The sequence below is a fragment of the Anolis carolinensis genome, unplaced genomic scaffold (assembly GCF_035594765.1).
Source record: "Anolis carolinensis isolate JA03-04 unplaced genomic scaffold, rAnoCar3.1.pri scaffold_21, whole genome shotgun sequence".
NCBI lineage: Eukaryota > Metazoa > Chordata > Lepidosauria > Squamata > Dactyloidae > Anolis > Anolis carolinensis.
Genome location: NW_026943831.1, coordinates 5,001 through 117,500, shown reverse-complemented (window position 1 = coordinate 117,500; position 112,500 = coordinate 5,001). Strand labels below are relative to the sequence as shown.

The window sequence follows — 112,500 nt, the reverse complement described above, 5'->3', positions numbered from 1 at the left end:
AGGAAATTTAGGTACCACTTATATGTGGGGAGGCTAATTTACGACACCATAAAAAATCATCCAGTCGCCGTTGGAATGAGGAAGTGGCCATCACAGTGGATGATGAAGCAGCTGCTCCCTCTGTGGCCGGACTCAAGCATACCCTCAGGAAGCTGGAAGCTGGAGAAGGTTTAAATTGCCTCTGCGTCTGTCTCTGTTCTATGTTTATATGGCATTGAATGTTTGCCTTATATGTGTACAATGTGATCCGCCCTGAGTCCCCTTCGGGGTGAGAAAGAAGGGCGGAATATAGATACTGTAAATAAATAAATTAAATAAGTAAGGATGGAAAAATGCTAGCAGTCCCAGCAAGCAGTCAGAACTATGCAATGCCTGTTTGGCTCCAGTTTCCTCCCAAACCGAGGACTGTGTGTTTCGGTGTATCAGCAGAGACCTTGGCAAAGGACAGGAGCTGGAAACCAAGATGGGTCAAAGTTAGTCAGGACTCTTCTCGTCCATCTAAATGCGTCCAGACCTGCAGAATCAGAGGGAGCACATCCTGGGGGAGGGAAGGGGCTTGCTGGCACACTCTCTCAGCCGCTTGCTTTCATTTCAAGGGAAATCTTGTTGAGCAAAGGAGATGCTAGTGGGCCGGAGAAAGGCAAGCATTGACCCTCTTTTCACTTCACTTCTTCACTTCACTTCACTTAATTAGTCTCTCTCCACCAGAGTGCTCCGAGCGACTTACAATTTAAAATATCATTCCACAATATAAAAACATTCAACGTAAAAACATTCAACAGTGACTATTTGGCAAATTAGATCTGATTTACTTAAATCAGGGGTCCCCAAACTAAGGCCCGGGGGCCGGATGCGGCCCTCCGAGGTCATGTACCTGGCCCCCGCCCTCAGTTTTATAATATAATATATTGTATATACATATAATATTGATAATAATATTATAATGTAATACAATATAACACTAATAATAATACCATATAATAACATTAATTATATATTCTATATTACTAATAATATTACAGTATAGTGGTATAGTTCAATATAGTAATATATAATGCTAATATTGTGCTATGCTAATAATATAATATATTGTATGTACATATAATTTGTAAGCCACTCTGAGTCCCCTTTGGAGTGAGAAGGGTGTAATACAAATGTAATAAATTAATGCAGTAAATAAATAAATACATTTTAGACTTAGGCTTGCCCAAAGTCTGAAATGACTTGAAGGCACACAACAACAACAACAACAACAACAACAACCCTAATTAACTTGACTACCTCATTGGCCAGAAGCAGGACCACACTTCCCATTGAAATCCTGATAAATGTATGTTGGTTAAATTGTTTTTATTTTTAAATATTGCATTGTTCTTTCGTTGTTCTTCTTGTTGTTGTTTTTGCACTACAAATAAGACATGTGCAGTGTGCATCGGAATTTGTTTGTATTTTTTTTTTCAAATGATAATCTGGCCCCTCAACAGTCTGAAGGATTGTGGACCGGCCCTCGGCTTAAAAAGTTTGAGGACCCCTGACTTAAATGCACAACCAAACAGCCAAGTCTTTTCAAAACAGTCAGAAGAGGAGGTCCGGGAAGCTGCAGGCCCGTCAGCCTGACCTCATCACCAGGAAAAGTATGAGAACAGATCAGACAACTGACAGCATCATCTCCCAGAGGAGAGTGACAGCAGAACAGCACCATGACCCAGCATTGGTTTGTCCAGACCAGATCTGGCCAAGTCTTCTTACGTTGCTCTTTGATTGGGTCAGCAGTTTAGCAGATGGCAGGAATGTCATAGAGGTCATTTACTGTACGTACTCGAGTATAAGCCTAGTTTTTCAGCCCTTTTTTTAAGACTGAAAAAGCCCCCCTCGGCTTATACTTGGGTGAGGGTCCTGGTTGGCTTATATTTGGGTCAGCTTATACTCGAGAATATATGGTACATTTATTATTTTTCTCTATTATTGTTGCTTCTATTACATTTATTTTGCTCTATTTTATTATTATTATTAATACATTTATTATTTCACTCTGATCTTATTATTATTACATTTACTATTTTACTCTATTTATTATTACTTGTATTATTTTCATGTATTTATTATTATTATTGCATTATTTTACTCTATTATTATTAAAAGGATACATAAGCACATTTACATTGAAGATGAGAATAATGATTTGATCAGAGTTGGACAGTCTTATCTTAAATTTGAGCTTTGTGTAAATATTCAAAAACATTTAACCTACTGATGTCTCAATTAATGTAATTTTATTGGTATCTATTTTTATTTCTGAAATTTACCACCCTCGGCTTATACTGGAGTCAATGTTTTCCCAGTTTTTTGTGGTCAAATTAGGTGCCTCGGCTTATATTTGGGTCGGCTTATACTTGAGGATATACGGTATATGGATTCCAGCAAAGCAATTGATTAGGTTCCCCATCATATTTGTGACCTATCCAGCCTCTGAGCTCATTTTTCTCTTCTCTAAGAATTTTCCAAGACGATTGCCATTGGGTTGTCGAAGGCTTTCATGGCTGGGATCACAGGGTTGTTGTGTGTTTTCTGGACTGAGGATGCCTGCCATAGATGTGGGCGAAACGTCAGAAGAGAATACTTCTGGAACATGGCCATACAGCCCGAAAAACAACAGTCCTGATTGCCACTGGCTCTGAAATGCCTTCTGCCAGTTGTTCTAAGGCAGTGGTTCTCAACCTGTGGGTCCTTCCCCAGGTGTTTGGACCTAAAACTGCCAGAAATCCCAGCCAGTTTACCAGCTATTAGGATTTCTGGGAGTTGAAGGCCAAAACACCTGGGGAGGGACCCACAGGTTGAGAACCCCTGTTATAATAATAATAATAATAATAATAATAATAATAATAATAATAATAATAATAATAATAATAATGCACAGCAGACAAAAAACCAGTACAAGAAAGCCACACTACAAACTAGAGCTGACAGCTGGCACAACAAAACATTGCATGGAAAGTTCCTTGACAAAATGGAAGGAAAAGCTGACAAGGAGAAGACCTGGCTCTGGCTCACGAATGGGACCCTGAAGAAGGAGACAGAAGGCCTGATCCTTGCAGCCCAGGAGCAAGACATCAGGACAAAGGCCATTAATAATAATAATAATAATAATAATAATAATAATAATAATAATAATAATAGAAGACCTGGCTCTGGCTCACGAATGGGACCCTGAAGAAGGAGACAGAAGGCCTGATCCTTGCAGCCCAGGAGCAAGACATCAGGACAAAGGCCATTAATAATAATAATAATAATAATAATAATAATAATAATAATAATAATAGAAGTCCTGGCTCTGGCTCACGAATGGGACCCTGAAGAAGGAGACAGAAGGCCTGATCCTTGCAGCCCAGGAGCAAGACATCAGGACAAAGGCCATTAATAATAATAATAATAATAATAATAATAATAATAATAATAATAGAAGTCCTGGCTCTGGCTCACGAATGGGACCCTGAAGAAGGAGACAGAAGGCCTGATCCTTGCAGCCCAGGAGCAAGACATCAGGACAAAGGCCATTAATAATAATAATAATAATAATAATAATAATAATAATAATAGAAGACCTGGCTCTGGCTCACGAATGGGACACTGAAGAAGGAAGGAGACAGAAGGCCTGATCCTTGCAGCCCAGGAGCAAGACATCAGGACAAAGGCAATTAATAATAATAATAATAATAATAATAATAATAATAATAATAGAAGACCTGGCTCTGGCTCACAAATGGGACCCTGAAGAAGGAGACAGAAGGCCTGATCCTTGCAGCCCAGGAGCAAGACATCAGGACAAAGGCCATTAATAATAATAATAATAATAATAATAATAATAATAATAATAATAATAATAGAAGACCTGGCTCTGGCTCACGAATGGGACCCTGAAGGAGGAGACAGAAGGCCTGATCCTTGCAGCCCAGGAGCAAGACATCAGGACAAAGGCCATTAATAATAATAATAATAATAATAATAATAATAATAATAATAATAATAATAGAAGTCCTGGCTCTGGCTCACGAATGGGACCCTGAAGGAGGAGACAGAAGGCCTGATCCTTGCAGCCCAGGAGCAAGACATCAGGACAAAGGCCATTAATAATAATAATAATAATAATAATAATAATAATAATAATAATAATAGAAGACCTGGCTCTGGCTCACGAATGGGACCCTGAAGGAGGAGACAGAAGGCCTGATCCTTGCAGCCCAGGAGCAAGACATCAGGACAAAGGCCATTAATAATAATAATAATAATAATAATAATAATAATAATAATAATAATAGAAGACCTGGCTCTGGCTCACGAATGGGACCCTGAAGAAGGAGACAGAAGGCCTGATCCTTGCAGCCCAGGAGCAAGACATCAGGACAAAGGCCATTAATAATAATAATAATAATAATAATAATAATAATAATAATAGAAGACCTGGCTCTGGCTCACGAATGGGACACTGAAGAAGGAAGGAGACAGAAGGCCTGATCCTTGCAGCCCAGGAGCAAGACATCAGAACAAAGGCAATTAATAATAATAATAATAATAATAATAATAATAATAATAATAATAGAAGACCTGGCTCTGGCTCACGAATGGGACCCTGAAAAAGGAGACAGAAGGCCTGATCCTTGCAGCCCAGGAGCAAGACATCAGAACAAAGGCAATTAATAATAATAATAATAATAATAATAATAATAATAATAATAATAATAGAAGTCCTGGCTCTGGCTCACGAATGGGACCCTGAAGAAGGAGACAGAAGGCCTGATCCTTGCAGCCCAGGAGCAAGACATCAGGACAAAGGCCATTAATAATAATAATAATAATAATAATAATAATAATAATAATAATAGAAGTCCTGGCTCTGGCTCACGAATGGGACCCTGAAGAAGGAGACAGAAGGCCTGATCCTTGCAGCCCAGGAGCAAGACATCAGAACAAAGGCAATTAATAATAATAATAATAATAATAATAATAATAATAATAGAAGTCCTGGCTCTGGCTCACGAATGGGACCCTGAAGAAGGAGACAGAAGGCCTGATCCTTGCAGCCCAGGAGCAAGACATCAGGACAAAGGCAATTAATAATAATAATAATAATAATAATAATAATAATAATAATAATAGAAGACCTGGCTCTGGCTCACAAATGGGACCCTGAAGAAGGAGACAGAAGGCCTGATCCTTGCAGCCCAGGAGGAAGACATCAGAACAAAGGCAATTAATAATAATAATAATAATAATAATAATAATAATAATAATAATAGAAGTCCTGGCTCTGGCTCACGAATGGGACCCTGAAGAAGGAGACAGAAGGCCTGATCCTTGCAGCCCAGGAGCAAGACATCAGGACAAAGGCAATTAATAATAATAATAATAATAATAATAATAATAATAATAATAATAATAGAAGACCTGGCTCTGGCTCACAAATGGGACCCTGAAGAAGGAGACAGAAGGCCTGATCCTTGCAGCCCAGGAGCAAGACATCAGAACAAAGGCAATTAATAATAATAATAATAATAATAATAATAGAAGTCCTGGCTCTGGCTCACGAATGGGACCCTGAAGAAGGAGACAGAAGGCCTGATCCTTGCAGCCCAGGAGCAAGACATCAGAACAAAGGCAATTAATAATAATAATAATAATAATAATAATAGAAGTCCTGGCTCTGGCTCACGAATGGGACCCTGAAGAAGGAGACAGAAGGCCTGATCCTTGCAGTCCAGGAGCAAGACATCAGGACAAAGGCAATTAATAATAATAATAATAATAATAATAATAATAATAATAATAGAAGTCCTGGCTCTGGCTCACGAATGGGACCCTGAAGAAGGAGACAGAAGGCCTGATCCTTGCAGCCCAGGAGCAAGACATCAGGACAAAGGCCATTAATAATAATAATAATAATAATAATAATAATAGAAGTCCTGGCTCTGGCTCACGAATGGGACCCTGAAGAAGGAGACAGAAGGCCTGATCCTTGCAGCCCAGGAGCAAGACATCAGGACAAAGGCAATTAATAATAATAATAATAATAATAATAATAATAATAATAATAATAGAAGTCCTGGCTCTGGCTCACGAATGGGACCCTGAAGAAGGAGACAGAAGGCCTGATCCTTGCAGCCCAGGAGCAAGACATCAGGACAAAGGCAATTAATAATAATAATAATAATAATAATAATAATAATAATAATAGAAGTCCTGGCTCTGGCTCACGAATGGGACCCTGAAGAAGGAGACAGAAGGCCTGATCCTTGCAGCCCAGGAGCAAGAAATCAGAACAAAGGCAAATAATAATAATAATAATAGTAATAATAATAATAATAATAATAATAATAATAATAGAAGACCTGGCTCTGGCTCACGAATGGGACCCTGAAGAAGGAGACAGAAGGCCTGATCCTTGCAGTCCAGGAGCAAGCCATCAGGACAAAGGCAAATAATAATAATAATAATAATAATAATAATAATAATAATAATAATAGAAGACCTGGCTCTGGCTCACGAATGGGACCCTGAAGAAGGAGACAGAAGGCCTGATCCTTGCAGCCCAGGAGCAAGACATCAGGACAAAGGCAAATAATAATAATAATAATAATAATAATAGAAGACCTGGCTCTGGCTCACGAATGGGACCCTGAAGAAGGAGACAGAAGGCCTGATCCTTGCAGCCCAGGAGCAAGACATCAGGACAAAGGCAAATAATAATAATAATAATAATAATAATAGAAGACCTGGCTCTGGCTCACGAATGGGACCCTGAAGAAGGAGACAGAAGGCCTGATCCTTGCAGCCCAGGAGCAAGACATCAGGACAAAGGCCATTCAGGCCAAGATCGAAAAATCAGCTGATGACCCAAAATGCAGACTGTGCAAGGAAACCGACGAAACCATGGATCATCTCCTCAGCTGCTATAAGAAAATCGCACAGACAGACTACAAACAGAGGCACAACTATGTGGCCCAAATGATCCATTGGAACTTATGCCTCAAGTACCACCTCCCAGCAGCAAAGAACTGGTGGGATCACAAACCTGCAAAAGTCTTGGAAAATGAGCACGCAAAGATACTGTGGGACTTCCGAATCCAGACTGACAAAGTTCTGGAACACAACACGCCAGGCATCACAGTTGTGGAAAAGAAAAAGGTTTGGATCATTGATGTTGCCATCCCAGGTGACAGTCGCATTGAAGAAAAACAACAGGAAAAACTCAGCTGTTATCAAGACCTCAAGATTGAACTTCAAAGACTCTGGCAGAAACCAGTGCAGGTGGTCCCGGTGGTGATGGGCACACTGGGTGCCGTGCCAAAAGATCTCAGCCGGCATTTGGAAACAACAGACATTGACAAAATTACGATCTGCCAACTGCAAAAGGACACCCGACTAGGATCTGCTCACATCATCCGAAAATACATCACACAGTCCTAGACACTTTGGAAGTGTTCGACTTGTGGTTTTGTGATATGAAATCCAGCACATCTATTTTGTTTGCTGTGTCATACAATAATAATAATAATAATAATAATAATAATAATACATCACACAGTCCTAGACACTTGGGAAGTGTTTGACTTGTGGTTTTGTGATATGAAATCCAGCATATCTATCTTGTTTGCTGTGTCATAATATAATAATAATAATAATAATAATAATAATAATAATAATAATAATAATAATACATCACACAGTCCTAGACACTTGGGAAGTGTTTGGCTTGGGATTTTGTAATATGAAATCCAGCATATCTATCTTGTTTGCTGTGTCATAATATAATAATAATAATAATAATAATAATAATAATAATAATAATAATAATACATCACACAGTCCTAGACACTTGGGAAGTGTTTGACTTGGGATTTTGTGATATGAAATCCAGCATATCTATCTTGTTTGCTGTGTCATAAAATAATAATAATAATAATAATAATAATAATAATAATAATAATAATAATAATAACTTTATTTTAATACCCCGCCTTTATCTCCCCAAAGTGGACTCAGGGCGGCTGACATGGGGCCAAGCCCGAATAAAAACAATAGCAATATAAAATACAACAATAGACAAGAGATATGCACAATTATAAAAATTTAAACATTACCCAATAAAAATAAATGACAACACTTAATAAAAACATGGATTAAAATTGAGAGGTTGTAAAAATAGACTGGGTAAAGTGCACTATATAAATATTGTAAACACGAGGTGACTGATAAAGTGCTGCAAATTCTTGGAAGTGCAAATTGGCATGGGAGTAGACCCTGTGTCTATAGCAAGTTGACAAAGGTAAAAAGTGCAAACCGGTACGAAAATGCTCTTGGGTGGAGTTCATCTGGCCCTGGAGATGAGAATCCATGTGGAGTAGCCAGGCATTCCTGCCTTGCCCCTTCACCTCTTATTCTGTGTTGCATTTCCTCACCTGCTGCTACCTCTGCTCCACGATCCTCAAGGTGGGAACATAGCCATGGGTCCACCTAAGGAACCCGACATTTACTCCCCATTTACCTGGTCATCCCTGTTGGTTAGGGCCCATTCCTTGGGAAGTCTGACTTGTCCACGGTGGTCCACGCTCTGGTTACATCCCGTTTGGACTACTGCAATGCTCTCTACATGGGGCTGCCTTTGAAGACGGCCCAGAAGCTTCAACTCGTACAACGAGCGGCAGCCAGATTAATAACAGGGGCGGCTTACAGGGAGCGTACCACCCCCTTGTTAAACCGGGGCCGGGCTGTGGCGCAGGCTGTTGAGCAGCTGCTGCAATAAATCACTCTGACCATGAGGTCATGAGTTCGAGGCCAGCCCGTGGCGGGGTGAGCACCCGTCAATTAAAAATAAAAAATAGCCCCTGCTCGTTACTGACCTAGCAACCCGAAAGATAGTTGCATCTATCAAGTAGGAAATAAGGTACCACTTATAAAAAAGTGGGGAGGCAAGTTTAACTAATTTACAACGTTGGAATGAGGAAGTGCTGTCAGAGTGGATGATGAAGCAGCTGCTCCCCCCTGTGGCCAGAATCGAACATCCCCTCAGGAGAAGGTTAAATTGCCTCTGCGTCTGTCTGTCTGTCTCTGTCTCGGTTCAATGTGTTTATGGGCATGTTTGCCCTGTATGTGTATAATGTGATCCGCCCTGAGTCCCCTTCGGGGTGAGAAAGAAGGGCGGGATATAAATACTGTAAATATAAATGTAAATGTAAGCCAGCTCCACTGGCTGCCGATATGCTACCGAGCCCAATTCAAAGTTCTGGTTTTGACCAATAAAGCCCTAAACGGTTCTGGCCCAATTTACTTGTCCGAACTCATCTCCTCCTATGAGCCAGGAAGATCCCTAAGGTCATCTGGTGAGGCCCTACTCTCTGTCCCACCTGCCTTGCAGTTACGACTGGTGGGAACGAGGGACAGGGCCTTCTCGGTGGTGGCTCCCCGGCTGTGGAACGCCCTCCCCGGAGATATACGGCAAGCCCCAACCTTTTTGAGTTTTAGAAAAGCCCCAAAAACATGGCTATGTGCCCAGGCTTTCGATGATTCAATGACAAAGACGACCCGGACTGACTTATGGCCACAGTACGAGGATATTACATGAATGGACTTTATGTTTTATATTTTTACTAGCTGTGCCCGGCCACGCGTTGCTGTGGCGAAGAATGGTGGTATGGGAAATAAAGTATTTAGGAATTGGTGGTAGTTAAGGTAAAGGGTAAACGTTTTCCCCAGACATTAAGCCCAGTCATGTATGATTCTGGGGGTTGGTGCTCATCTCCATTTCTAAGCCGAAGAGCCGTCGTTGTCCGTAGACTCCTCCAAGGTCATGTGGGATGACTGCATGGAGCGGCGTTACCTTCCCACCGGAGCAGTACCTATTGATACACTCACATTTACATGTTTTTGAACTTCTGGGTTGGCAGAAGCTGGGGCTAACAGTGGGGGCTCTGTCAGTTCCCCCAATTCAAACCTGCGGCCTTTCGGTCCAGAAGTTCAGCAGCTCAGCGCTTTAACATGCTGTGCCATCAGGGGACATTATTTCCTAAAGGTTGTGAATATGCAATATTTCTGATTGTTTTTTTTTTTTGTTTGTTGGAGGCAAGTATGAATGCTGCAATTAGGAAAAATGATTAGGATGTAATGGCCTTGCAGATTTAAAGCCTAGCTGTTTCCTCCCTGAGTGATTTGTTTGTTGGGAGGTGTTAGCTGGCCCTGATTGTTTCCTGTCTGGAATTACCTTGTTTTCAGAGTGGTGTTGTTTGCGATATTTTATATGCTTCTACTGTCTGTGGCCCTGAGAAAACTGTGGCCAGACTTTGATGATGGGAATCCTTTGTTGGGAGGTGTTAGCTGGCCCTGATTGTTTTCTGTGTGGAATTCCCCTATTTTCAGAGTGTTGTTCTTTATTTAGTGTTCTGATTTTAGAGATTGTATTGTTCTGTTTTATTATACCACATTAATTTTTTTATATTCTGATTTTAGTGTTTTTGGATACTTGGAGCCAGATTGTATTCATTTTCACGGTTGACCGCAACACAATAATAATAATAATAATAATAATAATAATAATAATAATAATAATAATAGTAAGGATAGTAATGATAGTAATAATAAGGACTTTGGTAATACATAGTGCTTCACTGCCTTCTCAGCTTCCTTTCTGGAAGAATCCTTTCTTGGGAGGTGTTAGCTGGCCCTGATTGTTTCCTTTGTGGAATTTCCAATTTCCTTGCTTTATTTACTTTATTTACTTTCTTTATTTCTTTATTTCTTTATTACTGTCCTGGTTTTAGAGATTATATTGTTCTGCATTATTCTATCCTAGAAATTATTTCATATCAAAGTAGAATCTCACTTATCCAACATTCGCTTATACAATGTTCTGGATTATCCAACAGTCTGCCTTTTCATAATCAATGTTTTTGTAGTCAGTGTTTCAAATTCATTGTGATATTTTACTGGTAAATTTGTAAATACAGTACAGTAGAGTCTCACTTATCCAACATAAGTGGGCTGGCAAAATGTTGGATAACCGAATATGTTGGATAATAAGGAGGCGTTAAGGAAAAGCCTATTAAATATCAAATTAGGTTATGATTTTACAAATGAAACACCAAAACATCATGTTAGACAACAAATTTGGCAGAAAAAGTAGTTCAATACGCAGTAATGCTATGTAGTAATTACTGTATTTATGAATTTAGCACCAAAATATCACGATATATTGAAAACATTGACTACAAAAATGCGTTGGATAATCCAGAACGTTGGATAAGCGAGTGTTGGATAAGTGAGACTCTACTGTAATTACTACATAGCATTACTGCGCGTGGAACTACCTTTTCTGTCAAATTTGTTGTATAATATGATGTTTTGGTGCTTAATTTGTATAACGATTACCTAATTTGATGTTTAATCAGCTTTTCCTGAATCCCTTCTTATTATCCAATATATTTACTTATCCTGCCGGCCTGTTTACGTTGGATAAGTGAGACTCTACTGTATATTTCTAATCTTATATTATCTGCTCAGAACTGGATTATATGAGGCCCTTTCTTCACAGTTGTATAAAATGCACACTGAAGTGGATTATATGGCAGTGTGGAGTCAAGATAATCCAGTGCAAAGCAGATAATATAAGATTATAAATGGGTTATATAGCTGTGTGGAAGGGCCTTGAGTCTACACTGCCATATAATCCAGTGCAAATTAGATAATCTGTGGAAGAAGTCTAAGTGAGGGCTAAATCTGCCTGTCCCCTAACTGAAACCTGGCTGTCCCTTGGTTGCTAGGCAACGAAGTGGGCAGAGATTAGCCCTCTAAACTGGCAGCAATTGGATAAAAAAAATTATTGCTCTCCCTCTAATTAGGACTTTATTTTTCTTTTCTTTTTGTTGTATCAACCTTGAGGCGTGGATGATGGGTTGTGTTGTCAAATTTTGAGGTTGGGGGGCCTGTAGTTTTGTTGTTTTGTCCACTGCCCTGATGCCATCACTCTTTTATATATATAGATATTGTTTTAAGTGTTGTAATTGGATTTTATTCATTGTCATGTTTTAAATGTGCGTAGGCATCGAATTGTTGCCAATTGTGTACGCCGCCCTGAGTCCCTTCGGGTGAGAAGGGCGGGAGATAAATGTTGGAAATAAATAAAATAAATGCCTCTGGTTGCCTCTTCCTCCTTCTGGGCCATGGAACTGTCTGCAAGGCAAGGGAGGGTGTTGTTGGGCCTGACATTCTGGGCAGAGCTGGTCTTCCAACAAACAGCAGGGAGGTGGACATGTCCCTTTACTGCTACGTCTCCCCTTTCTGAATGGGTGCCCATTAGGCTTGATCGATCCATGAAAAATTTGATTCTAAACTCGTTTCAATACTAGAGGGGGCAGTTTTTTCGTTTTTGTTGCTAATAACGAATTTGGCCCCCAAAATTTTTCGAAATTAACGAAAATTCGTTATTTTCTAAATTAATTCGTTAATGGCGGACGCGCATGCGCGGTGGCCCAAAAACAGCCCGAAGGGGGGGGGCTTAGGGGGCTCTCCCGCCCTCATTTTTTGAGTGATCTTCTTCAAACTTGGTACAGTGGTAGAACACATTTAACACTGATAGCTCACCAAAATGTGGAACGTTTCCCTTATCCTCTGATTTTTGGCAAATTTTCATAGCTTTTATAATAAACCTTTTTTTAATAATTGCAGTAATCTGTTCCTGGTTTGAAAGTCTTATTTCCTGTTAAATTGGGTTGTCTTTACTGTGAAAGTCATTGTTCTACTTCAGAAACTTTGTTTTTGTGGCTGAAACTTTGTTAAATTGGTGTGTGTGTGATATATATTGTGTATATATATATATATATAGTCCCTGCTTGTGTGTGTGTGTGTGTGTGTGTGTGTGTATAGGTAAAGGTAAAGGTTTCCCTTGACGTTAAGTTCAGTCATGTCTGACTCTGGGGGTTGGTGCTCATCTCCATTTCTAAGCCCAAGAGCCAGTGTTGTCCATAGACACCTCCAAGGTCATGTGGCCGGCATGACTACATGGAGTGCCATTACCTTCCCAGAAACACCCAGAAAATGGGAATTCCAGACAGGAAACAATCAGGGCCAGCTAATACCTCCCAACAAAGGATTCCCCCAGGTAGGAAGCAGCCAGGCTTTGAAGCTACAAGGCTATTCAATGCTAATCAAGGTGACCAATTGCAACATTCACACTTGCCTCCCACAGACAAGAGTTCTTTCTCCCACCCTGGACCTTCCACAGATATATAAACCCCACTTGCCTAGCTTCGCACAGACGTCAAAACCTCTATGTCTGCCACAGATGTGGGTGAAACGTCAGGAGAGAATGCTTCTGGCACATGGCCATAGAGCCCGGAATACATACCACAACAGTGTGATCCCGGCCATGAAAGCTTTCGACAACACAACCACAGTATCCATTCAAGTTCATGTAGCGTAGTATGGACTGGAGACCTGTATTGGGGGGAGGGAGGGTGCGAATCTGGGCCCCTGGGAGCAGCCGAGGACGGGCCTGGCCCACACCCCCTCGCATCCCGGGCCTCTTCCTTCCTCTTCCTTTTGTTATTTAAACTATATATTGTGAAATTATGGTGTGTTTTTTTTCATGCGTGTTCTGTGTTCAAGATAGGGAGACCAAAGAGGAAAAGCAAGGGAGGGACGGAGGCCCCAACACTTCCGGCTCCCATGCGAACTCCCCCCTTGTGTGCCTTGGAGGGTGGAGCATGCGCACTGGCTCTCCCTTTCTCTATGGCTCTTTTCAGGTCGCTTGGGAACCCGAAGTGCCTCCTCCCTTTGCCTTTGTGTCCAAGAAGGAGAGAAGGACGTTGCAAGGTTTGCATTGAGGGTGTTTCTCTGGTGGGTTTGGCTTGGAAGGGGGCTCATTAAGGCCCAATTAATTAATGCACTGAGCTGAGGCGAGGCGGCGGCGGCGGCGGCCATTTCCCCCCTCCGTCTTCCTCCTCCTCCTCGGCCTCCTTCCCCCTCGCCCCCTCCCATTGGCTGAGCCTCCCATTGGCTGAGGGGCAAAAGGAAAGGAGTTTGGGTGCTTTGCAAAAGCTTTTTTTTCTTTTCGAAAAAAACGAAGAAATAAGAAAAAACGGCCTCTCGCGATTCGAAACCGCGATATCCAGACGTGTGGACAACCAAGGTTCGATATTGCTTCAAAACAATCGAAAAAAACGAATCAATAACGGTAAACGGGGAAAACGAATTATTTGAGCAAGCCTAGTGCCCATCATTCAAGTCTTCCATTTAGCTTGGAGTCTGTAATGGACCCATACACTGGTCTCCCTGCTGTTTCCTTTGTTGCCATTCTGTTGTAGAATGAAGGGAGATAACACCAAGAGAGATCCTTCTGAGAGACCAAAAAGTCCGGTTTATTATATTCAACTGAGTCTCTGGAAGTGGAATCTGTTCCAAAAAGCAAACCAGAGCCCTGATCAAGGCGTTGACCTGCCTTTTATACATTTTCAGACAAAGAACATGCTTCTACATACATCTCGTCATTAGTACGTCACTTCACATGCTTACATACATGGGCATAGATATGCGCAATCAGCATTTTCCTATCTTAAGCACTCTTAAAAGCGTGGAGCAAGCTACAGACACCAAAAGAAATCCATCATGAGGCCTACTTTGACCTGTCTGCTCTCCTTCCATTTAGCTGTACTAGGAACCACACTGGAATGTATAGATAACCGGCCCCCCTTCTCCCAGCTTGTACATTTACACAGAGCCTTTGCTGTTATGGTTGAGCCTTCTGGCTCCGATACTAGGAGACGAGGTCGTAAGACTCCTCGAGAGTCAGACTCTTTTGAGGAGCGCGAAAGGAAACGGCTCCGGGACTTATTTGCAGAACCAACAGACGAAGACTCCTTTGAGGGTTTTACCGAGGGAATGGAGGAAGAGATGGTTAGCTCAGAGGAGGATGATATGGAATGGACTCGGGTGAGGGAGGATTTGGGTGTCACCGGCAATGATAGCATGGGAGGCGACTGGCGGGTTGCAGGATCGGACCCGTGGACGGGCTGGAGGGATGGAACGGGATCCACAGCTGGGGATGCTGTGGGGCGTAGTCAAAGGTGTTTTAGCTCTGATGAGGAGGATGATGAGGAGGCCCCTGGAATTAGGATAGCAGCTGACAGCGATGAGGAGTTATGAACTGGGATAAAATGGGGTTTAGGATCAATGGCTAATTGCGTTGGGCAAGGTAATCTGGACGAACGCTTGGGCTCTTGTTGGGGAACTTCCTGAAGACGGGTGTGATTCGTTGCTGGATACGTAAGTTACCAAGGACACTGGGCATAGACGGCGGGAGGAACTGTGTGGGCTTTTGTTGTGCAACCTGTGTTTAATCTTGATAGCTTGGACCTCCGTCGTCTTTTTGACGGACATTAATTGCCTACTCTGGATTGACGCTGGACTGACTGACTGACTTCGACCTCGGACTATCCCTTCTGTGGCTATCGGTGGAACTGGTGAACTAAAGACGTCTGTACCTGGCTTTCGACCTTGGACCGGATTGGGACCCTGCTGACCGCTGCTACCCTGATTGATGTGTTTGGACCCGGAGTTCGCTCGTTGCACGGAGGAGTAACAACTTAGTTACTCAATCGTAGCTTTTGAGTAGCAGAGAGGAATCTGCTGCCAGTTATTTGTGTTTCACTGAATCTTTGTTTATCAACTTTTGTTTGTTTAAAGTGCCAGGCTGAAGTAAGCATTTTTGATTTAACCCGGATTAAACTCCTGTTTAATCCGGTTTATCTTTTGAACCGTTTTTAGTTCCAGTAAAGTCTTTTTGTATCTTTTCACATCGAAGGCAAGTGTTTGCCTAGCCCTTTGTTTCTTACGGGCATTTTTGGTTCTGTAACTTTAATAAACTGTGTTGAACCTTATTTGGTGGCGTTCTGTCTGTGACATTTGCACTTCCTGTGCCTGGTACAGAGAGAGCATGATTTTTCTACATTTCATTGCTTCTAATGTGCATACAATATATGTCTAAAAATCCATATTTTCCGTTCCTCATCAATTCTAGCAATCGTGTGCATGCCTTTAATTTATTGCCCTCTTCCCTCTCTCATTACAACCCACTTCCTTCCACTTGAAAGTTAGAACGGTTTGGTTAGAACTGTCACTAAAGAGCTGCAGAGGAGGAAGCACGTCCCGCTCTCTGTGACTTTTGTTCTCCAAACAATAGAAATCAGCAAAGGCTATTTTACAAATCCATGAATGAAACCCCCCCCCCCAATATTTTGGGGGTCTACTTGCCTTGGGAGACATGAGAGGAGCCATGTACAGTAGAGTCTCACTTATCCAAGCTAAACGGGCCAGCAGAATGTTGGATAAGCGAATATGTTGGATAATAAGGAGGGATTAAGGAAAAGCCTATTCAACATCAAATTAGGTTATGATTTTACAAATTAAGCACCAAAACATCATGTTATACAACAAATTTGACAGAAAAAGTAGTTCAATATGCAGTAATGATAAGTAGTAATTACTGTATTTATGAATTTATCACCAAAATATCACGACATATTGAAAACATTGACTACAAAAATGTGTTGGATAATCCAGAAACTTGGATAAGTGAGGCTTGGATAAGTGAGACTCTACTGTATAAATATGTGGAAGAATAAAGAGGAGGGAGCAGGCTTCCTTTCTGCTGCCCTGGAGACTAGGACTCAACTGAGCCATGGGTTCAATTTTTTTTTTTTCCGTGTCAGGAGCAACTGGAGTTGCTTCTGGAGTGAGAGAATTGGCCGCCTGCAAGGACGTTGCCCAGGGGACGCCCGGATGTTTTGATGTTTTTGTCAGGGGATGATGGTGTAGCAGAGTGGATTCCAAAGATCATCATTCTGGTCTCACCGCCCCCTTTCTTCCGCAGGCTGACTTCTCTTGTGGAGAAACAGCACCGGCCAACAGAATTCCAGCAGCCGGAGGTTCAGTTGTAAATCCAACGGTTATAAATCTTTATTTACATAGCTATATACAAATAGAGTCAATTGCCATAAGTCCCAGACACATGGCAGTGTCTCTTCGGCAACGGAGCCATTCAGTTCTCAGTCCATCCTCCGAGAAAGCTCACGCCGAACTCCACAGATAAGAACACATTCCTCTGTCCGGAGGAAGTTCCAACCCTCAAAGGCAGGAAATCAATCCTGATAGGTCACAGTAATCACAACAGGCTGTCAGTCAAAACTAGCCTGCTGTTAACTATTTCATTACTGAAAATACACACTCTAGCTCATCAGCAGTAAACACTTGATTTACACTTCATACAAATACAACAATACTCCAACAGTTTTACCATCCTTGTGGGAGGCTTCTCTCATGTCCCCGCATGGAGCTGGAGCTGAAAAAGGGAGCTCATCCATGCTCTCCCCGGGTGGGATTCGAACCTGGCAGCTTTCAGGTCAGCAATCCAACCTTCAAGTCACGAGGCTTTTATCCCCTAGGCCACCGGAGGCTCCTATGGGTTCAAATGACTGGAAAGGAGATTTTCCCCAAACATTAGGAAGAACTTCCTGACTCTAAGAAGTCAGGAGAGAATACTTCTGGAACATGGCCACACAGCCCGAAAGACATAAAACAACCCTGTAAGAAGATCTGTTCAGCAGTGGAACTCTCTGCCTCAGAGTCCGGTGGAAGCTCCTTCCTTGGAAGCTTTTAAACGGAAGCTTGGTGGCCATCTGCCAGGGATACTTCATGCTTTTCCTGCACGGCAGAAAGAAGGGGGTTGGACTGGATGGCCCATGTGGTCTCTTCCAACTCCATGAGACTGCCATGGAAGAGGAGCCTGCACTTTGCAGGGACACTGCTTAAAAGAGGCCTTTAATTAATTTATTTATTTACAGTATTTATATTCCGCCCTTCCTTCTCACCCCGAAGGGGACTCAGGGCGGATTACAATGAACACATATATGGCAAACATTCAATGCCAACAGACAAACAACATTCAGTTTTAGACAGACACAGAGGCATTTTTAACATCTTTCCAGCTTCACGATTCCGGCCACAGGGGGAGCTGTTGCTTCACCGTCCAGTCGTGGCTGTACTTCCTCATTCCTTTCCTCGTGTTTTGCTGGCAGTTTTATGGTGTTGTAAATTAGCTTCCCGCATAAAGCCTCCCTAAATTTCCCTAATTGACAGATGCAACTCTCTTTCGGGGCTGCATAGGTCAACAGCAAGCCGGGGCTATTAATGGTCGGAGGCTTAACCCGACCCGGGCTTCGAACTCATGACCTCTTGGTCAGTAGTGATTTATAGCAGCTGGTTACTAGCCAGCTGCGCCACAGCCCGGCCTCGTGTGGTCTTTCCTTCTCCAGGTTGAACAGGCCCAACTTCTCGCCCTCTTATCTGATGCTTTCCTCCGCTACTGTGTCCCTGCTGTGTAGGAATCCACTACAAAAGCCCTCCTGAAAGAGGCCCCTCCAGCCCCTCCAAAGAGAGTCTTGAGACAGTCCGCTATGCTGTTTTATTCTGCTGTTTTAGCCTCTTGTCCTGGAATCCGTGGCATGAAGGCAGTTCAGAAACAGCTCCATATTTGTGGAGAAAACAACACGGGCGCCTTGTGGTGCTTTGTTTGATGTGCTTGAAATCCCATTTCGGTGCCGCTCGGGCTCTCAGGGCAGGTCAGGGGACGGAGCCACAAGCATCCAGCATTAATGACAAGAGGCATAATAATAATATCGCGGCTTTTAGCCCGAAGCCTCCAACGCAGATGGGGAGGGAGGAAGTGTGCTTGGAAGTAATGGGGAACAGTTGCGTCCCCTCCCAGCCTCCCCCGGCAACACAGAGCTATGCCTGCCTGCCTCCATGCGCACGTGTGCACCACTTCTATGGCTGTCTGATCAAAGCAGCCTTCGAAAGCCTTGGATGGGGCTCCAGACGGCGGCAGAGGCTCCGTCTCCCCAAGGTGTCTGGGGGCAGATGAGGACTCCGACAAGAAACGCCAGCACATTCATGCGCCCGCCCCATGCGCCAAGCAACAGGAGCCGTGCATTTGCCGTGCCAGAACGAGGAGCGTGGCGTGCCTTCGCACAGATGGGAAGCAAGGCCGGTGGGAAGAAAGGCGGTGGGCGTGGAAGGCCTGGCACAAGGCTCTACCGTCACTGCTTCTCCTGAGAAAAAGATTTCTCAAGATGCACTGATTGGTTTCAGCCACAGAAACACATCAAACCGTCATAGACTCCTGAAGTGGGAAGAGACCCCAAGGGCCATTCAGTCCAACCCCATTGTTCTTCTAGGCAGGAAGACGCCATCTAAGCCTTCTTGACAGATGGTCATCCAAGCTCTAATGATGATGATGATGATGATGATGATGATGTGGCTCACAAGCAGAACTTTGAAAAAGGAGATGGAGGGCCTGATTCTTGCAGCCCAAGAACAAGGCATTAGAACCAATGCCATCCAAGCCAGAATTGAAAAGTCAACCACAGATCCCAAGTGTAGGCTCCGCAAGGAAGCAGATGAAATACTAGATCACATCCTCAGCTGCCGCAAGAAGATCACTCAGACAGACTACGAGCAGAGGCATAACACCGTTGCTCAGATAATCTATCGGAACTTGTGCCACAAATACCATCTGCCTGCGACAAAGAACTGGTGGGATCACAAGCCGGAAAAAGTTACAGAAAATGCACACATCAAACTACTCTGGGACTTCCAAATTCAGACTGATGGTGTTGATTCAGACTGTCCTTGGCTATTATGGGGCACGAGAGAGGGGAGGTTCAGGCAAGACCAAATCATGGCCAGCTCCCCTTGTATGGCAGAGGGACCTGTGGCTTCTCCTGGGCATTTAGTGGAATCAGGCCGAGCCTATGGCACACATGTGCGTGTGTGCATGCCTATGTGCATGTTGTTGGCAAGAGTTCTTCTCTCACCCTGGACTTTCCACAGATATATATAAACCTTCCTTGCTTAGTTTCTCCATACCTCACAACCTCTGAGGATGCCTGCCATAGATGTGGGCGAAACGTCAGGAGAGAATACTTCTGGAACATGGCCATACAGCCCGGAAAACATACAACAACCCTGTGATCCCGGCCATGAAAGCCTTCGACAATACTTTTAAAATGTTGCATAAAGTTAAGTCAAATGTATTTCTGAAGGCACCCTTTTACCCAGTCCCCTCTATTAACAGAAACCCCTGGGAACGGAGATCGTTGAGCCTTTAGGAAATATCCCTGCCGCGATCTCCCAGGGCTGGAAATGAACTCCTTTTGTGTCTGAGGTGAGAGACAGATGATCCCCTTATCAGCAGGGCTGTGTTTACACTGTTTACCTGGCCAGAGGCGTCCAAAGGCTTACGATTCCCACAGAAGACAAGGCTAAGCAGAGGAATAAATCCACTGTTTGAATGTGTAACCAAGCCTCTGGATATCTGGGATTATCACCTTTTGCTTTCCATGCTCCTCACTTTTGTCTTCCTCAGAACTGGACATGAAATCTATCCCAGGCTCATCTGCATACCCACGTCAGCATCTTCCTCACTTTTGCACCCTTCACAGGAGCATCCCCACAACGGATTGGGCCTTTAAACTCTCCCATATTTCCCAGAGAAATCAGCCAGAGCAGAGCACTTGATGAACCAGCCTGGACACAGGATATTATTTGAGAACACAAAAATGCTGGACCACTCCAACAACTATCATGTCAGACGACACAGAGAAGCCATTGAAATCCACAAGAAGCATGTGGACAACTTCAACAGAAAGGAAGAAACCATGAAAATGAACACAATCTGGCTACCAGTATTAAAAAAAACTCAAAACTCAAAACAGTAGATGGGAACCAACACTCTGAGGGCAGAGGACAGCTAATGACTGAACAAAGGATGCCCCCAGGCAAGAGACAAAACCTTTCCGATGCTAATTAGGGTGATTAACTGAAACATTAATGCTGGCTTCCCAGTGACAAAGGACTCTTGCCACACCCTGGACTCTCCACAGATATACTTTCCTTTCCTTACTTAGTTTATCCATGTCTCACAACCTCTGAGGATGCCTGCCATAGATGTGGGCGAAACGTCAGGAGAGAATACTTCTGGAACATGGCCACACATGGACATACAACAACCCAGTGATCCTGGCCATGAAAGCCTTCAACAACACATCTCCCATATTCAGCTTCCTCGAGCACAAATTTGGGAGGCCCTGGCAAAGCAGAGACTGGCCAGATGCAAAAAAGGAGGATCCGGGAACCCTGGTGAGACAGCTTTTCCCTAGTTTTTCTAAATTAAAAAAAATCTCTCCAAGGTTGAAGGAAAGCCACTTATTTCATTCCAGCTGGAACGGATGACGACCGCAATCATTTGCCCAGGAGCTGTTGCACCTGAAATTAGCTTCACCTTGCTAAAGACACCAAGCCACACACCGGAAGTAGTCTTTTGTAGTTTATTTAGAAAATAGGCAAAAGATTGTTCATACAAGGGTAAAAGTTCAGTTCCAAAAGATAGTTACAAAACAAGGCTGTAAGCAATAAGTCCATAGAAACATAGAGCATAAAACAAGGTCCTTTTCATAGAAGCCAAAAGTCCCAGCAAACAAAATATATCCACATGGTAATACAGGAAAGCTAATAGGAATATATGTGTTGTCGAAGGCTTTCATGGCCAGGATCACAGGGTTGTTGTATGTCTTTCGGGCTGTGTGGCCATGTTCCAGAAGCATTCTCTCCTGACGTTTCGCCCACATCTATGGCAGGCATCCTCAGAGGTGCCTGCCATAGATGTGGGCGAAACGTCAGGAGAGAATGCTTCTGGAACATGGCCACACAGCCCGAAAGACATACAACAACCCTAATAGGAATATATATTCATAACCTGTTAAGATTATGATACCAATATGGTTAAATATTAGTGCAGAGCAGTAAAAATGCAGAAGACTAGGGGTTTATGTGAGCAGAGGTAAAAAGAAAATAAACAAGACAAAATATCCAGCCTCCCTTTCCCTTTAAATGTCATGTGCATAAAATAAACATCAGAGACATCAAAATAAAATAGCAACAATATGTTTACTCACAATCTTGTATGATGATGGTCGTACAGGCAAAATCATCTTAGTTCCAAAAGAAAAACAGTTCGGATACTACATATCTCTTAACAAACAGGAACATCAGCATGGCATGGCATGGCAGGAGCAAAGAGGAAGAGACAGGAAGAGGCATCTGTACATCACTTCCTGTGTGTCCCCAGAAAGGATACTCCCATTTCCCATTTCATATGCAAAACCCTTAAATGGTGGCTTACACTCTGGAATGCAGCTTGGCTCAGGTTACTAAGCAACAAACATAACTAACTACATAAACCATCCCCCATTGAAAATGCATGCATGATTGCTTAGATAACCCAACAAAAGCAAACTTGGTACAGGAAGTGGACGTGCTTCTTGATCTAGCGATGAAGTTGCATTGACAGAGATCTCTCTTCCAGCAGATTGTTTTCAAAGCATGACATAAAGGCATTCCTTTGCCCTTTGACTTCCCCTTTATTAGCTATGTGAAGACTTCTCCGCAACCCTCTAACTTCCAGTTTTGTAGCCCCATCGAGATCCTCAGAGTCAAGGCCACTAAGCTTGTTACTGTTATCAGGCAGAGGCAAAGCGCTATCCTCCCTTTCTGCTCCCTGCACCTGAAATTCCTCATTAGAAACAACATCATGATTTATTCCCATGGGAACAACTCCCTGCTCTTCGTTTCCCACAGCCGGAACGCTCCTATAATTCCCAGCATCAGAATCATCTTCAAATTCATCCTGAATCCCATCATTATACACATATAACCCAGAATCCTCATCAGAGTCACACAAAAGCAAAGGCTGAGTCACAACAGGAGCCGACATAACTCAACGGGCAAAGAAACACAATATTTATAGGCCCGGGCTGTGGCGCAGGCTGGTGAGCAGCCAGCTGCAATAAATCACTCAAGAGGTCATGAGTTCGAGCCTATGTTTGTCTTGTCTTTGTTTTATGTTAAAGGCATTGAATGTTTGCCTTATATGTGTAATGTGATCCGCCCTGAGTCCCCTTCGGGGTGAGAAGGGCGGAATATAAATACTGTAAATAAATAATAAATAAATAAAGAGCTGTCAAATTCAAATTTCCCTTGCCCCCCCCCCCCCATGCCAGCTTTCCGCTGATTGGTGGAAGGCATCAGCTGGTCAGGAGGGGTGGCTGTGCCCAGCAGCGCTCTGTCCAATCAGAGTGCTTGCCCTGCTTTGGCTCCTCAGCCAATGGGAAGGGAGGAGGCGGGCTAGGCGGGAAACAATGAAGGGGAAGTAAAAATTGTCGGGGGTTAATCAGCTCCGAACCACCCTGATTTATTGGTGAGCCAGGCCTCTCACCAATCCATCCTCTGTCAGGCTGCTTGAGCATCTGGCTAAGCAGCAGCGACAAACGACACCACACTCATAATTCAGCTGCTTGCAACGGTTCCAAGGCTTTATTTATAAACAAAATATTTACAAGCTAAAAAGTCATAGGACACATGCTTCCCTTAACAAAGGCAAAGCATGTCCTCTCTCTTTGCTGATCAGCGAAGCTTTTCTGCGTCGTCTGAGACCGGAAGTCTTGACCTATAGGCTAGGCAGGCTATCACTCAAGCTGGCCTGCCATTAACCCTTGTGCTGCTGGAAAGCATGCCCAGAATACACAGTTGGAAAAACTCCCACCAGCAAAACACTTGATTCAACATTTGACCCTTACACCAAAATACACCAACAAAGATGATAGCGTTAAGGTGACCAATGTTTGCCCAACGACTCAGCGATAGCTTAGGCTTCCAAGCTGAATCTGAGTTATTGTCTTAATCTTTTGAATCTGCATCTTTGTGTAGACCCGAGAGGCTAGGTCCTTTTGTTTTGTCTTGCTGTAATATGGAGTTCACTGTTGGAGTAGAAGCTTGGTTTCGGATCAGGATGTGACACAGCGGGGAGGTGGTGGCAAAGTCCCTGGTTCCTCGCAGATAGAGAATTGCCCTTTGAGTTGGGTAGATCCAAAATGTCCATAGACCTTATCATTCCAGATGGCCTGGCTTTCAGCCCTCCGAGGTCTGGTCAGGTAAGAGCCATTTATTTATGGTCCATGCAAATGGGCTTGATGAAATCCTTTGTTAGGGGATTATTGGCTCAGGAAGTTTGGAAGCTCCAAGAGTCATGAGTTGCTGGCTTTATGAACCAGCCTGCTTTCCTTCATATTTTTCATATACCCTGTTTCCCTGAAAATAAGACATCCCCAGAAAATAAGACCTAGTAGAGGTTTTGCTGAATTGCTAAATATAAGGCCTTCCTCAAAAGTAAGACCTAGCAAAGTTTTTGTTTGGAAGCATGCAGGATCGGTAAATGTACATACCATAGATTGTTGTTCATGGAAATAAAGGTAGTAACAAGAAATAATAATAATAATATAATAATAACTTTATTCTTGTATCCCATCTCCATCTCCCAGAAGGGACTCAGGGCATCTTACACAGGAATAAGCCCAACAACAACATAAATTTACATACAAACAGAAATTTAAAACAGTAATTTTAAAACAGTATAGCAATAAAATATAATATAGAAATTCTTGAAAGGATTCACAGTTTGGTTATGCTATTTTGTGATGACAACTACTGTACAGTAGATAATAAATTTTCATTTTTAAAAATTCAACCATCAATGTGAATTTGTCTTTGTGGAAAAATAAGACATCCCCTGAAAATAAGACCTAGCACATCTTTGGGAGCAAAAATTAATATAAGACACTGTCTTATTTTTGGGGAAACAGGGTAGGCATATATACACATAGGGAATGAGGAATGGGGCAGGGGAGCATACACAGAGTTCATAGGAAGAGGGGGAATCATGCAGGGTCTAAGGGGAAGTCACGTCAGTCCCCCCCCCCCAAAAAGTCCATAAAGGTTCATAAAGTTTGGCAAAGAGTTTATAAAAGCCTTAGGTTCCCACATGGGGCGGGGGGGGGGGGGGGGAGAGATTATGGGATCATTCCAACCTGGTGTCCTTGGCAAAACTATGAATTCCCTGATTTTGAATTATCTTTTGCAGATTCCTGGGGGGGGGGGGTCATCTCTGATCATATCACCTGTGACATGAAGGGAACCCCTGGCAAATCACAACACGGATCATAGTGAACTCATTTCTCAGCCAATCAGCAGGAGGCACGGGAAGTCTGAATAGCTGTCAAAAGTTTCTTTAAAGCCATGCATTTCCCTGTGTTTGGGGAACTATACGTTTTCAAGTGGTGACTCAGGACTTGCATCCCTTTTGGCCAAACTACAATAAACCTCTTTCATTTGCCTTCAAACCCAAAGAGCTTTGTTTTCTGTCCTGGCTGATCTGATTTAGTGGAAGCTCACTGGGCACGTACCTGCTATCAATGGTCTTGTTACACACCAGCCAGCCATGGCTTCAGAGCCTGATCAGGAGCTGAACTCTGACACAGATGAGGCTTATTATGACTTTTCACCCAGTTCAGAAAAACCTTTGCAGTTCCAGGTGCCTGGTGAAATCAGCCAGGAAGAGCAGTTAATTGGAAGGGAGACTTCCTTGTCTGGGCCAGATGTTCTCAGCTCGCCTGAGAACGAGGGTTTTAATCGGAGAGAATTTTTGAATCGTGAGAGAAGTGTTAAACAAAGCCTTCGCAGAAGTCAACGTCTGGCGTCCCGAGGGCATAATGGTTAGAGTTTCCATGGGAACTTTTTGGGAGTATTGCTCTCCCTACTGGGGATTCAGTTTAGGATCCTTAAAAACATTTTGCACTGTGGATTCTTTGCGGTGTCAACGTTGCTTCATTGGAGAGAGGTATCTCCGTATTTTGCTCCAGTTTCCAAGCCAAGTATTTCCAGTTCCAGTTCCAGTTGGGCCGAGCTGAACCGCGACTCTTTAGTAGCCCTTGATTTTACTCCGGTTGTTATTTCCTTGTTCCTGTTTCAAGATTGCCTCCGCTTTGACAACTTTGCTGCCGTGATCACTACAAAGTGTTGCCTAAGGCTAGAATTCTGTTTTCTGTCAGCCTTGTTTCCTTGTTGCAATTCATGGACTTTGATTTCTTGGGAGAGCTAATGAGTTCTCATTGTGGATTATAATATTGGACCTTTCCTTTTACCTATCTGGGATCATATTTGACTTTTCAGAAAGAACTATTTCCTCCTCAAACTCTATAACTATTTTCATCTGGATTTATATTCGCTTTAATAAAGATATGATATGATATGATATATTGACTCCTGTCAGGTTTTGGAGTGCTCACGCTGCCTTGGGGTATAACAGGTCTCTGCTGAAATCGCTACATGTTGAATGCCATGCAGCACACTTTGGAGTGCATCTACACTATAGAATGAATGCGGTTTGACAGCACTTTCACAGCCATGGCTCAGTGCTATGTAATCCATGACAGGATGGCCCCAGACCCACAACAGAGAGAGAGAGATGTCAGGGTGTGTGGATGCTGGGCTAGGGAGTTGAATCTCTCCTCTGTCACCCCGACTGACTTGGTGAGTCAGTTTCTCTTCGCCTGCTCACCCGAAGGACCACTTTCTGCAGCAGCAAAGTGGCACCAACAAAACTACAGCTGCGTCGTTCATTTACTGCTGATCCCAGCAGGTCTAAATTCTTTATTTTACATATATACAGTTGCTAAAAGCCATAGCTCTCCACACACATAGCGCGTCTTCTCAGCTCGGCTTGGCTGTTATCTCCACGAAGCTGGCACTTCCCGCATTCCTGAGTTCATGAGTTCTGGCCAGACAGTTCAAAACGGAAGCCCTGACCTATTGGTCCTGTGGGCAATCAATCAAGCATGCTTGTGCTTAACCCTTGTGCTGCTGGAATGCTTTGCCAGAAAACACACAGTTGCAAACACCCAAAGCATAACTTGATATAACATTTCAGTCTAACAACAGAAACACACTAACAAGAGAGAGCCAGAGAAGGGGTTGTTGCCTGAGGGGGGCTCTGCCCCTTTATTGAATGGCGCCTGCGCCGCATTATTCGGGGAGGCGACCCTCTCTGGCCTCTGTCCGCCTCAGGCCTTCCTGCCATTCTTCTCGGGGAGCCTCCAGGGCCCTGGGGGGGGGAGGAAGAGGCAGAGGGCGTGAGCCGGAGGGGGCGCCCAGGGCCCCGGGGGGCTGCCCCTGCTGCAGGGCCTGGAAGGCGGAGGGGTCGTCGGGCCGCCCGTTCAGCACGGCATTGCGCAGCTCGGACATCTCTGCAAAGGGCAGGTAGGCCTCTCCTGGAAGAGCAGAAGAGGGGCGGAAGGAGTGTGTGGGAGACGGCCCGGGGGGAGGAGCGGGGCCACTGCAACCTCCCCGTCCCATGCATCCCAATACTGGGTCTATAGGGAGGGCTGCCGTGACCAGTGGACATGGGCATTGCCTTGTGCGCTATGAACCTATCCAATGCCCTTGACAAGACGGCATGGATGCTGAGGGATGGGGCCTTAGCCAGGATTGTATCAGAGAGACATGAGCAAGCAAGAGACAACTGGCAGGGCCACTACAACCTCCCCGTCCTGTGCATCCCAATACTGGGGCTATAGGGAGGGCTGCCGTGACCAGTGGACATGGGCATTGCCTTGTGCGCTATGAACCTATCCAATGCCCTTGACAAGACGGCATGGATGCTGAGGGATGGGCCCTTAGCCAGGATTGTATCAGAGAGACATGAGCAAGCAGGAGGCAACTGGCAGGGCCACTGCAACCTCCCCATCCCATGCATCCCAATACTGGGGCTATAGGGAGGGCTGCCATGGCCATGGACATTGGCATTGCCTTGTATGCTATGAACCCATCCAACACCCTTGGCAAGAGGGCATGGATGCTGGCATGGACATTGCTCCTGGGTGTGCCTGTGAAAAGTGCCCGTGGGCATTTGCTGGGCAGCACTGAGCACCTCATTTGGTGGCCCTGGCCCCATCCTGGGACTTATAGTCTAAGAGGCTCTGGAGATTTCTCCTGAGAACTAGAATCATAGGATCATAGAGTTGGAAGAGACCTCGCAGGCCATCCAGTCCAACCCCCTGTCAAGAAGCAGGAAGATGACATTCAAACAGAGCCGGCCCTAGGTATTTTTCAAGTGTAAGCGAACAGAATTTTGGTGCCCCCCCCCCAAACCAATCACTGAAAAATAAAAGTGTTGGATAAGCAAAAATGTTGGATAATAAGGAGGGATTAAGGAAAAGCTTATTAAACATCAAATTACATTAAGATTGTACAAATTAAGTACCAAAACATCATGTTTTACAACAAATCAACAGAAAAAGGAGTCTCAACTGCGCCCCCATATGTCTTGTGCCCAAAGCAACCGCTTAATTCACCTAATTGTTGGACTGGCTCTGCATTCAAAGCACCCCTGACAGATGGCCATCCAGCCTCTGATTAAAAGCCTCCAAAGAAGGAGTCTCAACCACACTAGGGTTCCCTATCTTTGAACTCCAAACCCCAGGAGTCCATAGAATGGAGGAAGCCTGGCAACAGACATGAGGTCATGATGCTGGAACTTTTGCATATAAAAGACGGGTAGATGTAATAGACAGGGGCGGCTTAACCGGTAAGCGAAGTACGCAAATGCGGAAAGCACCAATCCTCTGGGGGCGCTATTGAGGCGCCCGGTTCAGTTCTCAGAGAGAGGTGGGAAAACAAAAGTTCTAGGAAACAGCAACGCCCGGCACTTTGGGGAAACGTGGGGTGCGTTGCTAAGTAGCAACGCGCCCTGAGTTTCCCTAGGCCGGGCCTTTGCCAGAGGGAGGAAACTCTTCCCTCCGGTAAAGGCCCAGCACTTTGAGGAAATCTCCATGGCTCTCTTCTTCCACTCTCACTGCATTTGGGGGAAGGGGCGCCAAAATACGGTTTGCTTACACTGGAAAATTGCCTAGGGCCGGCCCTGCTGATAGATGAAGTACCCAAGGGGAAGAAAACTCTGGAAGGACCCTGTAACCTGATGGGGTCCAAGGAGGCCACTGTGATGTCTCATGGGCCTTGTAGTCCCGTTCCTAGTGCTATTGTGGCAGACGAAGAGGAAAACTTGGGATTCCCACCGATTCAGCCAGAATCGGAGCCCCTGCACCTGGAGGATGTTTGCCCTCAAGAAGTCAGCCAAACAATTAGCTGATTAGGTCTGCTTCCCTTGGGAAATTCTAAGGAGTCATGCATCTGGACAGAGATGGGTTCTAGTTCTCCAGGGAAAGTGTTCTTCTGGCGGGAAACGAGACCCTATTTAGGTGTTTTGCCGCGAAGGAAACCTTGCGGAGTCAACTCGTCAGCTCGAGGAGTGAGATCGTGTGTGGACTACGCAACTCCAGTTCCTTGTTTCCAAGACCAAGTTCCAAGCCTGCCTTGTTCCCCGGACCTCGCCACGGACCCTGTTCTTGTTCTTGTTGCCTCGTATCAAGCCTTGTTTGCCAAGAATCTAGTTTGTTTCCAGCCTTGTTGTCAAGTTCCATGGACTAAAGGACCTTGTCATTTCCCCACACTTTGCTCGGCAAAGTGTGTGTTTCGGGTATTGGATTATAACTTTGGACCTTAATATCACATATTGGACATTATTTTCCTGGACTATATTTGACCTTTCTTGAAAGGTCTAATTCTGAACTTTATTCTTCACTTGTTTTTATTGACTTTATATATTCCTTTAATAAAGATATTAGATAGAATCCGGCCTCTGCGCATGGTTATTGGTGCTCTGTAGCCTGGGTCCTGACAGCCACTCTCGGCCACCCTTCCCGTTTCCACAGCAGTCACCCAGGGCACAGGACAGCCTTGTCATCCAGAGCCTGGGACTAAAGATGGGGTGGACGTGACCACTAGCCATTGGCACCACCTGATGCACCATGAACCCATCTGCTGCCCTCCCTTCACAAAATCGTCACAGGGAGAAGCATACTCTGCCTCCCCGCCCTGGGTAAAAGGTATGGTCTCTACCTGGAGGGGGTTGTCCTGGGAAAGGGGGATATATAGGGCTGGGGATTGGATTCTAAATGGGGAGGGGGCTGCAGGTCAGAGGCCGAGCAACACCCCCCTTCCCCTGCATGCAGCCGTGCAGAAGGTCAGGAATGGCCTCAGCCCCAGGCCTCCAGGCTCTGAGCCTTGCAAGGAGACTGGCCCTTGCAAGGATGACCCCTGTAATGATGGACAGGGCCCAGAGGAGACCCCCTTTCCAACCCCCAGGGCCCCCCGCCCCCCGCCCTTCGTACCGCACGGCCGGCCTCCTTTGCGGCGCGTCTCCTCCGACTCAAAGAAGGTCTCGTGCTCTTCCCATCGCCGGTCGCAGGCTGCGCACAAGAAGTTGGAGGTGAAAGCCAGGCAGGAGCAACCTGAGGGTGGGAGAAGGAGAGGCCTCAGTGCAAGGGAGTGCCCACCTGCCCAAACTGGCCCCTGTTGACTGCACGATACGTCTCAGGGTGGAGGTGCATGCAGCCCCTGACCTGTGGGGACTATGGGGCAGCCCTTGTGGGAAGGGGCTGGTGGGGTCTCAGGGGTTGCTACAAACCATCTACAGACCCACAAAGAAAATCCAACAAATGCTACGGTCAGCAAAAGACAAGAGGGATCCTCTCACCTCTGCAGGAGTCTACCTTATACCACGCAGCTGTGGACAAGTCTACAGAGGGACCACCAAACACAGCATTTATTTATTTATTTATTTCCAATATTTATATTCCGCCCTTCTCAGGGCGGCTTACATGAAATATCTGAAACCAATGATGGAATGTAGAAAGAAACCCACAACAAATTTATGCTAAGAAAACATGCTAAAGTACATCACAGACTATTCCAGAACGCAGATACTGTGCTGTTTGTATCGTATTGTTTGTACAAGGAATCTCACAAGGGAGGGGGAGCAAGAAGCAGGTCACATAAGCTTGTATTTCCTGCACTATATGAGAAAACAACTCAGACCCATCAGTGTTGGGAAGTATAATATGTGTTGATCTTTTCCCAGCATGGATTAAATTATGCCACAAAAGCAACAGAATAAGCATCTTTCATACACCGAAATATCACAATAGGAATTCAGTTACGGGAGCTGGCTCAGTCACTTCCAACAGTCCTTCATCATCCCCAGATTTCCACTGCTATCCATTTAAAACCTTGGTGCAAACACTCACTATTGCCCAAACACGAATCAAGGAACATGAGAGGCACTGCAGACTCACTCAACCAGAGAAATCAGCCACAGCAGAGTCCTTGAGGAACCAACCTGGACACAGTATATTATTTGAGAATACAGAAATACTCAGCCACTCCAACAGCTATCATGTCAGACTACATTGAAATCCACAAGAAGCATGTGGACAACTTCAACAGAAGGGAGGAAACCATGAAAAGGAACAAAATCTGGCTACCAGTATTTAAAAAAAAAAAACTAAAAAATCAGAAGAGTAAATAAGAAGCAACACTCTGAAAACAGAGGAGTTCCAGACATGACTCTGAACAAAGGATGCCCCCAGGCAGGAAAAGCCAGGAGATGAAGCTTTTCAATGCTAATCAAGGTGATTACAATATTCACACTGGCCTCCAACTGACAAAGAGTTCTTCTCTCACCCTGGACTTTCCACAGATATATATATATATATATATATATATATATATATATATATATATAAACCTTCCTTGCTTAATTTCTTCATATACCTCACAACCTCTGAGGATGCCTGCCATAGATGTGGGCGAAACGTCAGGAGAGAATACTTCTGGAACATGGCCAGACAGCCCGGAAAACATACAACAATCCAAAGCCTCTCCTTCTGAGCCAGCTTCAGCAATGCCTCCAAAGGCACAAGGCACCCGGAACCCAAGTGCAAGAACCCATGAATTGGCTCATGACACTGCCTTGCTTTCTCACGCACACCCCAAACCTGCCCTTTTCCTCGGCTAATGGTCTCTTGGGTTTGAATGAGATGACGTTCTTGAAATGTTTAGGTTTAAGAGACTTATGCAGTGAAATCCAGCTGCTTCCTGGCTCAATGGTTTCCCGGCTCCATTTGCCCAAACACCAGCCCAAACACACACACCTTTGAACCTGCAGGCGCGGGCTCCGTGGGGCAGGTGCTCCTCGTGGGTGTGCTTGCAGCGACACTGGGCCCTCCAGGTCGAGGGGTCGAAGCCCGTCCTCCTCCGCAGCCAGAACTCGCCCACTTCCTCCGGGCGCGAGGGGATGAACATGAAGCCCTGGCACTTGCACCCGGGGAGCGTGCAGGGCACCGTGGCACGCTTCTCTGCAAGGGAGGGCAGGGGTCAGCGGGGCCGGAGTGGCCGGAGGGAGGGAGGGAGGGAGGGAGGGAGGACAAGTGGTCCCAGTGATGAAGGTGTATTGGGAAAATATAATACTTGTATTGGAAACTATATATTGAATATAATCATGTTAAGAAATAGAAATAAGACAATGTAATCACAAGCAGAATTGTATGCCTATAGCCCAAAAATACACACTGCTCAGCAAATGCAAGACCAAAGTTCACCCTGAGTGCCAGGGACATATGTTAAGTGTCAACAAGAGTAGATAAGCTAATGGACAAGAGACAAATTAAGGCTTTTTGGGATGTCAAGATAACTCCTGGCGCCAGGGGGAATACTAATTACTCTGACAAGCTAAGGTAGGGAGGAAATTCCTTAATTAATGGAGGACGAGGGGGAGCCCAAATGGATGAGATGAGAATTCAGAGATAAGGCTAATGGAGGGTCAGAGGTCTTGAAAGTAGTCTATATTTTAGGAAAATTCAAAGATAGCTTTTTAGTAAGTGCACAGTAAGACTTTTTTGACACTAATTGGTGATTGATAATACCTATGTGACGTAGATGGAGGTAGACCAAAATTGTATATAAGGATCTGTGTTTCTTTGTCTGCCACCTTCGCTTTCCTGATTACAGGGGAAGGTCTTTTCTTCTTTGCTTATTCTCTCTGGCCACTGAGAATAAACGTCATTTTTTCTACAGCCACCGGAACTCTCTTTGTCTCATTTCCTCAAACCTTTGTCTGCCATTTCACCAGCAAAGAAGCATAACCCAGGAGAGGAGGAAGGGGCTCAGGAGCTGGTCCCACACCTCCACCTTCAAGGGCATTTCTTCGTGCAAGACCTGAAAGAGCAGATGAGACCAGAGAAGGCTGACCAAAAGGGTAAGAACATGGAAACCACCAGGACCAATGGCCTTGAGAAGAGAAGGCTGAGAAGGGACATGGTTTCCATGTTTAAACATCGGAAGGGAAGCCATGCAGAAGATGGACTCGTGTTGTAGTTCAGCCCTTGACTGTGCCTGCCCCTGATGTCACTGAGGAAGGGGATCATGGGATTTCTGGTTCTGGGTCTGTGAGCCAGCAGGAGTATTTAAGTCCTGAAAGTGAGCCGTCTCTGTCTCCAGCAGCTAGTGAAGGCCACATTCCAAAAAGGGTTGCCCAGAGGCCTTTCGCTAGGGAAGGAAGTCCAGAAGCTGAGATCAGCTCAGAGGATGCAACTCCAGGTGGCCAGTGTAATGAGCTGATAGATAGGCCAATTAATTTTTGGGAACGCAGAGCTTCCCAGCAGAGTTTGCGGAGGTCACAGCATTTGTTAGCCAAAAAGTCTTTATCAGGTTCCCAGGGCAGACAGAATGATTTCATGTCTATATTAGAAAGACCAAAGGGGGGAGGGGTTTGGCACTCTGGTCAATGTTGGAGTTTGAGAAGCAACAGTCATGGCCAAGTCTTAGATAGCCTGCTAAAGGATTTCTAGTTTCGTGTTTCATGCTTTCAAGTTTCATGTTTTCAAGTTTAAGTGATTATTCCTGGATTTTATGTGTTTTATTGTATTTTTATAATGTTTAAATTGTTTATTTTATTTGATTTATGTTATTACTGTTTTGTTTTGATATTCATTGTAATTGCTTTATTCTGTTTTGTTTTGGGCATTGCCCCATGTTAGCCACCCCGAGTCCCTTCGGGGAGATGGTGGCGAGATGGAAAAATAAAATATTATTATATTTTATGACACAGCAAACAAGCTAGATATGCTGGATTTTGTATCACAAAATCACTAGTCGAACACTTCCCAAGTGTCTAGGACTGTGTATTATTATTATTATTATTATTATTATTATTATTATTATTATTATTATTATTATTTCTGTATTAGATTTTTATGCTCCCTTTTTGTGTTCCCCATGTGAGCTGCCCTGAGTCCCTGTGGGGAGATGGTGGCGGGGTATAAATAAAATTTTATTATTTATTATTATTATTGTATGCTGGATGTTTTATTGTCTTGGATTTTGAAATAGCTCTTGTACCTTGAATTTTATGGACTTTTTATACATTTGAACTTTGACATATTTACTATTTTTTGCTGAACTACTTTTCATATAATCTCCAATAAAGTGCTTTGCTCTTTTAACTTGGAGTGTGGTAGTTGGGTAAAGAGGTAAAGCTTCCTGCCCTGGAGCGCAACACCCTGCTTGTTTCCAGAAGAAGAAGCAATGGATTCGAGTGACAAGAGAAGACCTAAACTTGAGGAAGAGCTTTTTTTACTGTAAGAATGGCCTGACAGAGGAACACATTGCCCTGGAGGCAGGCGAAATGTCTACCCATGGGGGGTCTTTGGCCATCTTTCAGAAGTGCATTTGCGATGTATCCCTGCATGGCAGGGGGTCGGACTAGCTGGCCCAATGTGGCCCCTTCCAAGAGACCCCAAAGGCCATCCAGTCCATTCCGTTGTGCTGCTTGCCCCACTTACCCACATAGACCTGATGCTCCTTCAGCAGATGCCCACAGAAGCACTTGGACTCGTCGCCCACCCGGAAGCAGTCCCACAGGTATTCGGGGCAGCGCCAGCCAATGTAGAGGCCTGTCAAGGAAGGGGCAATTCAGGGGGCAACATGGCAGAGACCCCCCCCCCCACCCGGCCTGCTTTTCTGTGCATCATTGGAGGGTTAGTGCCCCTTGCAATGGTGTGTTGGAGCTAGAACAGGCATGGGCAAACTACAGCTCTCCAGGTGTTTTGGACTTCAACTCTCACAATTCCTAAAAGACTCATATTGGAAAACACTGCACCCAGTCTCTGGGCACACATCCTTTTAGAAACAAATGGCAATCACAACCTTATTGAAAAGGTAAAAATGATGTCACCTCCATTTGGCAAATGTGACTCCCCACGAACACGTGGAGACCACCTTTTCAAAACCACTAGTCAAGAAAATCATAACCTTGTTAGAAGTCAACCCTTTGAACACGTGATATTCATAAGCATTCATGTAATGGCACACAGGTAACTCAGCTGTTAAACTGAAGAACCATGTCTTTGAACTGCCAAGGACAAAGACATTTATTTATTTATTTATTTATTTATTTAGAGTATTTATATTCCGCCCTTCTTTCTCACCCCGAAGGGGACTCAGGGCGGATCACATTATACACATATAAGGCAAACATTCAATGCCATATAAACATAGAACAGAGACAGACGCAGAGGCAATTTAAACCCTCTCCAGCTTCCAGCTTCCTGAGGGTATGCTTGATTCCAGCCACAGGGGGAGGAGCTGCTTCATCATCCACTGCGATGGCAACTTCCTCATTCCAAAGGCGGCTGGGTGATTTTTATGGTGTCGTACATTAGCCTTCCCACATATAAGTGGTACCTAAATTTCCTACTTGATAGATGCAATTATCTTTTGGGTTGCTTAGGTCAACAACGAGCAGGGGCTATATTTTTATTTTAATTATCGGGTGCTCATCCCGACACGGGCTGGCCTCAAACTCATGATTTCTTGGCAGAGTGATTTATTGCAGCTAGCTGCTAATCAGCCTGTGCCACAGCCCGGCTCCTACATGCCACTACAAAAATATATTGGGTTAGCAGAAAATGGTTGTTTCTTTGAAGTTGAAATTGCAGTTACAGTTGCCCAAAAGATATATACTCCCTTGAAACTTCTTAGTTAAAAAATGCACTCAGAGATTTAAAAAAACAAAGTCGTCCTTGAAAAATAACATACCTTGCTTACTCACAAACATTTTGCATTAATTCACCATACAGGCACATTTCTTTTAAAGTTCAGTTATAGATAGTATGTACTTTCTCTGTGTTGGGCACACAGGATATTATTCTTAATCAATAGTCCATAGTCTTTAGGTATAGTTGTACTCGCTGAAGTCCAAAAGTCATACTTCTCGACTGAAGTCCAAACAACAACATGCATCCATCTCCATTGAGGTCTGATGCAAACATGCATCCACCTCCACTGAGGTGTAAAGCAGACACTGAATACAAAAAGGAGTCCTGAGTCTGACCATGCTTGGTACAGTCACATGTCTATAAATCTTCCCATACCAAAGAGGTCAGTCAAATTGACAAATCGACACACACATAGAATACAGTTTGGCAAATTGTATATTAACAAATAAATAGTGAAAGGCTTGGGAGGTTGCCATTTCCAACACCTTGTCCCTTTCCCCCCTCAACTGCTTAAGCCTGAGGCTGCTAGGAATTGTGGGAGTTGAAGTCCAAAACACCTGGAGGGCCAAAGTTTGCCCATGCCTGCTCTAGTGTCTGACCAGAATACAGATACTAAGTGTTTAGGGGGTTAAAAAAGGTAAAGGTTTCCCCTGACGTTAAGTCCAGTCGTGTCCAACTCTGGGGGTTGGTGCTCATCTCCATTTCTAAGCCAAAGAGCCGGCGTTGTCCATAGACACCTCCAAGGTCATGTAGCCATAGGCATGACTGCATGGAGCACTGTTACCTTCCCGCCGGTGCGGTACCTATTGATCTACTCACATTGGCATGTTTTCGAACTGCTAGGTTGGCAGGAGCTGGAGCTAACAGCGGGCGCTCACTCCGCTCCCCAGATTTGAACCTGGGACCTTTCGGTCTGCAAGTTCAGCAGCTCAGCGCTTTAACACACTTCGCCATCGGGGCTCCTAGGGGGTACCTAGCCTTGATAGGTGGACGCAATGATTTCCTCTCACACACATACCTGTCTGCATGGACCGAAGGGCCGCCTCCTTCTCCAGGTGGAAGAGCTCCTTGACGTTCTTGCCAAAGTTCTCCCGGTGCATCGCTTTGGCCACCGAGACCAGCTCGGCCTTCTCAGCCGGAACAATCGGCCTCATCGAATACTCTGCTGTGGAGAAGGAGAGAAGGTCACGTGGAGAGGCTCCAAGGTTGCAAAGACCCTGGCCCACTGACCGGGAGCCACGGCCACCAGGCCTTTGGGGAAGGGCAGCCCCGCTCTGGGTGGTTTTCTCCTGGTGTCGCATTTTGGAATCTTTGCAGATTTGTATTTTACATCTGCTTTTGTCCTCAGTTGCCTGCCAACCAACCAGTGCTGCAAGGCAGGGCACGGGTTATCCAAATAGAAACCAAGGACAAAGGAACCAAGCAGCCACGCTTCCTGCTGCTGAAGGAGACGCTCCCAAAGTAAACGGTTGCAACTGACATTCATGATACTTTGCCATCACATCCCCATCGTTCCCAAAAGGGTTGCTGTGGCCAAAGGGAGACACGGATCATATGGATCTCCATAGTCTCCGAGGGAGAGGGTCTTCCACTCCCCCTGAAAGACCTCCCGTTGCCAAAGGCAAGGGCACCACCACCACCACCATTTGCCATCCTGCTGCACCTACATCTCCCCTTTTCAGACTGAGATGCTGGATCTAGACCAGGGGTCTTCAAACTTTTTAAGTGGAGGGCCGGTTCACAATTAGGATTGTTGTTTTTTGCATTCAAGTCATTTCACACTTACGTCAACCCTAAGTCTAAAGTTTAGGACAGAGGCCAAGTCAATGACCTTGTAGGGCCTTAGATTGGGGACCCTGATCTAGACAATCTCATAAAACCATAGGTATGCAAAGAGACCTCCAAAGGCCATCTAGATGGTATCATAAGGCCATAGGTAAGGAAAGGGACCCTCAAAGGCCATCTAGATGATCTCATAAGGCCATCAGAAAACCATAGATAAGGAAAGGGACCCCCAAAGGCCATCTAGACAATCTAATAAGATCATAGATAAGGAAAGGGGCCCCAAAGGCCATCTAGACAATTTCATAAAACCATAGGTAAGGAAAGGGACCCTCAAAGGCCATCTAGACAGTCTCATAGGATGATAGGTAACAAAAATGAGCTCCAAAAGCCATCTAGATGGTCTCATAAGGCCATAAGTAAACAAAGAGACCTCCAAAGACCAGGTAGACTTAGGTCAACCCTAAGTCTAAAGTTTAGGACAGGGGCCGGGTAAATGACCTTGGAGGGCCGCATCCGGCCCCCGGGCCTTAGTTTGGGGACCCCTGATTGAGACTATCCCAGGTGTTGCACCCCTAGGCTGCATAGGCACCTTGGAACCACACTGGAGCCCAGAATATAAGCAAACAAGCTGTTTATTGAAGATTATAAGTAAGCACAAGTAAATAAAGTTCAGAGTCAAGAAAATGGGTTAAATCCAGAAGAGCAATGTACTTGGAAGTCTTTAGGCAAGAGTCTAAGAAAGTCACCCAAATATCATAGTCCAAACCAGAACTCAAACTCAGTCCCACAAGAAGTATCAAGAATAGTCCAAACAAGATCCAATTCCAAGGCAGGAAATAATCTAGAAACCAAGGGAAACAAGGCCAGAATAAAGGACTAAACTCTAATATAATCCAAGGGGTTAGAAACCCACACGGCAAAGTCCCAAGAGTATTCAACTGGATACAAGACAAGAACGAGGCAGGAACTTGAATCAAAATCCACGGCTGCAAAGCATACAAGAACACAGAGAAAAAGATCTTTCTCTCTTGAATTGCAAAGTTGACACCTCTGCCATACAGAGAAAGCACCAGGCATTTAAGGGAAATTCAAGGCTATTCTTCCATGGGAAAACTATTTCTCTCATGAGAAAACTATTCATTAGCAGGCTTCAAAAGCAGCCGTTTACTTCTTCGTAAACATTCACACTCCCTTCTGCTGTGAGTGAACACATCCCTTCTGTCAAATACATCATTCTCCCCCAAACTAGAATGTCCATCTGGCAGCTGGAGAACTGGCCTTGACAGCGGAGAGAAGAATGTGGAGAAGAATGTGGTGCAAAATGCCTGCTTGCAACCATTCTGTCGCTGGCCCCAGAATCCACTGGAACAGATTCTGACTGCATTTCAGGCCCAAACCCAGAGTCCACTGGCAAAGCAAGTGCAGGGACAATTACTGGCTGAATGGCCCAATCTCAGGCTCAGGCTGAACTACCACACCAGGCAGATTTTGCATATTCAGGGCCAAAAACTGGGACTTAGAGGTGATCCTCCCCTTATTTCTATGCTGCAAGAGACAAAGGACAGTATCACACGGCACTGTTAAAGTGCTGTTATACTACTTTAACCCCTATGGAAGCCTGGAGTTTAGTAGGACCGACCCAGCTCTCTATGGCTGAGAAGGTTCAAGTGCCTTCCCTCGAATGCAGATCCCAGGATTCCTTAGAAGGCAGTCATAGGGGCCAACGTGGAATGACAGCGCAGTGTGATAATGTCTTAAGAGGAGATCATCTTTGGGAATTTCCTTAAGACATTGCTTTTTGTAACCAAGCAGCAGTTGCAGCAGGCAGGGGAAGATGGGTTCCCTGATGACTTAGAGTCAGATGAGATTGTGAGCTTTCCTGGGATTTATTCTGATGCAGGCCCTGGGGTTCATTCCAATGCAGAGCCAGAAAGTGAAACTGCTTTAGACAGAGAGACAGACACAGATGAAGGACCTGAGAATGGGATTGCCTCTGAACCTCAAGGCCTTCAAGGCCAGACACAGAAGTTGGAACCATCCTCTCCAGATAAGGAGTCTTGAGAAAATGAATTGATGATAAATTCTCATGGGAATGACATTGACCTAAGCCAGGAGGCTTGCCTGCAAATTCGAGCAGATAGCCAGCTTTGTGGGTCAAAATGCCATCATGGGAAGCAAAAGTTCCAGGGGAGGCATAATGCTTTCATGTATGTTTATCGGGAGCTAACAGCGCACTCTGCTCTTCAGTTCAGGCAATGTGGCTTTCAAGTTACAGCCAGGCCTGGGTTCCCTAGTTCTTATCTTGGTTCTGGGATTCAAGTATTCTGGGAATTTTTCCATGTTCATGTTGTCTATCCTTGTTCAAGTTTTGCTTATGGATTTAAGTTGCTTTTGGATTTTGAGACTATTCTTGAACTGCCTTGCACCTGGATTTATAAGAGACATTTGATTGTTGACTTGTTGGATTCTACACCTTCTTCCCTTATCCCTGCTTTTTACTATATACCTTTTGTGTGCTTTTACAATAAACTGTTTGCCTTTACTCTGGACTCTTGTGTGATGCTCTGTTCATAGGTGGCTTCAGATCTGGGGTGCAACACTGCTCTCACCCCGGGATTCCTCCCTTTGCCATGAAGACCAGCAAAGAGAGCCTGAACCCAGAGCGGGCCCTAGGTATTTTTCAAGTGTAGGTGAACAGAATTTTGGCACCCCCCCCCCCAAACCAATCACTGAAAAATAAAAGCGTTGGATAAGCAAAAATGTTGGATAATAAGGAGGGATTAAGGAAAAGCCTACTAAACATCAAATTACATTAAGATTTTACAAATTAAGCACTAAAGCATCATGTTTTACAACAAATCAACAGAAAAAGCAGTTCAATACCTTGCGGAGGCAGGCCGCAGGAGACAGGAGGTGCCTCGATGGTGCCCCCCACAAGATGGCGCCACAGGCAACTGCCTAGTTGGCCTGGTGGTTGAACCGCCTCTGCCTGAACCCAACCCCTCTTGGTCTATGATGCCAACAAAGACTCTCCTCCGACATCCGTGGCCTTCATACACACCCGCCGGGGCCCCTCGCCTACCCAGGGCCGTCCTCTTGGCCTTCCTCTTGGCCTTCCTCTGCTCTTCGTGGCTGCTGGGTGGAGGAGGGCTGGTGCTGGGCTCCGTCCAGGGGCCCCCCGTGGTCCCGGTGCTGGGGCTCTCCTCCTCCTGTTCCTCCAGCTGGGAGCGCTGGGCCTCCTGGCGTCTCTTCCAGGAGAGGGGAGAGGTGGGGGGCGAGAAGGTGGTGCCCGGGGAGGAGGAGAAGGGCCCCTCGGAGCTCTCCTGGGCCAGGGAGGAGGCCTCCTCGCTGGGACTCTGCCCGGGGGGCCCAGAGGGCTCCGTGGTGCCCCACTCGGAGCTGGGCAGGGAACTCTCCCCGGGCCCCCCGTCCTCCTCCAGGGTGGTGGTCTGGGGCAGGGCTGTGGTGGTGTCATCGTCACCCCCCGGGAAGGTGGAGGTGGCCGGGAGCAGCTCCTCGTCCACCTCCCGGGCACTGGAGGAGGACTGCCGGTCCCCCGTCTGGCCCGCGGTCCTCTCCTCGTCTTCATCCTCCACGGTCCCCAGCGAGGAGAGCCCCGTGGGCACATCTTCCGCGGGCTCCTCTTCTTCCTCTTCCATGCTGCAAGAAGGAGAACAAGAGGAGGAGGAAGGAGAAGGAAAAGAAGAGGAGGAGGAGGAGGAGGAAGGAGAAGAGGAAGGAGAAAGAGAATAGGTAGAGGAGGAGGAAGAAGGTGGAGGTGGAGATGGAGATGGAGGAGGAGATAGAAGAGGAAACGGAGAAGATGGAGGAGGAGATAGAGATGGAAATGGAGTTGGAGATGAAATGGAAGAGAAGAGGAAGAAGAGCAGGAGGAGGAAGGAGAAGAAGGAGGAGAAGAGGAAGAAGAGGAGGAAGGAGGAGAGGGAGAGGGAGGTGGAGATGGAGATGGAGGAGGACATGGAGGAGGTGGAAGAGGAGATGGAGGAGGAGATGGAGGAGGAGATGGAAATGGTGTTGGAGATGAGATGAAAGAGAAGAGGAAGAAGAGCAGGAGGAGGAAGGAGAAGAAGGAGGAGAAGAGGAGGAAGAAGGAGGAGAGGGAGAGTGAGGTGGAGATGGAGATGGAGGAGGACATGGAGGAGGTGGAAGAGGAGATGGAGGAGGAAATGAAGGAGGAGATGGAGGAGGAGATGAAGGAGGAGATGGAGGAGGAGATGGAGGAGGAGATGGAAATGGTGTTGGAGATGAGATGAAAGAGAAGAGGAAGAAGGGCAGGAGGAGGAAGGAGAAGAAGGAGAAGGGGACGAGGAGAAGGAGAAGGAGAAGGAGAGAGAGGACAGTCAGGCAGTAGGACACTTCAAGCGCTTGCCCTGTTTGCAGGCTCCCCATGGCAGGCTCCCACTCTCAGCAAAGATCTAGGACTGTGATGCCAGAACTTTGGTCTTCCAGGTGTTTTGGACTTCAGCTATTTTGGCCAACAGTGAAGAATACTAGGGTGTGAGAAACATCTGGATGATCACTTTGGGAATCACTGGTCCAGAAGAGTCTGGATATGATGACATGGGACCCCGTTGATGGCTTCCCATCACCCCTAAGGTGATGCATCCGTAAGGTCACAATTCTCCCTTGAGGGTGTGGTAGGGCTGTGCGGATGGCCTTAGTGGGTTTCATGCACCCTACAGGCCGCACAACCCCCTTCTCCCACATATACTGGCAAAGTCAGGTCATAGAAACTTAGAACCCTAAGAGTTAGAAGGAACCTTCAAAGGCCATCCATTCCACCCCATTTCTGCAAGGCAGGAAGACACCACCCAACCCTTCCCAGGTAGCAGTATCTGCTTCAACCTTCACTGCAGAACAGCTTCGACCTTCAGGAAGTCTTCCATAATGTTTGGGTGGAATCGCTTCTCCTGCCGTTTGAACCCATTCCTCCATGGGGCTATGATTCTCCCTTTGGGGGTTCAGTGTGGTTGTCGCTTGGTGTGTGTGTGTGTGGGGGGGGGGGATCCTCATGTATCCCAGAGGCCATACAGACCCCCTACCGTCTCCCTCTTCTACTGGCAAAGCCAGGTGCCATTGTGCATCCCTGCATCTCAGTGAGCTTGGCAGGGGGATGGCCTTGACGACATTCAGGACTCTCTGTCTTGTCAAGCCCAAACAAAGAATGTGGAGGGGAGGGGCAACTGTCACTCAGATTGGCAGTGGGCCATGACAGACAGGATATGGGCCCGCTTCTCCCTCCCTTCTCCGGCCTCCTACCTTCCCACCAGGAGGGCTCCTTGGAATAGCTGTGGGCAGAGCCCTTGGCCACCCCATGGCCACCAGGAAGCATCTCCGTGACAACAGAAGCTTGGCCTATTGGCCCAGCAACCAGCTGTGTTCCAGGGGGTCCTGCCCCATAGCAGCCTGGGGAGGAAGGGAGGGAGGTGTTGGATTATGGTTGTATGTGTATGAAATGTAAGTCAAGTGTTTCTGCTGTTGTGCAAGAGTGTGTGTTTCAGCAATGAAACAGTTAACAGCAGGCTAGTTTTGACTGACAGCCTGCTGTGACCTATGGGGCATGGTTTCCGGCCTTTGGAGGTCGGAACTTCCTTCGAACTGAGGAATGTGCTTTCTTATCTCTGTGTGTGTTGAGCTGGTGCTTGCCGAGGCAAGAGGCTATAGAAGAATGCCAGCTCAGAGCGATGGTTTTTGCTGTGCTTTGTAAATATGTATTACAGTTATTAAAATTAAATGTTTGGACTTTAGACTAGAGATGTCTTTGAGTCTGACATTGAACAGAGGAATTGGTGTGGCAGATGATTGCAACCAATTCATCAGGGTGCTGGAGAAGATGATTGATGGAGTTTGAAGAAACCCACCCTGACCCTCCACGCTGACAGGAGGGAGGAAGAAAAGAAGGACATGGAGATAGAGGTGGGGAACACATCTCTCCCATTGCTTCCCTGGACCCTGAGTGCAGGTCACCCGAACACCCCACAAATCTGGCTTGGGGGTCGGCAGCCCAACCAACAGCCGGGAGGCACAGTGGTATGGGGAAGATTGTAGTGATTTCAGCAGAGGCCGCGGATGGTGGCTCTGTGCCCGGAGTTGTGGTTCAGTCTGATGATGAAGGGGGATTTGCACAGTCTGAAACTGAAAATGTTGGACAGTCTGAGCAGTCAGAGATACAGAGAAAGCCACAGGTGAGCAGCCAAGATGCAGAAAGCCAAGATGAGCTAGGCCGGAATGAGATAACAGAGGCTTCAGATCAGAGTGATGCTGGATTATGGTTGTATGTGTATGAAATGTAAATCAAGTGTTTTCTGCTGTTAGGCAAGAGTGTGTGTTTCAGTAATGGAACAGTTAACAGCAGGCTAGTTTTGACTGACAGCCTGCTATGACCTATCAGGCATGATTTCTGGCCTTGGAAGTCGGAACTTCCTGCAGACTGAGGAATGTGTTTTCTTATCTCTGTGTGTGTTCGAGCTGTGCTTGCCGAGGCGAGAGGCATAAGAGAATGCCAGCTCAAAGTGATGGCTTTTGCTATGCTTTGTAAATATGTTTGTAGATATTGAAATAAATGTTTGGACTTTAGACTACAGATGTGTTTGAGTCTGACATTTGAACAGAGGAATTGGTGTGGCAGACGATTGCAACCAATTCATCAGGGTGCTGGAGAAGATGGTTGATGGTGTTTGAAGAAACCCACCCGGCACGCACCCTGACCCCCATGTCGACAAGTGAGCTTTCTCAGCTCTTGGAACGGGAGGAGGGCAGCAGGGATAGTCAACAACAGCCAGGCAGTTCTGAAAGTGATAATGAGCAAGTCCAATTAGACAGAGAAACAAGGTTGAGCCTGAGAACTAAGGTTCCTAGGCGTTCACTGAGGATTGCTGCCAAAAGGCTGGGAACCCAAGGTCAAAGGAATGCCTTCATGTCTTGTAAGAATGGATAAGTAAGGCGAAATGTGGGAACACATTTCACATCAAGCAACTTTGCTTTCAGAGTAAGATCTCCTGTTTTCAAGCCTTGAGTCTTTGTTCCAGTTTTGCTTATGCAGTCTTAGTTCCTGTATTGCCTATGTATTTTGGGGACGGTCTTCTTGCATTCATGTTCCTGTTTGAATCATGGACTTTGGATCCTGCTTTGAAGATCATGCTTCTGTTTTAGCTTTGCCATTTTAGGATTTACTTGCTACTTTGGGACACTTTGGATTTTTGCATTTCCTTATTGCTTTTTGCCTTTCTTTTTGCTGCCTCTTTATCAATAAACTGTTTATATCAAGTCTGTCTCAGTGGTGTGTGTTGAGAGCAAGGTGGACCCTCGCTGAGGTGCCACACCCGGTGAGCTTCCTCTACACCAGATCGGCCAGGACAGAGAACACAGCACTCTGGGTTTGAAGGCAAACAACAGAGGTTTATTGCAATTTGTCCAAAGGGGATGCAAGTTGTTGAGGATTGATGATGATAAATGGAAGCTTTTATGTGTGCCCATGATCCAGAGTCACCCGCAGAACAATAACATGTCACTCAGGTTTGCAGAACAAAAATAAAATAACTTTACCGATTCCAAGAGATCAAAAACAGTGGTACAGTAGAGTCTCACTTATCCAACACTCACTTATTCAATGTTCTGGATTATCCAACGCATTTTTGTAGTCAATGTTTTCAATATATCGTGATATTTTGGTGCTAAATTCGTAAATACAGTAATTACTACATATGGAACTACTTTTTCTCTCAAATGTTTTGTATAACATGATATTTTGGTGCTTAATTTGTAAAATCATAACCTAATTTGATGTTTAATAGGCTTTTCCTTAATCTCTCCTTACACATTCTCTTATCCAACGTTCTGCTGGCCCGTTTACGTTGGATAAGCGAGACTCTACTGTATTTACAATGGTCCCTCTCATCACTTACAGAAGTCCGCAGTCATAAACAGTCCTTTCCCAGTCCACAAATCTGCTTCAGAGAAGAATACAGTCCTGGTTCTTCTCCTTCTTTTCTCAGCAGCAAACAGGCCTCAAAATAGCAAGGCCTCTCTAGTACACTGCTCTCTTCACCAGTCAGCACTTAAAACATGTCCAAACAGGTTCTGCAGCAGCAGAACAGAAACAGTATCAAATCAATCCCCAGGTTTTTGAAGGCTCAACAATTGGCTTCATTTTCCAGTTAACACACACACAGCACAGTGCCTTTGCAAACCATGACAGATTCCCCCAGGCAAGAAGCCGGGCTTTGAAGCTACAAGGCTTTTCAATGCTAATCAAGCTGGCCAATGGCAACATTCACACTTGCTTCCAACAGACAAGAGTTGCTTCTTTTATCCTGGACATCATTCCACAGGTACAGTAGCGTCTCACTTATCTAACATTCACTTATCCAATGTTCTGGATTATCCAACGCATTTTTGTAGTCAATGTTTTCAATATATCATGATATTTTGATGCTAAATTCGTAAATACAGTAATTACAACATAACATGGGTATTGAACTACTTTTTCTGTCAAATTTATTGTATAACATGATGTTTTGGTGCTTAATTTGTAAAATCATAACCTAATTTGACGTTTAATAGGCTTCTCCTTAATCTCTCTTTATTATCCAATATATTCGCTTATCCAACATTCTGCCGGCCCGTTTATGTTGGATAAGTGAGACTCTACTGTATATAAAACCCACTTGCCTAGTTTCCAAGAGACCTCACAACCTCTGAGGATGCCTACCATAGATGTGGGCGAAACGTCAGGAGAGAATGCTTCTGGAACATGGCCAGGCAGCCCGGAAAAGCCTTCCTTCGACAATACATTTTGAAGGATAATTTATACTACTGTGTTTTATTTATGAGTCCTTGGAGAAAGACAATATAGAAACGCCCGAATAAATAATAAACATACGTAAATAAATACAGTAAATGCCATTTTCCAAAAATGCAACTGCACCCGCTTCCGCCTTACACTCTGCAGGAGGAGACTGACAGCCCGCCAAGCCCCGCCTCCACGTCTTCCACCCAATCAGGAAGTGGAGGGCGTGGCGATAGGCGGAGCTTGCGGCGTTTCCAATACTGGCAGGAAGAGCGCGAGAAGTCCGGCTGCAAGACGCGCATGCGCAATCCCTCCTCCTCCTCCTGGCCGGCGCGAGTTCGAGGCCCGCTGCCTCCTCTTCCACAGCAAGCAAGCAAGCATGGCTTCCTCGGCCGCTTTCCCGGGCCTGCTCTTCCCGGGGATCTTCCGGGCCGGGCCGCCCCACCGCGCCATCACCCGGCCCTCCCCTTTGGCGGCTGGGTGGGGGTCCTATGGGCAAGTGCAGAGGCAGGAGGAGGAGGAGGAGGAGGAGGAAGAAGAGGAGGTGAGATTAATTATGATTATTATCATTATTATTATTAACAATACACCGCTTTGTCTCTGAATCGAGGCACAAAGCAGGCAGGGGCCCTCGAGGTCATCTAGACCAGGGGTCCCCAAACTAAGGCCCGGGGGCCGGATGCGGCCCTCCGAAGTCATTTACCTGGCCCCCGCCCTCACTTTTATAATATAATATATTGTATCTTCTATATATATAAAATGATAAAGTTGTTTGCGCAGTGACTATAACAACAAAACTAAACAACCCAGAAATACGAAATTTGGCAACACAATGCAAAAGGCTTGCCTCCAGGTTACAACAACACAACCACACCACAAAACCACAATCCGGACCCACAAAACTCACAACAACGCATCATGCGATAACAACACAACTAAACACCCCAGAAATACAAAACTTGGCAACACAATGCAAAAGCCTTGCCTCCCAGTTGTAACAACACAACCACACCACAAAACCACACAGGACCCACAAAACTCACAACAACGCATTGTGACTATAACAACACAACTAAACGCCCCAGAAATACAAAACTTGGCAACACAACGCAAAAGCCTTCCCTCCAGGTTGTAACAACACAACCACACCACAAAACCACAATCCGGACCCATAAAACTCACAACAACGCATCGTGACTATAACAACACAACTAAACACCCCAGAAATACGAAACTTGGCACACAACTAAACACCCCAGAAATATAAAACTTGACAACACAACACAAAAGCATTCTCTCCCGATTGTAACAACACAACCACACCACAAAACCACAATCCGGACCCACAAAACTCACAACAGTGCATCGTGACTATAACAACACAACTAAACGCCCCAGAAATACAAAACTTGACAACACAACGCAAAAGCCTTTTCTCCCGGTTGTAACAACACAACTACACCACAAAACCACAATCCGGACCCACAAAACTCACAACAACGCATTGTGACTATAACAAATACAAAATTTGACAACACAACTCATCCACCTCCTCAATCACTACATTCACACTTGGCCTCCAAAAAAACAATTACAATAATAACAATGACAACAACAACAACGAGAATCAACACCATCACAGGCAAGAAACAGCCAGGCACTGAGGCTGAGAGGCCAGTCAGTGCTACACTGGGCCTCCAAAAAACAATACAGTAGCATCTAACTTATCCAACCTTCATGACCACAACAACAACAATAATAATAAACACCTACACAGGCAAAACAAAAAAAGACTATTGTACCACAATAAAAATATAAACCGCACTCAGCAGAATCAGACATTACAATTAACAACAAACCAAAGACAACAGGGATCTCAAGCAATTATCAATCAACACAAAAATTGAAGAAGGTAACAGACTTCAAATACTACTACTAATGTGAGTATAAAGAAGGGTGGAGGTCACAGCATCAATACAACCTAATGTAGACTGACCAACACCACCAGACTCAGACACAGCAACGCGTGGCCGGGCAAAGCTAGTATACATATAATATTGATAATATTATAATGTAATACAATATAACACTAATAATAATACCACATAATAATATTAATTATATATTCTATATTACATATAATATTACAGTATAGTGGTATAGTTCAATATCTATATATATATAAAAGAGTGATGGCATCACGGCAGCGGACAAAACAACAAAAGTAAACACCCCACAACCTCGAAAATTGACATCACAACCCCTCATCCATGCCTCTAGGTTGATACAACAAAAAGAAAAGAAAAATAAAGTCCTAATTAGAGGGAGAGGAATAATTGTTTTTATCCAATTGCTGCCAGTTAGAAGGCTAAGCTCCGCTCACTTGGTCTCCTAGCAACCCACTCAGCCCAGGGGACCCTTTACCTTAACTACCACCAATTCCTCAATACTTTATTTCCCATACCACCATACTTCACCACAGCAACGCGTGGCCGGGCACAGCTAGTAGTAATATATAATGCTAATATTGTGCTGTGCTAATAATATAATATATTGTATGTACATATAATTTGTAAGCCACTCTGAGTCCCCTTTGGGGTGAGAAGGGTGTGATACAAATGTAGTAAATAAATGCAGTAAATAAATAAATAGATTTTAGACTTAGGCTCGCCTAAAGTCTGAAATGACTTGAAGGCACACAACAACAACAACAACAACAACCCTAATTAACTTGACTATCTCATTGGCCAGAAGCAGGACCACACTTCCCATTGAAATCCTGATAAATGTTGGCTAAAATTGTTTTTATTTTTAAATATTGCATTGTTCTTTCATTGTTGTTGCTGCTGTTGTTGTTGTTTTTGCACTACAAATAAGACATATTCAGCGTGCATCGGAATTTGTTTGTATTTTTTTCCAAATGACAATCCGGCCCCTCAACAGTCTGAAGGATTGTGGACCGGCCCTCGGTTTAAAAAGTTTGAGGCCCCCTGATCTAGACCGCCCATCACCCCCCTCCATTGGGCCCCACTCTCCAAGGCAGATCTAGGAGAGGCAACACACCAAGGCCTTTCCATTTATTATTAGTATTATTATTAATAATATCAATATTATTACTACTGCTACTATTAATGGCTTCAGCCTTTCCCGCCTCCTCCCTCACCTGGTGCGCGCCTTCCAAAGCTTTGCTTGTTTGTAATGGTATTTTAATTATTATTTAATTAATTATTAATTATTAAGGGGTGCTTTGCCAGTGCTTTTGGTGCACAAAGGCAAAGGGGGGGGGGGTTAGACTAATAATAATAATAATAATAAACTTTATTTATACCCCGCCACCATTTCCCCACGGGGACTCGGGGCAGCTCACATGGGGCAAGGCCCAACCAGCACAATTTACAAAAACAACAGCATAAATACATTGAATTGAACAATATACAATAAAAATTAAAATAAAACACAGTAAGACAATAAAACAAGAGTTAATACAACAGTAATAACAGTAATAATGGCCTAAGGGGTCTTTTCCAATCATTATTATTATTATTATTATTGACACAAAGACACAGTATAATATAGTATATATATATATATATATATATATATATATATATATATATACATACACTAGATTTCATATCACAAAATCACAAGTTGAGCACTTCCCCAGCATTTAGGAATGTGTGATGTATGATGATGATGATGATTATTATTATTAACATTGAGGCTGGGTGGCCATCTGTCAGGAGTGCTTTGCTTGTGCTTTTGGTGCACAAAGGTAGAAGGGGGTTGGACGAAATGGCCCAAGGGGTCTCTTCCTACCGTCTTTATTATTTTTATGATGATGATGATGATGGTGATTATTATTATTATTAACATTGAGGCTGGGTGGGCATCTGTCAGATGGTGATTATTATTATTATTAATATTGAGGCTGGGTTGTCATCTGTCAGGAGTGCTTTGTTTGTGCTTTTGGTGCACAAAGGTAGAAGGGGGTTGGACGAAATGGCCCAAGGGGTCTCTTCCTACCGTCTTTATTATTTTTATGATGATGATGATGATGGCGATTATTATTATTATTAACATTGAGGCTGGGTGGGCATCTGTCAGATAGTGATTATTATTATTATTAATATTGAGGCTGGGTGGCCATCTGTCAGGGGTGCTTTGCTTGTGCTTTTGGTGCACAAAGGCAGGAGGGGGTTGGACGAAATGGCCTAAGGAGTCTCTTCCAACCCTCTTTATTATTTTTATGATGATGATGGTGGTGATTATTATTATTAACATTGAGGCTGTATTTGTTCCTGTTCGTTTTGGTTTTTTTTTACTTCAAAATAAGAAATGTGCAGTGTGCATAGAAATTTGTTTATAGGTTGTTTTTTTTCTTCAATTATAGTCCGGCCCTCCAATGGTCTGAGAGGCCGTGAACTGGCCCCCAGTTTAAAAAGTTTGGGGATCCCTGATATAACCATCTCTCTCTCTCTCTCTCTCTCTCTCTCTCTCTCTCTCTCTTGTAGGTACAGTAGAGTCTCACTTATCCAACGTAAACGGGCCGGCAAAACGTTGGATAAGCAAATATGTTGGATAATAAGGAGAGTTTAAGGAAAAGCCTATTAAACATCAAATTAGGTTATGATTTTACAAATTAAGCATCAAATCATCATGCTATACAACAAATTTGACAGGAAAAGTAGTTCAGTATGCAGTAATGCTATGTAGTAATTACTGTATTTACGAATTTAGCACCAAAATATCACAATGTATTGAAAACATTGACTACAAAAATGCGTTGGATAATCCAGAACGTTGGATAAGCGAGTGTTGGATAAGTGAGACTCTACTGTATGTAGGTAACTGTGCTGTGTGTGTTAACTGGAAAATGGAAGTGCGTGAAGCCGATTGACTGAACCTGCAAAGTGCTGGGGATTGATTTGATACTGTTTCTGTTCTGCTGCTTCAGAACCAGTTTGGACAATTTTTTTCCAGTGCTGACTGAGTACTGCTGGTTCTCCCCTTGACATTAAGTCTAGTTGAGTCTCTTCCATCTGTATCTTCATGTTGCTTTTCTAGTTGATTCCCACAAAGGTTGGGGGTCTTAGGGTGGTCCTCAGTCCCCCTTTTTGCCTCTTTTGCAGCCGAGGTTCGTCCCCCGCCACAGGAAGATGCCCCTGGAGACCTGGAAGCCCGCCACGGCCGCCCCGCTGCCCCTCAAGCCCCCCGACGCAGGTAAGGAGCCCCCGCTTGACCATTGGGAGGGACCCTTCCTGTATCCCTGCTTCTGTGGCATGAAGGGCCTCCTTGGCCTCTTCCTCTTGTTTGCAGGCTGCAGAGTCCCGGCCATGACCCCCGAGGAGGTCCTCAACTTGGACCAGATCCGGTCGAACGGCACCAGCACCAACACCAGCACTCGGTCCACCCTGGACTTCACGGGACAGGTAGCCACAAGCGGGACTGTATTGACTCAAGTCATTGATACTCATGCACACCTCCATTTGCAAAACCTTGAAAAAGAATATATATATATATTTGCTGCCAAATATCATGCACAGCAGCATAGCGTGCCCTCTTTCGCCCCATGTATTCCCAGACCCCTAAACCATGCCAGTATTCACGGATGGGCATGTTGAGTCTGTGTGCGAAGTTTGGTGCAGACGTGACGTTGGCTACCTTCAGTGCTCTGTGGATACGGGTGAACTATAACTCACGGAGAGCAAATTTAACCACCTTCCAACCCTGCTGCTTTATGAAGTTGGCCGTGTTGCATCTTTGTGGCAAGTTTGGTCCAGATCTGTCCTTAGTGGGGTTCAGAGGGCTGACCTGGCTGCCTCCTCCCTTGGGGAATCCTTTGTTGGAAGGTGTTAGCTGGCCCTGATTGAAGCCCCTCCCTCCTGTCCAGGGAGTTGAAGAGGGACCACCAGGAGATGGGGCTGAGTTGAAGGCCCACCCGCAATAGTAATGATATCTATATATATAAAAGGGTAATGAAATTTTGGCCTAGGACAAAACAACAAAACTACACATCCCAGAAACACTAAACTTGGCAGCACAACCCGTCATCCATGCCTCTACGTTCATACAATAAAAAGAAAAGAAAAATAAAGTCCTAATTAGAGGGAGAGGAATAATTGTTTGTATCCAATTGCTGCCAGTTAGAAGGCTAAGCTCTGCCCACTTGGTCTCCTAGCAACCCACTCAGCCCAGGGGACAGGCAGAGTTAGGCCTCACTTAAGCCTCTTCCACAGATTATCTGATTTTAACTGGATTATATGGCAGTGTAGACTCAAGGCCCTTCCACACAGCTATATAACCCATTTATAATGGACTTAACGTCAGGGGAAAACCTTTACCCTTGACCTTAACTACCACCGATTCCTCAATACTTTATTTCCCATACCACTATACTTCGCCACAGCAATGCGTGGCCGGGCACAGCTAGTTCATTAATAATATGAAAGATGTGGGTGGACTACAATTCCCAAAAAATGTTGGGTCAATCCCCCTAAAACTCCCCCAAAATTCACAGTTGGCCATGTTGGGTCTGTGTTCCAAGTTATAGGTGAACTGTAACTCTCAGTGTTAAAGGTCAATGACCACCTAAGACCACCATTATTCCCAGTTGGCCTTGTTAAATTTGTGTGGTAAGTTTCATCCAAATGGGCTCAGTGTTCTCTGAATACAGGTGAACCATCTCTTAGGAATGGTGGGAGTTGGAGTCCAAAACACCTGGAGGACCCAAGTTGGCCCAGGGTCTTCTCTGCCCTCGATTGTGCTATCAATGCGAGTGTTGGCTCTTCTTCTTCTCTCCGTGTCCTGCAGCTGGGCTCCTTCTTCACGGACCACCCGGACGTGGCCTTTGGCTCCATGGGCAGACTCCTCCAGGAGAACTTCTTCCTTGGGAACGGCAGGGTCCCCGTGAGTAGCAGGACCCCTCCTTCATTATTATTTTATTTCTTACCCACCTCTCCTCATGGCCCAGAATTATTTTTATTGGGATGACTAAATAAACAAAGGAAACCTGTCAAAGACAGAACGCCAGCAAGTAAAACAAAACTCAGTTTATTGAGGTTACAGAACTAAAAACGCCCGTAAGGAACAAAGAACAGGGCAAACACTTGACTTCAGTGTGCTAAATAACCAAAAAGCAGCTCAGTTTGAGCTTAAACAGTTCAAAGGGAAAAACCGGGTTAAACAGGAGTATAATCCGGATTAAATCAAAGAGCTTACTTCAGCTTGGCAAACAATGCAAACAAAAGAGAATCAACAGGAGTTGGAATGTAAACAAAAGACTGGCGGCAGATTCCTCTCTGCTACTCAGGAACAGCAGGGGAGTAAACCAGGCTTGTTTACTCCTTCCTGCAGCGAACGAGAGCGTGGTTGTAGTCAAGATTCAGGTTTAGGGTAACGGCAGTCAGCAGGGTCCCAATCCGGTCCAGAAGATCAAAAGCCAAGCGTCGTCAAGGAATCCAAAGGTCACACCGATAGCCAGCAGAAGGGTTAATCCGGAATCGTAGTCAGTCAGTCCAGCGTCAATCCAGTGAAAGTAGATATTGCCCGTCAAAAAGACGACGGAGGTCCAAGCTATCAAGATTAAACACAAGTTGCACAGAGAAAAACCCCACACAGTTCCTCCCGCCGTCAATGCCCCGTCCTTGGTAAACTTACATATCCAGTAATGAATCACACCCGTCTTCAGGAAATTCCCCAGCAAGAGCCCAAGCGTCCGTCCAGATTACCTTGCCCAACGCAATTAGACATTGGTCCCAAACCCCATTTTATCCCAGTTCAAGCTCATCATCGCTGTCAGCTGCCATCCCAATTCCAGACGCCCCAACATCATCATCCTCATCAGAGCTTAAGCACCTTTGACTACGCCCCACAGCATCCCCAGCTGTGGATCCCGCTCCATCCCTCCAACCAGTCCATGGGTCTGATCCTGCAACCCGCCAATCACCTCCCATGCTTTCACTGCCTGCCTCCCCAACACCCAAATCCTCCCTCACACGAGTCCACTCCATATCATCCTCCTCCGAGCTGGCCACCTCTTCCTCCAAACCCTGAAAAAAACCCTCAAATGAGTCCTCATCTGTCGGCTCTGCAAACAAATCCCGGAGCCGTTTCCTTTCACGCTCCTCGAGAGTGTCTGACTCTCGAGGAGTCTTACGACCCCTTCTTTCATTACCGGAGCCCGAAGGCTCAACCATAACAAAACCTATGCAAGCTGAGATAGTACTGTATGTGACCTTGGAGCAGGGATCAATGCAACGTATATGCCCCCAAACTCGAAAAAGAGATTTTATTATTATTATTATTGTTATTATTATTATCTGCATTTCTATACTGCTTTTCTCACTCCATATTGAAAGGAGGTGGGTGTTCAAACAGCATTCCTTGCAACTCTGACACATTTTTCGAAGAGAAAAAGGGTCTCCTTACATAGAACTTATTGCTGATGTTGTTCTTGATTGTTCGACAACTTGTATATTTATAATTTTCACTCCTCGTACTTTGGCCCAACTCACCTTCATTCAACTTTTTGTATTTTTTTTTATATTCTGCTTTATAATGTTATTATATGTTTTGTTTCACTATGTCATTGTATAAGCATTTTTATTGGATGTTGTCATGTGTCCTGTATGTATTTTATCTTGTTTTATTGTAATTGTTTGGGCTTGGCCCCATGTTAGCCATCCCGAGTCCCTTCGGGGAGATGGAGATAGGGTATAAAAATAAAGTTATCATTATATTATAATTCAGATAAGGCTTGCTGAAGCTCCATCAATTCCAGAATAGATACTGTTTTTCTTCCTTAGCATAAGGAGTCATTGTTTCTAACTTCCTTAATTTAAAGAGTCATTGTTTCTGACTAGGTAAATATGTGTTGTTTTCTCCAAAAATTCTCAGGTCAGTTATCGTCAGTTCAGCCCTTTTCATGCCCAAGTTACCGTATATACGCGAGTATAAGCCGACCTGAATATCAGCCGAGGCACCTAATTTTACCACAAAAAAAACTGGGATAACTTATTGACCCGGGTATAAGCTGAGGGTGGGAAATGCAGCAGCTACTGGTAAATTTCAAAATAAAAATAGATTCCAATAAAATTACATTAATCGAGGCATCAGTAGGTTAAATAATGTATCTATATATATAAAGGAGTAATGGTGTCCATTCCTCCCACTAAACAACAAATGTACAAGCCCCAGAACCTAGAAATTTGGCAACACAACCCACCATCCTTGCCCCTAGGTTCCAACAACAAAAAGAAAAGAAAAAAAAAGTCCTAATTAGAGGGAGAGAAATAATTGTTTTTATCCAATTGCTGCCAGTTAGAAGGCTAAGCTCCGCCCACTTGGTCTCCTAGCAACCCACTCACCAGTGTTAATAAAAGATTTTAAAAAATTAAATACAAATAATACAATAAAAATAATAATAAACACTAAAAAATTAATACAATAAAATACTATAATAACAAAATAACTAAAAATAATACAACAAAATAATAAAATATAATAAATAAAAAAGATAAGTTACAATAAAATTAATTAAAAATACAAATAACGTCAAATAAAAATTCCACAACAATTTTTAACCAATACCACCACCACTTTGCCACAGCAACGCGTGGCCGGGCACAGCTAGTATATGTGTGTGTGTGTGTGTGTGTGTGTGTGTGTGTGTGTGTGTGTATATATATATATATATATATATATATATATATATATCTGGATATAGATATACAGGTACATGGATCTATATGTACAGTAGAGTCTCACTTATCCAAGCTAAATGGGCCGGCAGAACCTTGGATAAGCGAATATCTTGGATAAATAGGAGAGATTAAGGAAAAGCCTATTAAACATCAAATTAGGTTATGATTTTACAAATTCAGCACCAAAACGTCATGTTATACAACAAATTTGACAGAAAAAGTAGTTCATTACACATTAATGCTATGTAGTAATTACTGTATTTACGAATTTAGCACCAAAATATCACGATATATTGAAAACATTGACTACAAAAATGCGTTGGATAATCCAGAACGTTGGATAAGCAGGTCTTGGATAATTAAGACTCTACTGTATATAGGATTTGCAAAGACCTGCAAACATATGAGGGGAAAATTCATATATCAGATTAATGTAGATAGATAGATAGATAGATAGATAGAGATATATAAATATACATAGGGATTGCAAATGCATGCAGGGTGTTAATGCCTATATATCTGTTCATATGGTCTGCCCTTGTTTTTATTGTCTCCTTGTTTTATTTTGTAATGGATATTATTTACTGTATTGCTTATTGTATTGTGTTGTGCTGTTCTTTTATATGCTGTTTACATTGTATTGTTTTGGGCATGGCCCCATGTAAGCCGCCCCGAGTCCCCGTTGGGGAGATGGTTGCGGGGTATAAATAAAGTATTATTATTATTATTATTATTATTATTATTATTATTATAGGAGAGTTTAACAAATATTTCAGGGGAAGATACTTTTATAAGATTAATGGATATATATGTTTCTTCTTCCTGACTTGCAAGGGCGTCTTTCCCTTTTCAAAACATTCCCTTGGTTAAGAGCGAGGGAGGCTTTGAAAAAGAAAACACACTGATAAAGGAGGGTAAGATGAAAGATAAATATATCATATATTGCAAGCAATGGCCTCTAGCTTCTGTTGACCGGCCTTCACCTTGACCCCATTATAAGCCGAGGGAGGCTTTGTCAGCCCAAAAAAAGGGCTGAAAAACTCGGCTTATCATCGAGTATATACGGTAATCAAATCTTGACCGCCTTTTCTTTCTCCATAATGCCATTTCCAATGTTACGGTGGTGTCTTCAGCCTTGCAAGGCTTTAATAGGCCCTTAGTCAGACCCCGATCATACACTGCCATTCACCCCACTCATGGCCACTCTGTCTCCTCCCTCGCAGGCCAAAGCGCGGGGCGAGGTCTGCCGCGTGGCCCGTATCCTGAAGGACCTGGACGAACGGCCCCACAGCAACAGGTCAGTGGCCCTTCCTTTGTATCTCTTCTTCTCCCGGCTCTGGGTTCAGGAGACACTCAGCTTTTGGGCTGAGATGAGGGGGGTTTCACGACCCAGGCTGCAGAGCACCAATAACCATACACAGAGGCCAGAATCTATCTAATATCTTTATTGAGGAAATATATAAAGTTAATAAAAGCAAGTGTAGGAAATAGTTCAGAAGTAGATCTTTCAGGAAAGGTCAAAATTAGTCCAGAGAAACAATGTCCAATATGAGATATTAAGGTCCAAAGTTGTAATCCAATAACCGAAACACTCACTTTGCCAAGCAAAGTGAGGGGAGAAGACAAGGTCCTTTAGTCCATGAAACTTAGGCAAGGCAAGGAAATAACTTGATTCTTGGATACAAGGCTTAATTCAAGGCAACAAAGAACAAGGAGCAAAAACAGGATCCGTGGTAAATTCGTGGCGAGGTCAAGGAAGGCAAGGCTGGGTCCGTGAAGCAAAACAAGGTCCTGGGAAGCAAAGCAAGGCTGGAAACGGGAGCGTAGTCCACACACAACCTACTCCTGTAGTTGACGAATTGACTCCGCAAGACTCCTTCGTGGGCAAAACACCTAAGTAGGGTCTCGGTTTCCCGCCAAGAGCAGATTCTCTGGGGAACCAGAAGCGAAAGCCATTCTCTGGGTCCAGATGCATGACTCCCTAAAGTTTCTCATGGGAAGCAGGCTAATCAACCATTTGTTTGGCCGCGATTCTCAGGCTTCTGCGATTAGCCTGTTGAGCTCCTCTCTGTTGTTGACAATAATCACGGCGAGAAAAAGGGGGAGATTTTGGCTCAGGGCTTGTTTGGCAAACTTCTGGAAGGCAAACCTCCTGCAGGTGCAAGGGTTCCAGTTCTGGCTGAGAAAGTTCCAATTCTGACTGAAACGGAGGAAAACCTAAGTTTTCCTCTTCATCTGTCACAACAGCGCTAGGAACGGGACTACATGGCCCATGAGTCATCACAGGGGGCTTGTGGTCTCTCAACCCTCCTCGCTTCTGGGTGGAACTCTGCACCGGGTCAGAGAAGATACCGTATACACTCAAGTATAAGCCGACCCGAATATAAGCTGAGACACCTAATTTTACCACAAAAAAACTGGGAAAACATTGACTCCAGTATAAGCCGAGATACCAATTGAGCACCGAGCACTAATTGAGGCCTCAGTAGGTTAAATGTTTTTGAATCTTTTCATCAAACTGTAATTTAAGATATGACTGTTCAACTCTGATTAAATCATTATTCTCATCATCTTCAGTGTAAATGTGCTTATACAGTAGAGTCTCACTTATCCAACACTCGCTTATCCAACATTCTGGATTATCCAACGCATTTTTGTAGTCAATGTTTTCAATATATCATGATATTTTAGTGCTAAATTCGTAAATACAGTAATTACTACATAGCATTACTGCATATTGAACTACTTTTTCTGTCAAATTTGTTGTATAACATGATGTTTTGGTGCTTAATTTGTAAAATCATAACCTAATTTGATGTTTAATAGGCTTTTCCTTAATCTCTCCTTATTATCCAACATATTTGCTTATCCAATGTTCTGCCGGCCCGTTTACGTTGGATAAGCGAGACTCTACTGTATATCCTTTTAATAATAATAGAGTAAAATAATACATGTAATAATAATAATAAATACAGGAAAATAATACATGTACAGTAAAACCCTGCTAAATCGAGCCCCGCTCGTCCGAGCGTCTGGGCAATTTGAGCCAAATTCCTCCCCCCGCCCCCCACTCACCCCGCCAGATCCCAGTGCTGCTGGAATCCAGCTGGGTGAGTGAGTGAGTGAGTGAGCGAGGGATGGAGGGTGGGCTCTCTCTCTCGCTCCTCCGCCATGCTGGGCACCGGTGCTGCCGGCTCCAGCATGCGAGGGAGCCGAGGCACGGGCGGGTGGGTGAACAAGGAGGACTTTTGGGGCCCTTCTGTCAATGTTTTTAAAGTTAATGTTTTCAATAAATTACGGTGTTTTGATGCTAAATTAATAAATACAGTAGTTACTACTGTAAGAGGGGCCGGGCTGTGGCGTAGCTGGCTAGTAACCAGCTGCTATAAATCACTACTGACCGAGAGGTCATGAGTTCAAAGCCCGGGTCGGGTTAAGCCTCCGACCATAAAAAAAAAATAGCCCCGGCTTGCTGTTAACCTAGCAGCCCCGAAAGACAGTTGCATCTGTCAAGTAGGGAAAATTTAGGGACGCTTTATGCGGGAGGCTAATTTAACTAATCTACAACACCATAAAACTGCTCACGAGGAAAAGAATGCGGAAGAACAGCCACCAATGGACGGTGAAGCAACAGCTCCCCCTGTGGCCGGAATCGTGAAGCTGGAAAGATGTTAAATGCCTCTGTGTCTGTCTAAACTGAATGTTGTTTGTCTGTTGGCATTGAATGTTTGCCATATATGTGTTCATTGTAATCCGCCCTAAGTCCCCTTCAGGGTGAGAAAGAAGGGCGGGATATAAATACTGTAAATAAATACATAGCTTTACCGTGTATTGAACTGCTTTTTCTGTGTATTTATTGCAAAACATGATGTTTTGGTGCTTAATTTGTAAAATCATAACGAAATGTGACATTTAATAGGCTTTTCCTTACTCCCTCCTTATAATCCAAGTTATTCGCTAATCCAAGCTTCTGCTGGCCCGTTTAGCTTGGATAAGTGAGACTCTACTGTAATAAAAAATAGAGTAGAATAATAAATGTAATAATAATAATAATAATAAGATCAGAGTGAAATAATAAATGTATTATTAATAAAATAATAATAATAGAGTAAAATAAATGTAATAGTAACAACAATAATGGAGTACAACAATAAATGTAATAATAATAGAGTAAAATAATAAATGTAATACAGTAGAGCAGGGGTCCTCAAACTTTTTAAGTGGAGGGCCGATTCACAGTCCCTCAGACTCTTGGGGGGCTGGACTATGATGAAATAGTCCCAAATTAGGAGTGTTGTTGTGTGCCTTCAAGTCGTTTCAGACTTAGGTCAACCCTAAGTCTAAAGTTTAGGACAGGGGGCCAGGTCAATGACCTTGGAGGGCCTTAGTTTGGGGACCTCCAAAATCCATCTAGATAGTCTCATAAGGCCGTAGCTAAGCAAAGAGACCTTCAAAGACTATCTAGACGATCTCATAAGACCATAGGGAAGCAAAAATACCTCCAAAGACCAGGTAGACTTAGGTCAACCCTAAGTCTAAAGTTTAAGACAAGTGCCAGGTAAATGACCTTGGAGGGCCGCATCTGGCCCACGGGCCTTAGTTTGGGGACCCCTGCAGTAGAGTCTCACTTAGAATCATAGAATCATAGAATAGTAGAGTTGGAAGAGACCTCATGGGCCATCCAGTCCAACCCCCTGCTAAGAAGCAGGAAATCGCATTCAAAGCACCCCCGACAGATGGCCATCCAGCCTCTGCTTAAAAGCCTCCAAGGAAGGAGCCTCCACCACAGCCCGGGGCAGAGAGTTCCACTGCTGAACAGCCCTTCTCACAGTCAGGAAGTTCTTCCTGATGTTCAGGTGGAATCTCTTTCCTTTCCTGTAGTTTGAAGCCCTTGTTCCCTTGTGTCCTAGTCTGCAGGGCAGCAGAAAACAAGCTCCCTCCCTCCTCCCTATGACTTCCCTTCACGTATTTGTACATGGCTATCATGTCTCCTCTCAGCCTTCTCTTCTGCAGGCTAAACATGCCCAGGTCTTTAAGCCGCTCCTCATAGGGCTTGTTCTCCAGACCCTTCATCATTTTAGTCTCCCTCCTCTGGACACTTTCCAGCTTGTCAACATCTCCCTTCAACTGTGGTGCCCAAAATTGGACACAGTGTGATTCCAGGTGTGGTCTGACCAAGGCAGAATAGAATAAGGGGAGCAGGACTTCCCTGGATCTAGACGCTATTCCCCTCTTGATGCAGGACAGAATCCCATTGGCTTTTTTAGCCGCCGCATCACATTCCTGGCTCATGTTTCTCTTCCTCCCCACGAGGACTCCAAGGTCTTTTTCGCACACACTGCTGTCAAGCCAGGCATCGTCCCCCATTCTGTATCTTTGATTTCCATTTTTTCTGCCGAAGTGAAGTATCTTGCATTTGTCCCTGTTGAACTTCATTTTGTTAGTTTTGGCCCATCTCTCTTATCCAACATAAACGGGCCAGCAAAATATTGGATAAGCGAATATGTTGGATAATAAGGAGGGATTAAGGAAAAGCCTATTAAACATCAAATTACATTATGATTTTACAAATTAAGCACCAAAACATCATGTTTTACAACAAATTTGGCAGAAAAAGCAGTTCAATACACAGCAGTGTAATGCTAGAGTGGCAGCTGCCAGGCTTCACGTCCGTCCGTCCTTCCTTCTCTCTCTCTCTCTCTCTCTCTCTCTCTCCACCCTGCCCTACAGCTGCACCCTCTTTGAGTCCCGGCGCCACTTGCGCCTGGTGGCCCACCACTGGCGGGACTGGCTCTTCGAGGTGCCGCTGGTGCCGGTGGCGGAGGGGGTGCACCAGGACCTGGCCCAGCGCTGGAAGAGCCTCTCCTTCGAGGACCGCCCTGCAGGGGGCGCCCTGGCCTGGCTGGACGGCAGCACTGACCACAAGGGGTGCCTGGTGCACCCGGCCGGAGAGGCCATGAACCAGCTCTGTATCCTTCCTGGGATTTGGGAAGGAGGCAGCCAAGAGGGCGGGCAGGGGCCAACTTCAGCCTTCCATACAAGGCTTTTGGACTCCAACTCCCACCATTCCTCACAGCCTCAGACCCTTTCCTTTTGCCCCTGAGGAAGGGGCCTGAGTCCAGGAATGGTGGGAGTTCTGTCATTAGAACTGTTCTAATGACAGAAAACTTCCCAGTAAATTTGAAAAAACAACTAGAAGCAGAATTTAAGGAAAGAGGTACCCTGTTTCCCCTAAAATAAGACATCCCCAAAAAATAAGACCTAGTAGAGGTTTTGCTGAATGGCTAAATATAAGGCCTCCCCCGAAAGTAAGACCTAGCAAAGTTTTTGTTTGGAAGCATGCCTGGCGCCCACCAAACAAAACACCATAGCATGCAGGATTGGTAAATGTACATACCAGTTGTATATGGAAATAATGGAAGTAACAAGAAATTCTTGACCGAAGTCACAGTTTGTCTGGTTTGGTTATGTTGGTTTGTGATGACAACTACTGTACAGTATAGAATAAATGTTCATTTTTTTGTTCAACAATAAATGTGAATTCTTCTTCATGGAAAAATAAGACATCCCCTGAAAATAAGACCTAGCACATCTTTTGGAGTAAAAAGTTATATAAGACACTGTCTTATTTTCGGGGAAACACGGTATAATGAAAGTAAAAGATTGGGATTTGAAGATGGTAAATATGGAAAGGATTAAAAACGAACTAAGAGGAAGAGACTTTGAGTGGTACAAGTATTTACAATTGGGGAAATGGTCAAATGATTTAAGGAAAAAGCATAATGGGGGTAGGGAATATACAAAAATAGAAAAGATGATAATTCAAAGGGAGACTAAAGAAGAAAATGTGGCATTAAAAGGTGCAGTAAGCAATATTTATAAACTATTACTAACGGACGAACAGAAACAAGTTCATTTGAAGGAAATATGGGAAGTAGATTTGGGGGGGGAAATTGAATAATCAAGAATGGGGAAGGATATGGAGTATGAGATTATTAAAAAATATGTCCATAAGAATGAAGTAAAATTATTACAAAATGGTATGGAGGTGGTACCTAACTCCCATCAGATTAAATCAGATAGATAAAAAATACACAAATCAGTGCTGGAGAGGCTGTCAGGAAATAGGGTCGTATCTTCATATGTGGCGGTCATGTAAAATTATACAAAAATTTTGGGAAATGATATTTAAAGAAATAAGAGCAATAATAAAAATAGAGATAATGAATTCCCCTAAATCAGCATTATTACTTATGCATGATAATATCCTCTCACAAGAGGAGAAAGAATTGGTTTCTAATTTGATAACTGCAGCAAAATTGCTAATAGCAAAAAACTGGAAAGAAAAAAAGGAAATCCAATTAGAAGAATGGTAAAGGGAAATTTGGAACATAGCAATAAATGCTAAGCTGACTTGCAGTATTAAAATTAAAAAGGGAATATCGAAACAAACAGATTTTTGGAAAATATGGAGAAAATTTATTGAGTATATTTTTAATGAGGGAAAGGGGTATAAGCCAGCAAGAGAGACAATGAAATTTTGGACTTGTGAAACAGTATGAGTTGGTTGGTCCTGGTGAAGGTGGCACAAAATAAGGGGAAGGGAAGAGGGGGAAAAGTATAACAATAATAACGATAATAATAACAATAAATAAAACATGTATAAGTAGATAAAAAGGTATAGTAGAGAGATATGTAGTAAAGTTGTAATGGAAAAGTCTAAAACTGATCAGAAATATGCATAAAGATGTTTTGATTCTGATTTTTCTTTATTGTTGGATTGCATACAATGTGATATGTCTGGGATACTGTAAAATGAGGAAAGAATGTATACTTATACATTTTGAATTATAAATTAATAATAATAATATTGAAAATAAAACATGTATAGGTAGAAGAAGGGTGTGTAGAGGAGAGATGTATAGTGAAGTTGTAATGGAAAAGTTAAAATACTGATGGGAAATATGCTTGGGGATGTTCTTGATTTTTGTTGTTGTTGGATTGTATGCAACGTGATGTGTTTGAGATATTGTAGAATGAGGAAAATGTGAGCTTGTACATTTGGTTTGATTTTATATATATACTAGCTGTGCCCGGCCACGCGTTGCTGTGGCGAAGTATGGTGGTATGGGAAATAAAGTATTGAGGAATTGGTGGTAGTTAAGGTCAAGGGTAAAGGTTTTCCCCAGACATTAAGTCCAGTCGTGTCTTACTCTGGAGGTTGGTGCTCATCTCCATTTCTAAGCCGAAGAGCCGGCGTTGTCCATAGACTCCTCCAAGGTCATGTGGGATGACTACATGGAGCGGCGTTACCTTCCCGCCGGAGCAGTACTCACATTTGCATGTTTTCGAACTTCTGGGTTGGCAGAAGCTGGGGCTAACAGTGGGGGCTCTCTCCGCTCCCCCAATTCAAACCTGTGGCCTTTTAGTCCAGAAGTTCAGCAGCTCAGTGCTTTAACATGCTGCGCCATCAGGGGATATTATTTCCTAAAGGTTGTGAATATACAATATTTCTGATTGGTTTTTTTTGTTTGTTGGAGGCAAGTATGAATGCTGCAGTTAGGAAAAATGATTAGGATGTAATGGCCTTGCAGCTTTAAAGCCTGGCTGTTTCCTCCCTGAGTGAATTTTTTGTTGGGAGGTGTTAGCTGGCCCTGATTGTTTCCTGTCTGGAATTCCCTTGTTTTCAGAGTGGTGTTGTTTGCGATATTTTATGTGCTTCTACTGTCTGTGGCCCTGAGAAAACAGAGGATTTTCCAGACTTTGATGATGGGAATACTTTGTTGGGAGGTGTTAGCTGGCCCTGATTGTTTCCTGTCTGGAATACCCTTGTTTTCAGAGTGATGTTGTTTGCGATATTTTATGTGCTTCTACTGTCTGTGGCCCTGAGAAAACAGGATTTGCCAGACTTTGATGATGGGAATACTTTGTTGGGAGGTGTTAGCTGGCCCTGATTGTTTCCTGTGTGGAATTCCCCTGTTTATTTACTGTCCTGGTTTTAGAGATTATATTGTTCTGCATTATTCTATCCCAGTAATTATTTCATATTAAAGAAGAATCTCACTTATCCAACATTCGCTTATACAGTGTTCTGGATTATCCAACGCAGTCTGCCTTTTCATAATCAATGTTTTTGTAGTCAAGTGTTTTAAATTCATTGTGATATTTTAGTGGTAAATTTGTAAATACAGTACAGTAGAGTCTCACTTATCCAACATAAACGGGCCGGCAGAATGTTGGATAAGCGAATATGTTGGATAATGAGGAATTAAGGATAACCCTATTAAACATCAAATTAAGTTATGATTTTACAAATTAAGCACCAAAACATCATGTTAGACAACAAATTTGTCAGAAAAAGTAGTTCAGTACACAGTAATGCTATATAGTAATTACTGTATTTATGAATTTAACACCAAAATATCACGATATATTGAAAGCATTGACTACAAAAATGCGTTGGATAATCCAGAACGTTGGATAAGCGAGACTCTACTGTAAATACTACATAGCATTACTGCGCATGGAACTACTTTTTCTGTCAAATTTGTTGTATAATATGATGCTTTGGTGCTTAATTTGTATAATGATTACCTAATTTGATGTTTAATTGGCTTTTCCTGAATCCCTTCTTATTATCCAACATATTCACTTATCCTGCCGGCCTGTTTACGTTGGATAAGTGAGACTCTACTGTATATTTCTAATCTTATATTATCTGCTCAGAACTCGATTATCTGAGGACCCTTTTTCACAGCTGTATAAAATGCACACTGAAGTGGATTATATGGTAGTGCGGAGTCAAGATAATCCAGTGCAAAGCAGATAATATAAGATTATAAATGGGTTATATAGCTGTGTTGAAGGGCCTTGAGTCTACACTGCCATAAAATCCAGTGCAAATCAGATAATCTGTGGAAGAAGCCTAAGTGAGGCCAAAATCTGCCTGTCCCCTAACTGAATCCTGGCTGTCCCTTGGTTGCTAGGCAACCAAGTGGGCAGAGATTAACCCTCTAAACTGGCAGCAATTGGATAAAAAAAATTATTGCTCTCCCTCTAATTAGGACTTTATTTTTCTTTTCTTTTTGTTGTATCAACCTTGAGGCGTGGATGATGGGTTGTGTTGTCAAATTTTGAGGTTGGGGGGCCTGTACTTTTGTTGTTTTGTGAATTGCCGTGATGCCATCACTCTTTTATATATATAGATATAAAGGAATAGTAGATACTCCTTCCCTGGGCCCAGTTCCTCTCGCTCTAGTTTTCCGTCCTGAACTCTTCCATCCAGGCTTCCAGGAGGTGGTTCTGAAGCCAGACCCCTCCGGCCACTTGACCCCTCGGACCCTGGGCCCTGCTACAGAGTTTGAGCTGAACGGCGTGGTGCGACAAGTGGCATCCGCACAGGTGGATGGCTGCGGTGAGCATGAATCTGAGAGCCCCTCCCTCCCTATCCCACTGGTCACTCTCCCCTTGGCTGACCCCTGTGCTCTGTCCCCAATGCAGACTTCCTGGGGGTGCGCTCGGACCACCACTGCGCGGCCTGGAGGCTGCAGCCTGGAGAAGCACCAGAGGCATTGGAGGTGGTGACCACGGACGCCCCCTGCTCTTCCGTCTCCGTCAGGTGAGTGGCCCTCTTTGGCCTGGAGGAGAGGGTCTGTTGACCATATTAGGAAATTGTTAAATTGAGATTCAATCACTTCCTGTCTCAATCTACCTCCTCTGACAATCTGGCAATCTGCTCAGTCGCACGGAAATAAATCCAGACTTCCCAGATGTCAGCTGAAACCAGCGGCTTATATCTTTATTGCAGTTTTGTACAATATTTACATAGTTTTGTCGGAGCTTAGCATTTGTGCATCAGACTCCTCCAATCACCGCGTAGGAAACATAGTCACCTCCCACATTCCATTGTATGATGCATGTCCTGTTACGTACGGGAAATCTTCCACTGTTTCCCTCTAGCAATAAATCTCTACTCTATGCAGTTAACTCTTACATTACTTGATTACATGCTACATTACACACACTGTCAGTTAGCTTTAAACTATATATAAACTATATAAACCACACAAAAACAATACATTCACAGACCAGCCCCATGCTTTCCTTGCCTTCCCCTACCTTCAGCCCTCAAGAGCCCAGAATGGGAGTTAGGGAAGCCCCTTATTTAGAGTAGAATCATAGACATCCCATGGGTCATCTAGTCCAGGCATGAGCCAACTTCAGCCCTCCCTCCCTTTAGGTGTCTTGGACTTCAACTCCCACCATTCCTAACAGCCTCAGTGTCCTGATTTGTCTCTTAAGAACCGTCTTAAAACAATGTTGTAAATAAATGAAAATTGCTTTACTTCAGCAAAACATAAAGAATAGCACACACAGTTGTCTAATGCAAAAGAAAGCAAAGAAGTCTTAATACAGACACAGTTCTTAAGTCTCTGATAAATTCTCAAATAAGGGAGCAGTCTTACTTCAGACAAAAGAAACAACAATAAATCCTTAGGAGCAGTTTCCCAAACTCAGCATCAAAGCAGGCACAAGGGGAGCGAAGGCTTAAGCATCAGAGTCACTTGTTACCAGCGAAAGCTGACTGCACCTGCTTCTGATTTATAGCCCTGACTTCTCCCACGCCACATTTGCTAGGGCGGTTCCCAATTACTTTAGAGTTTCTGGAAGCTATTCTAGCTGAAAGGTGTCTCTGCTATATTTCCTTTCGCCTTTCCTGAAATGTGGGTACTTGCAAAACCTCCTCCTCTGATTCCAACTCCCAATCTAATTCTTGGAACACTTTCTTGCTCCTCTTCTGAAGATGAGGAATCCCTAACGCTCAGGACCTTTCCTTTTTCCCCTCAGCCACATAAGTAAGTAAGTAAGTAAGTAACTATATTTTTCTACCCCGCCACCATCTCCCCGCAGGGACTCGGGGCAGCTAACACGGGACAACGGCCCAAAAACAGTAAACAAGTACAACAATTAAAACATATTACAATGAATAAAACACAGTAAAATCACATTCTGCAAACAATACATTTCATTAAGCATAAAAGCCTGTTAAAACATAAAGTAGGTAAAAGTAAAATAAAATACAATGAACCACCAGGATGGTGGAGGGGGATAGTATGGGGTGGCCAAATTGAACTAAAGTGCCTTAGTAAAGTTATAAAGTGCTTCGGGGCAGAGGACAAAGAGCAACTATTTCTTGACTGTTGGGTGGGGATATTTATTTATTTATTTACAGCATTTATATTCCGCCCTTCTTTCTCACCCCGGAGGGGACTCAGGGCAGATCACATTACACATATAGGCAAACATTCAATGCCTTTTAACATAGAACAAAGACAAACAAACATAGGCTCTGAGCGGGCCTTGAACTCATGACCTCCTGGTCAGAGTGATTCATTGCAGTTCATTGCACTGGCTTGCTCTCCCGCCTGCGCCACAGCCCGGGCCCAAACCTGATCTAGTCCGAGCCCAATCAGCCATGCTCATTCAAAGCACCCACAACAGATGACCATCCAGCCCTGCAAGAAAAGAGAAGACGCCCTGTGTCTTGGTTGAGGCTGTGCTGTGGAGTGGGAGGGGGTTGCGGGGCTGTGGGCGGGGCCTGTCTTCCTGACGGGCAGGAGCCCGCCCCCCCCCTTCCACCAACCCCTCCTGCTGACCCCGGCCCCTCTTTCCACAGCCCCCACCTGCCCGGCCAGCTCTCCCTCTGCACCCTCCACGGAGCCGTCTACCTGTGGGACGTGAAGGCCAGGTAGGTGGCACACCTGTTTGCCTTTATCTTCCTTCCTTCTTGTTGCCTTGACCTGGACAGAGCCTTCCGGAGGCTCCGGGGACCCCACTTTAAAGCCCGGCCCTTCTTTCTTGTATCTCCTTTGGGGATACAAAGGGAGCGGAGAGTCCGAAGAATGAGGAGTGGGGGTCCCTGTTATGATCGGGGCTCCGCCATAAAGGGGGGTGGGGTCCTTTGTACTTGGGACATTGAGGTTTCTCTCTCCCTTCCTCTCTAGGCTCCAGCTCCTGCACCAGGACAAGGAGACCATGTTCTTCCGCGACCCGTCTCCTTGGCGCTGGAGCGAGTTCACTGCCCACCCGCGGGTGCTCACTCTGGCTGACCGGACCGGCCTGGTAGGCCTGGACCAGAGGGTGAGTGAGGGTCTCCTGTGTTCGGGGTGGTAGATATAAATAAATAGAAGCTTTGGCACAGATTCTGAACCAAAATATACCCTGCAGTATAATAAAGTGTCACTCAGGCTTGTGTAACACGTAACAGTAACTTTACTTCAGTTCAAAAGATCAAACAGGGCAACAATATATTTATTTTATTTACTTATTTCCATTATTGATATCCCGCCCTTCTCACCCGAAGGGACTCAGGGCGGCTTACAACACTGGCAACACTTACTTCTGAGCCCCCAAATGGCGTAGTGGACTAGAATCATAGAATCATAGAATCATAGAATAGTAGAGTTGGAAGAGACCTCAAGGGCCATCTAGTCCAACCCCCCGCTAAGAAGCAGGAAATCGCATTCAAAGCACCCCCGACAGATGGCCATCCAGCCTCTGCTTAAAAGCCTCCAAAGAAGGAGCCTCCACCACGGCCCGGGGGAGAGAGTTCCACTGCCGAACAGCCCTTCTCACAGTGAGGAAGTTCTTCCTCATGTTCAGGTGGAATCTCCTTTCCTGTAGTTTGAAGCCATTGTTCCGTGTCCTAGTCTGCAGGGCAGCAGAAAATAAGCTTGCTCCCTCCTCCCTATGACTTCCCCTCACATATTTGTACATGGCTATCATGTCTCCTCTCAGCCTTCTCTTCTGCAGGCTAAACATGCCCAGCTCTTTAAGCCTCTCCTCATAGGGCTTGTTCTCCAGACCCTTAATCATTTTAGTTGCCCTCCTCTGGACGCTTTCCAGCTTGTCAGCATCTCCCTTCATCTGCGGTGCCCAAAACTGGACACAGTATTCCAGGTGTGGTCTGACCAAGGCAGAATAGAGGGGGAGCATGACTTCCCTGGATCTAGACGCTATTCCCCTATTGATGCAGGCCAAAATCCCATTGGCTTTTTTAGCTGCCGCATCACATTGTTGGCTCATGTTTAACTTGTTGTCCACGAGGACTCCAAGATCTTTTTCGCACACACTGCTGTCAAGCCAGGCGTCCCCCATGCTGTATCTTTGATTTCCATTTTTTCTGCCGAAGTGAAGTATCTTGCATTTGTCCCTGTTGAACTTCATTTTGTTAGTTTCGGCCCATCTCTCTAGTCTGTCAAGATCGTTTTGAATTCTGCTCCTGTCTTCTGGAGTGTTAGCTATCCCTCCGAGTTTGGTGTCATCTGCAAACTTGATGATCGTGCCTTCTAACCCTTCGTCTAAGTCGTTAATAAAGATGTTGAACAGAACCGGGCCCAGGACGGAGCCCTGCGGCACTCCACTTGTCACTTGTTTCCATGATGAAGACGACGCATTGGTGAGCACCCTTTGGGTTCGTTCGCTTAGCCAATTACAGATCCACCTAACCGTAGTTTTGTCTAGCCCACATTTTACTAGTTTGTTTGCCAGAAGGTCGTGGGGGACTTTGTCGAAGGCCTTACTGAAATCTAGATATGCTACATCCACGGCATTCCCTGTATCGACCCAACTCGTAACTCTATCGAAAAAAGAGATCAGATTAGTCTGGCATGACTTGTTTTTGGTAAATCCGTGTTGACTATTAGCAATGACCGCATTTGTTTCTAAGTGTTTGCAGACCACTTCCTTAATAATCTTTTCCAGAATTTTGCCTGGTATTGATGTGAGGCTGACCGGACGGTAATTGTTTGGGTCGTTCTTTTTTCCCTTCTTGAAGATAGGGACCACATTCGCCCTCCTCCAATCTGCTGGGACTTCTCCTGTTCTCCAAGAACTCTCGAAGATGATTGCCAGTGGTTCTGAAATAACTTCCGCTAGTTCCTTCAATACTCTTGGATGTAGCTGATCTGGCCCTGGGGACTTGAATTCGTTTAGAGTGGCCAGGTGTTCCTGGACAACTTGTTTCCCTATTTGGGGTTGGATTTCCCCCAATCCTTCGTCCATTCCATGTTGCTGAGGTTGAAGATGGCTTTCTTTTTGTGAGAAGACCGAGGCAAAGAAGGCATTAAGCAGTTCTGCCTTTTCCCTATCCCCTGTCACCATCACCCCATCTACTCCTTGCAGTGGCCCTATCGCCTCCTTTTTCTTCCTTTTTCTACCAACATAAGCAAAAAAACCTTTTTTGTTGTTTTTTATGTCCCTGGCAAGCCTGAGCTCATTTTGCGCTTTAGCCTTGCGAACCTTTTCCCTACAGGAGTTGGCTATACGTTTGAATTCTTCTTTGGTGATTTCTCCCCTTTTCCACTTCTTGTGCATGTCACTTTTGAGCTTTAGCTCAGTTAGAAGTTCTTTGGACATCCATTCTGGCTTCTTTGCACTTGTCTTATTTTTCTTCTTTGTTGGCACTGTTTGCATTTGCGCCTTGAGTATTTCACTTTTGAAAAACTCCCATCCATCCTTAACTCCCTTGTTTTTTAATATCGGCGTCCATGGAATGCCGCTCAGTAATTCCTTCATTTTTTGGAAGTCAGCTCTCTTAAAGTCCAGAATGCGTGTTTGACTTGTCTTAGTTTCAGCATTCCTTTGTATTGCAAACTGCAGGAGCACATGGTCACTTGCCCCTAAGGATCCAACCACTTCAACTGTATTGATCAGGTCTTCCACATTTGTTAAGATTAGATCAAGAGTTGCTGATCCCCTTGTTGCCTCTTCTACCTTCTGGACCATAAAATTATCTGCAAGGCAAGTGAGGAATTTGTTGGACTTTGTACTCTTGGCTGAGTTTGTTTTCCAGCAGATATCAGGATAATTGAAATCGCCCATGACTACTATATCTCTTCTTTGTGCCTGTTTGGTCAGCTGTTGACAGAAGGCTTCATCAAGTCCTTCATCCTGACTCGGAGGTCTGTAGTAGACACCCACGACAAGATCTTTTTGAGTCCCGGTTCCCTTGATTCTTATCCAGATGCTTTCAAGCTGGTTTCCCGGATTACAGTCTTGCATTTCTTCTGCAACGTAACTGTTTTTGACATATAAAGCTACTCCCCCTCCTCTCCCCTTTGTTCTATTTATGTGAAAGAGGTTATAGCCCTCAATGGTTAAATTCCAGTGATGGGAGTCATCTCACCAGGTTTCAGTGATGCCTATGACATCGTATGTGTGGTGCTGTGCTAGGAGTTGGAGTTCGTCTTGCTTATTTCCCATGCTCTGAGCATTAGTGTAAAGACATGTAAGCCCCTGTGACCTCCCCTCGAACTGTTTATTTGGGATTATTGTGCTCTCTGTACTTGGTCCTTGCTGTGTTTGTGCAGCCCTCCGTTTAGCCTTACGGCGGTTCCCTGTGGTCGTGGGTAATATAGTGTTCGCCAGGCTGTTGTTCCTCTCCCCCAGTGGATTTAGTTTAAAGTGCGCCTGATGAGGTTTGTGAGTCTGTGTGCAAAAAGATGTTTTCCTACTTGTGTGAGATGCACCCCATCGCTTGCCAGTAGTCCATCCTCTTGGAAGAGTAGACCATGGTCAAGGAAGCCAAAATGCTCCTCTTGACACCATTTTCTGAGCCAGTTATTGACCTGTACTATTTTTCCGGCCCTTGTAGAGCCATGTCCTACAACGGGGAGGAGGGATGAAAAGATCACATGTACATTATACAGTTTTAGCTTTGTTCCCAGAGCTCGAAAATCATTTGTGATCTTTTGAAAAGTATGCCTAGCGGTGTCATTGGTACCTACATGAATCAACATAAGGTGGGGAGGGTGATGGGGCTTTAGGAGCCTGCTGAGCCTCTGAGTGATATGGTGTATTTTTGCCCCCGGGAGGCAGCATGTTTCTCGAGCCATCCCATCCGGTCTGGAAATGATGGCTTCCGTTCCTCTAAGGAGGGAGTCACCTACTACCAAGACCTGTTTCCTTTGAGGATTGACAGGGTCCCTTTTGTGCAAGACAGTGTGTATGTCCCCTGAAGAGTGTTCCTGTTGAAGTGAATCATGTAGGTGTAAAGTGTTGTCCTCCTCCTCAACATCCCCAGTGCATTCATCAATGACAATCCATTGAGATACATCCGAGAGCCCATTACTCTCCCAAGGATGTTCCTGTTGCTCCTGGTCTATGATTGGGGATGGAGCATTTGCATGATTACATAAGTCTGACTGTGGTGATGCACTGTCCCTGTCAGGGCTATCCCCTGCGCATTGATCCAGGATGGTCCACTGAGTGGTATCTAAGAAACTGTGGTCCTCCACAAGATGTGTTTCCTGATTGTATGTTAATGATGTAAGAATTTCAAATCTGTTGTGTAAATGCAGCTGAGCAGAGGAGTTCTGCGGAGGCTGCCTGGTCCTGCGTCTCCTTCTATGGGTGACCTCCTTCCAAGCCTGAGGGTTGTCTACCTTTGAGTTGATCTCCCCATAAGGTTCCTGATCATGGTCTTGGTGGTGTTGGTGTGATGCAGGCTGCTGATCTACAGCAGCGTGTTGTGCAGTGTCCAAGAAGAGCTCGAGTGCCTGAATGTCCTTAAGGGTCTTAATACGGTGCTCGAGCTGTTGGATCCTCTGCTCCATCAGAGTCATCTGTTTGCATTTGGAGCAGATGTAGTTGTCTAGTTTTTGTGTGAAAAAGCGGAACATGCCACAGCTGGTGCATGTGATGGGAATGTTTTGCTTTTGTTGCATCTCTTGGTGAGCGTGGTGGCCAAGTGGGATCTTTGTACAGTTAAGTAATATGCACGCTCTTTATGTGCAAACTGCAACAAACCACCTCTTTGTGTATTTGTTTATGTTGCTTTGTTTCCTGTATGTACTGCAAAGGATAGTTAGTAAAGGTGCCTTTTTCACTGGCAAATAAAGCTTTCCCAGAAACTCAATTAACAGGGGACAATGCCTGCTGTCAATCAACTTAAGTACCTGGCTCTCTTTCAACACAACAGTCACACAACAGTTAGACTTTGACCACAGGAGCCAAGCCCACACTCAGTTTAAAATCTTAGCCAAATCTTAGCCAAATCCTACCTGAAGCCAGGGAGCAAAAATGTCCTCCTGCTGCCTCTGCTTCTGCGAGAACCAACTGCCCTTCTGGGATCAGGCTCTGGCAGAAACTCACACTGGCAAATAAAGCTTTCCCAGAAACTCAATTAACAGGGGACAATGCCTGCTGTCAATCAACTTAAGTACCTGGCTCTCTTTCAACACAACAGTCACACAACAGTTAGACTTTGACCACAGGAGCCAAGCCCAAACTCAGTTTAAAATCTTAGCCAAATCTTAGCCAAATCCTACCTGAAGCCAGGGAGCAAAAATGTCCTCCTGCTTCCTCTGCTTCTGCGAGAACCAACTGCCCTTCTGGGATCAGGCTCTGGCAGAAACTCACACTGGCAAATAAAGCTTTCCCAGAAACTCAATTAACAGGGGACAATGCCTGCTGTCAATCAACTTAAGTACCTGGCTCTCTTTCAACACAACAGTCACACAACAGTTAGACTTTGACCACAGGAGCCAAGCCCAAACTCAGTTTAAAATCTTAGCCAAATCTTAGCCAAATCCTGCCTGAAGCCAGGGAGCAAAAATGTCCTCCTGCTTCCTCTGCTTCTGCGAGAACCAACTGCCCTTCTGGGATCAGGCTCTGGCAGAAACTCACACTGGCAAATAAAGCTTTCCCAGAAACTCAATTAACAGGGGACAATGCCTGCTGTCAATCAACTTAAGTACCTGGCTCTCTTTCAACACAACAGTCACACAACAGTTAGACTTTGACCACAGGAGCCAAGCCCAAACTCAGTTTAAAATCTTAGCCAAATCTTAGCCAAATCCTACCTGAAGCCAGGGAGCAAAAATGTCCTCCTGCTCCCTCTGCTTCTGCGAGAACCAACTGCCCTTCTGGGATCAGGCTCTGGCAGAAACTCACACTGGCAAATAAAGCTTTCCCAGAAACTCAATTAACAGGGGACAATGCCTGCTGTCAATCAACTTAAGTACCTGGCTCTCTTTCAACACAACAGTCACACAACAGTTAGACTTTGACCACAGGAGCCAAGCCCAAACTCAGTTTAAAATCTTAGCCAAATCTTAGCCAAATCCTACCTGACTAAGTGACTTGAAGGTTGGGTTGCTGATCTAAAAGCTGCCAGGTTCGAATCCCACCCAGGGAGAGTCCTCTGGAATCAGAGGAGCAGGTTTTGCAAGTCCCTACATTTCAGGAAAGGCGAACGGAAATGAGCTCCCTCTATCAGCTCCAGCTCCATGCGGGGACATGAGAGAAGCCTCCCACAAGGATGGTAAAAACATCACAACATCCGGGCAACGTCCCCTGGGCAACGTCCTTGCAGATGGCCAATTCTCTTACTCCAGAAGCGACTCAAGTTGCTCCTGACACACAAAAACCCCCCCAAAAAACAACAACACTGGCACAATTAAATGCCTATATAAAATCAATCAACAATACATAAAATCAGTTTAAAACTATTAAATTCAGTATAAAATTACAGTATATAAATTTTAAAAAATTAGGAGATACCAACTCTCCTAGGCTTCAGGAAAGCCTTAAAGACATGGCTGTGCACACAAGCTTTTAATGAATGAGAACATGGACTTTACATGACCTGTACGAAGATTTATTGAGGATTCTGGATGAATGGATTTTAATCTTGGACATGCTTAAAATTTTATATAATGCGATTTTATTTTGCAATGGTACCTGTTTTATATGAATTGTTGTTTTTACATTGTTTTTAGGCATTGAATTTTTGCCTATTTATTGTAAGCCGCTTTGAGTCCCCTCGGGGAGAAAGGCAGGGTAAAAGGGATGTAAATAAATAAATAAATAAATAATACATATGCTTAGATACGTTCATCCGAAAACCTCGTGCTTTATCCATAAGTCAGTCAGTATCATCTTTATATATACAGCAGTCTCTCTGACAGAGAACAGATGGAATAAGCAGTCCTTTTAAAAGTCTTTAAATATACCTCATTTGCCTTAGAAATAATCAGAGAGTTGGCAGCCATTTCCTTCCTGACTGTTTCCAGTCAGCGCTCTCTTCACTCTCGGAGGTGAAATGGCAGTTAAAACCGTTTCTCTCTGCAGCAAGCCAGAGACAGTAGCCAATCAGAATGTTGGCTCAGCCAATGAGTTGGCGACCCGTGCCTTCCCAGTCAACCTATAACATCATGGTGCTTTTTACAAATCCTCACATCTTGGGGGCAAAGGTGGTGCTGGGGGGCGGGGAAGCACATCTGTGCCTGTGTGTGCACTGCACTCCCCTCACCTGCCCTCTTTCCTTGCCTCCAGGTGGGCCCGGGCTCCCACTTTGACCTCTTCAAGGTGGGGGCGGAAGCCGATTGCCAGCAGGGAGAGCGGCTGGTGCTCTCCAAGTACCTGGGCCGGGCACACCCCTTCCAGCACCTGCTGGCCTCTCAGGTGAGTCTCTCCCAACGCAACGCCCAATCCCCATGGGACACCCATTGGGACCTTCTTGGAAGAGAGGATAGGTGTGTGTTACTGTGAGTATGGGTTGGCTTCACTTCAAAGCAGGCATGGGCCAACTTCGGCCTGTCAGAGCAGAAGTGTGCTGGGCCCATAACCCAACGTCAGAGCGGTTTTCTAGGCACACATGCAGCAGAAGTCGCTGACGAGGAAGCTCTGGATAAATAACGACGCTGCAGTCTCCAGTTATCTATCAAAAGATTACTTATAAACGGAATTCTCACAAGACGATACACAGCTCTCACGCAGGCACACACGGAAAGGGACAGAGAGAAAAAGATAGGAAGTAGAGGGCAATTTATCTCAGCCTCTGCTGTCCGATGCAATCCAAGTTTAACCCTTTACACACTGGCATAGTAAGCAGCACACAGTGTATGATGCAATCTCCAGCACACATTGCACGACCATGACTCAATTACATTTAAACAACTCTATATACAATCATTCCCACTTTAACACGGCCCTCCCTCCAAGTGTTTTGGACTCCAACTCCCACCTACCGGCTGTTAGGAATGGTGGGAGTTGGAGTCCAAAACACTTGGAGGGAGGGCCGAAGTTGGCCCATGCCTGCTTTGGAGTGAAGCTGTTTCACCTCAGCACTGGTTCACCTTCTTAACCAGCACTGGTTCACCTCTTAACACACACTCCACCACAACAGGCTAGGTTTAAACACTTTATTGATAAAAGATAGCAACGTCTGAATAAAAAGCAGTAAAGAAGGCAAACATCCAAATGCAATGGCAGTCAGTAAAAAGCAATATTCAGATGCAAACGCAGTCAGTCAAAAAGCCTATAATCCAGAGGTAAAAGCAATTTGCAGAATATAGTCCCAAGTCTCTGATATAGGAAATTAAGGCAACATGAACTTCAGCGTAAAGTCCAAAACACAGATTCCAGGCATGAACATAAACGAGAATCCTTAGACAAGGCAGGACAAATGCTTCCAAAAATCAACATTGCTTTGTTTGAAATGTTAGAGTAATTTGCGCAGGGCAGCAGTAGTTGGATGGAATCAGTGGAATGCAGAACGAAGAGACATCAGAGGCGATAGTAAAACTATATACAAGTTTTACTGAAAGCCGTAATAAAGACAAACAGATTTGCAGACAAACACAGGACTTGACTCTACTCTACTCAGAACAGAACTGAACAGAACTGATGCAATCAGTAATGCATACACATTTGTGTCTGGACACTCCCCAGTTCCAGCCACACATCAAGATCAACACAGCTTCTTAGTAATTAACTCTTTCCAGACTATAGTATACTCTGGATGATGCAATCAGTATGCAATACATGCAAGACACAAATTTCATTTAAACACTACCAATACACAAATCCCACATTAACATGAAATCTTTCCCTGTCTCCCCTGTATTTACCCATGTTTACAAGCCAAAAAAGCATTTCTCTGTCCTTGCGTTCCCATGCGTTTGTTAGCGATTCTAAGGGAACGTCTGGGACGATGAACCTTTCACCTTAACCTCGTATCTCTATCTAAGGAAGACCCCTCTGAGTCACTGCCAGAAACACCTGGAACTTGTTGATGTTCGAACTCCTGGGAAAAGTCACCCTTATCATTAGTTTCTGTTTCCTCGCTAGCCTGCAGCCTCACTGACAACTCACTATTTCCAGCATCAGACAATTCAACTTTTCCAGCATCAGAGCCTTTGAGATTTCTCTCTTCACATTGCTGTGGTCAGCCTGCATAAACCCAAATCCCCCTTCATCATCAGACTCAACCACAACAGAAGCCAACCCATTTGCACAGTAACACACACACACACATACATCCTCTCTTTTCCAAGAAGGTTGGCAAGGGCTGGTAGGGAAGGCGTCACTGGCTCCCTGGGGGAGAAAAGCCACCTAACTATTAAAATAATGTATAAATATTAAAATAAATATAGCGTCCCTACTTAGCGGATTTTCACTTTTCACGGGTGGTCCTGGAACGGAACCCCTGCGATAAGTGAGGGAACTCTATTTACTTGAACCTAATGCTCCCCTTCTTGGTGATGCTCTCTCCCGCCCCCAGTTCTGCGTCTTCGTCCTAGACGAGCGCTTCCCGCTGGTGCCCCTCCTCCGCTCAGAGCACATGATGGAGCGGCCCCCCCTCTTCGCCCAGCTGCTCCCCGCCGGGGGGCCCCGCCAGAGCCACAAGCTGATCCTGGGGTCCCACCACGCGCAGGAGCTGGCCATGCTGCAGTACACAGGTAGGTTATTATTATTATTATTATTATCTTTATATCCCACCACCATCTCCCCGTGGGGACTCGGGGCGGCTTACATGGGGCGGAGCCCAACGACATAATATAAACAACAACAAAAACACAATTCACAGTATAACAAGATAAAAACAGCAATACAGTATAATATGAGGATATTATAACAATAGTTAAAAATATCAGTCAACCACCAGGCACAGTTCTGTCATCTCCATAGGTGGGGATACTAAGGCAGCAATGCAAAAATAAAACGCTGAATTAAAGTGCATAGAAAGTAAGGACCTAATAAAATGCAGGATAGATTATTAAACCTTTTAAATGGGAAAAAATAAGATTTTGACATGTGTGCCTGCCTACAACTGGAAAGGCAAACAGCAGCTGCCTTCAGAATCCCTTACTGAGCATGCATCTGAGGGGCCTCACCCTTTGGACCCCCACCAACTAGCTGGAAAAAGAGCAGTTGTAAGGCCAGTTCTTAAGAAATCATTCTTGGATTCCTCGATACCGTATATACTCGAGTATAAGCCAACCCGAATATAAGGCGAGACACCTAATTTTACCACAAAAACTGGGAAAACCTATTGACTTGCGTATAAGACGAGGGTGGGAAATGCAGCAGCTATGGGTCAAACTCAAAAATAAAAATAGATATTAATAAAATTGCATTATTTGAGGCATCGGTAGGTTAAATGTTTTTGAATATTTATATAAAACTGTAATTTAAGATAATAATAAGACTTTAATAAGATAAGACTGTCCAACTCTGAATACCTATATACTCAAGTATAAGCCAACCTGAATAGAAGCCGGCCAGGACCCTCACTCGAGTATGAGCCGAGGGGAGCTTTTTCAGCCCTAAAAAAGGGCTGAAAAACTAGGCTTATACAGTAGAGTCTCACTTATCCAACACTCGCTTATCCAACGTTCTGGATTATCCTACGCATTTTGTAGTCAATGTAGTCTATACATTGTGATCGTTTGGTGCTAAATTAGTAAATACAGGAATTACTACATAGCATTACTGCATATTGAACTACTTTTTCTGGCAAATTTCTTGTATAACATGATGTTTTGGTGCTTAATTTGTAAAATCATAACCTAATTTGATGTTTAATAGACTTTTCCTTGATCCCTCCTTATTATCCAACATATTCACTTTTTTTTTAATTTTTTTTTTTAAAACACAAAAAATACATACCGTAGACATACAAAACATTTACAATTCCCACCACCAACACGAGGATTGTTTTCTTTTTACATATTCGTTTCTTTATGAGACAATTTTTATATCTTTATCTTAATCCATTTCCAACCTATATACTATATAACATTTGTATCTTATTTCTTATGGCTTGATCTCCAGATTGATTCATGATATAGTTCTTTACCATTGTCCATCTTTCTTCCATTTCTCTTGTTCTATTTTCATTAGTTTTTACAACATTTAGTTTCACATTCATAATTTCAAATTCCATTTGCTCCACCATATATTGGTACCATTTATTTACTGTCCATTTTGATTTATCTTTCCACCCTAATACTATTACTGCTTGTGCACATTCAATTATTGCTTCTTTTATTTCCCTTTTATTTCCCATTTCCTCTCTTTTCCCTAATACCGCTATTTCCTTTGTTATGACCCACTCATTTCCTAGTATTTGATTTGACTCATTTTGTATAGTCTGCCAAAAATATTGTACATGTTCACATTCCCACATCATGTGCATAAACCGCCCTTTCTGATGACATCCATGCCAGCACTGACTACTCCCCTTTTTATAGTAGTATGCTAATTGGCAGGGTGTACGATACCATTTGTGCAATATTTTCCTCCTCATTTCACGTACTCTGGTATTCCTTTTCATCCCTATTGTCTCTACATATTCACTTATCCAACGTTCTGCCGGCCCGTTTATGTTGGATAAGTGAGACTCTACTGTACTTGAGTATATACAGTAACTACTGACCTATTTTGAGTCTCCCTTTTCTGGGCAAGGTTCCAGAGCATGTGGTGGCTTCCCAGCTCCAGGGCTTTTTGGAAGACCCTGATTATCTTGACCCTTCGCAGTCTGGTTCTAGGCCTGGGCACGGAACGGAGACAGCTTTGGTGGCCTTGGTGGATGAGCTCCGCAGAGAGCTAGACGGGGTGTTCCCTGCTACTTCTCTTGGATCTCTTGGCGGCTTTTGATACCATCAACTATGGTATCCTTCTGGGGTGGCTCTCGGGAATGAGTCTTGGAGGCACCATGTTGCAGTGGCTCTGCTTCCTGGAGGGTTGTACCCAGATGGTGATGGTGGGGGACACCTGCTCGGACCCCTGGCCATCGATTTGTGGGGTCCCGCAAGGTTCTATTCTTTTCCCCATGCCATTTAACATTGACATGAAACTGCTGGGTGAGGTCATCTGGAGTTTTGGAGTTGGTGCCATCTCTATGCGGGTGATACTCAACTCTACTACTCTTTTCCACCAAACTTCAAGGAAGCCGGCTGCCTTTGAAGATGGCCCGGAAACTCCAACTAGTTCAGCGGGCGGCAGCCAGGTTCCTGACAGGAGCGAATTACAGGGAGCGGTCTACGCCCCGGTTCAAGGAGCTCCACTGGCTGCCGTTCACCTTCCGGACCCAATTCAAGGTGCAGGTGCTGACCTACAAAGCCCTGAACGGTTTGGGACCCACTTACCTTTCTGACCGCATCTCCCCCTACGAACCCGCACGATCTCTTTGTTCGTCGGGGGAGGCCCTCCTCTCGCTTCCGCCTCCGTCTCAAGCGCGGTTGGTGGGGACGAGGGAAAGTTGGTGGGGACGAGGGCCTTCTCCATGGCGGCCCCCCTCCCGGCTCTGGAACGTGCTCCCCGGGGAAATTAGGGAAGCTGCCTCCTTGGAAGTGCTCAGGAAGAGCCTGAAAACCTGGCTCTTCAAACAGGCCTTTGAAGAAGTACCGCCCACTGTTTGCTAAACCCTGGTACTAGCAGGTTCTTCTGACCAGTTGTTGGTTAACTCCTTGACATAGCCTCAGAGTTCACCCCAGTCTAAGGCTCTTCCCATGACCTTGTAGCACCTTAACTTCCTTCTTGTTTACAAGTTTCACTCAGTGCACTTTGCCCAGCTCATTTTTTTATTGCTGTGTTTCTCAAGTGTTTTATAATGATTGTGATTTTTAATGCTTTTTAAATTTATTTGTGTGTTTTTGTAAAACTGTATACTGTATGCTGGTTTTATATCTGTAAGCCACCCCGGATCCCTCTGGGGAGATGGTGGCGGGGTACAAAGATAAAATAATAATAATAATAATAATTATTATTATTATTATTATAAGCCCCCCGGATGCTGGACCGGTGCCTGACAGAATCATACACAAACAACTTACTAGTGGAGGCTTGAAGAAGGTTGCTATTTCCAACAACTCAATTGTTGTTGTTGTTTTCCCTAGGAGGCGGCAGCACCCCCTGCCAGCTGTGGGGCCCCCCGCAGAAGCTGCCCTCCATCCGGCACAGCCTGCCCCACTTCCCCCTGCAGACCCCCCTCCGGCTCAGCGCCCTCCGCCAGCGCCTCTCCCTCCCGTACACAGGTGAGTCCCACCTTCTCTCGCAGCCAATAACACTCTGCAACAACATAAATACATTTAAAACAGATGACCAATAAAAATATGAAGCATATATGTAATGAAGTGCGAATTTTTGGTATACAAATGTTATGTTTAAGTGTGTGTTTGGGTTTTAAAATGGTAAGTATTGCAGTTGCTGCATCTCAGCACTCAGAGGCTGGTTGCCATGGAAAAGTGGGTGGAGTCAACTGCCATTTTGCTGAAGAAGTGCAGAGTTTTAAAAAAGAAATTAGTCTGTGCTCTGACGAAGCACAGGGAAGATTGATCCTAGATTGAGAGGATCAGGGAGATTCAATTGGTCATTTTGAGTCACAATAAAATAAGTTTGGTGACTTATTTAATAATCTGTGTCCTAGTAAAGAACAGATGATCTGTGATAGCATAACATAGGGGTGACTGTGGTATGAAAGTGGCAAAGGAATAGGGTTTAACTACTAATTAAAAGAAGTAATACTTTAGAGAGTTGATTCATTTTATTCTGGAATTGTAACTGTTAATAAGAGTGCCTCTATGTGAGAAACAATACCACTAAGCTCTGTGCCTGAATAAACTTGTTCTTGTTTTTCCAACATCAAAGCCTCTGTCATATATATTCTGAACCAAGTATGCTACCATCTAAAGTGAATAAAAAGAAGGAAGAAGTAAAAGTAAAAAGGCTCCTCCCTGAGTCTTTGGTGGTTGCATCTTTCCAAATTGGTGGCAGCCGGTTTTATTAATTAACGTCTTTACAATATAAAATACAATGGAACATACTCGCAGCAGATAACCAATAGCCAGGCGCAGTGAGTGTATTCAAAATTGGAGGCAAGGTAGTACATTTATCTTTGTGCAATATCTTGCAACCTCTAATAGGATGGACCAGAATAAAGTGCAGTAGCTGGGTGTAGGAGGAGGATCAATTTCTGAACTTCCATGCTTCTAAATCAATTATCAGGCATGTTTTAGTCAGTTGCTGAAAGTTTTGTGTTACTTATTTGTCTGTTTATTTACAGTTTTATTATTCTGCTCTTCTCACCCTGAAGGGGACTCAGAACGGATAATAGAACACATATAAAGCAAACATTCAATGCAAATTAGACAAAGACAGGACAGACAGATAGAGGCATATATATAGACTTTTGATCTTTCGGCATCTTTTTGGAGGCTGTGCTCGGTTTCGGTCACTGGGGGGGTGTGGGTGTGTGCTTTCGCTCCATCTTCTGTACCAAAGAGATTGCCGTCCCTTATTTTAATACCTCCCCGCTTTAATGCGGTACCTATTTATCTACTTACATCGCTGTTTTCGACCTGCTTGGTGGTCAGAAGCTGGGCTGAATAGCCAGGCGCTCACCCGACCCAGGGTTTGAACTGAGAACCTTCTGGTTGGCAAGATTTACTGCAGCTGACAGCTGGGCGATTAGCCTGCTGAGCTAAAGCCTCGCCCCTTAACGCGGTACCTATTTATCTATTTACATCACTGTTAAACTTGGAGGTTGTTCTTTAGACTGTATTCAGAATGATGACCGCTATACCTTCAGTGCAAGCAGAACCAGTTGCATATTTGCCTCTACAGCGCATCAGTTCGTGAGTCAGATGAGCTGTGATTCTTGAGCCTGAAGCCCCCAAAGGATGACCCTTGCACCCAGATATCTCTCTTCCTCTGCCCCTCTTTTACAGGCATCACGGCTGCCCTTGTCCAGAGGGAACACGACCACCGGTCCATTGTGGTCTTCCATCTCTCCGAGGCGGGCGACCTCTTCTTCCACCCAATGATTTGCCAGGACGAGGAGGACGAAGAGGAGGAAGAACAACAAGAGAAGCACCTGGATTCAGAAGAAGAGGAAGAGGAAGAGGAAGAGGAGGAGGGCTCTGTGTCCGAAGGGGACACCCCGTACCTGCGCTGGCTGGAGTCCTTCCTGCAGTCCTGGGAGCGCCTGCCTTTGGACGCCCAGGGGAGACCCCCCACTCCGGCCAGCCTGACCCAGGCCTACCTCTTCAAGCAGCGGGAGCTGCTGCGCGGCCAGGACAGCGCACCAAACAGGAAGGCTCGCCGGCACCTGCGCCGCGCCATGGAGGAGAGGCGCCTGCTGGGGCCCCTTGGTGACGGGGGGCCCTCTCCCGCCCTGCCCCCGCCGGAGACCCCTCTCAAGGGCCGGGACGACCTCAGTGAGCGCCTGGAGGCCTCCTGGGGGGGCGGCTGGGGGAGCTGGTGGCAGGACAGGCTGGGCCAGACCCTCGACCAGAAGCGCCGGGCCTTGCGGGAGCGCCGCCGGCGGGCCAAGAGGGCCCGGGGGCCCGCCAGCCTCTCGGGGAGCTTTGCCTCGTCGACCAGCGGCCCCTCCGAGCTCAGCGACTCCTCCTGCTCGGCCAGGAGGCCCCGGGCATTGCGGACCCCTATGGAGCCCCCTCCTCCTGCTTCCCAAGAGGCCGAGACGGAGGGGGAGGATGCCGGGGGGCTGCTCTCCTCCCAGACACTGCGCGAGAAGGGCATCCCGCGGGAGAGGAGGCGCACCCTCAGGCAGTACCTGGCCCTCTGGGACCGGGCCCCGGGACCCCAGGAAGAGGAGGAGGGGAAAGCAACGCAAGACCCCCAAGTGGAATCCTCCTTGCCCCCAAGCCAGGCCTCCAGCATCAGCAATTGGTCCTCGCAGCGGCCCAAGGAGAAGGCGCGCATGGGGTTCTGATGGGACCCTTGAGCTGTGAGAAAGAGCATGGGCCAGATGTTTTGGACTGCAACTCCCACCATTCCTAACAGCCTCAGGCCCCTTGATAGGAGACACATGTGGGATCCACTATGGGGGAGAAGCACGAGATCCAGCATCCCCGTGTGTTGGCACGCTTAAGTGGCTGAAAAGGAAAAGGAAAGGGCCTGAGGCTGTTAGGAATGGTGGGAGTTGAAGTCCAAAGTATGAATAGCCCAACCCAAGCTCGAGCAAGAACCCATGAGATCATGCCCCACACACTTGGCCTTCCTTTTCCCCCTCAGCTTAAGCGGCCAAGAGGGAAAAGGAGGGGGCCTGAGGCTGTTAGGAATGGTGGGAGTTGCAGTCCAAAAATGAGCCAAAGCCATGCAACCAAGCCTCCCTCTCTCCCCCTGGCAATGCTGGATTGCAGCTCCCAGCATCCCCAACCACTGGCTCTTTCCAACAGAAGAGAAAATACTACTGGGATGGAGCAAGGAGATATTTTGTTTGTTGATTGTAGAAATTGCAAAGGGTGATGGTGTCAGCAAGGGGTCAAGGTGTTGCATCCCACCCCCGCTTTAGCCCCCTTTGTCTTACAGCACCTCGTTCAAGGGCTGACAATCTAAGGTTGTTTTCAGAAATAAATGTGTATTTTTGGCATTACTTATATATTGTCATCAGCTGTACTTGCCACTTTGCAATAAAAAATTAAATATATATTTTGCCATTACTTATATATTATCATCAGCTGTACTTGCCACTTTGCAATAAAACTGTTTTTATATTATTATTAATAATAATAATAATTTGTTCATTTTATAGCATAAGAGTTTGGTTATGAGATGGGAATATTCTGCTGTTATTTTTGGAATCGTATTATTAATTTGCCGTATCTAGGTGAGCCTCAGATTTATTTATTTATTTGTCGTTATTATTATTTGTTTGTTTGTTCGTTTTATAGCATAAGAGTTTGGTTATGAGAAGGGAATATTCTGCTGTTATTTTAGGAATTGTATTATTAATTTGCCGTATCTAGCTGAGCATTAGATTTATTTGTTGTTATTGTTTGTTTGTTCGTTTTATAGCCTAAGAGTTTGGTTATGGGATGGGAATATTCTGCTGTTATTTTTGGAATCATATTATTAATTTGCCGTATCTAGCTGAGCATTACATTTATTTGTTATTATTATTATTATTATTTTGTTTGTTTTATAACATAAGAGTTTGGTTATGAGATGAGAATATTCTGCTGTTATTTTGGAATCATATTATTAATTTGCCGTATCTAGCTGAGCATTACATTTATTTGTTATTATTATTATTATTATTTTGTTTGTTTTATAACATAAGAGTTTGGTTATGAGATGAGAATATTCTGCTGTTATTTTGGAATCATATTATTAATTTGCCGTATCTAGCTGAGCATTACATTTATTTGTTATTATTATTATTATTTTGTTTGTTTTATAACATAAGAGTTTGGTTATGAGATGGGAATATTCTGCTGTTATTTTTGGAATCGTATTATTAATTTGCCATATCTAGCTGAGCATTAGATTTATTTATTTTATTTATTTATTTACAGTATTTATATTCTGCCCTTCTTTCTCACCCCGAAGGGGACTCAGGGCAGATAACTGTGTACACATACATGGCAAACATTCAGTGCCATATGAACATAGAGACAGAGACAGACACAGAGGCAATTTAACATTTTCCAGCTTCCAGGCTTCTTGAGGGTATGCTCGATTCGGGCCACAGGGGGAGCTGCTGCTTCATCATCCACTGTGACACCGAGTCCTTGATGGATCACTTCCACATTCCTTTCTGCATGCTGCTCGACAATTTTTATGGTGTTATAACTTAGTTAAATTAGCCTCCCCGCATAAGCGGTACTTAAATTTCCTACTCAATAGATGCAACTATCTTTCGGGTTGCTTAGGTCAACAACGAACTGGGCTATTTATTTTAATGGTTGGGCACTCCGACATGGACTGGCTTCGAACTCATGACCTCTTGGTCAGCAGTGATTTATTGCAGCCGGCACCTAACCAGCTGCGCCACAGCCCGGCCCTTCTTATCTCGAATCTAATGCTTGCCTTTTGGGGGGGGGGGGGGGGTAAATGACCTCTCCGCAATTGGGGTGCACATTAGATTTGCATCATGCAATAATTTTAACTGGCCTGCATCTCCCTGGGGAGAGAGGGTGGGTTGTAAATAAAGTTTTATTTCTTAAGGTTGGCTCTGCATCTCCTGATGCCAGAGCAGACTTTCAGCGCCTTCCAAGTTGTGCCCAGGGATGATGATGATGATGATTATTATTATTATTGAACTTCAAAGACTCTGGCAGAAACCAGTGCAGGTGGTCCCGGTGGTGATGGGCACACTGGGTGCCGTGCCAAAAGATCTCAGCCGGCATTTGGAAACAATAGACATTGACAAAATCACGATCTGCCAACTGCAAAAGGCCACCCTGCTGGGATCTGTGTGCATCATCCGGGAATACATCACACAGTCCTAGACACTTGGGAAGTGTTCGAATTGTGATTTTGTGATACGAAATCCAGCATATCTATCTTGTTTGCTGTGTCACACAATAATAATAATAATAATAATAATAATAATGTTTATCTATACCCCGCCTTCATCTCCCCCGAAGGGCACTTGGGGCGGCTTACAGATAATACCAGATAAAAACAATAACAATATACAATACATCAATAAACAAAAAACATACACAAATTATAAAATTTTAAACAATCTATAGAAATAAAAAACACACTTAATAAAACATGAAATTAAAAACAGTGATAATAGACTGAGTAAAGTGCACATTATAAAAGTTGTAAACTCAAGATAACAAAATAAAGTGCTGGGATCTTCTGGTTTCCCCTGTAATAGGCAGTAAGACCACCTCAAGCTTCAGAGAGCTTCTGTCCAACCCTTTCAAAGCTCCCTGCTTGGGCGGTGATGGCACGATCGTCAGCATAGAGGAAACTCAGTGTCTGTGTTTTAGATGGATTAGGAATCTGCTGTTTTTCCCTGTAATAGGCAGTAAGAGCACCTAAAGCAGGGGTCCCCAAACTAAGGCCCGGGGGCCGGATGCGGCCCATCGAAGCCATTTATCTGGCCCCCACGGCACAAGGGCAGAAGGGGGTTGGGCTAAATGACCCAAGGGATCTCTTCTTCTCTTACAACCATTATTATTATTATTATTATTATTATTATTATTATTATTATTATTATTATTATTATTATTATCATTGAGGCTGGGTGGCCATCTGTCAGGGGGTGATTTGCTTGTGCTTTTGGTGCACAAAGGCAGAAGAGGGTTGGACTAAATGGCCCAAGGGGTCTCTTCCAACCCTCTTTATTATTATTATTATTATTATTATTATTATTATTATCATTGAGGCTGGGTGGCCATCTGTCAGGGGGTGATTTGCTTGTGCTTTTGGTGCACAAAGGCAGAAGAGGGTTGGACTAAATGGCCCAAGGGGTCTCTTCCAACCCTCTTTATTATTATTATTATTATTATTATTATTATTATTATTATTATTATTATTATTATCATTGAGGCTGGGTGGCCATCTGTCAGGGGGTGATTTGCTTGTGCTTTTGGTGCACAGAGGCAGAAGGGGGTTGGACTCAATGGCCCAAGGGGTCTCTTCCAACCCTCTTTATTATTATTATTATTATTATTATTATTATTATTATTATTATTATTATCATTGAGGCTGGGTGGCCATCTGTCAGGGGGTGATTTGCTTGTGCTTTTGGTGCACAGAGGCAGAAGAGGGTTGGACTAAATGGCCCAAGGGGTCTCTTCCAACCCTCTTTATTATTATTATTATTATTATTATTATTATTATTGAGGCTGGGTGGCCATCTGTCAGGGTGCTTTGCTTGTGCTTTTGGTGCACAGAGGCAGAAGAGGGTTGGACTAAATGGCCCAAGGGGTCTCTTCCAACCCTCTTTATTATTATTATTATTATTATTATTATTATTATTATTATTATTATTGAGGCTGGGTGGCCATCTGTCAGGGTGCTTTGCTTGTGCTTTTGGTGCACAGAGGCAGAAGGGGGTTGGACTAAATGGCCCAAGGGGTCTCTTCCAACCCTCTTTATTATTATTATTATTATTATTATTATTATTATTATTATTATCATTGAGGCTGGGTGGCCATCTGTCGGGGTGCTTTGCTTGTGCTTTTGGTGCACAGAGGCAGAAGAGGGTTGGACTAAATGGCCCAAGGGGTCTCTTCCAACCCTCTTTATTATTATTATTATTATTATTATTATTATTATTATTATTATTATCATTGAGGCTGGGTGGCCATCTGTCAGGGTGCTTTGCTTGTGCTTTTGGTGCACAGAGGCAGAAGAGGGTTGGACTAAATGGCCCAAGGGGTCTCTTCCAACCCTCTTTATTATTATTATTATTATTATTATTATTATTATTATTATTATTATCATTGAGGCTGGGTGGCCATCTGTCAGGGTGCTTTGCTTGTGCTTTTGGTGCACAGAGGCAGAAGAGGGTTGGACTAAATGGCCCAAGGGGTCTCTTCCAACCCTCTTTATTATTATTATTATTATTATTATTATTATTATTATTATTATTGAGGCTGGGTGGCCATCTGTCAGGGTGCTTTGCTTGTGCTTTTGGTGCACAGAGGCAGAAGGGGGTTGGACTAAATGGCCCAAGGGGTCTCTTCCAACCCTCTTTATTATTATTATTATTATTATTATTATTATTATTATTATTATTATCATTGAGGCTGGGTGGCCATCTGTCGGGGTGCTTTGCTTGTGCTTTTGGTGCACAGAGGCAGAAGAGGGTTGGACTCAATGGCCCAAGGGGTCTCTTCCAACCCTCTTTATTATTATTATTATTATTATTATTATTATTATTATTATTATTAACATTGAGGCTGGGAGGCCATCTGTCAGGGGTGCTTTGCTTGTGCTTTTGGTGCACAGAGGCAGAAGAGGGTTGGACTAAATGGCCCAAGGGGTCTCTTCCAACCCTCTTTATTATTATTATTATTATTATTATTATTATTATTATTATTATCATTGAGGCTGGGTGGCCATCTGTCAGGGGGTGATTTGCTTGTGCTTTTGGTGCACAGAGGCAGAAGAGGGTTGGACTAAATGGCCCAAGGGGTCTCTTCCAACCCTCTTTATTATTATTATTATTGTTATTATTAACATTGAGGCTGGGAGGCCATCTGTCAGGGGTGCTTTGCTTGTGCTTTTGGTGCACAAAGGCAGAAGGGGGTTGGACTCAATGGCCCAAGGGGTCTCTTCCAACCCTCTTTATTATTATTATTATTATTATTATTATTATTATTATTATTATCATCATTGAGGCTGGGTGGCCATCTGTCAGGGATGCTTTGCTTGTGCTTTTGGTGCACAAAGGCAGAAGGGGGTTGGACTCAATGGCCCAAGGGGTCTCTTCCAACCCTCTTTATTATTATTATTATTATTATTATTATTATTATTATTATTATTATCATCATTGAGGCTGGGTGGCCATCTGTCAGGGATGCTTTGCTTGTGCTTTTGGTGCACAGAGGCAGAAGAGGGTTGGACTAAATGGCCCAAGGGGTCTCTTCCAACCCTCTTTATTATTATTATTATTATTATTATTAACATTGAGGCTGGGAGGCCATCTGTCAGGGTGATTTGCTTGTGCTTTTGGTGCACAGAGGCAGAAGAGGGTTGGACTAAATGGCCCAAGGGGTCTCTTCCAACCCTCTTTATTATTATTATTATTATTATTATTATTATTATTATTATTATTATTATTAACATTGAGGCTGGGTGGCCATCTGTCAGGGGTGCTTTGCTTGTGCTTTTGGTGCACAAAGGCAGAAGGGGGTTGGACTCAATGGCCCAAGGGGTCTCTTCCAACCCTCTTTATTATTATTATTATTATTATTATCATCATTGAGGCTGGGTGGCCATCTGTCAGGGATGCTTTGCTTGTGCTTTTGGTGCACAAAGGCAGAAGGGGGTTGGACTCAATGGCCCAAGGGGTCTCTTCCAACCCTCTTTATTATTATTATTATTATTATTATTATTATTATTATTATTATTATTATTATCATCATTGAGGCTGGGTGGCCATCTGTCAGGGATGCTTTGCTTGTGCTTTTGGTGCACAAAGGTAGAAGGGGGTTGGACTCAATGGCCCAAGGGGTCTCTTCCAACCCTCTTTATTATTATTATTATTATTATTATTATTATTATTATTATTATTATTATTATTAACATTGAGGCTGGGAGGCCATCTGTCAGGGGTGCTTTGCTTGTGCTTTTGGTGCACAAAGGCAGAAGGGGGTTGGACTCAATGGCCCAAGGGGTCTCTTCCAACCCTCTTTATTATTATTATTATTATTATTATTATTATTATTATTATTATTATTAACATTGAGGCTGGGTGGCCATCTGTCAGGGGTGCTTTGCTTGTGCTTTTGGTGCACAAAGGCAGAAGGGGGTTGGACTCAATGGCCCAAGGGGTCTCTTCCAACCCTCTTTATTATTATTATTATTATTATTATTATTATTATTATTATTAACATTGAGGCTGGGTGGCCATCTGTCAGGGGTGCTTTGCTTGTGCTTTTGGTGCACAAAGGCAGAAGGGGGTTGGACTCAATGGCCCAAGGGGTCTCTTCCAACCCTCTTTATTATTATTATTATTATTATTATTATTATTATTATTATTATTATTATCATCATTGAGGCTGGGTGGCCATCTGTCAGGGATGCTTTGCTTGTGCTTTTGGTGCACAAAGGTAGAAGGGGGTTGGACTCAATGGCCCAAGGGGTCTCTTCCAACCCTCTTTATTATTATTATTATTATTATTATTATTATTATTATTATTATTATCATCATTGAGGCTGGGTGGCCATCTGTCAGGGATGCTTTGCTTGTGCTTTTGGTGCACAAAGGTAGAAGGGGGTTGGACTCAATGGCCCAAGGGGTCTCTTCCAACCCTCTTTATTATTATTATTATTATTATTATTATTATTATTATTATTAACATTGAGGCTGGGAGGCCATCTGTCAGGGTGCTTTGCTTGTGCTTTTGGTGCACAAAGGGAGAAGGGGGTTGGACTCAATGGCCCAAGGGGTCTTTTCCAACCCTCGTTTTTATTATTATTGTTGTTCCTGTTATTATTATTATTAATTATTCTTGCTCGGTGGCCAACTATAGTCCGGCCCTCCGACGGTCCGAAGGATCGTGAACTGGCCCCCTGTTTAAAAAGTTTGGGGAGCCCTTACCTGAAGCTTGGGAGAGCTTCTGTCCAACCCTTTCAAAACTGCCTGCTTGGGGGGTGATGGCACGATCGTCAGCATAGAGGAAACTCAGTCCCTTCTGGCAGAGCTGGTCATTTGTGTGGATGGCGCAAGCACACTCTCCTGGGGCAGGCCGTTCTCCTGTTTTCACCATCTGCTTCCCTGGCCCTGGAAAAGGGGTAAAAATGCAGTAAATGAAGAAATATCTGGAGCAGAATGAAGAAGGCCGGGCCGGGAAGACATCTTTCCACCATGTCTCCTGTATCAATTTAATGATATAATGATATATAATAATATTATACTATACTAATATTATAATACATTGTATATACATGTAATATTAATAATAATATTATGATGTAATACAATTTAATAATTATTATAAATCACTATTATAATTGTATATTTATATTACATGCAATATTACTAATAATATTGCGATATAGTTGTATAATATAATATACTAGCTGTGCCCGGCCACGCGTTGCTGTGGCAAAGTGGTGGTGGTATTGGTTAAAAGTTGTGGAATTTTTATTTGACATTATTTGTATTTCTTTAATTAATTTTATTGTAACTTATCTTTTTTATTTATTATATTTTATTATTTTGTTGTATTATTTTTAGTTATTTTGTTATAGTATTTTATTGTATTAATTTTTTAGTGTTTTTAATTATTTTATTTTTATTATTTTTATTGTATTATTTGTATTTATTTTATTTTTTATTCTTTTATTAACACTGGGCTGAGTGGGTTGCTAGGAGACCAAGTGGGCGGAGCTTAGCCTTCTAAACTGGCAGCAATTGGAGAAAAACAATTATTGCTCTCCCTCTAAGTAGGACTTTATTTTTCTTTTCTTTTTGTTGTATCAACCTAGAGGCATGGATGATGGGTTGTGTTGTCAAATTTCGAGGTTGGGGGGCCTGTAGTTTTGTTGTTTTGTCCGCTGCCCTGATGCCATCACTCTTTTATATATATAGACTAGCTGTGCCCGGTCACGCGTTGCTGTGGCAAAGTGGTGGTGGTATTGGTTAAAAATTGTTGTGTAATTTTTATTTGACGTTATTTGTATTTTTTAATTAATTTTATTGTAAGTTATCTTTTTATTTATTATATTTTATTATTTTCTTGTATTATTTTTAGTTATTTTCTGTTATTATAGTATTTTATTGTATTAATTTTTTAGTGCTTTTAATTATTTTTTAGTGTTTATTATTATTTTTTATTGGGTTGCTAGGAGACCAAGTTGGAGGAGCTTAGCCTTCTAACTGGCAGCAATTGGATAAAAGCAATTATTCCTCTCCCTCTAATTAGGACTTTATTTTTCTTTTCTTTTTGTTGTATCAACCTAGAGGCGTGGATGATGGGTTGTGTTGTTAAATTTCGAGATTGGGGGGCCTGTAGTTTTGTTGTTTTGTGGGTCGCCGTGATGCCATCACTCTTTTATATATATAGATTGTATGTATATATATACTTGTAAACCGCCCTGAGTCCCCTTCGGGGTGAGAAGGGCGGTATATAAATGTCGCAAATAAATAAAATAAATACTTTGAAAGGAGATTTTTCCTACCCCAGAAACTTTGTTTTTGTGGCTTGAGTGGGTTGAGACTCTATGATGAGACGTTCATTGAAAAGCTAGAGCAGAACGTGCTCTAGCAGCGGCCCTCTGCCGGGAGGGTTCGGACGGCGCCTGGGGGCGGGGCCTGCTCCTCTTCCAATCCCAGGGCGCCAGGTGGTCGTTTCCTCCCGTGGCCGCCAGGGGGCGAGGCGAGGCTCCGGCTGCGCGTGCGCGGAAGGCGTGGCTTGGAAGGAGGAGGCGTGGCCGAGGAGAGTGAGGGGCGTGTCCGGCATGGCGTCGGCGGCGCGGCTGGCCTTCCGCGGGGGGCTCCTCGGCGCCCTGTTGTTCCCGATCCTCTCCCGCGCGGCGGGGAGGCCGGCTCCGCAGGTGAGGCCGGGTGGAGGTCCCGCCCCTTCGTGGTCCCCGGAAATGCCCCCTCCCGGGGCCGTGCAGCCGGGCTCCATGGCGCGAGCAACGCAGGGGGCGGGGCTAGACGGAAGGGGCGGTGCAGAGCCAGGCCACGCCCCCTCCTGGCAATCATCAGGAGGACCTTGCCCCAATGCACTTCCCAAGGCCACCCCAGCAGTTCTATTATTATTATTATTATTATTATTATTATTATTATTATTATTATTATTATTGACACAAAGACAGAGTATAACACAAAATCACAAGCCGAACACTTCCCAAGTGTCTAGGACTGTGTGATGTGTTATTATTATTATTATTATTATTATTGTATGACACAGCAAACAAGATAGACATGCTGGATTTCGTATCACAAAATCACAAGTCAAAGACTTCCCAAGTGTCTAGGACTGTGTGATGTATTATTATTATTATTATTATTATTATTATTGTATGACACAGCAAACAAGATAGATATGCTGGATTTCGTATCAAAAATCACAAGTCGAACACTTCCCAAGTGTCTAGGACTGTGTGATGTATTATTATTATTATTATTATTATTATTATTATTATTATTGTATGACACAGCAAACAAGATAGACATGCTGGATTTCGTATCACAAAATCACAAGTCGAACACTTCCCAAGTGTCTAGGACTGTGTGATGTGTTATTATTATTATTATTATTATTATTGTATGACACAGCAAACAAGATAGACATGCTGGATTTCGTATCACAAAATCACAAGTCGAACACTTCCCAAGTGTCTAGGACTGTGTGATGTGTTATTATTATTATTATTATTATTATTATTATTATTATTCTATGACACAGCAAACAAGATAGACATGCTGGATTTTGTATCACAAAATCACAAGTCGAACACTTCCCAAGTGTCTAGGACTGTGTGATGTGTTATTATTATTATTATTATTATTATTATTATTATTGTATGACACAGCAAACAAGATAGATATGCTGGATTTCGTATCAAAAATCACAAGTCGAACACTTCCCAAGTGTCTAGGACTGTGTGATGTGTTATTATTATTATTATTATTATTATTATTATTATTGTATGACACAGCAAACAAGATAGATATGCTGGATTTCCTATCACAAAATCACAAGTCAAAGACTTCCCAAGTGTCTAGGACTGTGTGATGTGTTATTATTATTATTATTATTATTATTGTATGACACAGCAAACAAGATAGACATGCTGGATTTCGTATCACAAAATCACAAGTCGAACACTTCCCAAGCGTCTAGGACTGTGTGATGTGTTATTATTATTATTATTATTATTATTATTATTATTATTATTATTATTATTGTATGACACAGCAAACAAGATAGACATGCTGGATTTCGTATCACAAAATCACAACATACAGTAGAGTCTCACTTATCCAAGCCTCGCTTATCCAAGTTTCTGGATTATCCAAGCCATTTTTGTAGTCAATGTTTTCAATATATCGTGATATTTTGGTGCTAAATTTGTAGAGTATTTACAACATAACATTACTGCGTATTGAACTGCTTTTTCTGTCAAATTTGTTGTAAAACCTGATATTTTGGTGCTTAATTTGTAAAATCATAACCTAATTTGATGTTTAATAGGCTTTTTCTTAATTCCTCCTTATTATCCAAGATATTCGCTTATCCAAGGTTCTGCCGGCCCGTTTAGCTTGGATAAGTGAGACTCTACTGTAGTTAAAATACTGATTATATGTTATTAACTTTATTATATTCTGCTATTATTATTTTCCATTAATATCATTATTATATTCCATTATTATTATTATTATTATTATTATTATTATTATTATTATTATTATTATTATTATTGAATTTATTACTTGCCTCTCCTTAGGGCTCGAGGCAGAGCACAACATAATTAAAATACTTTATTATTGTTATTATATGTTATTATTATCTTTATTATATTCTGCTATTATTATTTTCCATTATTATTATTATTATTATTATTATATTTATTACTTATCTCTCCTTAGTGCTGGAGGCAGAGTGCAACATAGTAAATATATATATAATCCTAGTATTGGAGGCTCCCCAGAGATGATGCAATCCAACCCCCTTCTTTCTGCCAGGAATGAAGACACCATCCAAGCCCCCCTCAGCAGATGGCCATCCAGCCTCTGCTCAAAAACCTCCAGAGAAGGAGGCTTCCCAATGTCTGCTGCCGCTTGTATTTATGGGGAGGGGGGCTGTAACAAAGGTGCTGACCCCCTTTGTGGTTGTGTTGTGTTGTGTTTGTGGCAGAGGAGCCTTGCAACAACCCCTCATGACCCGGACGGAGAGGTGGACAAAGCCCGGCGGTCAGCAAAGGAGCAAGAGGCGTCCCCTGGGCAGAAGACCATCTTTGGGCGCATCCTGGACGGCTCCATCCCGGCCAACTTCGTGTACCAGGATGACAAGGTTGGAGCGGGGATGTGCTGAGCCTAAGAGTGCCTCTGAGCATGAGCAGAGGGCAATGAGTAGCCCCTTTTGGCCATATGCTACACGGCTACATCCTTTGCCTTCTACCTCATACTGAGAGGGATGGCTCATGCCCTGAAGGACAGGGTCAGGGTCCAAAGTGACCTTAATGGATTGGAGAGCTGATTGGCATATATCTATATATATAAAAGAGTGATGGCATCAGGGCAGCGGACAAAACAACAAAACTACACATCCCAGAAACACTAAACTTGGCAACACAACCCCTCATCCATGCCTCTACGTTCATACAACAAAAAGAAAAGAAAAATAAAGTCCTAATTAGAGGGAGAGGAAGAATTGTTTTTATCCAATTGCTGCCAGTTAGAAGGCTAAGCTCCGCCCACTTGGTCTCCTAGCAACCTACTCAGCCCAACAGATGGCCACCCAGCTTCATAATAATAATAATAATAATAATAATAATAATAATAATAATAATAATAATAATAATAATACAAACTTAGGTTAGCAGATACCCCTAAGGATCATCCAGTTCAACTTCCCTATATCATGCAGGAGGACACAATCCAACCACTCCTGACAGATGGCCATCCAATATCTGCACAATAATAATACACATCGAATCATAGCATCAGACAGTTAGGAGACACCCCTAAAGGCCATCCAGTTAAACCCAATTCTGCCATGCAGGACACAATCCAAGCACTCCCAACAGATGGCCACCCAGCTCTCAATATTAATACTAATAATAATAATAACATCATCATACAATCCTAAGGTTTGGAGTGACCCTTAAGGATCATCCAGATCAACTTCCTTCTACCATGCAGGAGGACACAATCCAAGCACTCCTGACAGATGGCCATCCAGCCTCAACAAGTTTTCACCAACACCACCAGACAACGCCACAGCAACGCGTGGCTGGGCACAGCTAGTCTATATATATAAAAGGCTTTTGGCATCACGGCGACTCACAAAACAACAGAACCCAACACCCCCCAAACTCTAAAATTGGCAACACAATCCATCATCCCTGTCTCCAGTAAGATAAAACACAATCACACAAAAAACACAATCACAACACCAAAAAAAGGCCAAAACCCACAACAGGCAATGTGCCACGCTTTCTATATTTTGTAATATATATATAAAATACAAAATAATAAATACAGCCAGACATTGGAGCTGCAAGGATATTCAGTGCAATTCAACCACACCAGTAAAAGATTAACCTTCGTAAAAGGCGACCAGGCTTTGAAACAGTGATACTACTCTGAAGCTGACCAACCAAAGATTTCCCCTAGGTAGCAAGCACCCAGGCTTTGAACCACCAAGTCTATTCATTACAATTCTACCCCCCTAAAAGGCAACTACCTAACCTTCCAAGCAGCAAGCCTATTCCTTTCTATTCCAGCTCACCAAACAAGGATTCACATAAGAAAATGGCCAGGCTTTCAGGCTACAAAGCTATTCACTGTTATTCCACCTACCTAACAAAGAATTCCCATACGCCACAGCAACGCGTGGCCGGGCACAGCTAGTCTATATATATATATATATATATATATATATATATATATATATTCATATATGTATAGTTTGGGTACCCGGTAATGCCCGGGTTATTTGAAAAGGATCTTGTTTGCTTTTGGATGTGAGGTAATATCAGTTTAATTATATATTACGTTATGTCTTACAAAAAAACTCAGTCTTTGCTTTTGTTTTTTGTGAATGCTCCCATTAGAAAATGCATAAGGATGTGGGTGAACTACAATTCCCAAAAATCTTGGGTCAGTCCTCCCAAAACTCCCCCAGTATTCACAGTGGGCCATGTTGGGTCTGTGTGCCAAGCGTGGTCCAGATCCGTCACTTGCTGGCTTGAGTGTTCTCGGGATCAGGGTGAACTATAACTCTCTGATGCCAAGGTCAATCACCCCACGTTGGCAAGTTGGGTCTGTGTGCCAGGTTTGGTCCAGATCTGTCATTGGTGAGGTTCATTTCTCGAGGCCCTCTGAATCTCTCCCAGCATCCACTGCCTCGTCTTCTGAACACTCAGAATGTGACCAGGCCACAACAGGCACGATGGGTGGGTTCAAAGGTTGAGGAGGGGGCTGCTCCAGAGACTGGGACACAATGGAGTGATGGGTTCAAATGGCAGGTGCGGGGTGGACCGGATGGCCTTTGGGTGCCCCTTCCAATGTGATCCTCTGTTTCCACAGTGCGTGGCCTTCCGAGACGTGTCCCCCCAGGCCCCCGTCCACGTGCTGGTCATCCCGAGGAAGCCCATCCCCCGCCTCAGCCAAGCGGAAGAAGCGGACACCCAGGTGAGGGTCAGCCGAAAGGTCACACAAACACAATTGTCAAAGGTTTTCCTGGCCGAAATCCCTGGGATGTTGTTTCTGGGATGTACGGCCAGTGTGTTGTAGCAGCATTTTCTCCTGACGTTTCACGCTCTTTATTATTTCAGCTGCTGGGTCACCTGCTGCTGGTGGCCAGCCAAGTGGCCAAGGCCGAGGGCCTCTCCGAGGGCTACCGCGTGGGTGAGTAGGAAAGGGACAGGCACGTCCAACAATGGGGCTGCCCCTCTGTCTTCCAGGTGGGCAGGGGTCCCCCTGTTCCCCCCATTAAAGCCACAGCTTTGAGAGAGTCGAGAGCAGGCATGGGCCAACTTCTGTCAGAGTATTTGCAGCACAGCAGTAGTTGGATGGAAGCAGTGGAGCGCAGAACGAAGAGACACTCAGAGACGTTGGTAAAACTATTTACAAAGTTTGACTGTATGCAGCAATAATCAACACAAACAGACTTGCAGACGACAGACGAACATAGGACGTTCTGTTCTCCAACAGAACTTGACTTGAACTCTAGGCAGACAGAACTCAACTCAACTGACGCAATCGTTATGCACAAACACTTGTGCCTGGATACTCCCTAGTTCCAGCCACACATCAAGGTCCTCATAGCTTCTTGGCAATTAACTCTTTCCACACTATGGTACATTCTGGATGATGCAATCAGTTGCAAGACAAGCATGGCACAAATTGCATTTAAACACTATCAATACACAAATCCCACATCTTTAAATTCCCCCTCTTTAAATGTAATTTTGTCTTCTTAAAATATATACATCACTTAAGCACATATGAATCAACTTATTGTACATTCATTAAATTCAATTGTTTTCTTAATTCTACATGTTTGGGAATTGGCAAAGACTTTGTCAGAATATCTGCCACATTGGACTCGGTAGGACAATATTGTAACTTAACCATATTATCATCAATCAGTCAGGCTCCAGCACGCCCCACTCGCAGCTCTGCTTCTCCAGGAATCAGTCTTCCACCGAAGACGCACACAATCTCTGTTCACACTTGTAGCGAGTCATGGGTCATACAAACATGGATATTCTAAAAAAGACGCACACAACTTCGGCCTTCCCTCCAGCTGTTTTGGACTTCAACTCCCACAATTCCTAACAGCCTACTGGCTCTGAGGAATTGTGGGAGTTGAAGTCCAAAACAGCTGGAGGGAAGGCCGAAGTTGGCCCATGCCTGAAAGAGGCACATGTGTGTTAATGTAGGATTTGTGTATTGATAGTGTTTAAATGAAATTTGTGTCTTGTCAGTATTGCATACTGATTGCATCATCCAGAGTGTACTATAGTCTGGAAAGAGTTAATTGCTAAGAAGCTGTGATGACCTTGATGTGTGGCTGGAACTGGGGAGTGTCCAGACACAAGTGTGTATGTATTACTGATTGCATCTGTTCAGTTCTGTTCTGCTGCCTGCTGAGAAGTCAAGTCCTGTGTCTATTGTCTGCAAGTTTGTTTGTCTTGTACAGTAAAACTTTGTATATAGTTTTACCAATGTCTCTGATGTCTCTTCATTCTCCATTCCACTGACTCCATTCAACTACTGCTGCGCTGCGTAAATTACTCTGACAATTGGTTATGGGCCCAGCACGCTTCCGCTGCGCAGTCCAAAAATTTGCTACATTTTAGCATTTTCAAATCAGGACACACACTGGCTAATTTATCTAAACTACCTTTTGTTCTTATCTTGCAGTGATCAACGATGGGAAGCACGGGGCCCAGTCCGTCTACCACCTCCACCTCCATATCTTGGGGGGCCGCCAGATGGGGTGGCCCCCAGGGTGAACTCAGTGGAGGCCCCCCTGAAAATAAACAATAAAAGCCTACAAAGTGGGATCCTGTCAAGGTGACTGTCGATCAGGAGGAGCGTTAAGGCTCGCTGCCGTGTCCCTCTTCTCTTTTTTGGCCCCAAAAACCCCCAGGGTCCTTTTCTCCAATCAAACATTGGAAGCAAGGAGATCGTCCGACAGGTTTATTTGGCCGAAACGCCCTGCTGGGTGAACAAAAGTGCCACACACCAAAACCAAAACACAACTCGGTTTTATATTTTTGGCGAATTATGATCTCTGGAAAGGCATGGCCTCGTTAGAAATCATAACCTTTTGAAAAAATTACACCATAACCTTTTGGGAAATGGCATTCACCACCATTTAGGGAAAATCAGGAATCTCCCTGAGAAGAGATCAAAACTCGCTTGAGTCAACCTTCTCCTTAGAGATAAATATCCACTAGTATTCATGCAAGGCAATTAGGCTTCTCAGCTGTTGTACTGATATCCCTAGATATCTCTGTGAACTGTTAGGGACAAATATATACGAGGGTTGAATGAAAAGTAATGCCTCCACCTTCGTTACTTGGGTTTGGATGGGAATATATTTTAATAAATTTTATTTATTTATTTCGTGTCAAAAGCATTGCATAACAAATACATTTAAAAATGATGAAAAAAAAATAGAGGAAATCACAAACAACTAAATAGTTTTAGACCAGAAACGGGCAACAGCAACCGCATTGTTAATAAATCAAACACAGAAATAATCCTTAGAATGTGCTCTTTAACTACCACTATTCACTTTTCCACACAATCACCAGACAATTGGATACATTTCTGCCAATGATGAACAAATTTTCTGAAGCTGTCACAGAAGAAGTCGACACTCTGTTCCCACAACCTGCGTCTCACAGGACCCATCGTGCACAGATCTTCCGATAGCCAAGCAAAGCAATAATGTGACCCACATGTTTTTGTGAAATACCGATGATACTTGAAATGTCTCTCTGAGTGATATGACGATCGTCCTGAATCAGTCTGTCAATCTTTGCTTGTGAAACTCGGTGGTTGCTGTCACAGGACGTCCAACTCTGTTTGTCATGCAAGTCAGATATTCCCACCTCAACAAATTTAAACTTACTCGCCCAACGACGCACAGGACTCACATCAACACAATCACCATAAACAGCTTGCGTTCTCTGAGGAATCTCCTTTGGGGCGACGCCTTCTGCCGTCAAGAATTCAGTGACTGCACGTTGCTTAAGTCACATTGACTGACCATCTGCCCGGGGTTCCATACTTTGCACTTTAACAACACAAGCATTCAATGCTAAGGCTTCCCGCCAAATGGAACTGTAGAGCAGAGTCTACTGAACAAGCCAGGACCTGCCACAGACCAGGACTGCCATCTGTTGAGGAGGTATGAAGGTGGAGGCATTACTTTTCATTCAACCCTCGTACCAATGCACAAAAACATTTTTATATATACTGTGTGTGTATATGTAGAGGGGGGGGGCAGAGTTTTGCTTGCCCAAAAAACATCTCTCCCTTAAAACATCTTGGTTTAAATCATGTTCTCAAAAGACCAAAAATAAGTAGAATAAGTTACTCTTCTTTAAGAGTAACATAGTTGGTTTACTCACAAACTTCATGTATTCAGCATACAGGTACATTCAGGGTTCAGAATTGTGAATCCGAACACTCTGCCTCCTAATCTCCCAGAATTCGAAATGAAAACAAATGGATTCACACATCCCTAATTTCTAGGCTGGTATCATCATCATCATTATTAGATGTTGAACATTTCAAATACTCGAATTCTCAACATTTTCGACACAAGAGTAGTCCTAGCATGTTAACTATCAGTAATAATGAAATAAACTTTACACATTTTTTTCTGTCCTGAGCAAAAAGAGAATATATATATATATATATACACACACACACACAAACAAGGTTTGAATGAAAAGTAATGCCTCCACCTTCGTACCTCCTCAACAGATGGCAGTCCTGGTATGATTCTAAATACAGGGTGTGTTGTTGAAGGCTTTCATGGCCAGAATCACTAGATTGCTGTGGGTTTTCCGAGCTGTATGGCCATATTCCAGTAGCATTCTCTCCTGACGTTTTGCCTGCATCTGTGGCTACTGGCATCCTCAGAGGTTCTGTTGGCAGTGAAGCAAATAGAGTGTGTATATAATAATAATAATAATAATAATAATAATAATAATAATAATAATAATAATAATACAACTTTTTAAATATCCCACCACTATCTCCCCGCGGGGACTTGGGCCGGCTTACATTGCTACAAAAGTAACAACACAAATAGATTAGCATAATATACACAGGTTAAAACACAATAAGGTAATAAAACAAAGTTAAAACAAAGGTTAATACAACAGTACTAATATCAAACCACCACCAATACAATTCAGTCAAACTTCATAGGTGGGGGGACTGCAGCAGCAATATAAAGAGAGAATCATTAGATTAAAATACCCAGATAAGAGGGACCTAGTAAAATTCAGAATTGAATTACAATGAGGCTGGTCATCCAATCTATATATATAAAAGAGTGATGGCATCAGGGCAGCAGACAAAACAACAAAACTACAGGCCCCCCAACCTCGAAATTTGACAACACAACCCATCATTCACGGCTCTAGGTTGATACAACAAAAAGAAAAGAAAAATAAAGTCCTAATTACAGGGAGAGGAATAATAGTTTTTATCCAATTGCTGCCAGTTAGAAGGCTAAGCTCCGCCCACTTGGTCTCCTAGCAACCTACTCAGCCCAGGGGACAGGCAGTTAGGCCTCACTTAGGCCTCTTCCACAGATTATCAGATTTTAACTGGATTATATGGCAGTGTAGACTCAAGGCCCTTCCACACATCTATATAACCCATTTATAATCTTATATTATCTGCTTTGAACTGGATTATCTTGACTCCACACTGCCATATAATCCACTTCAGTGTGCATACTAAACATAAAGACAACCATACAACAGGCATTCAATACCACCACTACCTCAACCATTTCTCACCAACACCACCAGACAACGCCACAGCAACGCGTGGAAGGCACAGCTAGTATATCTGAATCCTGGACATTCCTATACACTCCACTTGCCTCATTTCCAACAACCTTCTGAACCAACCTCTGAGGATGCCATTAGCCACAGATACAGGCAAAATGTCAGCAGAGAATGCTACTGGGACATGGCCTGAAAAATTCACAGCAACACAAACAGGGTGGTGGTGGGGGGGTGTTGAGGGTGGTCTTCCTGCTTCATGGTAGGCCAGGGTGGGACTAGATGGCCTTTGTGCCCTCTTCCAACTCTAGGATTCTGTGATTCCCGCTTCCATGTGGAAATCCCATGTTGGGCAGCGCATGGCGCAGACAAGGCCCTTGTGCCGGCCGCCTTGGGACCCTTGGCCCCTCCCTGTGGCCCCTTCCTCGCATTGCGCAGCCCTGGCGCCATGCGCTCCGGTGTGTCTCCTTCCCCAAGTGCCAGGCCTTGTGCCTCTGCTGTGTTTGCTCTGGGCCTGGGCTGCCGGCTATATTTAGCCCTGGGCCCATGGCTCCTCTCCATGGGGCATGTGTGTGCGCACAGGCGCAGGCATGCATGTGGGGGCCAGGCCGGAGTGTGCGCCTGTGTATATATGTGCCTGTGTATATATCTATGTGTGTGTCTGCTGCAGGGTGAGGTCTCCGGGGCCCTCGCAGGGAGCAACACCGCAGGCAGGCAGGCGCATAATGCGCCCCTTGTTCCCAGGAATGCGCCACTGGCCAGGTGGGCACCAGGTGGTGCTGCAGAGCAACAAGGAGGCCAGCAGGAAGGCAGAATCATTTCTTGGTTGTTGTTGTTGTTGTTGTTGGGTGATTGTGAGTTTTAGAATCATAGAATAGTAGAGTTGGAAGAGACCTCATGGGCCATCTAGTCCAACCCCCTGCCAAGAAGCAGGAAATCGCATTCAAAGCACCCCCGACAGATGGCCATCCAGCCTCTTTTCCAGGATATATGACCATGTCCCAGAAGCATTCTCTCCTGACGTTTCGCCCACATCTATGGCAGGCATCCTCAGAGGCCCCTCAACCTCTGAGGATGCCTACCACAGATGTGGGTGAAACGTCAGGAGAGAATGCTTCTGGAAAACGGCCACGCAGCCCAGAAAACTCACAGCAACACAGTGATTCCGGCTGTGAAAGCCTCCAACAACACATCATTGTTATTATTATTAGACTCTTAAAGTTGGGAGAGACCCCAGGGTCATCCAGTCCCACCCACTTCTGCCAGACAGGAAGATAGAATTGACTGTATCATCATCATCATCATCATTTATTATTATATATTATGACTAACCTCACTATTAAACTAAACTAAACTTTTGTGTGTGTGTGTGTGTGTCAGGAGCAACCGGAGTTGCTTCTGGAGTGAGAGAATTGGCCGTCTGCAAGGATGTTGCCCAGGGGACGTTGCCCGGATGTTTTGATGTTTTACCATCCTTGTGGGAGGCTTCTCTCATGTCCCCGCATGGAGCTGGAGCTGACAGAGGGAGCTCATCCGCGCTCTCCCCGAGTGGGATTCGAACCTGGCAGCCTTCAGGTCAGCAACCCAACCTTCAGGTCATAAGGCTTTTATCCCCTAGGCCAGGGGTCCCCAAACTAAGGCCCGGGGGCCGGATGTGGCCCTCCAAGGTCATTTACCTGGCCCCGCCTTCATTTATAATATAATATTTTAATAATATATATTATTATTATATATACATATGATATTGATAATATTATCATGTTATACAATGTAATACTAAAAATAATACCATATAATAATATTAATTACATGTTATATATTACATATAATATTACAGTATAGTGCTATAGTTCAATATAGTAATATATAATGCTAATATTGTGCTATGCTAATAATATAATATATTGTATGTACATACAGCTGCTCTGTGTTCCCTTCGTGGTAAGAAGGATAGGATATAAATGTAGTAAATAAATGTAGTAAATGAATAAATAAATAATTTTAGACTTAGGCTCGCCCACTTGACTTGAAGGCACACAACAACAACAACAATCCTAATTAACTTGACTATCTCATTGGCCTGATAGGTTTATGTTGGTTAAAATTGTTTTCATTTTAAAATATTTTATTGTTCTTTCATTGTTGTTGTTGTTTTGCACTACAAATAAGACATGTGCAGTGTGCATAGGGATTTGTTTGTATTTCTTTTTCAAATGATAATTTGGCCCTTCAACAGTCTGAAGAATTAAAAAGTTTGAGGACCCCTGCCCTAGCCCATCGGAAGCTCCACCCTAGTTTACTAAACTAAACTAAAAATATTTCTATCTGACCACCATCTCCCTCGGAGGGGACTCGGGGCGGCTCACAGAAATATCAAATACAAAACAATAACAATACACAATACATCAATAAACAATAACCTGCACCAGTTTTAATAATTGCACATTAACCAAAAAGAATAAATAAAAACACACTTATTAAAAACATAGAATTTAAAAACAGTGAGGTTGTAATAGTAGATAGTAGCAAAGTGCACATTATAGGTTGTAAACTCAAAACATAGATAAAGTGCTACAGATTCGTTTGAGGTCAATTTGGGATGAGAGGAGCCCTGAGGTCATGTCCGGTAACCAGGAGAAGTGTGACCAACGCAGGAAAGGTCAAGGAATATAGTTATGATTAGGATGGGGATGGGCAATCTTAACCAAAGGCCTGGGTGAAAAGCCAGGTTTTCAGGCTCTTCCGAAAGAACTTCAGCCGATGGTTTGTTGGCCGAAATAAAGGCGACTGACTGACTGACTGGTTATTAAGAAGGGTTAAACCCTTGTGCCAGCTGGACTGCTGACCTGAAGGTTGGGTTGCTGACCTGAAGGTTGCCAGTTCGAATCTGCAAGTTGGGATGAGCTCCCATCCGACAGCTTTAGCTTGCAGGGACACATCCAGGTATCCTCTGGGCAACATCTCTGTAGATGGCCCGCCCTTGTTATGTTATGCTACGTTTTGCTTTGACTTTGTTCTGTACTGTGTAGTGTTATTCTTGTATTGTTTAATTGTATTTTGATATGTTGTTTTTATATTTTGTTTATTGTATTGTTCTGGGCATGGCCCCATGTGAGCCGCCCCGAGTCCCCGTTGGGGAGATGGTGGCGGGGTATAAATAAAGTTTTATTATTATTATTATTATTATGGTCAATTCTCTCACACCGGAAGCGACTTGCGGTACGTTCTCAAGTCGCTTCCGGCACAATTTTAAAAATCCTCCTTATGATTCGACTAGGGGCCTCAAGGGCCATCCAGTCCAACCCCTTCTTTCTGCCAGGCAAGATGTCTTTTGCCTCCTTCCATCTTTCCAAACCATGGGACTATTGCCCCCAAAGGCATGGTTGTTGTTGTTGTTGTTGTTGTTGTTTTTGCTTATGTTTATTTACCCCCTGCTTTTGCTCTCCACCAGGAGAATCAGGGTGGCTTCTCTCCTCTCCTGGCTTTCCTGAGCCGGGGGCTTCTGGGCACCTGCTTCCAAGAGGCCCTGGTGGGCTTCACCAAACAGAGGAGGGGGCTTCTGGAAGGCCTGTCCTCCTCAAAGGCCACCCGGCCCCTCCCCTGCTGCAATGGATTGGGGGGTGAGTAGTAAGTAAGTAAAAGTTTATTTGTATACCGCCCTCTCTCCCAAAAGGGACTCAGGGCGGTTTCCAATATAAAATCAGCATAAAACATTGTACAATAAAACACTGAAAACACTATAAAACGCTATAAGAATTAGAAACGAAAACAAAACATAACAATTGACTAAAACAATCACATAAGCAGAAGGAATATAATCACTCAAATAACATGAATCCGCAAAGAAAGAGGGGAAAAAAAAAAAACCACTGGGATGGAGGAGAGGATGGCCTGGAGGGATCACTAGAACTAAAATGCAATGTGATATTCTCAGATGCTTTGGGGCAGAGGAATAAAGTGCAGTGTTTCAAGTCAAAGAGGTGGCCTGTGCAACTACTATAGCTATGGGCTCGGTTATCCAAAGGCGCAGCGGAAGAGCCAGGTTTTAAGCAGCTTTTTGAAGGAAGCCAGGGTGGGTGCTTGCCGGATCTCCTCCGGAAGGGAATTCCAGATCCGGGGAGCAACAATAGAAAAGGCCCGCTCCCTCGTCCCTGCCAAACGAGCCTGGGATGGTGGCGGGAGCGAAAGAAGTGCCCTACCGGATGAACGAAGAGGACGAGTGGGTTCATAGCGGGAGATGCGGTCACAAAGGTAGGCGGGTCCCAAACCGTTTAGGGTTTTATAGGTAAGAACCTGCACCTTGAATTGGGACCGGAAAATAATCGGTAGCCAGTGGAGCTCCTTGAACAGGGGAGTAGATCTCTCCCTGTAGTTTGCTCCAGTTAACAACCTGGCAGCCGCACGTTGGACTAACTGAAGTTTCCGGGCCGTCTTCAGGGGCAACCCCACGTAGAGTGCATTGCAATAATCCAGTCTAGAGGTGACTAAGGCGTGGACCACCGTGGCCAAGTCAGACTTCACGAGGTACGGTCGCAGCTGGCGCACAAGCTTTAATTGTGCAAAGGCCCTCCCGGCCACCGCCAACACCTGAGCCTCAAGTGTCAGTGATGAATCCAGGAGGACCCCCAAGCTGCAATGGACCTGCGCCTTCAGGGGGAGTGCGACCCCATCGAGCACAGGTTGCCACCCAATACCCCGATCAGACTTGCGACTGACCTCGAGGACCTCTGTCTTGACAGGATTGAGCTTCAGCTTGTTCGCCCTCATCCAGGCCATTACAGCGACCAGGCACTGGTTCAGCATCTGAGGAGCTTCCTTGGAATTAGGTGGAAATGAGTAGTAGAGTTGAGTGTCATCTGCGTAGAGATGGCACCCAACTCCAAAACTCCGGATGACCTCTCCCAGCGGTTTCATGTAGATGTTAAAGAGCATGGGGGATAAAATGGAACCTTGCGGGACCCCACAGGTCAAAGGCCAGGGGTCCGAGCAGGTATCACCCAGCTTCACCAACTGGGAACGGCCCTCCAGGAAGGACTGCAGCCACTGGAGCGCAGTACCCCCAAGGCCCATCCCAGAGAGCCGTCCCAGAAGGATACCATGGTCGATGGTATCGAAAGCCGCTGAGATGTCCAGGAGAACCAGAAGGGACACACTCCCCCTGTCTAGCTCTCTGCGGAGGTCATCCACCAAGGCGACCAAAGCCGTCTCAGTACTGAGACGTATCTATACAAACAAACGATAGTCTATGTACAAAGAAAATGTGTCCAAACGACATATATTGTTACAGTTCCCCATACAAAGCTCAATTTGGCCGTACCCGACAAAATGAAAAGGAGCAACAGCTCTAACACAAAAGTTATTCAAGTCTGGTATTGGTTCCAATACATATAGGCTTCAGGGATACAGTCAATGAAAATATCTTCCAAACAGATGGTTGGTCGTGTTGCTGTATACTGGAATGAAGAAAATAATGATGGAGCACCGCTCTCAAAAAAGTCTTTGAAAGTAAAGTCCAAATAAAGTCCCAAGTCTACAGGGGTCCCAGGTATTTTTGTACCCTGTTTCAGGGAGAAAATCCCCTTCTTCAGGAGTTGTTAAACTCAGCAACAATGAATTTCTATCTAAAACAAAACATAGAGTAACAAGGGTGAGTGAGACGTGCCATGCGCCACGCATAAGGCAGGTGCAGCTGCTTCTCTGCCCATTAAGGCCCTGGCTGGGGGTGGCAGGCCTGCTGCCGGCCCCCCCAGGCACCAGTGGCTAAGAATAGCCAGTAGATCCCCTCCCCACTCATGGGCTGCTCATCCGGGATCCGTTTGGCTTCCTCTCTGGAAAAAGACACAGGGCTCTAGGTGTTGTATTTCCAACTCTAGGAGTCTTATTATTATTATTATTATTATTATTATTATTATTATTATTATTATTATTATTATTATTATTATTTTATTATGACACAGCAAACAAGATAGATATGCTGGATTTCGTTTCACAAAATCACAAGTCGGACACTTCCCAAGTGTCTAGGACTGTGTGATGTATTATTATTATTATTATTATTATTATTATTGACACAACGATATTGTATGACACAGCAAACAAGATAGACATGTTGGATTTCGTTTCACAAAATCACAAGTCGGACACTTCCCAAGTGTCTAGGACTGTGTGATGTATTATTATTATTATTATTATTATTATTATTATTATTATTATTATTGACACGAAGACATAGTATGACCCAGCAAACGAGATCTATATGTTGGATTTCATATCACAAAATCACAAGTCAAACACTTCTCAAGTATCTAGGACTGTGTGATGTATTTTTGGAGGATGCGTGCAGATCCCAGTAGGGTGGCCTTTTGCAGTTGGCAGATCGTGATTTTGTCAATGTCTATTGTTTCCAAATGCCGGCTGAGATCTTTTGGCACAGCACCCAGTGTGCCCATCACCACCGGGACCACCTGTACTGGTTTCTGCCAGAGTCTTTGAAGTTCAATCTTGAGGTCCTGATAGCGGCTGAGTTTTTCCTGTTGTTTTTCATCTATGCGACTGTCACCTGGGATGGCAACATCAATGATCCAAACCTTGTTCTTTTCCACAACTGTGATGTCTGGTGTGTTGTGTTCCAGAACTTTGTCAGTCTGGATTCGGAAGTCCCACAGTATCTTTGCATGCTCATTTTCCAATACTTTTGCAGGTTTGTGATCCCACCAGTTCTTTGCTGCTGGGAGGTGGTACTTGAGGCATAAGTTCCAATGAATCATTTGGGCCACATAGTTGTGCCTCTGTTTGTAGTCTGTCTGTGCGATTTTCTTACAGCAGCTGAGGATATGATCAATGGTTTTGTCGGTTTCCTTGCACAGTCTGCATTTTGGGTCATCAGCTGATTTTTCGATCTTGGCCTTAATTGCATTTGTTCTGATGTCTTGCTCCTGGGCTGCAAGGATCAGGCCTTCTGTCTCCTTCTTCAGGGTCCCATTCGTGAGCCAGAGCCAGGTCTTCTATTATTATTATTATTATTATTATTATTATTAATAATAATTGCCTTTGTCCTGATGGCTTGCTCCTGGGCTGCAAGGATCAGGCCTTCTGTCTCCTTCTTCAGGGTCCCATTCGTGAGCCAGAGCCAGGTCTTCTATTATTATTATTATTATTATTATTATTATTATTATTATTATTATTAATTGCCTTTGTCCTGATGTCTTGCTCCTGGGCTGCAAGGATCAGGCCTTCTGTCTCCTTCTTCAGGGTCCCATTCGTGAGCCAGAGCCAGGTCTTCTATTATTATTATTATTATTATTATTAATAATAATAATTGCCTTTGTCCTGATGGCTTGCTCCTGGGCTGCAAGGATCAGGCCTTCTGTCTCCTTCTTCAGGGTCCCATTCGTGAGCCAGAGCCAGGTCTTCTATTATTATTATTATTATTATTATTATTATTATTATTATTATTAATGGCCTTTGTCCTGATGTCTTGCTCGTGGGCTGCAAGGATCAGGCCTTCTGTCTCCTTCTTCAGGGTCCCATTTGTGAGCCAGAGCCAGGTCTTCTCCTTGTCAGCTTTTCCTTCAATTTTGTCAAGGAACTTTCCATGCAGTGTTTTGTTGTGCCAGCTGTCAGCTCTAGTTTGTAGTGCGGTTTTCTTGTACTGGTTTTTTGTCTGCTGTGCTTTGAGGAGTTTCTGATTTTTGACTTCAATCAAAGCAGGTTCTTCACTTTGCTTGACATATTCTGCCAGGGCATGTTCTTCTTCTTTGACTGCTTGTTTTACTTGCAAGAGTCCTCTGCCCCCTGATCTTCTAGGCAGATACAGCCGGTCAACATCACTGCGAGGGTGCAGTGAATGATGAATGGTCATGAGTTTTCTTGTTTTTCTGTCCAAATTGTCCAGTTCCGTCTGTGTCCAGTTTATAATGCCAGCAGTGTATCTTATGACAGGTATGGCCCAGGTGTTTATGGCCTTGATGGTGTTGCCTCCATTGAGCTTGCTTTTGAGCATTTTTCTGACCCTTTGTGTGTATTCTTTGCTGACCACAGTCTTCACATGTTCATGCTTGATGTTGTCCAGCTGTAATATGCCCAGATATTTATAGGCCTCTGGCTGTTGACCCTTTATTGTTTGGCCATTGGGCATATTGATGCCCTCACTTTCCATGATTTTTCCCTTCTTCAATGCCGTTGTTGAACATTTGTCCAAACCAAACTCCATGCTGATATCAGTGCTAAAAATTTGGACAGTGTTGGTCAGAGACTGGATTTCAGTTTCAGTTTTCCCATACAGCTTCGGGTCATCCATGTACATCAGATGTGA

General features: G+C 44.1%; 3 protein-coding genes and 1 long non-coding RNA gene across 7 annotated transcripts; 2 read left to right on the top strand and 2 right to left on the bottom strand.

Moving 5' to 3' along the window:
- Positions 1–22,025: 22,025 nt before the first annotated feature.
- fam221b (family with sequence similarity 221 member B) lies at positions 22,026–46,758 on the bottom strand. Of its 4 annotated transcripts, none has more exons than XM_062966451.1 (7): positions 46,456–46,758; positions 40,807–41,384; positions 36,958–37,101; positions 34,725–34,835; positions 32,037–32,240; positions 30,216–30,335; positions 22,026–27,257 (listed from the first exon to the last, which is right to left on the bottom strand). In XM_062966451.1, the coding sequence occupies exons 1-7, from the start codon at positions 46,536–46,538 to the stop codon at positions 27,013–27,015; spliced, it is 1,485 nt and encodes a 494-aa protein (XP_062822521.1). In that variant the 5' UTR covers positions 46,539–46,758; the 3' UTR covers positions 22,026–27,012. The 4 variants fall into 4 exon arrangements, with proteins under 4 accessions (XP_062822521.1, XP_062822520.1, XP_062822522.1 ...); XM_062966450.1 differs by having other exon boundaries at positions 36,958–37,104; positions 46,456–46,748; XM_062966452.1 differs by having other exon boundaries at positions 22,026–26,805; positions 36,958–37,104; positions 46,456–46,748.
- Positions 46,759–46,808: 50 nt separating this feature from the next.
- taf1c (TATA-box binding protein associated factor, RNA polymerase I subunit C) lies at positions 46,809–85,977 on the top strand. The gene is made up of 14 exons (XM_062966449.1): positions 46,809–47,077; positions 51,666–51,756; positions 51,853–51,965; positions 53,347–53,442; positions 57,461–57,534; positions 61,968–62,206; positions 66,523–66,651; positions 66,738–66,855; positions 68,914–68,985; positions 69,242–69,377; positions 76,575–76,703; positions 78,805–78,982; positions 82,424–82,561; positions 84,254–85,977. Exons 1-14 carry the CDS (start codon positions 46,913–46,915, stop codon positions 85,258–85,260), a joined length of 2,685 nt encoding a protein of 894 aa, XP_062822519.1. The 5' UTR covers positions 46,809–46,912; the 3' UTR covers positions 85,261–85,977.
- On the bottom strand, positions 83,276–94,325 carry LOC134294775 (uncharacterized). Its single transcript, XR_010001469.1, has 3 exons — positions 94,146–94,325; positions 92,563–92,745; positions 83,276–84,399 (listed from the first exon to the last, which is right to left on the bottom strand). It is a non-coding gene; the product is annotated as an uncharacterized LOC134294775 (long non-coding RNA).
- Positions 94,326–94,361: 36 nt separating this feature from the next.
- Positions 94,362–101,211, top strand: hint2 (histidine triad nucleotide binding protein 2). Its single transcript, XM_062966454.1, has 5 exons — positions 94,362–94,520; positions 96,833–96,988; positions 99,229–99,333; positions 99,477–99,549; positions 101,071–101,211. The coding sequence occupies exons 1-5, from the start codon at positions 94,425–94,427 to the stop codon at positions 101,160–101,162; spliced, it is 522 nt and encodes a 173-aa protein (XP_062822524.1). The 5' UTR covers positions 94,362–94,424; the 3' UTR covers positions 101,163–101,211.
- Positions 101,212–112,500: the final 11,289 nt, after the last annotated feature.

What these genes read in the sequence shown, in the direction of transcription:
- fam221b (XM_062966450.1), bottom strand. Translation starts at nt 46,538, where the DNA reads ATGTATTGTCGAAGGAAGGCTTTTCCGGGCTGCCTGGCCATGTTCCAG. An exon ending in CCGCGCCTGCAGGTTCAAAG is followed by an intron (nt 30,336 to 32,036) that starts GTGTGTGTGTTT and finishes TCCCACCCTCAG; the next exon opens with GTTGCTCCTGCCTGGCTTTC. An exon ending in CAAAGGAGGCCGGCCGTGCG is followed by an intron (nt 27,258 to 30,215) that starts GTACGAAGGGCG and finishes CTGCTCTTCCAG; the next exon opens with GAGAGGCCTACCTGCCCTTT.
- taf1c (XM_062966449.1), top strand. Translation starts at nt 46,913, where the DNA reads ATGGCTTCCTCGGCCGCTTTCCCGGGCCTGCTCTTCCCGGGGATCTTC. An exon ending in AGGAGGAGGAAGAAGAGGAG is followed by an intron (nt 47,078 to 51,665) that starts GTGAGATTAATT and finishes CCTCTTTTGCAG; the next exon opens with CCGAGGTTCGTCCCCCGCCA. An exon ending in TGGTAGGCCTGGACCAGAGG is followed by an intron (nt 69,378 to 76,574) that starts GTGAGTGAGGGT and finishes CCTTGCCTCCAG; the next exon opens with GTGGGCCCGGGCTCCCACTT.
- hint2 (XM_062966454.1), top strand. Translation starts at nt 94,425, where the DNA reads ATGGCGTCGGCGGCGCGGCTGGCCTTCCGCGGGGGGCTCCTCGGCGCC. An exon ending in CGGGGAGGCCGGCTCCGCAG is followed by an intron (nt 94,521 to 96,832) that starts GTGAGGCCGGGT and finishes TGTTTGTGGCAG; the next exon opens with AGGAGCCTTGCAACAACCCC. An exon ending in CGGAAGAAGCGGACACCCAG is followed by an intron (nt 99,334 to 99,476) that starts GTGAGGGTCAGC and finishes TTATTATTTCAG; the next exon opens with CTGCTGGGTCACCTGCTGCT.